Source organism: Vanellus vanellus, assembly GCF_965231255.1.
Source record: "Vanellus vanellus genome assembly, contig: HAP1_SCAFFOLD_105, whole genome shotgun sequence".
NCBI lineage: Eukaryota > Metazoa > Chordata > Aves > Charadriiformes > Charadriidae > Vanellus > Vanellus vanellus.
Window position 1 is genome coordinate 414493 of NW_028128366.1, and position 142087 is coordinate 556579.

Consider the following 142087-nt stretch of genomic DNA (forward strand, 5'->3'; position numbering starts at 1 on the left):
GCATGCGATTGAGTTTGTGACTGGTGCACTCTTCTAAGGCATTAATATCTAGCGCCCTTGTGGTTTGTGTTGCTACTTCTCGGGGGCATTTGTAGCTCGCAATAGTGGATCCCGCTAATTGCTTCTAAATTGCAATAGTGTAATCGCCATCGCACACACAGAACTTGCAATAGTGACGTATTGGACCCGTGAGCGAAGTCCAAAGAAATTGTTAATTTGAACCTCTCAGTGAAGCCCTTTTTCCCGTTTCGTCACACTCCCCGAGCCACTGGGTAAAGCGACACCTGGCAAAAAAAAACACCACCACCACCCCAAAAAAAACCCCACACCACATCCCCCACTCCTCACCCACCCCTTCTCCCCCCATCACAGCCATGGGGCAAACTCCCACCCCCACCCCCCCAATCTCAGCTCGGCCGTGACCCCCCCGAGACACTGGAAGAAAGCAGCGGAGAGCAGCTCAGGCTCGTGTGAGCTGGAGAGATTTCTCTGTTTTTTGATGTTGTTGTCATTGGGTGGGTTTTGGTTGGTTTTTTTCACAGAACACTTTGCAGTGTGGTGTCGCAGCCCCCAGGGCCGGCGCTGGCACCGCCACCTCACCCCCGGCTCTCGTCCCTCCTCCTGCCCGGTGGCTTTCACCACTTTCCTTGCTTGGTTTGGATGTTTTTTTTTTTTCCTTTTTACCTTTCTTTTTTTATATTTGGGGTTTTTGTTTCCTTTTCCTTTTTTTTTCTCTTCCCTCCCCTTTTTTCATTTTCCCTTTTTTTCTTTTTCCCCTTTTTTTCTTCCCCCCCTTTTATCTCTTTTTCTGTTTGTTCTTCTTTCCCCTCTTTTTTTTTCTTCCCCCATTGTTTTCTTTTGTTTTTTTTTTTTTTTTTCTTTTTCTCTTTTCAAACATCTCTCAAGCTTTCTCCGAAGGAACAGCCCCCGGCTCTCAGCCAGCAGAAGGAGACTATGGAAGAGCTCTGGCACCCGTGGGATTGCCTTCCTTCTCCCGACTCGCACTCAGTAGAGAGTTTGTTTTCCAACTCGTTTTTTTTTTATTAAGAAAATAAACAAAAATAATGCTCCAGCTATCAGTTTTACAAGGCATAGAAAATCTCTAAAAGGGAAACAGAAGCGCAATGTGCTGAGGTATGAAAACCTGAGGTAGTTTTTGTGTGTGGATGTGTGTGTGTCATTTGGGGTTGGGGGTTGTGTGTGTTTTACTTTTGAAATTAAAAAAAAAATAATAATTTTGCTAGTGTTTTGTTTTTTTTTTTTCTCCCAGCCCTGGGCTGACAACCTCTTGGAAATCTGTTTTCCCCCCCTGCCCCTCTTTTCCCACCTTCTCTCCTTGCAACCGGGATCTTTCCCCAAAGCGTTTACGGCCGAGCATGGCCTTTCTTTAACCTCTAGAAAAGCCGGCTTGTGCTAAAAAACAAACATCCACCTCCCGCCCCCACCCCCTCTGAAATTAAATAAATAAATAAAATCCTTACAAAACTTAAAAATCGCTGTTAGTTTTGTTATCGTTACATTAATTCTAAAAACCGATGAGCCGCTGCGCTGTGTGCCGCAGCCCAACCTCCCCCCCTCAACGCTGGGCGAGCTCCTCTGGCCATGCCTGGGATGAAAAACCGGTGGCTTTTAGGAAATAAAAAATTAAAAAAAAAAAGAATAATAAAACCTCTCTTTCTCTCTCTCTCTGCCTGTGTTAGTCCAACTGAAGGGGTAGCGTCGGGAGGCGAGGGAGGAGGAAGGGGGAGGCTGTGGGATGGAGAGAGCCCTCCCCGTACCCCTCGGCTGTGCATCCTCACAGCGCTGTGGGGAATGGGGGTGGGGGGGTCTTTGGTTTGCACAGGGTGGCCATGGTGGGGGCTCAGCCCCATCCTTACAGTGCTGGGGAGCACAGGGCTACCAGGCGCAGAGTCCCTCCCCCAGTGAGGTGCTTTGGTGCGTTGAGGTGTTAGATGGGGTGGCACAGCCCCTGCCCGCCCCGGGAGGGGGGACACCACCTCTCCTGTGGCACTGGGTGGGAGGGAGGGAGGGAGGGAGCAGAGCTCTGGGAGCCATGGAGAAAGGTGTGGGGGTGTCCCTCATCGTGGCAGCCCCCAGCAGCCCTACCCCGCCACCCGGCCACCCCAAGGGACACCCAAGCCCCATCTTGGTCCTCTCCCCGTTGGGTGATGCCCTTCCACCCACCCCGGAGGTGCGCTCCTCTCCTGCGGGGGGGACGCCCAGCGCTCGCCTGGCTAGAGAAGCACCGCGGGGGTGCTTAGGGGGCATCTGAGCTTCCCAGTTACAAGGGCGTAATTAGTGCACCATTAATAACCATTAATAACGACTTTGGCTCTGCTAACCAACTGCGGCGAGGCCCCCACCCCGCTTTAGCACAGGCTTCCTGATGCCAACGCCTCCCCGAGCCACTGGGTAAAGCGACACCTGGCAAAAAACCACCACCACCCCAAAAAAAAACCCCACACCAGATCCTCCACTCCTCACCCACCCCTTCTCCCCCCATCACAGCCATGGGGCAAACTCCCACCACCACCAACCCCAATCTCAGCTCGGCCGTGATCCCCCCGAGACACTGGAAAGAGAGCAGCGGAGAGCAGCTCAGGCTCGTGTGAGCTGGAGAGATTTCTCTTTGGTTTTTGATGTTGTCGTTGGGTGGGATTTGGTTGGTTGTTTTTCACAGAACACTTTGCAGTAGAGGACAAAAACGTGGTGTCGCAGCCCCCGGGGCCGGCGCTGGCACCGCCACCTCCCCCCACCTCCCCCCACCTCCCCCCTCCCCCGGCTCCTGTCCCTCCTCCTGCCCGGGGGATGTTCCCACTTGTCGTGGTTTAGGCCAAATCCACCACTGGGGACCCGAGGGACCCCAGCCCGGACGAGCCCCCATGCCGGGACAGGCGGCGGAGGGGCCGGTGGTGTTGCGGTGGGGGGGGCGGCTGCCGGTGGTGCCGGTGCCGGTGCAGGCGGCGGCGGCGGAGGAGGAGGCGCCTGTGCCGTTGCGGTGGGGGGGGCGGCTGCCGGTGGTGCCGTTGCTCCGGGGGGGGCGGCTGCGGCCGGGCCGGGCGGGGCCGCGGTTTGTGCCGCTGCAGATCGCCGAGCGGCTGCGCGGGTCTGAGTGGCGGCAGCGCACGGTCCCCTACAGCTCCCCCTGCACAGATGTTTCACATGAAACCACCCCTGCACCACATTCAGGAGCCCCAACAACAAAATCACGATCTTAACAAGGTACCAGTCCTTATCCTCAGAGCCCAGAAGGCTTCCATGCCCCAGCTCTGAGGGTGTCACATCAGCATAAGTATCAAAGGGCGAAGTAAACATCCCCCAGGTAGAACCGAAAGTATAATTAATAACAGAATCCATCACCTGATGCCCGAGATATACAGGTAGAGCCATTACCCAACTCATCGTGTTATACATCTGAATTGCGAACCACACCAAAACAGCACCTTTAAACCTTCGCATAAAAAGACAAAGAATAAATGAAATTTGCAACACCTTTGGCAGGTTAGACCAAGTTTACTGCATTAAGGTCCAACAAAGCTGTTTAAAGGCATGATACACGATTTCCTCTAAGAACGACATGATGCAAGCTGTCTGTTCTAATCTCGGAGCAAGTTGGAATTCAAACTATTTGGACAATTTATCACAGCTCTGGTGGAGCACTGTTCGGGCCCCACGTTGGGCGCCAATTAATCTGTCGTGGTTTAGGCCAAATCCACCACTGGGGACCCGAGGGACCCCAGACAGGACCGACAGATGCTCCCCTCTACCCCTCTACAAAGAGAGAGGCAGAGGAGGAAAAAGAGACTTACGAGTTTAGAAGAAACTAAACTACTTTAATGAAATATTAATAATAAAATAAAAAGAAATAATGAAAAATATATACAAAACCGTATCAAGCTCCCGAGATGACAATCACGTCACCGGCTGGCACTGGGGCAGTCCCAGGCTGGACTCAGTGACGGACGGGAACTGGATTCCGGATCCAGAGTCAGGATTGGGATCACAGGCAGACAAACAGAGTCCTCCTCAGACATCGGCCATTGAAGGAAGAGCCCGTGACCCTTTGATCCCTCAGCTTTTCTACTGAGCATGAGGCAGATGGGATGGAATACCCTATTGGTCAGTTTTGGGTCACCTGTCCTGTCCGCTCCTCCCTCCAGGTGGGACCCCACTATGCTTTTCCGCTTCCGACCCTCCGACGGGGCAAATAACAAAGTTGGTTGGCCGTGGGGGTTATAGCAATAAGTGTAAGCAGGAGCCTCTCTGCATCCCATGCCTGGGCATCAGCTATAAACAATTGGTCTGATCTCTCTGAGAGAGTGAACACTGTCTGCACAATATGCAGTTATTTTAGTAGTTAGAAGAGGCCCCGCTAAGAAGCGAAGTTACTGAACGAAATTGGTTCTGTTTTATCTCAAACCAGGACAGTCTCCATCCACAACCTTGGGGGATTCCTCATATACAGGGGTGAAGAGGTGGAGGGTCAGATGTACACATGCGGCACGGGCTGCGTTAACCCCCGCGCCTCCCACTGCAGGAATGACCGCAGGCAGACGCACTGTGAACCAAACATCAAACCTTTAATGAATTAAGAAAGAGAGAGAGATGTGGGAGAGTGGGGCTGGGGCTGGAGTGGGTGGGTGCGGGTCGCATGCGGTGGGGATGCGTGCTCCACGCCTTCTCTATCAGCCCATGAAGAGAGGCTGGGCGAGCGTGGGGCACTTTGCCCCCCAGCATCCACCAGGTTTCTGCGTCGCTTGGTGGCCATGGTGTTGCCATCAGATGCCCTCCGCTTGTTGCTGCCCATGTGCTGCCTGCTGCTGCCCACTGCGGCACCGTCCCGCTCCGGCGTTCCCTCCCACAGGGGTTTGGAGTGTTTTTCCACCTAGCACACCACCATCTTCCTCTTCTTGGGTGGGATGTTGTCCCACGGGGAGGTCTCTTGCGTCCTGGGGGTGCCGTGTGGCGCGGGGCGCTTGGCCTGCTTGCCACCCGCCTCTCCCGATCTAGGCACAGCCTGGCAGGAGACAACGGCTGGTGGCAGCAGCGAGCGGGTCAAAACCTCCTGGGACTGCCTCCTCAGCAGCTCCTCCAACAGTTGGGCCATGCGGGGTGGCCGATGCTGGGGGACAGCCGGGGGTCTGGCCAGGGTTCTTGGCAGCGGGTGACAGAGGGTTCTCAGCAGGGAACTCTCTGGAGGACTCTTCAGGGGATCCTTCCAGGGACTCTTCACAGGACTGTCCTTTAAAGTCTTCTCTCAACTCTCCATGGAGGGACAGCTTTGCTGGTTTTGCTGCCTCGGCTCGGTGGTGGCCGTTGGAGGGCCCCGTAGGCAGGCTCCTTGAGCAGGCTGACCTCAGAACTCGTTGCCGATAATACGGCTATTACAGACGTTATGAAGGCCGAGGCTTCGTGAGGATGGGAGGACTCGGCCTTCACCGCCTTCAGCACTGTGCGTTCGGTGAGGATTTTCTCCACTACTCCTTCTCTTCCTCCTTCTCCTTCTCTTCCTCCTTCTCTTCCTCTTTCTCCTCCTTCTCTTCCTCTTTCTCCTCCTTCTCTTCCTCCTTCTCTTCCTCCTTCTCCTCCTCTTCCTCCTCTATAGGACTGAGGGTTGGCTGCCATCTCTTGGCTCTGCGTCTATGTTTTCTTTTGGGCATTGCTTTGCCCTTGGGTTGGCTGGTCATGGGTTGGTTTGTGTCGGAGGAGACCCTTGGGACCACCAACCGCCGCCTGGAAGGACACAAAGGGAGAGGTCTACCTGAGGACACAATGGGTTTGGGGCTGCTTTCTGCCCCTCCCCATGAGCCACGTGCCTCCTCATGTAGCCAGCAGCAGGTTGGCTGAGGAAACCCCCTGTGCCGGGACCCTCATCTGACACACAGCTGTCCCATTGTCCCTAGACCACGCTGGGGCTCTCCTGAAGAGCTGGAGAAGATCCAGCCCTGTGAAATGGGGGTGTTCCCAGCAGCCACATCCCACCCCTCCAGGTGCTGCCTTCACCACTCTTGGGTGGTGATGACCAAGGAGCGTTCAGGGCTGGGGAACGGGCTCTTGCTGGGTCAGAAAATCATGGAATGGTTTGGGTTGGAAGGGACATTTAGAGGTTCATCTAGTCCAACGCCCCCCGCTGTCATCGGCAGGGCCACCTTCCAGTAGACCAGGTTGGTTCCAGCCCCATCCAACCTGACCTTGAACACCTCCAGTCAGGCTGATGGAATGGTTTGGGTGGGAAGGGACCTTTGAAGGTCCATCTAGTCCAACACCCCTGCCATGAGCAGGGAGGTCTTCAACCAGATCAGGTTGCTCAAAGCCCCATCCAACCTGGCCTGGAATGTCTCCAGGGATGGAGCGTCTCCCACCTCTCCGGGTAAAATGGCCCCGTGTGGCCGCCCACCCTGAGCCTTCAGCCTCACCTGGCCAGAGACCTTGTCCTCTTCTTCTGCAGCTCCAAGATTTCCCCAAACTGCGGTGTTTTGCTTTGAGTCGGGCTCGGAGCAGCAGGAAAGGGAAAACCGGGAAACCCCACTGGAACCAGAAAGAAGACACCTCCTCAGAAGAGCGTCGCTGTGACGCTGCCAGACCACCCAGGGACACGCAGGGGGTGCTCAGGCCCCTTCCCAAAATGTCTGAGGGTTGGACATTCTGCTCCTCTAGCAGCCCCATCGTGTCCTCCCCAACACCAGCACCATTTCCAATGTGGTTTTCCGACTTCATCATCATCATGATGGTCAGGAAGGAGGAGCCGGGTGGTGCTGGGGAGGGGACAGGTGTCATTTCTGAGGGGAAGAGGGGGAGGAGAAGGCCTTGGCCCACCATCCTCCCACTGTACCCTTGGGCACATCCCACCCCGGGGCTCTCTTTTGGTGACACCAACAAATCGTTAGGACAAAAGGCCCTCAGGAGTTGGCCTGAAGCTTTGGGACAAGTCGGAGCCTTTTGGCGCTCAGCGTCGGCCATTTCCCCACAACATGGCAGAAGTTGGCTGCCCGTCCCATGGAGAAGAGCTGGGAGCTGCTTTACCTTTCCCACCTTGCTGGAGAGCTGGCAAACTGTCTTTTCTCGTCTGCACATCCTCACCAGGGACTTGTCTCGAGGTCTTGAGGAGAGCCCTGGGTGGGTGTTTGGGCACACACTCCATCACAAACCTGGAAAGAAGGAGAAGACACCCATATGACCCATGGCACCACCAGCACTTGCCACTTCCTGCGGCCACTTGCCATGAAGGCCATTGACTTCCCAAGTCTACCACATCCCATCCCCAAGGACGGGCCTGGGAAATGGAGTCGCCCAGCAAAGAAGTCCAGGCCACCACGGGAAGAAATGTCATCCAAATTCCTCTGTCTTTCCCCTCAGAGCTGCCTTATGGGAGTGACTGCGGCCTGGGGACATCATCAAGAGTCGCCGCCTGGTGTCCCCAGGACACCCGCAGCGGCACAAGGAAGAGATGCTACCTTGGGCGTTGGCATCAAAGAGCGGCTACAGCCGCCAACGTACTCACTTGGGAAAGAGGATGACACGGCCGGAGAAGCTCAGTGAGGCCACGGGTACCACTGGGGACACAATCATGTCCTGCAATGGAGGAACACAAAGATTCAGGACATCCTCAACGTGGTTGAAGCACTGCACACTGGAGGATGCCAAAGACAGCAGGACATCCTCAATGTGGTTGAGGGTCTCAGTGTTGGAGGAGGCCAAAGATGGCAGGACATCCCTCCACGTGGTTAAAGCACCCCACATTGGAAGAGGCCAAAAACGGTGGGACATCCCCCACATGGCTGAGGCACTCAAGTGTCGGAGGAGCTTGAGGCAGCAAGTGTTGGCAGGACCGTAACTCTCACCTGGACCGAGTGGCTGAACGTGTCCTGAGGGACCCCACACAAGCAGTGCCAGAACACTGCCGTGGGACCGCACGCACCACAGAGAAACCAAAATGCTTACCTTGAAGACAACCTTCTCCAAGTTCTCCTTCCCAGACAGCCTCTCCAGGAAGCTGCGGTAGAATTTCACGTGCACTTTCGTGCCTTCGATGAGGAGCACCCCCACCTCCCTCAGGATGAGGGCCACATTCTCCCCCTTCCCCAGGCAGTGCGAGAGGAGGGTCGTGGTGCCTTGGATGCAGTCCACCACTTTCTGCCGGGACACGGCGGCTGCCACGGCCACCTTGCAGTACTTGAGGGGCTCCAGCTCCTTGTTGCCTGGAAGAACCACAGGAGAAGGATGGAGACGCTCACCCGGTGGCCCGTGTCCTACAGCTTGTGTGTCACAATCATTGCATTGCCCCAAAAAAACTCAAAACCACTCAATTATTGGACTTTGGAGTTGCTTCAGAGAAGATGACCGTGCAGTCAGCCATCTTACCGGGCAGGTAGTCCTTGTTGTCCATCAGGTTGTGGACAACAGCAAGGTTCCTGGCCAGGTGGAACACCGGCTTCTGGATAGTCACGGTTTCATCTCCGACCTGGACGCGTTCGAGGACAGTACCGAAGGAGCCAAGGGTGGGAATTCGGACGCCCTGCAAGTGGACGAGAAGGGTGGGAGGGTGAGGACTGGCTAGAGGGAAGATCTGGAGGTGACCTCCCCCATCCAGGGATGGTGCTTGAGGCTGGATCCTGCCCTCTCCCACCGTTTGGAGGCACGAGCTGGGCGGTGGGGAGAACTTTGGGGAGGAGATGTTGAGTCCTTCCCCTCCTCAGGAGAAAAAACCAGCACTGGAGTTTGGGCAGAACCAGGACGAGGCCATCCCGGGGGGGTCTCCAGCGACCTGGATCAGCCCTACCAGAAGTGACACCAACATTGCACAGGCCCCGTTTGGCTGTCAGTGGGGACTTTTGGGGTGAGATTCCTGTTTTCTGAGGAGTTGAAGGGTGAGAGCAGGCCACGCCCCAGGGGGATCCCACCACCCCTCATGGTGCATGAGGAGGACGCGGGTGTTGCACCACCTTGTGGAGCAGGAGTTGGTCTTGAATGTAGCCAGCCACTGCATCCCAGACGGCCGTTCGCTCTGAAAAAACAAAGAAGAACCAGGTCAGGCCCCATCTCCACCAGCTCTCAGGTCCACCCCAAACATCCCCTTGAGCCGCGACGCGGTGGCAGACGCCAAGTGTCAGGGCTGGCTCCGAAATGGTGACAAGCCCTTGAGTCTTGGCTGCCGGAGAGGTGGCTGCGGTTGGCCGTACCTTCAGCGGTGACGCTGGACATAGCGAAGGTGTGCTCCATCCCATCCCAGAAGTCCATCTTGGTCCGCCTCACGCTGGCAGGTCGGTTCTTGGTGGCGACAGCCATGTTGGAGGTCATCTTATGGACGTTCCTCCAAAGTGTGGGACCCACCACCCGGTGGGCCCTTTTATACCCCCTGAGTGGGTGTGCCACGCACCTCTTGTGACATCAGGGTGACATGTTCATCGCTGATTGACTGACCGTGGTGACACGGCAACCGCCAACCTCTGGTGGGGTGGCCATTAGCAGGGAGAGCTTCAAGCAGCTCAGGATGCTCCAAGCCCCGTCCAACCTGACCTTGGACCTTCCAGTCATGGACACACAGATTGGTTTGGCTTGGAGGAGACATTTGAAGGTCCATCTCGTCCAACCTCCCCTGTCTTCGGCAGGGGCATATTCCAGTAGAGCAGGTTACTCAACGCCCCATCCAACCGGACCTTGGATACATCCACTCAGACCCACAGAATGGTTTGCATTGGTTGAGTTGGATTTTTGGGTGGTTTGGGTTCCAACAGACCAGGTTGGTCCCAGCCCTGTCCAATCTGACCTTGAACCCCTCCAATCAGACTCATAGAAGGTTTGGGTTGGTTGAGTTGGATTTTTGGGCTGGAAGGTTTGGGAACCAGTAGAGAAGGTTGGTCCCAGTCTCATCCAGCCTTACGTTGGACACTTCCAGTCATAGACCCACAGAACGGTTTGTGTTGAAGGGGACCTTTGAAGGTCCATCCAGTCCAACCTCCCCATCATCGGCTGGGACACCTTCCAGTAGACCAGGTTGGTCCCAGCCCCATCCAACCTGACCTTGAACACCTCCAACCGGACCCAAAGAACAGTTTGGATTGGATTTCTGGGTGGTTTGGGATCCAGTAGACGGGGTTGGTTGCAGCCCCATCCAACCTGACCTCAGACACTTCCAGTCATGGACCCAAAGACTGGTTTGGGTGGGAGGGGACCTTGGAAGGTCCATCCTGTCAAACCCCCCAATCACTGCAGTGGCCGAGAATAAAAGTAGTGCCACGAGTGGGGCGGGTGCTGCTGCGTTATTGTATCTCATCCTATTGTATTATTTTATCTCTTTCGTTTATTTTGTTTTTTCCTCTTGAGCTGTTGAGCAGAGATGGTTCTCGTGCTCTCTTCCCATCTCGGGGGGGTCGTTGGGCTGCGGCGTGGGGCTGCAGAGCCCGGGAGGAGAGGACAACCCCGAAGAAAAGGTCCCCTTGCCGCCCTCCACCAGCAGCGGTGGGATGGGTGCAGGGACCCTCCTGCCATCGGCTTATCCCGTCCCCTGCGGGAGCCTTTTTCTGCAGCAAACCGACCCAAAACGACAACGGCACGTTGGTGCTTCTTGCTAAATGGGGAGGGGGGAGAAAACCAAATCTATCAGTTTGCTCTGTAAGGATGGAAGCAGCGCATCCCCAAACAGGGCCAAAATCAGGCGGCTTTTACAGGATGGGGTTTTGCAAAGCTGCTGGTGCCAGTACCCCATGGTGACGGTCAGAGGGGGAAGAAACTGGTTGAGCCCTTAAAAAGAGGAAAAGAAAAAGGCTCGGAGGAAGGGAAAGGTGCAGTGCCGGGGTTTCCTTGCTGCTGTTCCTCCGGGATGCCCGTGCGCGTCCCCTCCACGCTGCCCTCCGGGCAGGACCGTGCTCGCTGCTCCGGCTCTGCCTCCCTGGAGGGGAAAGGTCCCGGCGCAGGAGAGTCCCCATCTCTCCCCCCTTCCCAAAAGAAACTTTAATTACCGGAGAGGTACATTATTACGCCGGTGACCCACAGTGGCTGTGGGGCTGGGGGGCTGTGGTACCAGCCCTATTGCTGCCCTACCCTTAAAATGGAATTATACACTTCTAATATAGGACAATTTGGTTTTCTTTTTTCCATTTTGTTTTCCTCCCTGTAAAAGGAGGGAGCGGGGCTGAGCTTCGCTCCCTCCTGGCAGGGACCGGGAGAAATGAGAAAATCAGGATCTAATTTCTCATTTTTCAAAAAGTCTCCATCTGACTTTCAGAAGCTTGAGACACTGGCGTTTTTATAATTTCAGTATGTTATACAGCAGAAGGCCAACACTTTTGTTAGATTCATGAAAAAGTTAAGAGCCCCTGGGAGATAGCCTCCCAGCCTGCAGTTCCTAGACACATCCAGGCTTACTACAACTGTAATTGAGAGCTGGAAATCTTTTTGCTGGTTTATCCACTGCACTTTGGCTTGTGCTCAGTAGCACTCCAGTGTCATATGCAAATCTATAGCCTGGGATGAGCCAGTGACTTGGAATCCACCATGACGCAAGCTACAGCAAAGACACACAGATATGCACAGTGAACATTGTACCTCTGAGTGGCTGCCAAACCTAGTATGCTAAGGGAATTAAGGCAGAATCTTACTATTGACAACTAAGCATTGCTTCAATCTTGCAAATGATGCTTTTTTTTCTCTTTTTTAACCTTCTTGCTTTAACTGACATATCTTGATATCTGTAGAAACCCGATTTCTTTCCCAGAAAGAAAGAAAATAGGACTCTGGACAATTAGAACATCTTCCTACTAATAGTAGAGGATGAACAGGACAACCTGCTTACACTATATCCTTCAAGCCACTTCCCACTGCTTAGGTTCATCTTGTATACTAATTGAGACCAGGCTCGCTCTTAATTTATTTTTTAAAAAGCCATCTCCTTATACAAAACATGTATTAAGCAAGAGTCTGCAATTTACCTTGGGCTGGTCACATCATGGGTATTATGGAACAACTTCTGTATCTTGTTGCTAGAAACAACTCCCACTTTCACCAGGTAGGAATAGGCTTCCACGTGAAAAGCCCAGAAGTGCTTCCCTTTGGCAATCCCGGTGTCGCCAATGATGTAATCCAGGGTTGCGTAGCATCCGACCTGCATGCGCTCAGACCCCAGCAGTAGAGGAAATCCAGCCCTACTTTCCACAGAGGTTCTTCCTGGGTTCAGCAGGAGATGTTCACTGTTGTACCCGCATTTGTCATCAAAAAGAAAACTGAGAACTGAAAAACAGCATCCCAAAAAATTTTCTCTTAGTTAAGTATTTCTGTGCTTATAAACTATATTTTAAGTCATGCTGGCACTAGAATTCCTCGCTTTTAAAGGCTACCAGGAACATTACGCAAGCTAACACAGTCTCAGTATGCTGCCTACTTAACCTGTTTGTTAACAGTGCTTTTAAACATTTATACAACCGGTAACAGTGTAGTAGAAGTCTGGGAGCTACTGGAAACCACCTACAGCTCTTAACACCACCAGCAGCTCGTGGACATAAGAAAACCCAATACCTGGGGCTGGAGGCGTACGCAAGATAACTTCTCGGCTCCAAGGGCTAGAGATGGATCCTTTATATCCTCGAACTCTGAAGGCATAGCTGCTGTCGTCATCGAGATCAGATATTACTTTGCTCTTGCTGCAAACTTCGATCTCCTGCCACGTTGTACTCTCCTCTTCTCTATTAAGCTTATGATACTCAAGAACATAGATATCAGCTGAGTCTGTCTTCCCAGGGCATTCCCAACTGATCAGAGCTTTGTTGTACATTTTGCTCTGCTCTTCATTGATTTCTGGTATTTCTAGACCTGGAATGACAGAGATTCAGGAGAAAAAAACCTCAAATGTAGATACATGTTGTTTTAGAATTAAACACAGAAGCCCTTTGTTGAGTGGCTACAGCACTGGGGGGACAGTGGGGGGGGGGAATCTGACTCAGTCAAAGAGTGCAGATGAGGACGGGTCTGTTCATGCACTTAAATCCTTTCTGGTTTTACTTTGAAAGTTGTATTATTTATTTTTGCTGGCAACTAAAAAACCATATAAAACCCTATTCTTTTCTGTCATGCAATCACGACAAAAAGCTGCTAGGAAGACCTAGTATTACTTAACTACAATATTTTGGAAGCCAATGTAAACTGGTTCTGAATGCCATGGCATCTTAGCTTCTTTATCAAAGCTGAAGCTAGCATTGCTGCCAGGTAATGCCTTGAGAATCACAGAGGCAGAAGGGACAATGCAAGTCACAAGACTGAGTTCTGCAACTGCAGCCCTGCACAAGTTTTGCCTCTTTCCAGAGAAGCCCTTAAAGCTGTAACTCAAGAAAGACGTGATGCTCTCATAATTTACCATTGGAATGGAAGGACAAGTCACCAAGGATCTCTTCTTGCTTGGCTATGTCCATCACAAAGTCCTCGAAAGTAGTTTCAGCTGCTGGCTTGAAGCTCTTCAGAGATTCAGTAGCTTTTTGGATTCTGAAAGCACAGAAGCAGAGGGATGGCAGAAGAAGGAAAAAGGAATTCACATGGGTGCATTCCTTAAAGCAAAACCGCTAGGTTTTGCTTTAAAAAAAGTTCTCTTTTCAGGTACTTACTCATGTGTCCCAGAAACTTGTCTCTCTAGACAGAATTAAAATGCAAAATTTAAAGGCCTTTTGTACATCAGTGTAAAGATAACTAACAGGGAATCTTTTGGTTGGCAGAGCATTTTAACAATTTGGGGCATTACATTCAAAGAACAAAAGAGGTGTGAAGCGCTAATGGAGCACAACTATTCAGATCAAAGAGTTTAAAGCCAGAAGAGACCTGTTAGATTAACTTGCAAATACCCGATGCAATCTCTGAGCAAAGGACTGTATCAGTGAGCTGAATGGGTTACCCTTCCACTGCAGTCCTACTGAAGAAGGCTAGGCGTTGGCGCAGGACAGAGCCCCTCCTCTGGGCTGTTTTTTAACGCACACTGTAATATAGGAATTTCTACTGAATGGTACCGGGACCGCCTCTGAGGCTCTGCAGCACAAAGTACTTGCATTCAGTACTTTCCTAGCAGGTGTCCAAAGAATATGACTGACCAGACATCCCTGGAACAGTACCTGTACCTCAAACGGAAGATAATTAATAAGATACCTGACATGAAGTTGTTTTGCTGTTTGAACAAAACAAGATGGATCGGTTTCTTTAAGCAGTTCTTGAGCAAGTCCTACAAGGCCATTATTTTCCAGGAGCCCTTGAGATTCTTCTGCTTGTGTTTGCAATTTTTCCAGCCTTAAATTCTTAGAAGCTTCAATTGCCCTAAGAGCTGCGGATTTCTTCTCTTCCAGGACATGAGATAATTTCTCAAAACTCTGAGATGCTTCTTCTTTAGCTCTTTCACTGTTGCACTAGGAGGGAACAAAAGACATTTTAGACGGATCCCACAGCACTGTGGCTGTGTACAGAAATGTACTTAGGGTTGTTCAAGAGATCAGAGCAAACTAGTCATCTGTTTGACTGACAAGACTAACGAGCTTTGTTATGCTCTTCAACACTGAAAATGCAATCAGCACTGCACCCAAGCTAGTAAGCGTCTCCTACGTTAACACAGAGAGGAAAGAGCAGGAAATTATTCCTCCGATTATGTATTGAGTTACGCACAGCGTTTGTCTAAATAGTTCATGGAAAAGCACTGTAAAAGCAAGTCAGCGTCTGAAGTCTTCATGCCCAAGACCTAGGTGCTCTTCCACCTTCCCCAGTCACCCTGAACTGGGAGTCCAGCCCAGTTTCTCCCCTATGCCCTGTAGTGCCACCTCTGATGAGTGCCCTGGATAAAAGGAACTATGAAGCACAAAGGCCATCTGCAGCAAGATACAGGCAGGGCCAGGAGCTCCTGCCAATTTTTGCCATTGCGTTTTTCAGCTCGTATGTGAGCTCCCAGCTCTGACTCTTCTGCAGGGAGATTTTGCCCTTAATTCTGACTTCACTGCAACATCCTCAAGGTAAACAGACAGCATAAATTGTGCAGCACCACTCATATGCAAGAGCTGTAAGTCTAACCCACCTCTCTTTGGGTAAGGTATCAAATAAGCTTTATGTCAATTAAATTCACAGCAGCACCCAAAACTTAACTTCCCTCTGTAGGTTGCCCAAATTTCCCACACTGTCAGGATTAGGTCTTACCGTCTGTGACTCAGAACCAACACAAACTGTTCAGAAATGGTTTTGCTGGCTAACAAAAAAAAAAACCAAAGGATCTGGAACACTTCACTGTTCCATTTGGAGTCCCTGCTGTGTCCTTGCAAGGTCCATCCCCAGACAACCCACAAGCCACTCTCACCTCTGTTTCTTTCAGCAGCAGATCCAGCTGCGTGATGCGAGCTTTCACCTGGCTCTCCTTACTGATGAGGTACTCGATATCTTTTGAAAGCTTCTCCTGTTAAAATAAAACAGCAAACTGGCAGGCAGAACAAGGGCATCCCACCCAAACTGACAACAAGCACAGGTGGGCCACCCAGCCAGCACTCAGTTTCTGTAGTTACGAGGACAAGAGCCTGCCATCAGTTATGAGCAGCAACCCTGCGGAGAACTGCTCAGTGACCCGCCATGACTGGCCCGGGACATCAGGCCACTGCCATGTGCAGGACTGGTGGCACAGCCTCTGAGGAGAAGAGGTGACAGCCTCAGCTGGCTCATCCTTCCCCAGCCACAGCAGTCACCTTCTCTCTTAGGCTAGGAACACGAGTCTTCAAGACATTACCAGAACTAATAGAAAAGCCTCATAGGTTATTAACTCATCTGTAGTAAGGTTTGCTAGAAAAATGAGTGGTTGGAAACTTGAACTTAGGAGTGTCTCTGCACTTCCTTAGTTGCAAGAGTTAACAGCTGTACAGGAAAAGCCTTGCAAACAGGCGAGGAGGCCAAAGAGCAGAAGGCAGGCTGGGATGGGCTTTTTTTTTTTTTTTTCTCTCCTGTGAGCAAGAGAGGAAGCAAAGGAAGAAGAGGAGGCAGCAGCAATCATTCTTTAATAACAAAGCAGTGTTTGCAAGTCTGCCCTGTTGTATGGTGCTTAGGGAATCAACAGCTCTGCAACTTCAAAAACATACAGCGTCCCAGCAGATAACTGCCGATGCAGATTCTTCAGGAGTGCTTCTGAAGTATAAGCTAACCCAAGCCACAAGGACACTTGCCTTAAAAAAGCCAGATTGTAAACCATTAACTTCTTAAACCTTCTGCATTGGTCAGTACTGATGCACAGTTGGCTAACATAAGGTGGAAGCGCTTTTAAGGGGTTCTGTTTGAAGCCTCATAGAAAATATAGTTTAGTTTCTTAGCCGCACACTATGTCACACTAATATATACATTAACAGATGTTGCACAGCAGCATGCCTCATGACTCGTTCAGTGTCCTCCAAACACACGTCCTGGCATCCTGCCAGGGGAAGTTTGCCCTTAAACCCGAGGCTCAGTGCTCTTCCCCCTTCTTAAGGCCAGGTCCAACAGTATTTACTTTTACCTTAAAGGTTTTGTAGGCGGTGCTTATGGTTGTTACTCTGTGGTTTGCTTGACATCCACCCGGTTTACATAGACGACAAACAGGCCTTCTGCAGGTTTCACAGTACATGTTTACCCTCTCCATTTCATGTTCTGGACACATCAAAATCTGGAAGAAAAAAAAAGAGAGCAGAGAGAATGCAGGTGTCCTTCCAAAAACGGAGGTGCTCAACAAACCACCAAAACACTCAATTATCCCACAGCAGCGTCTGACTTATCAGTGGGTATTTTTTATATTCTGTTTATCTTCCACCTTTTACATTTGTCCATGCCAGTGAAAGCCAGCAGATGAAAACAAACAGTTTCACCAGGTTTACAGTGAGTGAACCTGTAGCAATGTCTGTGTACACATCACATAGCCTCCATACTGCAATCAACCATTTTGCTAATCCCTGAAGCTGTCTGCACACCTCAAGCTCCCCGCACTCCAGTTCGGAGATGTAAATGCAATACAGAACATGTCCACCCTGTCAAATTTAACCCTGTTCACACCGGCATCTCTTGAAACAGCTATGAACTGTTTCTTAAAGCAAGAGTTGACATAATACTGTAATGACTGAGGTCTAAGCTAGACTCTGACCAGCCACATAGCCATTGCTCTTGGAGCAACAAATGAAACGCAGCCACCACCACCAGTCACAGCCATCTTAAAGACAAAAGGCCCCAGTGTTTCAATTTTTCTGTCTGACTCCAATTACAAGTTGCTCATGCTGAGCGCTAATTCCAGCAACAGCTTAAACAGCACTGTAAAAAACCTGGTGTTCACTAAAACTCATCTTTCAAAAACTGAGCGTGTTGAAATAACTGCTCAAAGAGGGAAAAAGTGCCGCTCAACTCCAAGATCGTGCAACAGATAAAGCCATCTAAAAGGCACATAAAGTAGCATAAACACGGACACTCAAAGCTAAGGTTGCAGACCATCTCCAAAACCAACTCTCAAGCTCCAAATGTTATCTTAGGCTATGGTGAAAAGCCCAAAGACAAAGGAAATGTTCAGGAAAATTAGCTGTGCAGGCAGACATCTCCAAAAACTGCAGTCATGCTGTTAGTCTGTGGAAGCAGTTTTTCCACAGCAGTGCACAGTCACACCTAACGGAAACTGCACACTTTTATTCATCTCCTCGTGTAAGTAAGAATTACAGCCTGCAAGCTAGAGACCGAAGAGGTCAGCAGATTACCTCGTCTAGTTCTCTCAGAATTCAAGAACAATCAGCCCAGTATCTGCTTCTTCCATCCCCACCACACACGTTACAAAGTGCTCTCCAGTCTGGTTGTGAATGAAAGCGGGTTTATGAAAGGTGGGTTAACCTTGACCAGCAGCCAGACAACAACCAAGCTGCTCACTCGCTCCCCGTCCTCAAGATGATACGAGGGGAAAGATGATCATGGGTCAAAACAAAGACAGGGAAATCACTTACAAATTATCAGTTCATTGCCAAGTCAAGTAGACTTGGATAGTCAGAAACTATGACTAAATATTTTAGACCATTCCCCCACCCCACTTTTTTTTTTTTTTTCCCTAGGCTCAAATTACTCCTTCATTTGCATTTGCATTTCTTCTTCTCACTCCCGCCTGGAGAGGCACACGAGGGATGGGAAATGGAGGATTACAGTCAGTGCATAACACTCCATCTCTGCTACTCCTTCCTCATTATAAGTTTCCTCTCTTCATCACAGGTCCTCTCCACAGGAGACCAAGGTGTTTGTGGCCAAGGGGATCTGTTCTCATTTCTTTCTGTCTTACTTTTGTCCTCTACACTCACAGAATGGGTGAGGTTGGAAGGCACCTCTGGAGACCGTGTAGTCCAAGCCCCAGCTGAGGCAGGGTCAGCTACAGCAGGTTGCTCAGGACCTTCTCTCGGTGGGTTTTGAATAACTCCGTTATTAGAGACTCCACCACCTCTCTGAGACACCTGTTCCAGTGTTTGTTCACCCTCAAAATTCAAAGCTCACTGGGAACTCCTGAGGCTTTGGAAGATCTCCATTGGTGGAGAGTTAACAACCTCTTTGGGCGGTTGCAGTGTTCCAGTGGTTCCAGAGTTTGACAACCTTCCGAGTCTACTCACTGGGAACTCCTGAGGTACAGTTGGCTCCCTTGCCTTCATTCCCTCCCATCAGGCATTGAGACACCTTAATAAGGTCTCCCTGAGCCATTTTTTCTCCAGACTGAACAGCCCCAGATCTCTCAGCCTGAAGAGGACTTCAGGTGTGTAGGGGCCATCGTGTCTACAGGCAGGTCCATGAAACTCTCCACGACAGCGGAGACAGGAGATGTGATGGGACACCGTACCACAGACCTATGGCACATCCTCCGCTTGAACGGCAGGTAACCGTGGCTGAAGAAGACACCAGAGGGGAAGGAAACACTGGAAACTCTTGGGGAGAGTGAAAGAGGGAACGGGGAAGGAGGGCTAAGACAACAGTGACAGGAAAGGAGAAGAGACAAATTGTCCCTTCCCAGGGGCGGGCTCACAGGGGGCGGGCTCACAGGACACAGCCAAGGGGGGTGAAGATGTCTATAAGAGCGTCCCACCCTGTGCCTGAGCTCTGCTTCCAGCAACAATGGCCCAAGGAGCTGCTCAGACATGCAAGTTTATGCACCTACCTTCAGACAGCGCTGAGTAAGAAAGCAAGGCCTGGAGTTACTAGGAACCAATTAAGGAAGCTAATTATGGCCTTCAAGCATGAACTGAAGTCCTCCAACTTCTCCAATAACCAAAGCACCCACTGAACCTTGCTCCCAGACAGAACCGCTGTCCTGAGGATAACAGTTATTGCCCACCATGTCAGGGATGAGGTGGACTCTCCTTCCCAGGCCCAAGCGGGTTAAACCCACACCTTAGACTGAAATAACGACTTTTCAGAGCAGCACTGGCACAGTTGGAAGCCCATCATCACCTGAAGGGCTCTGAGCTTTGCACCAGGCCAGTGCCCCTGGACGCCACGGCCGCGGCATGAGGAAGCAGTGACTCGGGGCACTTACAGTCACCGTGAGGTTCTCCCAGGTGATGCCAGACACATTGATCTTGTTGCTCTCCCAGAACTGCAGGGTTTCGTTGCTGGGATGGGTCGGTGCCTCACCCTTACAGCTGGGAGGAGAGAAGCCAAGACAGAGGTGAGGGGAAGGCGATGGAGGTGCAGCCCTGAGCTCCTGCCAAGGGGCAGCGGCACTTTAGGAGGAAGAAACCCACTAGGAGATGGTGAGGAAGTCCAGCTTGCTGTGCGTGTGCACAGGGTAGGCCTCTCGCAGGTGACTCAGCTTCTCCAGAGCCTCATAGATGAAGATGATGCAGATGAGGGAGGCGAAGGCTTCTTTGGTGAAGCGGGTGATGTAGCACACCAAAGAGCTAGCGTCAGTGGCCACCAGCACCATGCAGAAGAAGGCGGTCCACAGCCCAATGCACGCCATAGAGAGAGGTAGAAGAGTGCGTAGTCCCTGGGAAAGCAAAAGAAAACGCAGGGTGGAAAGGGCAGCAAGAGGCTCCGAGCCGTGCCTTCCTTTGGGGAAAGTCGGCAGCAATTCAGGAGCGTGTCAAGGCTGCGGATGGTAAATGCAGTTTCCACGTCCTACGACAGACAGCCTTGGGGCTGCGGCGCAGGGTGTGGGCCCGCAGGAGGAGAGGCCAATTATTTAATTATCATTCTTTAACAATTACCTTGTGTTAATGCCTCGGAGGCTAATTGAGGTCAGGTCCCTGTTGTGGAAGGTGGTGTTCTCCCACATCACCCCGATGCCCTAACAGCGAAAGCGGCTGGGTTTGCACCCAGTTACCCGCTGCCAGCAAGTTGGGGCTTCATAATAAATTTAATTGCAATAAGAGAGGTTAATCTCCCATCACAGTTGCCACAACAAAAAGACTGTCATGGAAAATATCCATTTTGCCTGAAAAGCTCCTGCTTTTTCAAAAATCATCAAAACATTTGACCAGAAAACTGTTTGGATATGTGGGTAAAATATATTTCCACTTCCAGCAAAAAACATGCAAAAAAGTGCCCGAGTTTGTACTGAGAGGAAAGCAAATCTTCCCTCATTCCCAAACCAGAGTCATTTGTCTCATCTTCCCTGTGCAGCCCATCTCGGGCATCCATATCCTTGTGGTTTCTCCTCCTCCTGCTCTTTCACTTTAACTCTAAAAACCCTGAACCACCCATCCATCCTTCAGAGACCGAGGGCTCCTGCACCGTCACATACTAAAGCAGCAGCGCGTGATGTCTGTGACACAGAAGACAACTTAAATCTACCAACTACCACTAAGAAAAACATCTTTTCTCCATCCCTGCCTTCTTCTGAAGGCGCTCGCAGCACCTGGCCGCAGCAGCCAGCCTTACTTGCAGAATTTGTAGAGGATCTTCTCGAACACGAGGACGGGGCCGGTGCTGCCGAGGATGGCGAGAGGTTGGCCAGCAAAGAGGAAATACACCACGCCGGTCACGGATGCGCCCAGCAGCGACTCCATGGCACTCTGTCCAGGGAAGAGAGGCAGCAGCGAGTAATTAAATCATTAGAGGGAAAACCACAAGTGCAAATTCACTGCAGCAAGGACTTTTGCATGAGTGTTGTCCTCCCTCGTGCCACCCAACAGAGAGAGGTGCTCACTATGTGGCTGTTGGTCGCCTCCCCCAGCAGTCCCCCAAAGGTGATTGATGACGGGGGACATGCAGGCACAGTAGAGGAAGAGGAAGGACGCCAGACACTGCAGGCTCAGACCATCCCGAAAGTAACTCCAGAACCAGGGGGCTTTTCGCTTCACATCCCGGATCAAACCTCCAAAGAGCCTGGAGGAAGGAAAAAAAATTAAACCATTTTCGTGGAAGACCACGTTAAGTTTTCTTGGCTGAGGAAGGACAATCGCAAGCACAGAGTAACTTCCATTGCTAAAAAGAAGTCTCCTTCTCCCATTTTAGCCCCAGGAGAAACTGAGGCATACAAAAAAAACACAGAATCACAGAATAGTCAGGGTTGGAAGGGACCTCTGGAGATCATCTAGTCCAACCCCCTGCCAGAGCAGCGTCACCTACAACAGGTTGCACAGGACAGCGTCCAGGCGGGTTTTGAACATCTCCAGAGTGGGAGACTCCACAACCTCTCTGGGCAGCCTGTTCCAGTGCTCCACTACCCTCAAAGTGAAGAAGTTCCTCCTCATGTTAAGATAGAACTTCCTATGTTCAAGCTTGTGCCCATTACCCCTCGTCCTATCAATGAGCACCACTGAAAAAAGACTCCTCCCATCCCTCTGGCATCCTCCCTTTAAGTATTTGAAAGCATTAATAAGATTCCCCCTCATTCTTCTTTTCTCTACACTAAAGAGACCCAAGTTCCTCAGCCTTTCCTCATATGAAAGATGTTCTAATCCCCTAATCATCTTCGTAGCCCTTTGCTGGACCCTCTCCAGCAGATCCCTGTCTTTCTTGAACTGGGGAGCCCAGAACTGGACGCAGTACTCCAGATGCGGCCTCACCAGGGCAGAGTAGAGGGGGAGGATGACCTCCCTCCACCTGCTGGCCACACTCTTTTTGATGCACCCCAGGATGCCATTGGCCCTCTTGGCCACCAGGGCACATTGCTGGCTCATGGTCATCCTGTTGTCCACCAGGACTCCCAGGTCCCTTTCCACAGAGCTGCTGTTTTCTTGCAATGGGGCTGATCGTGCCCGATGTCCGCAGGTGGCTGAAGTTTGAGGAGGACGTGGAAGACGGCAGCGAACGCTGGAGCAAGCCCTACGTGGCCATCAATTGGCAACAGTTCAGCCCTAAATATTGGGCTGGCCCCTCTCCCCCGGGTCTGGCCAGGCTTGCACAGAGCCATGGAGAAGGAGAACCATCTGTTCCACCTCTGCATAAGGATGGGCCACTTTCCTTCCCCATGTTTCCATTTTTAAAGGCAGGATCCCTCTAAGGAAGACCAGCCTCAATCCATTATGCCTTCAACTGCCTCCCAAATAATGCCACTTTCCCTCAGAAGAACAGCAAACCACACCAATCAGCCACACGGACCTGCTTGCAGAGGACCCCGGCACCCACGCAGCCCCGAGGAGGCTCATGAATGCTGCGGCGGGATTTACAGTGGTAGCCCTGCTCCATCGGGGCACAGTCCTCCCGTTCCTTCTTCCGATGCTTCTGGCGGTGGGGTCGGTGGTGCCGGTGGCTTTGCCTCACCAGCGGCATCCGCATGCCCATGGACAGGGTGTGGTGGCCTGCAAAAAAAGCAGCGTTCTCATCACTCTCGATATTGCGGAGACGGTTGACGCCGCTGCCATGATTAAACCAGCACAGCCATCCCAGGAGGAAACACCAACTTCTCTTCATTTTAGTTTCACTGCATTCCTGAATGTCAGAGACCCGTCCCTTTTTCCAAGCCTGTTTTACTCTAACTTTGCAACAACAGAGCAACAACAAGCGATGGCTCCGGGTCACCTAAAAGTGCCCTGAAAGTATCAACCCTCGTCTCAAATTCCAGCTTCGGCTGGACAACACTCAGACCTGCTCATTAAGCAGCGACAGAAGGCACAAGGCGACAAGAGGAGATCCAATTAGTCCCGTGATAATTAAGTCTGGAACAAAAAAAAAGAAAATCACAGCCCTGTGTCTGCAGCCATCAAATTATTCTCCTGACCTCTCCAAGCCAAGAGCAGCCTCTGAGAAAACAAGCTGGGAACTGCCCAGCTCCGTGGCCAACACTCACACCACAGATGCCGCGGGGGCTTTTTCCCCTCTGTCTAAAAGCCACAACATTAAAAAAAATGTGAAAATAACTGTGCTTGTTTATTTAGAAGCACGCCACGTTTCGCTGCAGGTGATGCGTACACTGAGCACAGGACGCGGCAGGGACTTTGCGCAACGGGAAAACGCGTGGGGCTGGTGCCACCTCTCCCGACTCACCTTCCAGCTCCTCCTTCTCATAGTGAATATTGGCAACGGTGCTCGTTCTTCCCTGGTCCATCACCGCCTCCTCGTCGTGTCTCTGTTTAGCGAGAAGAAGAAGGTACAAGTTGGGGCCAGGTGAGGAGAGCTCCCTTACGTCCTCCCAGTCATCACCCATCCCCGCGGCCACGCGAGCCAACGAGCATCACACCTCTGCGTGTCTCCCCCTCCAGGCACAGCCCTAAAAACACGGACTTGGAGGAGGTTTTTTTTCCCCTACCCAAATAAAACCACCTGTAATGTCACCTGTATTGTATACACCGTGAGTCTGGAAGGATTTACTAAAAGGGGAGACAGTTGAGTGTTTCAAACCAAAACCAAGCCTCCTGCTTCATTCTTGTGGTTCCTTTCGAAAAATTAAAATAGGGATTTCCAAACTGGGGGTGGGGTGGGGTGGGGAGACCCAACCCCACACTTTTGAGCACAGCCAGTTTCATTCTCCAAACGTGATACCTGCAGGACTCACTAGATGGCACTTGGCCACAGGACATGGCCACCACCAACCTCCAAAGGCCCTCAGAACCTACAAGGGTGAAGCTTCGTCTTCAGCCCAACCAGGCTCAGGCTTCTCTTGCTGCAAGCCCGCTTTCCACACAAAACTGCATTTTTCTCCTCAAAAAAAAAAAGCCAAGGGCTGACAGCTAATGCCCTCCTTGGCTGAAATACCACTGCCAGCGCTGCACAAAGAGCATCTGTGCCTTAAAAGCTGAAGGAGAACTACAGGAGTTCTCTTCTCCCCTTGCCCCCGGGGCTGGGGAAGCATCACTGGGATCACCGCGCTCAAAGAAATAAAAAACCAACCACGTCTCACACTCGAGTCACAACTGCAGCTTTCAAAGGGCCTCCAGGAAACCCTTCTCTTTAGAGAAGAGCAAAATACCGGAAATCTGCTTTTTATCCCCCAAATTCCTGCTTCGACCCAATGGCATCACCTGCCGCCGCGCAGCAGCGACGCTCGGGGAAGCTCACACCTCCCACTCGCCAGCCAATTTAACGAGCAAAAGGAACAAACGTTCCCATCTGGGAATGAGCTTTTTCTGGCCCCCAAGTACTTTGTCCTTTGCCGCCGCTGCCAGGTGCCTGGAAAACATCAAAGCATCGAAACTGGGCTGGGAAAGGGGATGGCGAGCTCACTTTTGAGTTTTGGAGCAGAGAGTGTTGTTCCATCTCAAGAAAACTTCTCCAAATTATTATTTTGCTGCAGCGTTTTTTTTGTCCCAGCAGGAGAGAGAGGGATTTTTGACTGTCCTGCCTCAGTTTACCTGTCTCAGTGCAACTCCTCCAGTTAGAAAGAAAAATCTTTCCCTGGGGAAGCGTTGGTGTAATTGAGGATGAGGAAAAGTACAAAGCAGAGGTTCACGTCCGGCTTTGAGTCCTCCCGGTGCCGGGGGAGGCCAAAAGCATCGCACGAGCACGCAAACTTCCCACCTCGGCCCCCTCGTCCTGTCACACGCAAGCTGGACTGGCCACCAGCAGCAGGAGGGAGGATTAATGTAATTAATCTCGCGCAAAGTGTAATTAATAACACTGATCCCAGTGTTATAAGGGGATGAGGGGCCAAACTGGGGGAGCTGCTCTGGTGGCGGAGCAGGAGACCCCCCTCCTTGCCCCTCTCCATCTCCATCCTACCCAGACGACGCCACCGGTCCTGTGGCTCCCTCCTTTGCTATCGTGGGGGTCAGCACCGTCCCTGCGGGGACCCCTCTGGCTCCTGAGCCAGGATTTGGGCTGTGACGGGGACTGGACCCGGGAGAGGACACATCTCCAGAGCCCCAAAGTGGGGCTGTGAGGGGGGGGGACACGCAGGTCACAGCTGAGCATCACCAGGACGTGACCGTCATCCCTTGCTGGCGGAGACGCAAATTCCTCTCCGTCTTTGCCGTGAGCTGTAATTTCAGAGCAGATTAATTAATTCCCCACCTCTCGTTTGCCCCCGAGAGCAGCTCCTGCAGCCGGGTCCCATGGGTGCAGCGGGGGGGCGGACAGGCCCTCCCCCAGGCTAAGGAAATGCAGAAAAATGGGGGGACCACCCAGCCACCTCCTGCCTGCACCCCAACACCAGGCGCATCCGCACAAGCGCCCGGTGGGACAATAGCTGAGGTGACCGGGTGGCATGGGGCTCTGTGGGGACAGTGGCCTTTGTCCCCCTGCTCTGAAGGGCCACAGCATCACCAGGGGGTCACATCGAGATGCGGAGGAGGGGACAAGGAGGGGGGGTCTGGTGGGGAGACCCCCAACAGGCATCACCCAGGTGCCTCCCTCCCACACCCACCTTGGGTACCCCTCACCTCCCCCTTTGAGCCCCCACCCCTCCGCCTTGCAGATGCCTTACACCCCCCTTCAGCGGCCTGCTGCCCCCCCTCCTTGCACACCCCCAGCACCCCATTTTAGACACCTACCACCCTCCTTACCCCCTCCAACCTTGCAGATGCCCTTCACTCCCCTTTCCATGGCCCTCACAGCCCCCTCCCTCCCCCCCGTGCAGATGCTTTGCCTCCCCCATTTGCCCCCACCCCCTGCTCCCCCTGTGTTTCCTCCCTGCCATGGGAAATGCCGCAGTGAGCAGCCATGGAGCATCCTCCAGCCACACCGGCGGCACGGCCCGCCCGGGGGTACCGGGCATCCCCCTCCCTGCCCGGGTGCCGCTGCCTCCCACCTGACAGCTGAGGACCCCATCGGCCCATTGCTGCCGGCGGGCACGGCGGGGCTGGGGGGAGATAATTGCTTGATAACGATACTCTTAAGACATCCAAACAAAACACCAACAAAAATCACTACCATCACAAAAATGAATAGGTTTCGCAATAGGCTTTGCAGCCGTCAGCTCAGGGCAAACTCAAAGCCATGCAAGATTTTGTTCAACCATCCGACTTCTATTGCCTCTCGTAGATTTCTGCCATCCAAGTAGAAGGCAAATTAATTTTTCTTATTTTCTCTTTTGACTGATTCCCTGTCCAATCAACACACCAAGGAGTAGATCGCATGTAATGCCATTCTCCGTGTTCTGCCGTCTTCCAAACGGAAGGGAACTGCATTCGAGAAAGTGCTCGAAAGCCCAGCAGTTATCACCTCTGTTTTGGACCCGCGCTTCAAGGAGATGCAGTTTCTCAGTCCCAGCCTGAGAAGCGAGCTGCACCAGCCAGTGAGAACCACGCTGTTGTGGGTTTGCAACCGCCAGTCCCCATCTGCCACCCAGTCTGGGGTGCCAAACTCGGATTCCAAAGCCACAGGCGCAGATGCTGGCAGCCAGCTGCCTGCTCGCAAGGACCCATGCACCAGCGCCCCATCTCAGAGCATCTATGACATCCTTTTGGGGTAGGACCCGAGGAGAGCATACCCGAGATCCACCAGCAACTGGAAAACTACATCCTGGAGCCCCTCTGCAAGCGCAGCACCAGCTGCTGCACTGGTGGAAGAAGAACGAGCATCGCTTCCCGGCCATGGGGCGGCTGAGCCAGCAGTACCTCGCCATCCCCACCACCGCCTTCCTGCCAGACCAGGCCTTCGCTGCCGGGGAAAGCACCCTGGAGCATCGGTGCACTGTCCTGGCGCCGGAGAATCTGGTCCAAATTCTGTTCTTGCATCCGCATTCTGATTTTTTAGAATGCACAATTTTTGGGATGGCGACTGAGAAATTAGGTCTTGTGGTTCCCATTGAAACACCCATTAATTCATGCAACCAAAACCCAGCCACATGAAAAGGCGATGTTAAACCTCAGCCCCGAGGGAAAAGAAATGTGCCCAACGAGGTGCTAAAAGGCGCTCTGGCAAACCACCCCCCCTCTCCAAACTGCAGTTTGCTCTTGGAAACTGACAAGTTTTCTTCCTCTGCAGCCTTAGCGAGGCTGTAGATTTTTCCACCCTGCAGGGAAAGAAACAATCCTCAAAAGCAGATGTTATTCTGCCTGCAAGGAAAGCTTTAAAATATTTTTCTTTTTTTAAAGGCAGAATGCCTAAATGGAACATCCGAGCTGGTTTCTCCATGAAAATAACACTTTGCACTTGCACAGCAAAGCAACGCTCATTAACCAATCTCGGAAAGCTTTGCAGGCATTAAGAAACACTCCAAGTAACACACCTGCGTGCACCCTGTAAGCACACGTGCAAAGAGGAATCCCTGTTTACGCACCCCGGCTATATCAAACCGCACTATTTCCCTGACAAGCCATGATGGAAACAGGCCACGCTCCCATTCCTCGGCTCCAGAGCTCCGGCGATGCCGGGATCATGCCGACCCTCAGCCGCTGCGGGCATCAGCTCTGCTAACACCCCGCTGATGGGTCAGCGACAGGAATCTGGGAGCAGGAAGGGGATTGTACCACCCAGGCTCCCCAAAATCCCCCGCACTTAAGAGGAATGAGAATCTCAGGCTCCCCTAAGCCACCACTCACCGTGACCACTGCACTAACACCCAGAGCAGTTTTTAAGCAGCACGCACCAGGTTTAACCTCCACGCCTGAGAAAGTCCCTGTCCTAAGGGCTGCCGGTCCCCTCGGCCCAACGCAGGAGGCAGCAGCAAACCCCTCCAGACAGGGCAAGAGGTGCTTGTAAGAGTGACATCCAGCTAATAACCAAAAAGCACTTAAACCAACCCCAAACTTTGGAGACATTTAGTCTTGGGCCAGCAGCAGCATGTTGCTCAGTAAAGCACGCTTCCACGACTCCCCTCAATTAACCGTCACCTCCAGAGCAAGACCTCTGGAGGCGAGAAGTTCGTGTAGGTTGACTCTTGACGTCCCTTTCCCTCCCACAGGCAAAGAGACCCCAAGTATTTCCACTTGAGAGTGCAGTTCGCCTTCCACGGGCACCCAGCTCGCTCTGCAGTTTTGGATTATCACTCAGCAGGGAGTGCGGGAGTCGCGGCAGCAGTTGCATCGATAAGCAATCTGTGCAACAGTTCCTAAAACAGGGGCTGCCCACAATCAGAAGTTGACTCTTTGGTACAAACTCCCTCCACACCAGTCATCACACAGGGGGAAAAAAAACAACCAAGCTATTGTAGGGCTCAGTATTACCCATTTCTCCGCAGCTGGGCAGAAATACACACTTTTGCGGCTTTTCCCACACTGGAAAATTCAAAGCATTAGTACTAAGAAAAAGACTTCTTTTTCTAATGCCTCTGTTGGAGGGCTCCGGAACGTGGTCTGCAACGAGCGAATATCCACACAAAAACAAGCCCCAAAAGTCCCACAAAGCTGCTCTACCTCTTACGGTTTATTGCTGGGGTCCCCACCAACACCTAAACCCACGTCCCACCCCCCACACGGTACATCCTTTGCCATTTTGAACTTTGCCGCAAAACATTTTACCATTTTCCACCCCTCTTTCTTGGGAAAAGAAAGAGGGAACGAGACAACTCCAAACCGCTCTCTTTTATTTGATTTGCAGTGATCTGACAACCCCAGCCCTTCCCGCTGCCTTAGGCTTTGGGAAACAATTCAAGGGTCCTCAGCCACCAGTAAGGAACGAGCTGTTATTCATGGGCGAATCAGTGGAAACAGCAGCCCCGATCATTAGGAGAAAGTCTCATTTTTCAGTCATGGATTTTCACGGGTTTTGTTTTCAGGCCACCCAAACAGGGCGCGCTTTTAGAGCCATCAGCAATTAAATTCTCTGTCCCCTCCAGAAAAGCCTTTTCCTAAAGGCGCTCTCCTTCCAAGGGCAGACCCACAAAAAGAAGCCCACACTGCTTAATCCATTTCACAGAGAATTTCAAATGCAAACAACAATTAAACAGGACGTCTTTTCCCCGCTTCAGGGAAAGCCAGTAATATACACCTTGGCAACAGATTTAGCAAATCTATCATTGTAATGCCTTTGCATTTCCCATTTCCACCTGGAGAGCAGGCTGAAAGGACTCTCATAAAAAAAAAAACCAAACCAACCACAAAACATATTCCTGTCTAGGGGGTAATTTTATGAAACGATTTGAACACCTTAACGATTTGAACATCTTTTTACAGGTACAAGGCAACAAGAAACATTCTCCAGGTGAAAAAAAAGAAAACAACACCTATTCACCTCTTTACCCCAAAGATCTTTTCACCACATGGATTCCACCACCAATACACAGCTGCTAAATATCCCCGGCTGCTGCCGATCCGTAAGAAACCCTTCAAAATACAAGAGAACGCCGAGCCCGGCATGCTGACGGTGCTGCCAGGGCTGTGAGTCAGAGCTGGACAGAGTTGCAGCCCCTGAGGTTGAAATCAGACCCACGTTTAGGCACAACCCGGGGTTTTAAGCCTCGCTACAAACCAGACCCCCGCTTTTCAAGAAAAACAGGGAGATTCACCTCAAAATAAACCACGTTCTCGACGCCAAAGGGGTCCATGGCCGCCGCCGCCGCCCTTAGGGCCAGTTCCATGGGGCTTCGCTTGACCTGGAGCAGAACTCGTGGGCGTGAGGACAACGAGCCCCTTACACAAAATCTAAAGAAAAGGAAAATTTAAATAAGAGTTGCTGTTACTCACCCACCAAAGCCTAACCACTACAACTGGCCCTTTCACAACCAGGCCTGATCGCAGAAGAAAACTGGAATATCCCAATTCCCGGTTCAAACACAAGGCGTGGAGCTGCCCAGACCCCACGTGTGGGCTGGGCAGACGGGGGGGCTCTTCTTATCAAAACCCGCAGGAAGAGAAAGGGCAGGAGTGTTTTCCCAGCCCTGGAAGAGGCTGTGGGGAGAAGGTGGGAGGGAGGAAAAGGCTGCCCAGGAGTGGAGTCAGGGGAAGGAGAGGGCTCCATCCATAGGGGAAACGCCATTCCTGGCCACACAGGAGGCTGCGGGACCACCCTGGGGATGGATTTGGGGGCTCTCCCTGAGGGAAACACTGCTCTCAGCCATGCAGGAGGCTGTAGGGCAACGACAGAGATGGATTTGGGGCCTCTCCCTGAAGGAAACCCCATTCCCGGCAACGCAGGAGGCTGTGGGGACACCCCGGGAACAGGTTTGGAGACACTCCCTGAAGGAAACTCCATTCCCGGACACACAGGAGGCTGTGGGGCCGCCCGGGGGACAGATTTGGGGGCTCTCCCTGAGGAGAGCCTGTGGGGAGGAGGGAGGCGGGGGCCGCCCCAGAGCCGGGGCCACTCCTGGAAGGGGAGGGGGGGATCTCCAGCCGCCCACGCGGGGCTGCCCGAAGCCTGAGGAGATGAAAAGAAGAGGAGAAAAGCCAAGAGTTCCCTCACCGCCATCGCCTCTCACAGCCCCGGCCCTCCCCGCCGCGCCTCATGGCGGCTGTGTGCGGTGTCACCTGAGCGGGGGGCGGCGGCTGTGGCAGGAAAAGGCGAGAGGGGAGGGGAAGGGAAGGGAAGGGAAGGGAAGGGAAGGGAAGGGAAGGGAAGGGAAGGGAAGGGAAGGGAAGGGAAGGGAAGGGAAGGGAAGGGAAGGGAAGGGAAGGGAAGGGAAGGGAAGGGAAGGGAAGGGAAGGGAAGGGAAGGGAAGGGAAGGGAAGGGCGGCGCCATTTTGAATGGGAGGAGAGGGGAAAGGGGGGGCGAGAGATGGGGGGGGGGGTGAGCGAGGGTGTGAGGGGAGTAGGTGTTGTGTGAGGGGGGAGTGAGGGGGGAATGGGTTTTCGGGAGAGGGAGGTTTGCAGGGCTGTGAGGTGTCTGTGAGAGAGGAGGCCCCGGAGGGAGGTGAGTGGAAAGGGCTGTGTGTGAAAAGAAAAGCTTTAAGGACAGGCCGGGCTGGGGAAAGGCGGTGGGCCCTGAGGGAGGGCTTGGGGACCGGGGCCGGAAGCGTGGGTTTGGGGGCAAAACTCTGGGAAAGAAACTGCAGGACAGGGCCAATCCGAGTATACAGTTTAGCGAAGCTTCTAGGAAAAGGTGACCAAAGGTGCCTCTTGTCCTTTTGTGGGCTGGTTTTGTCTAAGTTATTCATGCGAGTGGACTTTTGCCACATGGGATGGGAACTTTCGCTTCCCGGGATAGCTGATGCCCCTGGATAACCACCGCCCGCGAAGCACTGCGAAACCCCGTGATCAAAAATGAGAACAAAGGCCGGGTTTTGCCTCTCAGAAGGATCTCTAAGCCCCATCTCCAAGCTATTTTCAGTACCTTTCTGGTTGTTTTCTTCCCCCCCATCCCCGTGATGTTCGTCGGCGGGGCTGGCGGAGCTCTGCAGGCGGATGTCCGGCTCATTTTGGGGAGGGCTGGGATGGTTTCGGCCTCGCATTGCCCGACGCGGAGAGAAGCTGTGGTGCGGGGCTCGTTCTCCTCGGCGCGGCCCCGCCCCCTCGCTCGCGTTTGCCGCGGCGACGCAGGGGGGCGTGGCCCGGGTTTTCGCCTCGGCACATGCGCGGGTGGGCGGACGTGAGGGGGAGCACTTCCGGTGTACGGCGGCGGGCGGGAGCTGCGACGGTCGGTACCGGGGCAGACGGGGGGACCGGAGCCGAGGAGGGCGGGAGCGGGCGGGCGGGGTGGCGGCGGCGGCGCGGAGGTGTGCAGGGCCAGTTCGGGGGGTTTGTGGGGTGGCGGGACCGGGCTGGGGGGCTCGGGGGGCGGTCTGGGCCTGTTTGGGGGTGGCGGAGCCGAGTGGGGGGTCCCCGGGGGAAACAGAGCCGATTCAGGCCACCCCCCCCCGTCCCCCGCTGCCGCCCCCTCACCCCCCGCTCGCTCCCCGCATGTGGCGGCAGCCCCGGCCGCAGCGCAGGGTGCCCGGGGCCGGCCTGGCCGGGCGCTTGGCTCCGCTCTGGGCTCCGCTCTGAGCCCCCCCCCCGCCCCCGGCAGGTCAGCCCGGCCGTGCCCCCTTCGCCCGCCTCCAGCCCACGGCCGAGTCCCCCCAGGTACCCCCGAGATGGGTCGGGGTTTGTCAGCGCTGGGCCCCCTGAAGCGGGGGTGTGTGGTGGGCACGGGCATTGCTGGGAGCCCGTGGGCAGCCCTGGGACCCCCTTAAAGCCCACGGAGACCCGCGGGGCCCCCTTGTCTCCCCCAGAGCCGACGGGGAGCCGTAGCTGTGGAGTCAGCTTAAGGAGTCTGCCCTAAGGACTGCTGCTTTTTGGAGCGTTGGGGGAGGGGGAGGGTTGTCGGTGTGGGGAGTGGAGGTGTGTGGGAGGAGTCCCGTGTCTTGAGGGAGGTTTGGGGATGTTGAGCAGATTTGGGGGAGTGGGGGAGGGGTCCCCTCACTTGGAACCCCCTGGTTCTTCTAAACTGTGGGAGGCAGCGGGCGTAGGGGGAAGGCAATAGAGTGGGTTGCTGTGTTTCAGTCCTTGGTTGAGAGTCAGCGACTCTGCTCCCTTGCTGCTCAGCAGACTATTAGCTCCGTGGGGCTGTTTCTCCAGGCAGGCTACGACTACAGAAACGGACCGACTTCCTCAGAAGGGTTGTTAGCGGTGACGTCTCCTGGGAACGTACTGCCTGACATTGGATAGACCTGGCACCACGCAGCAGCTCAGAGCCCCACAGCGTATGCTGCCGCTCTCAGTTGGCTCCATCAAATCCTCCGACCTGAGAATACCAAAGGTACGGAGTTGAAACGGGCCCTTCCTCACCCGCTGAGTCAGATGAACCTTTTTGTGCCCAAGTTGGCTGGGGACTGCTCCTGCCTCGCCGCCTTCAGGCGGAGCATGGCTGTGAGCAGGGGAGCTCAACACACAGTGCTTGCTGATTGCACCTGCTCCCTCGGGGGAGCACCCGCAGCGGTGGGATGGGAGGAGGGAGGACAGCACGAGGGCTAGAGACAAACATTTTATTTCTTTAACGTTTCACATAGGGGGTACCCCAGAGGGGTTCCCGGCCCCACACCCCACAGCCGCTCAGTATTCGGGGCACTGTTGGTCTTCTGGGCCTGGCGCTGTCACCACTTGCAGGGCTGGCAGAAGCAGACACGGCTAGTGGCATCTCCACCAGCCCTTCAGGTAGCCCCACAGCCAGGCGCAGCCCTACCGTGGGCATCTTCCTGCCCTGCACAGCCCTGGGTCTGCCTGGCCACACTCCCTGCCCATGGTCTTGCAGGGTTCCTCCCTCTTTGCCTTCAAGGCCTGGAAAGCGCAGGTGATCTCCCGCACCCGCTCCACCTTGTCCATGTCCATGGCTGGGGGCCTTCTGGGGGACAGTTGCTCGTCCGTGGGCCTCTGTGTCCTGTCCATCCCCTGCTGGGGAACCCACTCTTTCTCGGTCCCTGCTGGCAGCTCCTGTGGAGGCTCCTGGCTGAGGACCAGCCCCGGTTTCCCCACTGCCCCACCAGCAGCCATGGGAGAGCGGTGGTGTCCTGAGTGTGTGAGCACCACTGGCTCTGTTGCTGCACTGGGCCAGGGCTCCAGGAAGTGGTAGAGGGAGCTCTGGGAAGAGGAGCTGCTCCTCAACAGGCTGCTGCAGTCCTCCGAGTTGGCCAGCGAGCACAGGCTGCAGGGGCTCTTGCGGTGGCCCTCGGGGGGCCCAGGAGCCCGGGGGGTGCCTGGACCAGAAGGAGCTGTCCCCACTGATAGGACCTATAGGCGGGAGAGGAGGGCAGGGGGACTTGGGGGGGGGGGGACAGGGGGTAGAGAGAGGCATCTCTGCTCGGATGGTATATGGTTGGCAGGGAGCCCAGTGGGTCCTGTGGGGCCCGGTGCTCCCTCCTCGCTGCCTCCTCGGTTGCCCTGCAGAGGAGGAGAGAGAGGAAACCCGCTGCACCCCGTCTCCTCCGCTGGAGCCCGCGGGCAGCACCCCCTCCTCAGCAGGCGGGCAGGGCTGCCCAGTGCAGGCAGGGCAGGGCACAGGCTGAGGGTCTGGGGCAGGATCTGGGGGTCTACCCCACACTCCCTGCTTCTCCTGCATCGACTTGAGCTCCCAGCCTTCATCTGCTAGCCAAGAAGCTGCTGAGGGAGGGGACGGAGTGAGCGGCTGGCAGCCCCCGGCACAGCCCCGGCTCAGGGCTGCCGTGGGGTGTGGGCTGTTTGCATGGTGCTCGGTGCCAGGGCCACTCACCGCTCCGCTCCTCTGGGCGGGCTCTCGTGTCTGTCGTCTCTTGCTTTGGCTTCTTCCAGTCCCTCTGCAGGACCCCGGGAGCTGGGTGAGACGGGAGCAGCTCCCAGCCCTGCGCCGCAGCCCCCAACCCCTCCCCACGCTGTGGCACAGTGCGGTGCAGCAGTCGCCTACCTGGAGCCGCTTGGTCCGTAGCACAGAAGAGACCGCGCTGAGCCCCATCAAAAGCATCACGAGCGGAGCCAGGTGAGCTGTGGGGGGGACGTTGGAGTCCCTCCTGGCACCAGCTGCGGTGCAGCCGCGCAACCCTGGGGTGCCCCCCATGGGAAATGTGAAAGAAATAAAATGTTGGTCTCTATCCCTGGTGCTGTGGTTCCTCCTCCCATCCCGCGGCTGGGGCTGTGCCCCCCTCAGTGCCTGACCCAGTGGGACAGGCTGGCACTGCTGGCACCCACCAACCTGGGGGGGTGGTGGTGTCGGGGGAGCTGGGTGGGCTGGAGAAAGGGAGGAAGCACCTCTTGAAACCAGCTTGGCCCTCCCCAGCCACAAAACCCTCCCCAGAGGCACCAGAGGGGACCCCCAGATCCTTGAAGGGCTGCCCCAGACTCCCTCTGGCCTGCAAGATTCCCCCCCAGGACCACATAAGGGCAGCCCAGGACCCCTTACAGACAGCCCAGTGGCGTCCCAAATCTGGGTTCTTCACCTGCTGGGCAAGCCAGTAACACACTGTGTGGGAGCAGCCAGCCAAGCCGGTTTCAGAGCACAAGAGGTGAGAGGCAGGGAGCTGCCATCCCACTCAGCTCCATCCCCGCCGTGCCTTGGCTGTGCAGAGAGAACTTGGGGGCAGCTGCAAAACAGCTCAGCCCGGGCTTATCTCAAGATGGCACAGAACAACCAAAACCAAATGGCCCTTAACAAACAAAATGCCCCGAGTCCCATCCCACCACTCCTCCTGTGACGTTGAGCGCCGGACATCACAAATTGGCAACAGAGACTTCGCTATGGCACCACCAGAGGGAAATATCCCAGACAGTGTAATCCACTCGGGCATAATCCTGCACCCTCACCGAGTCAGGAAATATAAATCGCAGGGTCTGGGGAGACAAATGGGGAATCCTCCAAGGATACAGCTGGCCCCTAGGAGATCCACCCCCCCCCCCCCCATCCAGGACGCTGTACAGGGTAACTTCCCCGGGATGGAGCGACCTCACCTGAGAGAGAGAGGGTAAGTGACTAAGAAACATCCGTACGGTATATGCCATGTGATTGAGTTTGTGACTGGTGCACTCTTGTAAGGTATTAATATCTAGCGCCCTTGTGGTTTGTGTTGCTACTTGTCGGGGGCATTTGTAGCTCGCAATAGTGGATCCCGCTAATTGCTTCTAAACTGCAATAGTGAAATCGCCATCGCACACGCAGAACTTGCAATAGTGATGTATTGGGCCTGTGAACGAAGTCCAAAGAAATTGTTAATTTGAACCTCTCAGTGAAGCCCCTTTTCCCGTTTCGTCACACTCCCCGAGCCACTGGGTAAAGCGACACCTGGCAAAAAACCCACCACCACCCCAAAAAAAACCCCACAGCACATTCCCCACCCACCCCTTCTCCCCCCATCACAGCCATGGGGCAAACTCCCACCACCACCCCCCCAATCTCAGCTCGGCCGTGGCCCCCCCGAGACACTGGAACAAAAGCAACGGAGAGCGAGCTCAGGCTCGTGTGAGCTGGAGAGATTTCTCTTTGTTTTTTGATGTTGTCGTTGGGTGGGATTTGGTTGGTTTTTTTCACAGAACACTTTGCAGTGTGGTGTCGCAGCCCCTGGGGCCGGCGCTGGCACCACCACCTCACCCCCGGCTCTCGTCCCTCTTGCCCGATGGCTTTCACCACTTTCCTTGCTTGGTTTGGTTGGTTTTTTTTTTTTTCCTTTTTACCTTTCTTTTTTTATATTTGGGGTTTTTGTTTCCTTTTCCTTTTTTTTTCTCTTCCCTCCCCTTTTTTCATTTTCCCTTTTTTTCTTTTTCCCCCTTTTTTCTTCCCCCCCTTTTATCTCCTTTTTCTCTTTGTTCTTCTTTCCCCTCTTTTTTTTCTCCCCCCATTTTTTTCTTTTGTTTTTTTTTCTTTTTCTCTTTTCAAACATTTCTCAAGCTTTCTCCAAAGGAACAGCCCCTGGCTCTCAGCCAGCGGAAGGAGACTATGGAAGAGCTCTGGCACCCGTGGGATTGCATTCCTTCTCCCGCCTCGCACTCAGTAAGAGTGTGTTTTCCAACTCGTTTTTTTTTTTTTATTAAGAAAATAAACAAAAATAATGCTCCATCTATCAGTTTTACAAGGCATAGAAAATCTGTAAAAGGGAAACAGAAGCGCAATGTTCTGAGGTATGAAAACCTGAGGTAGTTTTTGTGTGTGGATGTGTGTGTGTCATTTGGGGTTGGGGGTTGTGTGTGTTTTATTTTTGAAATTAAAAAAAAAATAATAATTTTGCTAGTGTTTTGTTTTTTTTTTCTCCCAGCCCTGGGCTGACAACCTCTTGGAAATCTGTTTTCCCCCCCTGCCCCTCTTTTCCCACCTTCTCTCCTTGCAACCGGGATCTTTCCCCAAAGCGTTTACGGCCGAGCACGGCCTTTCTTTAACCTCTAGAAAAGCCGGCTTTGCTAAAAAACAAACATCCCCCTCCTGCCCCCACCCCCTCTGAAATTAAATAAATAAATAAATAAATAAATAAATAAAATCCTTACAAAACTTAAAAATCGCTGTTAGTTTTGTTATCGTTACATTAATTCTAAAAACTGATGAGCCGCTGCGCTGTGTGCCGCAGCCCAACCTCCCCCCCTCAACGCTGGGCGAGCTCCTCTGGCCATGCCTGGGATGAAAAACCGGTGGCTTTTAGGAAATAAAAAATTAAAAAAAAAAAGAATAATAAAACCTCTCTTTCTCTCTCTCTCTGCCTGTGTTAGTCCAACTGAAGGGGTAGCGTCGGGAGGCGAGGGAGGAGGAAGGGGGAGGCTGTGGGATGGAGAGAGCCCTCCCCGTACCCCTCGGCTGTGCATCCTCGCAGCACTGTGGGGAATGGGGGTGGGGGGGGTCTTTGGTTTGCACAGGGTGGCCATGGTGGGGGCTCAGCCCCATCCTTACAGTGCTGGGGAGCACAGGGCTACCAGGCGCAGAGTCCCTCCCCCAGTGAGGTGCTTTGGTGCGTTGAGGTGTTAGATGGGGTGGCACAGCCCCTGCCCGCCCCGGGAGGGGGGACACCCCCTCTCCGGTGGCACTGGGTGGGAGGGAGGGAGGGAGGGAGCAGAGCTCTGGGAGCCATGGAGAAAGGTGTGGGGGTGTCCCTCATCGTGGCAGCCCCCAGCAGCCCTACCCCGCCACCCGGCCACCCCAAGGGACACCCAAGCCCCATCTTGGTCCTCTCCCCGTTGGGTGATGCCCTTCCACCCACCCCGGAGGTGCGCTCCTCTCCTGCGGTGGGGACGCCCAGCGCTCGCCTGGCTAGAGAAGCACCGGGGGGGTGCTTAGGGGGCATCTGAGCTTCCCAGTTACAAGGGCGTAATTAGTGCACCATTAATAACCATTAATAACGACTTTGGCTCTGCTAACTGTGATAAGCTCAGCGCTGTTTGTTCACCAAACCTAGAAACTCGCATTGTCACATTGTTTTACAAAAAGGCAATTGCTGAACCTGCTGTTGCAAGATAGCCAGCATCCTGTGAGCGGGCAAGGCTAAAACTGCAAAGGTCAGGTTATGCAAACAAAGTAGGATGTGAAAAAGACTTGGAGGAGGGGAGGGGGGCTCATGAAGACGAAGAGTACATGATGTGAGGAAGACATGAATCTTTCATCCCTGCGACAACCAGGAGGAAAAGGAAAGCAGAAAACGACCCCCTAGCAACAAGTCGTGTCGTGCAGATGCAGAGTACCTCTCTACCGGAAAAAGAAGAGTATAAAACCAGGGACTTTCAGGAACCGGGCGCGAGCCGTCGGCGGAGTGAGACTCCCGGGCCGCCCAGCGCTGTTTTGCTTGCTGCCGCTTGCTAAATAAATATTCCAAATTTTAATTGACTCTGTCTCGCATCAATTTGTGGGATCAACTTATAACAATTTTGGTGCCGTGACTCGGATAGAGGCAATCTGGTGAGAAGCCCCATACAGGGAGGCGCCCCGCTGAAATTCAGCGGCCCTGGCTGGGTGCTATCGCATCACATCCTCTACCGACGAACCCTAAATTCGGCAACAAGCAAAAGAAAGCCGGCAAACCCTGTAATCTTTGTGCACGAAGCCCCGAACGAAGACGCAGGAACGCGTGAGTATAGGCCGGTTATCCGTTCGGTTGGGGTTGGGTATCCCGGAGTGTGATAATGTGAGACGTCCACCGGACTTAGTAGTCCACCGGATGAAGCGAGTGCGGACCCCTTAGTAGTGCGGTTCCCATCTCCCGCGAGGGACTGGGCCACGAATAGGGGGAGCGTGTGTGTGTGTGTAAGAAGGCACTCCGGAAGATGGGACAGAGGAAGAGCAAGCCCTCTGATCCCATGGGTGGATTGGGACCTCATGTGAGACTTCCCCAAATACCACCAGACAGTCCATTGAGTTTAATGATCAAATATTAGGATGATTACCCCTTCTAGGCGGGGTAAGGACAAAGTGAAATTGATTCACTATTGTATGGAAATATGGAGAGAAAGAAACAAATAAGAAAATGTTTATATTGGCCAATTTAGATTTGTGATCAGTCTGACTATCTTGGTGCAGATTAGTGGTAACAGTCTGACTATCTTGGTGCAGATTAGTGGCAAACGGCAAATAGTTTAAGATTTAAGTTACACGTAACTAGCTATTGTTTTAATTAGAAAATCTTTTGGTGTGAGTGAGAAGTGTAATAGGCTCTTTTATATGACTGAGTGAGTGTTTGAGTGAGTGAGGTGCAGAGTTTGTGTGTTCGCCCTAAGCAAAAAAGAATTTTTATAATAGAGGAGAGTGAACATCGACATAGTCCAGGCGCAGACATTAAATGGCTACTACAGCGGCCAAACTGGACTAATCAAGACACTGAACATAAAACTCATATGGTGGATCTGCGCACCAGAGTTGATCAAGAAATTAAAGAATCTGTTCCTCAAAGACAGAATATAAATAAAACTCTTAGTGAATATCAAAGGAAAGATAACCCCCCCGACATTTATAAAAACATTGTTGAAAAGGAATATAAGACAAAAAGATTTTAATGAAGATTAGAGGGGTCAAAGTTTCTATTTACTGGGGACTCGTAAAGTCACCGAGCCCTAAATGAAGTTAAAATTGAGTCCCCAACACGAAGTGTCCGAGTTCCTTGTGAACTTGGGCGCCAAAAGATCAACCGTCCAAAGGTTACCATCTGGATGTGTTGAATCAAAGGAAAAACTCCGAGTAATTGGTGCAAAGAGGAAAACTTTTAAAGTGCCCCTGATAAAAAGTGTAACAATAGAAACTCCAAATAAATATGGAGTGAGAACATTTTTATTAGTTCCAGAAGCTGAATATAACTTTTTGAGATGAGACCTGATAGTAAAATTAGGAATTAATTTGAGAGTAGATCAGGAGAAACTAAAAGTAAAATTATGCTTATTAACTGCAGAACATGAAGCCACAATTAATCCAGAAACCTAGTATAGCCCAAGATCGGTGAAAAAAAAAAAAAAAAAAAATAAAATAAAAAAAAATTAAACCGATCACAGTCTCCATAAGAGACCCAGACCAACCAATTAAGATAAAATAATATCCCATCTCCAGAGAAGGGAGAGAAGAGTTGCAACCAATAATCTAGAGATTTTTGACCCAAAGACTTTTAAAACCCTGTATGTCTCCTCACGATACTCCCATCCTGCCCGTAAAGCAGCCGGATGGGTCCTATTGTCTGGTATAACACTATACTTAATCAATTAAGCCCAGATTACAAATGGTATAGTGTCATAAATTTAAAAGATGCCTTTTGGGCCTCCTCCTTAGAGGAAGATTGCAGGGATTATTTCGCCTTCAAATGGGAAAATCCCAAAACACATAGAAAACAACAATTACGGTGGACCGTCTTGCCCCAGGGGTTTACAGAATCCCCAAATATGTTTGGACAAGCTTTAGAGCAATTATTAGAATCCTATAAATTAAATCACGAGTTGATTCTAATACAATATGTAGATAATTTACTAATTGCTGGAAAAACTCAAGAAGATGTTAGAACTGAAAACATTAAGTTGCTAAATTTTCTAAGTCTCCAAAGACTAAAAGTTTCAAGATCTAAATTACAGTTTACAGAAGTAGTAGTAAAATATCTAGAGCACTGGCTTACAAAGGGGCATTAGAAATTAAATCCCAAAAGAGTAAAGGGAATCTTGCCTCTAACAATACCTACTAATAAAAGGCAAACAAGACAATTAGAATTGTTAGAGTACTGTCGACAATGGATAAAAGATTATAGTAATAAAGTAAAATATTTATATGAATGAAATTAACTAAAAATGAACTAGTAAAGTAGACCTCTGAGGACAAGAGGCGTTGGGAAGAGATAAAAAGAAAATTGATAGAAGCACCTGTCCTCAACTTACCTGATATCCGTAAACCCTTTCAAATTTTCATCAATGTGGATAATAGAACAACATATGTGGATTTGACCCAGGGATGGGCAGGGCAGAGAAAACCTGTAAGATATTATTCTAAAATCTTAGATCCTGTAAGCCAGGGGTGGACCACTTGCCTGCAAGTGGTAGTGACAACCGCATTATTAATAAAGGAGGTTGGAAAAGTCACCTTAGGAGGTGAACTGAAAGTATATACCCCCCATAACATCCGGGGAGTGTTGCAACAACGAGCTGATAAATGGCTTACTGACAGTCGGTTGTCGAAGTATGAGAAAATTCTGATTAACTCCCCTAGATTAGAAATGGAAATGACTTCCATTCAAAATCCGGCCCAATTTTTATACGGAGAGCCCAAAGAAAGACTACTGTCTCCAGTTAATAAATCTACAGACCAAAATAAGAGAAGATTTAGAAGAAGAAGAATTAGATGAAAGAGAAAAATTCTTTGTGGACGGCTCCTCATGAGTAGTGGAAGGGAAACAAAAATCGGGATATGCCATCATGGATAAGTACACTTTTCGAATAAGAGAATCAGGGCCATTGAATACGGCTGGGTCTGCAAAAGCCTGTGAATCATATGCTATGTTGAAAGCACCAAAAAACTTTTAGAAAATAAAATTGGGACTATTTATATGGATTCCAAGTATGCCTTTGAGGTGGTACATACCTTTGGAAATCCTACCAAAAGAATTAGCCCGGGGCATACTTAACAAATTACACAGCAGAACCCATTGAGGAATTCAAGCCCTTGTAGATCAATTTGAAACTAACTATGCCTGTGTCGAGATATACGGTTTAGCAAAAAGGATCTTAGAAAGATGTTTAACCTGTCACAAAGTGAATAAAAGACAACTTAAAGAAAAAGTACAAGAAGGGCGTGAATTGGCTAAAAGACCATTTGAAAAAAAAAAAAAAAAAAAAAAAAATACAAGTAGATTTTACTGAATTACCGAAGGTTGAGAGATATCAGTATCTATTAGTCTTGGTTGATGATCTTTGTAGAAGCCTTCTCGGTGGTAAGAACTACGGCGAAAACAGTTATTAAAGTTCTCTTGGAAGAGAGGCCCACATTTTACCTCCAAAATAATCAAGAAGCAACTAAATTATTTGGGACAAAATAGGAATACCACACTCCCTGGTATCCTCAAAGTTCTGGGAAAGTAGAAAGAATGAATGAGGAGATAAAAAAGCATCTAACCAAGCTAAAGGTAAAGACGAGAATGAATTGAGTTAAATGTTTGCCATTAGCCTTACTACATATTAGAACTCAACCAAGAACAGATACTGGTATATTCCCCTTTAAATTGTTGTATGGGATGCCTTACAATTTCAGAATATTAGTAAAACACCTGAAAGTCGAAGATGAAATCTTAACGGAGTATATTTTAGAACTCACTAAAAGAAGAGACCTCCCTTGGACATTTCCATACACCGAATCCAACCTGGAGATCAGGTGTTGATCAAAACCAGGAAAGAAACATCATTAACGCCCCGCTGGGAGGGACCTTTTTGTTGTTTTACTTAACACAGATACAGCAGTATGGACAGCGGAGAAAGGATAGACCCACACTAGCAGAATAAAAGGACCTATCTTCCCAGAAAGGTGGACTATGATGTCGGAACCGAGAGACCTTTGAGTAAGATTAAGGAACAAGACTGGTAAATGCACTTTTCCAGAAAAGAAGTAACGGATAGTTTAACCATGTATAAAGCACCATACTTCTGGATACCTATGTTACGTTGTTTGCAAGTGTGCAAAGTTTGGTAAGAAGTGGTCATGTGTCTCGTTTAACATGCAATCTTGCTGTATGAATTGTCGCAAAAATCTGACATATCAAGAATCAGAAAGTCAAGCAAAAATCTGTAAATTATTTTGGGGATGAGAACTATCAATATCTGAACCCTAGGAGGTATATGAAATGAACTGGTATTGAGCCTTAAGACAGTGTGCTGTAAGATTCCTCTGGAAACAGGTCCAGCAACAAAACAGGTGGAAATATATTTAAGAATTATTGATAAATTAACAGCAGAGTTACTAAAGTGAGAAAGGCGTGGTAAAAGAAAAGCCAGAAAATTCCCCTGAAGACTACCTGCTGCTGCCGAGAAGATATTGATATCCCGTTGCTCTCTGCAAGAGAGTAGACGAGGACAGGCAGAGAGGTATTAAACAGTGGGGAAATGAAAGCTGGTATCCTTTCACTACCACGGCCTCAAAAAAAAAAAAAATGAACACCAACCCTTCAATTAGCACCATAGTTAACTACCTTAATTTCCACCCTGGCGGGGCCCCTCATAATACTGTGGTTAATTTTAACCTTCGGGCCTTGTTATTGTTAACAAATTTGTAGCTTTTGTTAAGAACAAGTTAAAAACAGTGCAACTAATGGTAATAAAGCAATCAAAACTAGAAATGAATATTATACCAGATGAAAACTCTGAGTTAAATGCAGCTTGTGAAGTACTGTCCAGGTTTGATCAGCAAATTTCTTGTAAATAAAAGAAAAAGAGGGGAAGGATTGTAATAAGTAACAGAAGATCATTTGCTGATCCAACCAGTCGCTCAAGGACCGTCTGGACAGTAGGTTATCTCAAGCACAATAAAAGCTCAAGCACAAGCGCTTAAGCGGTTTGATGAACAAAATAGTAAAAAGTAAAAGGGGGGAATTGTGATAAGCTCAGCGCTGTTTGTTCACCAAACCTAGAAACTCGCATTGTCACATTGTTTTACAAAAAGGCAATTGCTGAACCTGCTGTTGCAAGATAGCCAGCATCCTGTGAGCGGGCAAGGCTAAAACTGCAAAGGTCAGGTTATGCAAACAAAGTAGGATGTGAAAAAGACTTGGAGGAGGGGAGGGGGGCTCATGAAGACGAAGAGTACATGATGTGAGGAAGACATGAATCTTTCATCCCTGCGACAACCAGGAGGAAAAGGAAAGCAGAAAACGACCCCCTAGCAACAAGTCGTGTCGTGCAGATGCAGAGTACCTCTCTACCGGAAAAAGAAGAGTATAAAACCAGGGACTTTCAGGAACCGGGCGCGAGCCGTCGGCGGAGTGAGACTCCCGGGCCGCCCAGCGCTGTTTTGCTTGCTGCCGCTTGCTAAATAAATATTCCAAATTTTAATTGACTCTGTCTCGCATCAATTTGTGGGATCAACTTATAACACTAACCAACTGCGGCGAGGCCCCCACCCCGCTTTAGCACAGGCTTCCTGATGCCAACGCCTCCCCGAGCCACTGGGTAAAGCGACACCTGGCAAAAAACCACCACCACCCCAAAAAAAAACCCCACAGCACATCCTCCACTCCTCACCCACCCCTTCTCCCCCCATCACAGCCATGGGGCAAACTCCCACCACCACCACCCCCAATCTCAGCTCGGCCGTGACCGCCCCCCCGAGACACTGGAAAGAGAGCAACGGAGAGCAGCTCAGGCTCGTGTGAGCTGGAGAGATTTCTCTTTGGTTTTTGATGTTGTCGTTGGGTGGGATTTGGTTGGTTGTTTTTCACAGAACACTTTGCAGTAGAGGACAAAAACGTGGTGTCGCAGCCCCCGGGGCCGGCGCTGGCACCGCCACCTCCCCCCACCTCCCCCCACCTCCCCCCTCCCCCGGCTCCTGTCCCTCCTCCTGCCCGGGGGATGTTCCCACTTTCCTTCCTTGGTTTGTTCGTTTGTTTGTTTCCTTTCTACCTTTCTTTTTTAATATGTGGGTTTTTTTTTCTTTTGCCCTTTCTCTTCTTTCTCCCTTTTGTTTTTCGCTTCCCCCTCCTTTTTTCTCTTTTTCCCCTTTTTTTTCCGATTTTTTTTTGCCTTTCCCCCCATTTTTCTGTTTCCCCTTTCCCCCCATTTTTATTTTTCTCTTTTTTCACTTCTTCCCCCTTTTTTCTCTTTTTCCCCTTTTTTCTTTTTCCCTTTTTGTTTTTTGCTTTTTCCCCCTTTTTTCTGTTTCCCGTCCCCCCCGTTTTACTTTTTCTCTTTTTTTACTTTTTTCCTCTTTTTCCCCTTTGTTCTTTTTCCCTTTTTTTTTCTTTTCCCCCCTTTTTTCTCTGTTTCTCCCTTTTCCCCCGTTTTAATTTTTCTCTTTTTTACTTTTTTCCCCTTTTTTTATCTTTTTCCTCTTTTTTCTTTTCCCACTTCTCCCCCCTTTTTTTTTTTTCCTCTTTTTAAACAAGCTCTCTCCTGAAGGAGCGGTCCCTGGCTCTCCGCTGGCAGAAGGAGCCTACGGAAGAGCTCTGGCACTGACACGGGCGGGAACACCCACTCACACATCGCAGCACAGCAGTTAGTTTGGCAACACCCCCACCCCCTGTCACAAGTGAGACCCGCACAGACAAAAGGCTCCTGAGTGAGGGCACTGGGGCAGCCCCACCTCAGAAGCAGCAGAGGAGCAGAGCCGTCCGGAGCCATCAAGAGCACAGGAAGGGCTATTCAGGGCCTCATTGTCTGCGCCGAGTGACCGTCTGCTGAGAACCGCTCTGGCGGCTCAGAGCTCAGCCCCAGCAGCAGTCTGGAGCCAACGGGGAAAAGTACACTGGGAGGAAGACTGGCAGCCTTCCTCCACAACGCCCCGGAGAGAATGACCAGAGTGCTGCCTATCCCCATCGCTTTTCCAACTCGGTTCTTTTTTTATTAGAAAATTAAAAAAAAATAATACTCCAACTCTCAGGTTTCCAAGGCATACAGAATCTCTAAAAGGGAGACACAAGCGTGAGGTGCTGAGGTACCCAAACCTGCCCACGTTAGTCCAACTAAAGAGAGAGCGTCGGGAGGCGAGGGAGGAGGAAGGGGGAGGCTGTGGGATGGAGAGAGCGCTCCCCGTACCCCTCGGCTGTGCATCCTCGCAGCGCCGCGGGGAATGGGGGGCTGTGTGTTTGGGGGGGTCTTTGGTTTGCTCCCCTGACCTGCTGGGGGTGGGGGAGGAGGATTTGGGAGGGGGGGGATGTCCGGCTGGGGGGTTACATTCATCGGGCGGTGCTGGGCGGCACGGCGGGAGCCTCGCTTGCTGTGCTGCGAGGCCGGGGCTCCCGGAGCGTGTTTCTGCTCCTGCTGCTTCACCTGCTGGAGCATTTCCCTCATCTTGCGCTGTGCAGTCTTGGGGAGGAGAGGGGAAAAGCAAGAGGTGGGGGTCAGGGCACTGTTTCTCCCCCCACCAACCACTCCCGAGCCCCCATCGAGCATCTCGCTGCTCCCAACTTGTCACTCTGGACAAGCTGTAATTAATTTCAGGTTGGTTGGTTGGCTGTTTTTTTAACTTGTGCTTCACTCCTCGAAAGAGCCTGAATTTTTTGGGGGGTCGCCATGCCACCTAAGTGTACAGGAGACAAGGTTATGGAAGATGCACCCAGGTGGGATGCGCATGGATTTGCCCGCACCGGGGAGTCCATTCACACCCCGGGTGCTGCTCTGCACAGCATCCAAAACACCCATTATTAGCTCAATCAAGCCAATCTTCAATTTCAGCGCTCGCACAGCCGGGGGGAGCTACCGAAACACCTTCAGTGCCTCTTGGGGACACAGGGACCTCCCAAAAGAAGAGCAGCAGGTCGCTCGGGTGGTGCTGGGCTCAGCAAGCCCCACACCTTTCCTCGGTGGATGAAAGCGGCCGGGGAAGATCAGGTAAAGCCACAGCCAAACCATACCTGACTGGCAAAGAAATGCCCAATGATTTTAACGATGACCTCCTCGTTCTCGTCCAGGGTTTGGTCTCATGGCACAAGGACTTCCGCACTGGTTAAGTTTTGCAGTTCGTTCACCTGGAGCGAACCACAAGAGGCTTCTGTTGTGGAAGAGCCAAAATCCTCCACTGCCGGTGTCACCACGGCACCAGGCACCCTGTGTGTCTCCCCCTTCCTTGGGACCAACGAGGACCACCACCAGGACATGGGGGCTGAGGGTCAAGACGTCGCTGAAACCACTGTGCACCCGGGATTTGTCCCCCTGGGGTGGGCAGGGGTGATGGGTGATGCCCAACTCTGCGTCCCCGGGGCACCACCACCTACCGTTTTGCCACCTTTGCCTATCACGTGGCCGGCTGCAAAGGAAGGCACCTTGATGTGGGCTTCAAGCTTCACTTCTTCTTTCGCGTTAAAGAAGTTTGCCTCTTTCAGCTTCCCAAATATTCACCCCTGGGCCTGGGGAGGAGACGGACGGGAAGGAAAACCATCAGGCAGCGCCCGCTGTGCCTCTCCATCCCCAAAGCTGATAATGTCCCCACGTCCAGCAGCATCAAAACCATGGTACCCAACAAAGAGCTCCCCCGGCGCTGAGGGAGGCCAAGCCAGGCTGGCAGCACAGTGGTGACCACAGGGACGCCTGCGACTTGTCCCTTACTGTTCCCCCCCCCCCATAGCCCCCACCCAGCGCACCCTGAACTGAGCCTCGGGCGGCCCTGTGATGATGACCATCCGCTCGCTGCCCTCGGGACCTTCTGCCGGGGCGATCTGGGGAGGGATGGGGGAGAGGGAGCATGAGCGCGGCCCCCACTTTGGCGAGACCTTCCCTCTGTGGCATTTCCCCCCCAGTGCAGGGCAACCCCCCCATGCAGGAGCATCCCCTCCCACCCGAGCCGGGGTGATAACCGGGTGCTGCAGGCCTGGCCTTCTACTAACGACAGGCTGGAGAGGTGGGCACATGCCAACCTCATGAAGTTCAGTGAGGCCCAGTGCAAGGTCCTGCACCTGGGTCGGGGCAATCCCAAGCCCAAATCCAGGCTGGGCGGAGAATGGATGGAGCGCAGCCCTGGGGAGAAGGACCTGGGGGTGCTGATTGATGAGAAGCTCAACATGAGCCAGCAACATGTGATCGCAGCCCAGAAAGCCATCCATATCCCAGGCTGCATCAGAAGTGTGGCCAGCAGGGCAAGGGATGTGGTTCTGCCCCTCTGCTGCGTTCTGGTGAGACCCCACCTGGAGTACTGTGTCCAGCTCTGGAGCCCCCAACATAGGAAAGACATGGACCTGCTGGAGCGGGGCCAGAGGAGGCCACGGAGATGCTGTGAGGGCTGGAGCCCCTCTGCTGGGAGGACAGGCTGAGCGTTGGGGTTGTTCAGCCTGGAGCAGGCGCCGGCCGGGGGGGCTCCGTACAGACCTGAGAGGTACACCCAGGAGCTCCATGGTGGGAGAGAAAACGAGGGTCAGTGACGGCCCCAGCGTGCCAGACCCTTCCCCGCCACCCCCAGCCCGACGCAGAGCAGCGTGCCACCACAGTGAGCCTGGCAGGGACACAGGGACAACCCTTCAGGCCCTGACCCCCCCCCTCACAGAGCACGGGGGCACCCGAGGGTGCATTGGGGTGAGCTGCGGCCCCGACCCAGCACCCAGGTACCCCCAGTTCCTCCCCGCTGCCATCTTTCTGCCTGTGTCCTGCCTTTGTAGGGGAAAACCGGCCCCAACGGCCTTTCAGAGCAGCCGCAACCCCGCAAAGCTGAAACCATGCTGTGACCACCATCGGTCCCCTGCGCAGAAAGTAGGGGATTGGTGAGAACCGAGCACCATGTCTGGTTTGGCTCTGATTCCCATCACTGTTTCACTTTTCCAGGTCCAAGAGAAGAGAAAGCCAAGGCTGAGGAAGATGTTCCCCCAAGACCTGGGCTGGGGACAGGGGGGAAAGCAGCAAGGGGTGCGTGCCAGCACCCCAACCCAAGTCAACCCAGCCCAAAGCCTCGTCAACTCTTCCATGTCTCAAATCCATCAGAAATCTCCCCTGGCAGTAGACACAACTCTCTCCTGCTCTGCATTCCAGCAAGTGCAACCAGATGCTACCTGCAAACCACCATTTCTCACATGGAGGACGAGCAGACCCAGCTCCCCTGCCCAGGCTGGACGCTGCTCTCGCTCCCAGCCCTCTAGTTATAACCTCTGCACCGAGGTTGTGCTCCCTGTCACATTGAACCCATGCTCCCTGTGTCCACCCTCTGCTTCTGGCCACGGGCTGCTCCATGGCTCCTACACCAACATGTCCTCTCCTGCCCAGCCAGTCCTCAAGGCCAGCGTGGACGCCGCACCTCCTCACTTCCCTCCCTTCACCAGGAGGCTCATTCCTTCTCCTCCATCCTTCCCAGGTCTCTACAGCTCCACAGTTGAAGCTACAGCCACCGGCCCCAGGTCCTGCTGAGGATGCAGTCAGAAATGACCACTCCACGGTGTGAAACGTAAAGTACTTGGGTGGAAGGAGCAGAGGCCTCACCAGGGTGGCTTCAATAAGGTCCCACAAAGTTTTGGGCTGAAGGGGGTCCCACCAAACGCTGCCCTTTGGGACACCTGCCCAGCTCTTCTCCAATACGCCAACAAACGCTCAACCAGACGCTTCCCCAAGGCCGCGCTTGCTCGGGCGGTCGCCGCGGGCAGAGCATCCTCCCGCACAGCCAGACCAACCGACCCTTCTCAGTGCCTTCCGGGGCCACCGCGCACATCACACTCACATGCCCCTCCGCACCACCAGCCTGGCACTCACCCTTCTCCTCCGACGGCTCTGCTGCTGGCGTTGCCAGGAGAAGAAAACAGCACAAGTAAACTTCAGACAACAGCACAAGTGAACTTCAGAACTCAGCTTGGCCACTGCAGTTAAAGACAATAAGAAGAGATTCTTTGAGTATATCAATAGAAAAAGGAAGATTAGGGAAAATGTAGGCCCACTGGCGAATGAGACAGGCGCCCTAGTGGTGGAAGACACAGAGAAGGCAGAGTTCCTGAATGCCGCCTTTTCTTCGGTCTTCACTGCTAAAGCTGTCCCTCACGAATCCCATACTCTGAAGGCAAAGGAGAAGGTCTGGAGAGAGGAAGATTTTCCCTCAGTTGAGGAGGACCGGGTCAGAGACCACTTGGCCAAGCTGGACATTCATAAGTCCATGGGCCTTGACGAGATGCACCCGCGAGTGCTGAGAGAGCTGGCAGATGTTATTGCTGGACCACTCTCCATCATCTTTGAAAGGTCATGGAGAACAGGAGAGGTGCCTGAGGACTGGAGGAAGGCTGACATCACTCCGATCTTCAAAAAAGGCAAGAAGGAGGACCCAGGGAAATACAGACCACTTAGTCTCACCTCTGTCCCTGGGAAAGTAATGGAGCGACTCATCTCCAAACACGTTGAGGAACAGGAAGTTATTGGAAGTGGTCAACATGGATTTACCAAGGGTAAATCATGCTTGGCCAATCTGATAGCTTTCTATGATGTTATAACTGGTTGGCTGGATGAGGGGAGAGTCGTAGATGTCACCTACCTTGACTTTAGCAAGGCTTTTGACACTGTCTCCCACAACATCCTCATTAGGAAGCTGAGGAAGTATGGGCTAGATGAGGTGACAGCGAGGTGGATCGAGAGTTGGCTGTGGGACAGAACTCAGAGGGTTGTGATCAGTGGCACAGAGTCTAGTTGGAGGCCTGTAACCAGTGGTGTCCCCCAGGGGTCAATACTGGGTCCAATTTTGTTTAATATATTCATTAATGAGCTGGATGAGGGGACAGAGTGTATCCTCAGCAAGTTTGCTGATGATACCAAACTGGGTGGGGTGGCTGACACCCCAGAGGGCCGTGCTGCCATCCAGCGTGACCTGGACAGGCTGGAGAGCTGGGCAGAGAAGAACCTAATGAGGTTCAACAAAAGCAAGTGCAAGGTCCTGCACCTGGGGAGGAAGAATGTAAAGCACCAGTATCGGTTAGGGGCGGACCTGCTGGGAAGTAGCTTGGAGGAGAAGGATCTGGGGGTTGTGGTAGACAGTAAATTATCCATGGCCCAGCAATGTGCCCTTGTTGCCAAAAAGGCCAATGGAATCCTGGGCTGCATAGGGAAGAGTGTGGCCAGTAGGTCGAGGGAGGTCATTCTCCCCTTCTACTCTGCACTGGTGAGGCCACAACTGCAATACTTTGTCCAGTTTTGGGCTCCCCAGCTCAAGAGGGACAGGGAACTGTTGGAGCGAGTCCAGCGAAGGGCAACTAAGATGATGAAGGGATTGGAGCATCTCCCGTATGAGGAAAGGCTGAGAGCGCTGGGACTCTTTAGCCTGGAGAAGAGAAGGCTGAGGGGAGACCTTATTATGGCATATGAGTATCTAAAGGGTGGGTTGAAGGAGGATGGAGCCAGGCTCTTTTCAATGGTTCCCAGTGACAGGACGAGGGGCAATGGGCACAAGTTAGAACACAGGAAGTTCCGTTCAAATACAGGGAAACACTTCTTTACGGTGAGGGTGACAGAGCACTGGCCCAGGCTGCCCAGGGAGGTTGTGGAGTCCCCTTCCCTGGAGATTTTCAAGACCCGCCTGGATGCAGTCCTGAGTCATGTGCTCTGGGCAATCCTGCTTTAGCAGGGGAGTTGGTCTCTAGAGGTCCCTTCCAACTCTTAAAACTCCGTGATTCTGTGATTCCATAGCGGAAATTGCTAAAATAGCATTAACTGCATGAGAGTCCAGGAGATCGGGCATCTCAGACTGAGTTCGTGGTTAAGGAAAGTTCAGAGTTACGAGATTGCCCTGATCCAACAAAATCTAACGCAGGTGCTTCAAAACTTAAGCGACAGCCTCACTCTGATTTGCCAGGATGTTATGAATCACCTACGAAGAAGTCTAATACTGCAAGTTTCACAGGGGAAGGTACTATGTTAGCAGACTTTAATGAAGATGTCCCTTTTTGATATGATCCAGTTGAAAAATGGAGGCAAATAACGCAAAAGGCACTGGACAGTGGAGATACAGCATGTGGAAATGCAATAGCGTGTCCCGTCTTACGACGAACGGATCAGCCTAATGAGCACTCACCTTTTCCTTATGAAGTAATTAAAGACTTGAGACAAACTCTTATGCAAAATGGGTTAAGTGCACCACATACTCAAAGTTTGCTACAAGGAATATTTGGGGGGAATGAGTTAACACCCTATGATATTTGGCAAATTACACGTTTAATACTTACTCCTACGCAAATGGTATTATTTGAGTCAATGTGGAAATCTGCTTGCCAAGTGGCAGCCCTTGCAAGCAGCGAATGCTGCTGCGAAAGAGTCTTTGTTAACGCAGCTTGTTGTGGGAAATGCTAATTATGAACGTCAGTGTATTTTGCGTTTGTTACAAAATCCAACGATAGTCCAAATGATTGAGGCATGTCAAAGAATCGGTTCTAACTCTCATAACATGGAGATGTTGGCGACAACTTTTGCTGCAGAGATGAAAGTACGAGGAAGTTGTTTTTTGTGTGGGCCGGCTATAGCCCAGCGGTTGCTTTGGTCTTTCACAAGTGTGTCGCGTGAATCTGTCAGATCATTCAGAATCTGTGCGTAAAAACATTCAAATGTTAAAGGAGGGGGTCAGAAAGTTGCAAGTAGACAATGAATGGAATTGGTTGAACGATTTGTTATCTGGTTGGGGAATTACAGGATGGATAGCTGCAATTATTAAGACAGGATTAATGATATTGATCATAATTTTTTTTATAGCATTAATTGTTCCATGTTTATACTCTTGTCTGCAAAGGGCCCTGCAGAAGATGATAAACTCGGCGTTTTTAATTGAAAAACAAAAAAGGGGAGATGTGGGGACTGAGGCAAAAGAAGGGTTAAGTGGGGTAGAACTAATAGGGAGGAATAAGCAGCTGCAGCACTGTTCTGGCAGACCACGAAGTTGTGTGAAGCTCCTCCCGAGATAAGGAGGTGCTGCTCACAGGGAAGAGAGATTCCCTTTTCGGTGGGAACGTGATCTTTTGGAGTACGCGATGGTGTAAACAAGCAAAGTAGGCAATTACTGCCGTGGTAGAAAAGTACGTAAAGAGCACGCTTGCTTAATACAGCGGATGTCGGTTTCGATCCTGCATATCGCAGTCCGCGCGTTCCCACCGCCACACGCCCCCTCCCCCGCGGGCCGCCCCCCGGCCCCGGCAGCGCCCCGCTCCGCCCGCCCGCCCCCGCCCTGGGCAGGAGCTCCCCGAGCCCGCGCCGCCCCGCCGGAGCGCAGCGGGACGAGCAGCTGCAGCGCCCGGTGCCGCGGGGCCGGTTCCTGCGCGCCGTCACCCGCGGCGGGAGGAGCCGCACCGCGCCCGCGGGCACCGGCGGGGCTCGGCTCCGCTCGGATGGGGTCGGATGGGGTCGGCGGGGGTCGGATCTGTTCGGCCCATCCATCCCCCAGTGGTGGGAGGGGAGAAGGGAACCCCCTCTCTTTGCCAGCGCCGCCTCCTCCCCACAGTGTCCCCCAGAGAAGGCTCTGAACTCGGGACGATGCCAACGCGGGGGGGGACTGCAGTCTCTGCCCTCCGGCACCCACTCCGAGGGGATCTTCCGCTCTCTGACCATCTCCTGCTCCCGCTGCGGGGAGTTCCTGCTCTGGATGGATCCAGCCGGTTATGGAGGTACCGAGGGAAGTTGGACTCTCGCGTCCGCTACGGGGAGGTCAGAGCTGGGCAGCGCTCCGTACCCCGGCAGCAGCGGGGGGGGTCGAGCTGAGCAGGGAGGTGTTGGCCGGGCAGGAGGAACTGCTGCGCTGTCCCTGTGTCCCTCCAGAAGGACAGCGGCAAGAGAGGAGTGTGGGAGGAGGAGGTGGCGGGGGCAGAAGAGGAGGGGGAAGGGGAGCCGAACGCGGAGGAGCTGCGGGAGAAGAGCTGGACCATGGGGCTGTCCTGCCCCCCGCTGCCGGGCACGGGGGTCTGGGGGCACCGAGGGCTGGAGCTGTGCTCCGCAGAGCTGTGCTGGCCCCCAGGTGCGGTTTTAATGTTGAATTTCTGTAAATGACTGGCTTGTAGAAGGCATGTGTAGATTTGGGGAGGGGGGAAGCAGGAGCTGCGGCCGTGGGGGGGTGCATGCAGCTGAGGGGGTGGAGCTGTGACCTTGCTGGGCAGGAAGGACCACGGACCTGTCCGTGTCTGATCCCTGCAGCCCCCCCGGCTGTCCCCCTGCAGCTCTAGGGGAAGGGGCTGCCAGCGTCGGACAGGCGGCTCCTGCTCCTGCCCCCCTCCGGGGGAAAAGGGTCCCCGGGGCTGCGGGCAGAGCCCCTCCTGTGCTCCCCGGGGGCTCTCGGGAGGTGCCCGACAAGGTGCCGTCAGGGGCGACCTCCTCTTGCAGTAGCACCGGGGGGGGGGCAATGCCGCCCGAACCAAGGTGCCTGCCTGTGTCAGGTTCTGCAGGCAGCCTGTGGGCAGGGACGGTGCCCGGAGGGGGCTGGGGGGACCCCGCGCTCTTCCCACATGCCTGCAGCAGGGCAAGCAGCCCCAGGACCCTCCAGCTCCCCACGAGCGCTGGGGGATGTGCCTGTCCCCACCATGGCCCCGCTGGGGGGAAACAACATCCAGAGAGACATTGCAACATGGCAAAATGCATAGCAAGAGTCGTAGCTGAGAGGTTCCTGAATGGTGACCCTGGGGCAGCTCTACCTTGGAAGTGGCAGAGGAGCAGAGCCATCTGGAGCCATAGAGCAGCGGCTTTGGCAACCAGATAAGGACAGTTGACCAAAACAATACAGTGATTAAAAAGGAGTCAACGACTCCCAGAGGATTCTGAAGGACTATCCGAGAGACTATAATGTGCATACCGGGGTGGGTAGTAGCCTATGGTAATGAGTTCCCGGAAAAGTAACGAACATGTTAAGCATTTCCCCAAAACCTTGTGAATGTGTATATATGGCATGTCTATAAGCTGTATAACTAACCCTTTACGGTGTGCAAGTTTGGAGGAGCGATCCCCCTTGCACCCAGCACTGCAATAGACATAGCTGCTTTATAACTCTGCGTGAGTTGTGGAGTTTGTTTCCGCACCTCAGCACTGCAGGGCTCAAGGATGGGGACACCCCCCCCCCCCCCCCCGTCCCCCCGTCCCCTCCCTTCTGCCCGCAGGGAGCAGCCCCAGGCAGGGATGCTGAGCACGGGGGTTTCTTGACAGGCCTGGGGCTGGCAGCGGTGACACTTGGCTGTAGGACATGTCCCACCCAGGCAGGGGTGCAACTCCTTCTGGGGGCAGCATGTCACTGAGAGCTGGGGGGGACTTGGATGGTCTCGGGCAGAGCGAGTGTTACCCCAGCCTGCCACCATGGCCCTTTGCAGCTCCGGCGGTACCCGGGCAGGGACGGGATGGGCTGGCCTGAGGCTGGAGCACCCCAGGGTGATGCCCCCCCCACCACAGAGCATCCTCAGACCAATGGGTGCTGTGGAGATGGTGGGGCAGGGCTGGATAAAGGATGTGGGGCAGCGGGGCCAGGGCAGGGCCAGGGCCATCACCTGTAGCTGTAGCCAAGGGGAAGCCGAAGTCCTTTTGGGGTGAAGGTGGTGGAAGGAGTAGCGAGGGCGGCACTCGCTGTCGGACAGGTCCAGGTTGCAGTTCCAGCCGATGGTCACACTGATCATCCAGTCCTGCAGCAGGGACCAGCAGACCTCGCACAGTGCCAGCACGCTGCGGGCACAGCATCCCAACGGGCACGGCACCACCATGGTCACAGCATCTCCAGGGGCACGGCATCCCCATGGGTACAGCACCTACGTCCCTGCAGGCGTAGAATCTCCACAGACATGGCAATCCCGCAGGCACAGCACCCCAGTGGGCATGGGAACCCCCACGGGCATGGCATCCCTGCGGGCACAGCATGTCCACGGCTATGGCATCCCTGGGGGCATGCAGCATCCCCCCAACCCACGCTGCTCCCGCCCGGCCACGAGCACAGCCCCATCCTCGCCCTCCCCAGCAGGACGGGGCTGGGTTGCCACAGGCGTTGGGCCACAGGCCCTTGCCAGGGCCGCCGTTGGCACTGCCTGCTGGCCCAAGAGTGCCCGGGAAGGGGCTTCCCAGAGGAGCTGGCCGGGCAGCAAGGAGCAGGTCCCAAAGGACGGGAAGACGCTGGGGACGGGCAGGGGGGCAGAGAGCGGGGGAAGGATGGAACAGCGTCGAGTGCCTCTCCTGGGGGGGACTTGTCTGCTCCCGCAGGTGCAGAGGGCAGGGAGGGCCCTGCGGGGACGCTGCGCTGCTCGGCCACCCGCCCCCCATCCCCGGCAGAGGCGGGAGGGAGTCCCGGGGAGGCGGCACTGCCTCGCTCCGGCCGCGCCTGCCGCCTGCTCCCCCCGCCCGGCTCGGCCCGGCTCTGCCCGCACGGCTGGCTGGATCGGCTCGGCTCGTCTGGGCTGGGCTCGGCTCGAGTGGGCTGCGACCCTGCGGGCCCGGGCCGGGCCGTGCGGCGGGAGCCCCGGCGGAGCGGCGGGGCAGGTGTGGGCGCGGAGGGGGCCGGGGGTCCCGGTGGGTGCGTGCGGGGGCTGCGGGCAGGGGGCGTGTGGGCCTCGCTCCGCGGAGGCTGCGGAGGCCGCGGCGGGGCCCGAGGGCAGAAGCGCGGGGCCGGCGGGCCCGTGAGCGGGTCCCCGCGGGAGCGGGCAGCGGCGCAGCCGTCGGGCGTCCCCCGGGCGCGGCCCCGCCCCTGCCCGCTGCTGCCGGGGGTCTGGCGGGGCGGCCGTCGGCGGGCAGCGGGGGTGCGGAGAGGGGCCGGGCTGCGGCCGCTGGCTGCGCTCCCCCCGGTGCCGGCGGGGACGGGGACGGGGACGGGGACGGGGACGGGGACGGGGACGGGGACGGGCCCGGGGAGAGGCGGGCTGGCGGCGGGGCAGAGGGGGCACAGGGACTCCCCCGGGGCACAGGGTCGGGCCCGGGCCGGTGGAGACGCTCTCGGGCTGCGGCCGGGACAGACGAGGCTCAGCCGGCGGCTCTGGCAGAGGAGACGGAGGCTCCGCTTCGATTGCCCGCTCCGTCCTGAGGCAGCATGGCGCCTGCAGCCTGTGCAAGCAGGCCGTGCCCGGCCCAGGGCAGAAGACCCCCGGGGGGCTCGTGCAGGGAGGTCCCGGAGGTGCCCCTGCCAAGCTGGCACAGGGAGGAGAGGCGGAGGGATGGAGGGCACCGCTGGACTCCCGCTCCTGCCAGGACAGGGAACCGCTGGCCACAACTGGCCCCGAGGAGCCCTGGCAAGGGGCCGTGCTCGGGGCTGCAGAGGAAGGCGAAAGACCCCCGGGGGCCCGTGCCAGTGTGCCCCGGGGAAAAATTCCTTCCTGACCCCAAAAGTGGCGATGGGCTGTTCCCCGAGGACTCGAGCAAGACCTTTTGCGTGGCCTCCTGGGCAGCGGTGGCTGCAGGGGACACCAGCACTGCCCAACCCCTCCTCTGCTTCCACTGGGGGCACCTCAGGGCCATCCCACAATGGAAAACTGACATGGTTTTCTCTACCAAAACACTCTTTTTCTATGAAAATATATCCTCCAGGGTCCACACAAGACTCCTCCGAGACAACTCCTGCAGGCTCTTGATCACAGCTTTAGGGACCTGAGATCCCAGGAAGCAACCCCAGACTCGTCCAGGGAAGATACCCGAGATGATTTTTCTCCTTGGACAATGCTCCATCCTCTGGGATGCATCCGAGACTTATCCCAGCTATGTCCCAGGTATGGCCCTGAGTCTTTTTTTCCAGTGTTTTGGTGACCTGTGATCCCGGGTAGCAACCCCAGACTCCTCCAGGGAAGATACCCGAGATGATTTTTCTCTCTTGACAGTGGTCCATCCTGCGGGATCTACCCAGAAGTCCTCCCAGGCATCTCCCGCAGAGTTTTCTCCAATGCTTTAGGGCCCTGTGATCCCGGGTAGCAACCCCAGACTCCTCCAGGGAAGATACCCGAGATGATTTTTCTCCTTGGACTATTGTCCATCCTTCGGGATGCACCCGGGACTCCTCCCAGCTCTGTTTCTGAGTGTTTTCTTCCTGGGGTTTAGGGCCCTGTGATCCCGGGTAGCAACCCCAGACTCCTCCAGGGAAGGTACCCAAGGTGATTTTTCTCCTTTGACAATGCTCCATCCTGCGGGATGCACCCGAGACTCCTCGCAGGTATGACACCGAGTCTTATTTCCGGTGATTTAGGGCCCTGTGATCCCGGGTAGCAACCCCAGACTCCTCCAGGGAAGATACCCAACATGATTTTTCTCCTTGGGCAATGCTCCATCCTCTGGAATTCACCGGAGTTTCCTCACAGGTATGTCCCTGAGACATTTTTACGGTGGTTTAGGGTCCTGTCATCCGAGGTAGCAACCCCAGACTCCTCCACGGAAGATACCCGAGATGATTTTTCTCTCTTGACAGTGGTCCATCCTGCGGGATCTACCCAGAACTCCTCCCAGGCATCTCCCGCAGAGGTTTCTCCAATGCTTTAGGGCCCTGTGATCCCGGGTAACAACCCCAGACTCCTCCAGGAAGATACCCGAGATGATTTTTATCCTTGGACAATGCTCCATTCTGCTGGATGCACCGGAGACTCCTCCCAGCTCTGTTTCTGAGTGTTTTCTTCCTGGGTTTTAGGGCCCTGTGATTCCAGGTAGCAACCCCAGACTCCTCCAGGGAAGATACCCGAGATGATTTTTGTCCTTGGGCAATGCTCCATCCTCTGGGATGCACCTGAGATTCCTCCCAGGCATCTGCCGCAGATATTTTTCCTGTGGTTTGGGGCCCTGTCATCCCGGGTAGGAACCCCAGACTCCTCCAGGGAAGGTACCCAAGAGGATTTTTCTCCTTGGACAATGCTCCATCCTCTGGGATTCACCGGAGACTCCTCGCAGGTATGTCCCGGAGTCTTTTTTCCGGTGGTTTGAGGCCCTGTGATCCCGGGTAGCAACCCCAGACTCCTCCAGGGAAGATACCCGAGATGATTTTTCTCCTTGGGCAATGCTCCATCCTCTGGAATTCACCGGAGGTTCCTCACAGGTATGTCCCTCAGTCTTTTTTCTGGTGGTTTAGGGTCCTGTCATCTCAGGTAGCAACCCCAGACTGCTCCAGGGAAGATACCCGAGATGGTTTTCCTCCTTGGACAGTGCTCCATCCTCTGGGATGCACCTGAGATTCCTCCCAGTCGCCTCCCGCAGATATTTTTCCTGTGGTTTGGGGTCCTATAATCCTGGATAGCAAGACCAGACTTCTCCAGGGAAGATATCTGAGATGATTTTTCTCCTTGGACAATTCTCCATCCTGCTGGATGCACCCGAGACTCCTCGCATCTCTGTTTCTGAGTGTTTTCTTCTTGTGGTTTAGGGTCCTGTGATCCCAGGTAGCAACCCCGGACTCCTCCAGCGAAGATACCCCAGATGATTTTTCTCCTTTGACAATGCTCCATCCTGCGGGATGCACCCGAGACTCTTCGCAGGTATGTCACCGAGTCTTATTTCTGGTGATTTAGGGTCCTGTCATCTCGGGTAGCAACCCCAGACTCCTCCAGGGAAGATACCCGACATGAATTTTCTCTTTAGAAAGTGTTCCATCCTCTGGGATGCATCAAGATTCTTCCCAGGCATCTCCGGCAGACTTTTCTCCAGTGGTTTGGGGCCCTGTTATCCCAGGGAGCAACCCCAGACACCTCCAGGGAAGATACCCGAGATGATTTTTCTCTTTAGAATATGCTCCATCCTCTGGGATGTACCCCTGACTCCTCCGAGGTGTCTCCCGCAGACTTTTCTCTAGTGGTTTAGGTATCTGAAATCCCAGGTAGCAACCCCAGACTCCTCCAGGGAAGATATCCGAGATGATTTTTCTCCTTGGATAATTCTCCATCCTCTGGGATGCATCCGAGACTTATCTCAGCTATGTCCCTTAGACATTTTTCCGGTGGTTTAGGGTCCTGTCATCCCGGGTAGCAACCCCACACTCCTCCAGGGAAGATACCCGAGATGATTTTTCTCTTTAGAAAATGCTCCATCCTCTGGGATGCATCTGAGCCTTATCGCAGCTATGTCCCTGAGTCTTTATTCCGGTGGTTTAGGGTCCTGTCATCCCAGGTAGCAACCCCAGACTCCTCCAGGGAAGATACCCAAGATGATTTTTATCCTTGGGCAATTCTCCAACCTCTGGGATACATCCGAGATTCTTCCCATTCGTCTCCCGCAGACATTTTTCCTGTGGTTTGGGGTACTATAATCCTGGATAGCAAGCCCAGACTCCTCCAGCGAAGATAGCCAAGATGATTTTTCTCCTTGGACAATGCTCCATCCTGCGAGATGCACCCGAGACTCCTCCCACGTCTGTTTCTGAGTGTTCTCTTCCTGGGTTTTAGGGCCCTGTGATCCCAGGTAGCAACCCCAGACTCCTCCAGGGAAGATACCCGAGATGATTTTTCTCCTTGGGCAATGCTCCATCCTCTGGGATGCACCAGAGATTCTTCCCAGTCGTCTCCCGCAGATATTTTTCCTGTGGTTTGGGGCCCTGTAATCCTGGGTAGCAACCCCAGACTCCTCCAGGGAAGATACCCGAGGTGATTTTTCTCCTTAGAAAATGGTCCATCCTCTGGGATGTACCCCTGACTCCTCCCAGGTGTCTCCCGCAGACTTTTCTCTAGTGGTTTAGGTATCTGAAATCCCAGGTAGCAACCCCAGACTCCTCCAGGGAAGATACCCGAGATGATTTTTCTCCTTGGGCAATGCTCCATCCTCTGGGATGCACCTGAGATTTCTCCCAGGCATCTCCCGCAGATATTTTTCCTGTGGTTTGGCGCACTATAATCCTGGGTAGCAACCCCAGAATCCTCCAGGGAAGATACCTGAGATGATTTTTCTCCTTGGGCAATGCTCCATCCTCTGGAATTCACTGGAGGTTCCTCACAGGTATGTCCCTCAGTCTTTTTTCCGGTGGTTTAGGGTCCTGTCATCCCAGGTAGCAACCCCAGACTCCTCCAGGAAAGATACCCAAGATGATTTTTCTCCTTTGACAATGCTCCATCCTGCGGGATGCACCCGAGACTGCTCGCAGGTATGTCCCTGAGTCTTATTTACGGTGGATTAGGGCCCTGTGATCCCGGGTAGCAACCCCAGACTCCTCCAAGGAAGATACCCGAGGTGATTTTTCTCTTTAGAAAATGCAACATCCTCTGGGATGCATCCGAGACGTATCCCAGCTATGTCCCTGAGTCTTTATTCCGGTGATTTAGGGTCCTGTCATCTCGGGTAGCAACCCCAGACTCCTCCAGGGAAGATACCTGAGATGATTTTCCTCCTTGGGCAATGCTCCATCCTCTGGGATGCATCCGAGACTTATCCCAGCTATGTCCCTGAGACATTTTTCCGGTGGTTTAGGGTCCTGTCATCCCAGGTAGCAACCCCAGACTCCTCCAGGGAAGACACCCGAGATGATTTTTCTCTCTTGACAGTCGTCCATCCTGCGGGATCTACCCAGAACTCCTCCCAGGCATCTCCCGCAGAGTTTTCTCCAATGATTTAGGGCCCTGTGATCCCAGGTGGCAACCCCAGACTCCTCCAGGGAAGATACCCGAGATGATTTTTCTCCTTGGGCAATGGTCCATCCTCTGGGATGCACCCGAGACTCCTCCCAGCTCTGTTTCTGAGTGTTTTCTTCCTGGGGTTTAGGGCCCTGTGATCGCAGGTAGCAACCCCGGACTCCTCCAGGGAAGATACCCAAGATGATTTTTCTCCTTGGACAATGCTCCATCCTGCGGGATGCACCCGAGACTCCTCGCAGTTATGTCACCGAGTCTTATTTCCGGTGGTTTAGGGTCCTGTGATCCCGGGTAGCAACCCCAGACTCCTCCAGGGAAGATACCTGAGATGATTTTTCTCCTTGGATAATGCTCCATCCTCTGGGATGCATCCGAGACTTATCGCAGCTATGTCCCTGAGACATTTTTCCGGTGGTTTAGATACCTGTCATCCCGGGTAGCAACCCCAGACTCCTCCAGGGAAGATACCCGAGATGATATTTCTCTTGACTGTGGTCCATCCTGCGGGATCTACCCAGAACTCCTCCCAGGCATCTCCCGCAGAGTTTTCTCCAATGCTTTAGGGCCCTGTGATCCCGGGTAGCAACCCCAGACTCCTCCAGGGAAGATACCCGAGATGAATTTTCTCCTTAGAAAATGTTCCATCCTCTGGGATGCATCTGAGATTCTTCCCAGGCATCTCCCGCAGAGTTTTCTCCAGTGGTTTGGGGCCCTGTTATCCCAGGTAGCAACCCCAGACTCCTCCAGGGAAGATACCCGAGATGATTTTTCTCTTTAGAATATGCTCCATCCTCTGGGATGTACCCCTGACTCCGCCCAGGTGTCTCCCGCAGACTTTTCTCTAGTGGTATAGGTATCTGAAATCCCAGGTAGCAACCCCAGACTCCTCCAGGGAAGATACCCGAGATGATTTTTCTCCTTGGGCAATGCTCCATCCTCTGGGATTCACCGGAGACTCCTCGCAGGTATGTCCCTGAGTCTTTTTTCCGGTGGTTTAGGGTCCTGTGTTCCCGGGTAGCAACCCCAGACTCCTCCAGGGAAGATACCCGAGATGAATTTTCTCCTTGGACAATGCTCCATCCTCTGGGATGCACCTGAGATCTCTCCCAGGCATCTCCCGCAGATATTCTTCCTGTGGTTTGGTGCACTGTAATCCTGGGTAGCAACCCCAGACTCCTCCAGGGAAGATACCTGAGATGATTTTTCTCCTTGGGCAATGCTCCATCCTCTGGAATTCACCGGAGGTTCCTCACAGGTATGTCCCTCAGTCTTTTTTCCGGTGGTTTAGGGTCCTGTCATCCCAGGTAGCAAACCCAGACTGCTCCAGGGAAGATACTTGAGATGATTTTCCTCCTTTGGCAGTGCTCCATCCTCTGGGATGCACCTGAGATTCCTCCCAGTCGTCTCCCTGAGACATTTTTCCTGTGGTTTGGGGCCCTATAATCCTGGATAGCAAGACCAGACTTCTCCAGGGAAGATATCTGAGATGATTTTTCTCCTTGGACAATTCTCCGTCCTGCGGGATGCACCTGAGACTCCTCCCAGCTCTGTTTCTGAGTGTTTTCTTCCTGGGGTTTAGGGCCCTGTGATCGCAGGTAGCAACTCCAGACTCCTCCAGGAAAGATACCCAAGATGATTTTTCTCCTTGGACAATGCTCCATCCTGCGGGATGCACCCGAGACTGCTCGCAGGTATGTCACCGAGTCTTATTTCCGGTGGTTTAGGGCCCTATGATCCCGGGTAGCAACCCCAGACTCCTCCAGGGAAGATACCCGAGATGATTTTTCGCTTTAGAAATGCTCCATCCTCTGGGATGCATCCGAGACTTATCCCAGCTATGTCCCTGAGTCTTTATTCCGGTGATTTAGGGTCCTGTCATCTCGGGTAGCAACCCCAGACTCCTCCAGGGAAGATACCTGAGATGATTTTCCTCCTTGGGCAATGCTCCATCCTCTGGGATGCATCCGAGACATATCGCAGCTATGTCCCTTAGACATTTTTCCGGTGGTTTAGGGTCCTGTCATCCCAGGTAGCAACCCCAGACTCCTCCAGGGAAGATACCCGAGATGAATTTTCTCCTTAGAAAATGCTCCATCCTCTGGGATGCATCTGAGATTCTTCCCAGGCATCTCCCGCAGCCTTTTCTCCAGTGGTTTGGGGCCCTGTTGTCCCAGGTAGCAACCCCAGACTCCTCCAGGGAAGATACCCGAGATGATTTTTCTCCTTGGGCAATGCTCCATCTTCTGGGATGCACCCGAGACTCCTCCAAGTTCTGTTTCTGAGTGTTTTCTTCCTGGGGTTTAGGGCCCTGTGATCCCAGGTAGCAACCCCGGACTCCTCCAGGGAAGATACCAAAGATGATTTTTCTCCTTGGACAATGCTCCATCCTGCGGGATGCACCTGAGACTCCTCGCAGGTATGTCATCGAGTCTTATTTCCGGTTGTTTGGGGCCCTGTAATCCTGGGTAGCAACCCCAGACTCCTCCAGGGAAGGTACCCGAGATGATTTTTCTCCTTGGGCAATGCTCCATCCTCTGGGATTCATCGGAGACTCCTCACAGGTATGTCCCTCAGTCTTTTTTCTGGTGGTTTAGGGCCGTGTGATCCCAGGTGGCAACCCCAGACTCCTCCAGGGAAGATACCCGAGGTGATTTTTCTCCTTGGACAATGCTGCATCGTCTGGGATTCACCGGAGACTCCTCGCAGGTATGTCCCTGAGTCTTTTTTCCGGTGGTTTAGGGTCCTGTCATCCCGGGTAGCAACCCCAGACTCCTCCAGGGAAGATACCGGAGATGAATTTTCTCCTTAGAAAATGTTCCATCCTCTGGGATGCATCGGAGATTCTTCCCAGGCATCTCCCGCAGACTTTTCTCCAGTGGTTTGGGGCCCTGTTATCCCAGGTAGCAACCCCAGACTGCTCCAGGGAAGATACCCGAGATGATTTTTCTCCTTGGGCAATGCTCCATCCTCTGGGATGCACCTGAGATTCCTCCCAGTCGTCTCCCGCAGACATTTTTCCTGTGGTTTGGGGCCCTATAATCCTGGATAGCAAGACCAGACTTCTCCAGGGAAGATATCCGAGATGATTTTTCTCCTTGGACAATTCTCCATCCTGCTGGATGCACCCGAGACTTCTCCCAGCTCTGTTTCTGAGTATTTTCTTCCTGGGGTTTATGGCCCTGTGATCCCAGTTAGCAACCCCGGACTCCTCCAGGGAAGGTAACCAAGATGATTTTTCTCCTTTGACAATGCTCCATCCTGCGGGATGCACCCGAGACTGCTCGCAGGTATGTCCCTGAGACATTTTTCCGGTGGTTTAGATACCTGTCATCCCAGGTAGCAACCCCAGACTCCTACAGGGAAGATACCCGAGATGATATTTCTCTCTTGACTGTGGTCCATCCTGCGGGATCTACCCAGAACTCCTCCCAGGCATCTCCCGCAACGTTTTCCCCAATGCTTTAGGGCCCTGTGCTCCCGGGTAGCAACCCCAGACTCCTCCAGGGAACATACCCGAGATGATTTTTATCCTTGGACTATTGTCCATCCTTCGGGATGCACCTGAGACTCCTCCCAGCTCTGTTTCTGAGTGTTTTCTTCCTGGGGTTTAGGGCCCTGTGATCCCAGGTAGCAACCCCAGACTCCTCCAGGGAAGATACCCGAGATGAATTTTCTCCTTGGAATATTGTCCGTCCTGCGGGATGCACCTTAGACTCCTCCTAGGCATCTCCCACACAGTTTATCCTTTGGTTTATGACCCTGTAATCCTGGGTACCAATCCCAGACTCCTGCAGGGAAGATACCTGAGATGATTTTTCTCCTTGGACAATGTTCCATCCTCTGGGTTTCACCCGAGGCTCCTTCCAGGCTTCTGGTGTTGTCTTTTGTCATGTATTTTAGGGACCTCAGATCCCTGGTAGGACCTCCAGACTCTCCAAAGGGAGATAACTGTGATGGTTTTTTCTCATTGGGAAATGTTTTTTCTCTTTTAGGTAAAGCTTTTTACCCTGCGACAAACCCATGACTCGTCCCAGGGATCTCCCACAGACTTTTGATCTCTAGTTGAGGGACCTGATATCACAGGTAGCTACCAAGACTCCTCTAAGGAAGCTTCCTTCTGTTTTGCCAATAGGTCTCTGTTCCTGGATCCATCCAACCCTCCCATTAGCGTTAGGTTAGGGTGTGAGTTCTGTATGAGAATCCCACAGCTCCAGGGACACCTGGCTGGAAAAGATATGTCGAGGAGGGAACGGTATTGCACCAACATCGCTTCCTTGACACTGTGATGGTGTGCTCCCCCTCCCCGCCTTCCAACCTGACCTTTATCTCCCGTGACCCTGCCCAAGCACTAACACCTGTGGTGGTCACAATGGGCACGTGTACATGTGATGGCTGCCCCCGGCTCGATGTGGTTTCGGGGAAACACATAACACCACAGTAGCCAAGGGCTAACTTGAGCAGTGCTGGTACTGTGGCCAATATGCAGATATGACTATAGGTCAATCATCTCACCCACATCAATAGTGAACAGCCCAAGAGCCCTTTGAGCTCCCCTGCACGCCAGGATCTCCCCATGAGCGGGGACGCCTCTCAAGGTTACTCCTCGAGCTTCACAGATTCTTTGCCGCAACAGATCCTCGGTCAGTGATTAATAGCACGCGAAACTGTGAAATCTTAGCTAAGTGATAGAAAGCATTGATTGCACATATATAATCCCTTAGACATAAACCGTTGACCCAGTCTGGGACCAGGATTGGATCCAGCCGCACCCAGACTCCTCTCTGAGAAGGAGGTTAGAAAGCAAGGGGCTCCTTTCCGAACCTCAGCCCAACAGGAGGGTCTCCCTGGCAGTTCTGCCTGACCCTGTCCTCCATGCAGGAAATAACCAAGTGTACCTTGCCATCGAATCCTGCTACAGCACTGTCGCATTTACTCTCAAACTTTGTTAAATCCCTGTTTTGTATCAATAAACGTGTCGCTGCTTCTCTCTACGAGTGAAGTGCATCGCTCCATCCGCAACAGACACCTCTCTCCTCTGGGCCACCCGTGCTGCTGGGGACCTCAGCCTCAGCCCACGCTGCCATTAGCTGCCTGTCAGAGCGCTGCTACGGGATGGTGAAGGCAGGAACAGCTTTCCATCCTTGCTCCTTTTGTGTAGGAGCAGTCGCTGGATGTTTTCCATTTTGGAGCGGGGCTCTGGCGAGTGTGGGAGAGAGTGTTGGGAGCGTTACGGTGCAAGGAAAGCGCAGAGCCCCAGTGTTGGTCGGGCTGTGAAAGTGCTGCCGAGGGATAGTGAGGGCAAGCAGTCTAATATGACCGAATTGAATGAAACAATCCAGGAATTCTTTACTTACAGAATCTCACTTGGCTACAGCCCACGCTAAGGGGCTGTAACAGTAACTCAGCAGCAGGAGTGAGGGAGAATAGCGGCGCGGTTGGGTGTTTGCGGTGTTAAGATGTCGAGCAGGAGGAGTGTCGGGGACCCGGAGTATTTAACCAGACACATCCCTCAGAATCCCAGATACCAACATATAAAAACCCGCCTTGATACTGGAAACAGTTTGACAAAATACACCGAGAGGTTGGAAGAGATCAAAAGAAATTACAGGTATAAAAAGGATGAGCTGTTTAAAAGACTGAAAGTGACTACTTTTGCCCAGTTGGTCATCCAGGTTGCCTCTCTATCTGATGAAACCTTAGAAGTGACAAATGAGGAGATCCACAAGCTGGAAGATGGTGATTCTGTTGCTCCAGATGCTGAAGTCACAGCAGGGACAAATGGGAAAGGAAGCCCTGATGTGACACCTAGTCCAATCCTGTTTATAAACAACACAGGAGCTGGGGAATCCTATCGGTCCACGCTGCAGAGTGTGGTAAGTGGCATTGGTGAACTGGATATAGAAAAGGACACTCCTTTCTGTTACACAATGTAAAATTCTGTTGTACAGGAGAAGTTTATTTGTTTGCTTGCTTTAAGAACTAAAGGTGGTTTCAAACCCTAAAAATGCAAGGTAACCAAAGTACAGAAGGAGATACCCGAGCTAAACAAAAGACATCTCTCTCGTCTGTGCTATCGCCTAGCAGCCAACTACTCCCCTCGATAAATATCACCGTCAGGAGGAGCCCAATTTGACCTCTCCCTGAATGGCAGCTGCACTGCACGCCAGGCGACTCTCCCCGTGGGCAGGGGCGACTCTCAAGGTTAGAGATTCCTTACCTGAGACTGAGAGCCTTCCTCACCCACGGCGGAGAGATGCCTTAGCTGCGGCAGATCCCCAGTAAGTGACTGAGAGCGTGCTGAATTAGTACTAATGAGACATTACTAATCCGTGCAGCTACTCAATATTATTGCAAACATTGTATAGATAATTCCGTTAGACATAAGCTGTTCTCCAAGTGTGAGACCGGGGCTCCATAAGGAGTTTAGAAGGCAAGGGGATCCACTCTGAACCTCGTGACTCAATGGGAGGGTCTTCCTTACTCTTTGCGTCTCCAGTCTCTGTGTGAATCAGCCTAACCTGCTTCTAACTCAGTTTTCCTTTGTATGTTTTTTCCATGTGGTAGTTAATCATAGAATGGTCTGGGTCGTCTTCAATTGGATCTGGTTGCTCAGAGCCCCATCCAACCTGACCTGGAATGTTTCCAGGTATGGGCCATCTCCCACCTCTTTGGGCAACCTGGGCCAGTGTCTCCCCACCCTCATCATCAAAAAACATAATCTTCCCAGATGCCCCATCCCTGCTTATTGCAGGGGGTTGGACTCAACAACCTCTAAAGGTCCCTTCCAACCCAAATGATTCTATGATACTGTGATTTCACTGATGTTTCCCTGTTGGCTTCTGTTCCGTCAGAAGCCCCTGGCTCATCTCCATAAGACTGCGAGTCTGCTGCACCCAGCACGTCTCAGACCTACAGGCTGAGGGTCCTCGCTGGCGCCCCGTCCCCCTGACCTTAGCATGTTCCCGCAGCTTGTCACGGGCAAGCCTGATCCTATCCCTGACCCCTTCAAGTCTAGTTTAAAGCTCTGCCAATGAACCCCACTGGCTCCTGAGCAAAGACCCTCTTCCCCCTTTCAGAAAGCTCAATCCCATCTGACCCCAGCAGGCCTGGCACCATGGAGGCCACCCTATTTGTGCAAAAAAACGAAAATTGTGGTGGTGACAGCAGCCACGGAGCCATGTATTAAGAGACCAGGTCCGCCTGTTCCTTCCAGTGTCGCTGCACATAACTGGAAGGAGAGAGGAAAAATAGCCGGCGCTCCAGATTCCCTTACCACCCATCCCAAGGCCCTGAAGTCTCTCCGGATCGCCCTCGGACTACGCATTGTGGCTTCGTGGCCACCCACAGGGAAGAGCAGCGCTGGGCAATAGTCCGAGGGCCGTACCAGGCCGGAAAGTTTCCTAGTGACGTCCTTAACCCGGGCCCAGGGGGGCAGCAGACTTCCCCAAGAGGAGGGTCTGCCCGGTGAGTCAGGGGTATGTGATAGAGACAATAACACATTGTGCACTGATTGACTAGCAGTGATTCGTAACCTAAAGGACAGGCCTGATAAAAATGGACGAAGCAAGAAGTCTTGAGATTGCCAAGGACAGCTCCTGATAACGAATAAGAGTATGCCTTGAAAAGCGGCTGAAACCAACCCTGCGGTCTGGACAAAGACCAAAGAAGAACTGAGTCTGCGCAAGGACAAAGAGTTACTTGCGGTGATGAAGAGGAATCATCAGCCTTCGTGGTCACGACCCTCAGCGACCACCACCAGGAGGCATTGCGCAAGCGCAGTTGGGAGGAGTTTATGGAAATGACTTCGTAGAGCTAATTTTAATACGAAGTGGGGACAGGTTATGCATATGTATAGGCGTATTGGGAAATCTTATGATTATGTAATTAAGCACAATATATATTTGAGAAGGCCGCTGCATTGGGCGCGCACGATTGTGGTGGGGCGACCCCCCCGTGCTGCCCAGCGCTGAATAAACACCTACTTTACAACCTTCCCGGTTGTGGAGTCTCTGGAGTTTCGTTTCCGCATGTCACCGGCAGATCCGGTCCTCCGTTCCCGTCCCCGTCTCCGGGAGGGCAGAGCGCGGCTCCAGCGGCCCCTCTCTCTCTCGCTCACGCTCCCGGCTGCTCCTCAGCCTTTCTCCTTCCCCCCCGGCTCTGCCGCCAGGCCGAGCGCACCGTCCCCCTGCTCCCCCCTCACGCTGCGCTGCTCTCCGCCGCGGAGCGGGCCGGCCCCGGAGCGGCTCCCTCGGCCACCGGCCGCTCCCTCCGCTGCGGCGCGTTTGAGCCTCCCGCCGTTGCCCGGGCAACGCCCAGGTCTCGCCAGCGGCTGTGGCGAGAGGTACCGGCTGCCGCTCGGCTCCGCTCGGCAACACTCGGCCCCGCTCGGATCGGCTCGTCATCTCGCGGCCCCTCTCGGCCGGTCAGGGCCGTCCCCGAGCGCGGCGGCGGGGCCGGGCTGGCGCAGGGCGGGCAGAGGAGCGGCGGGCGGAGGGGCCGAGCCGCCCCGGGAGGCGGCCGCGGGGCGCTCCCCTCCTGCGCTGCCCCGAGGTCCCGGCCGGTCCGGGGCAGCCGCGCGGTGTCCCTCGGGTCCCCGCTGTCCGGGCGTCGGGGCAGCCCCGGGGCTGGGCTGGGGCCGCTCCGTCCCGGCGGCCATCCCCCTTTGGCGGGGCAGCCGGCGGGGGGCACGGCCGGACCCTCCTGCCTGCCCCGGGCCCCGCCGCACGGGCTCTGTGCCGCACACACCGTCCCGTCCGTACCCGCCCTCTCCCCCGCTGGGAGGGCGGTGGGGCCACCGCGGGGCGGGCAGAGCCCTGCGGGGCTGCGCCCGGGAGTCACCGAGCGCCGCAGGTTGCCCGATGCGGAGCGAAAGGAGCCCGAGGGGCCGCCCAGAGCAGCCCCCGCAGCGCAGCGCAGCGCAGCGGCACAGGCGGCGGCAGGAGGGGCAGCCCCCGGCCGGGGGAGCCCCCGTCGGGGCGGGTAAGTAGCACAGCCACGTCTGCGCAAGAGGAGCAACGCAGAAGCCTTTTCCCGCCCCGACTGCTCCCGCCAGCGAGCTCGGGGCCGGTGGCACTGACGGCGGCAGCCAGGAGCATCGGGCCCCGAGTCACCGGTGCCGACAGCACAGGCGCCGCTGGAGGCGTCCGCGGCCCGGCTCATACTAGAAACCTCTGCTGCTTCTTGGAGGGAATGAGTGTTTTCTGACGGGGTAAGACTGATTAAAGACTGATTAAAATAACACCAAGTTCCAAGTTGCTGCTTCTTTTATTAGAATCCCATAGAACAGTTTTTCAAAGGCACATTGCCGCTTTGTGATTAAACGAATTCAAGTTTGATTTGGCTTACACTACCCAGGGCTAATAATATCCTATTCTGGACACTGACAAAGGCTCTATCAAGGTAAAGTGTTGTATCTTACTTTCTCTGGCATGAAATACAACAAATCTGATCTGCAGGAGTGTTATTAAAATGGGTTTGCTAGGATACACATGCTGCTCCTAGGCAAGCAAGAGATGCGGAAGAATAACAGCAAGTGGAATAACAGAAAATGCCCACGCTTCATCTTATTTCTTTGATATTTTTAATATAATGCACAGAATCCTGATTGTATATAGAGCTGCAAATTGGTCAGCTTGAACAGTACAAATAGACTTACCATTTTTCATCATTTTTATTTTCAGTCCGTTGCATTTCCTGGCTCTCAGAAAATGCTATCCCTGTACTGGAATGGTTTTGCTGCAAATATTACGGGTAGATATAAATTCCTAAGGAAAAGAATATCTTTTCTGATTTACTTCTAATTAAGTGCAAATTATTTTTGTGAACTTGATATTCTTTCTCAAAATCTACATTTTGTACTTAGTAAAGAGAATTCTGATTCAGAAAATTGGTAGCAAAAGAACGTCTACAAGCCAAAAAAAGGTAATCTTAGCATTTCTAAATCCTCCAAAACTGATGCCATGAGGAGCGATACAGGCCTGCCTATTATTCAGCATGTTTAAACGAGTTTCACAGGTGGGGTCCTGAACTCACTCACTTCAGCCCAGGTATTACTGATTGTGTGTTTCCCTCAGCTGTAAATATCTTAAAAGGTATTGGAAGAAAGAAGGTTTCTGCCTCAAATTAATCTATCCACCAGCTGGAAGAGACAGCCAGCCTTTTTAAAATAGCGTAGAATGGTCAAAGTGTTCCTCTTTTCAAAAGGCCTTATTCAGCACTGCCTCATCTGTCCAGTCAGAGGAGTGAGTGCCTGTGATTCTTCCTACTCTCTGTAGTTGGAAGATGCTCTCGGAAGAGAGTGTCTTTCCTACTTTCTTGTAGTTGGAAGACGTCAACCTCCGCAGAAGATTTTTCCTAAAAGGCACAATCTGTCTATTTAATGATTCCTTCAATATAATGATTTAAAAACTGTACCTGCTGGTCTGAACCTGGACTTGATATTCTAGTTCCCTCCAAATAAAATAATGTTCTTGTCTGCAGATGCCCCATTGCCACAGGGTGTACAAGAAGGGATTCTGCCTCCGGCCCATCATCAAGAATCACTCAGAAATCAAAAGAATATTTTACTACCCGTTCACCCTCCACTGATTATAAACCTCAACGACGAGGAGGATGAAGAGGATGACGAAGAGGAAGAGAACTGTAAAGGGTTTTTTTCTCTCTTTTACAAGGAAGCAGAATGGGTTTTTTGGACTCCTGCAGTGTATACATCACAACTGATGTATTATAATAACAATTACATTGTTAGAAAAGAGTTGTTGCCAAGTTTTGGAAATAGCTTCCAGCTAATCCTCAAAATATTGGAACTGGTAGTCCCCAGATGTGAGTGAGGCAATGTTTTCTAACCCCTGTGAAATGCCTAGCTGTATATTTCAATGGTGGTACAATTCACTTCTTTTTCATTCAATGAAGTTTAAAATGTGATCCACTATTCAGATGATGTGATCCACCATTCAAAAATTCTCAGAATTTGGGGATGAAATCACAAATTCAGGAGGTACTTCTTTCCCGGGAAACAAACTTTGGAACAGGGGCTGTAGACACTCATCACTGAAGGTGAAGTCACAGGTTTGTTTACAAAAGATAGCCGAGTGACTTCAACTTAAATAATTTGTTTGACTGATTTCCTAAACTCTGAAGGCAGTCTCATTTTATTGCAGAAAGTTACTCTCGAGTCTAGCAAAGAGAAACCAGACAAAACTCTTCACTAGATTAACTGCAGTGTCTATATGTATATATTTACATTATTATTTATTCCCTTTTTGTGAACTGTAGTTAAACCGTTGACTGTATCTCACTCAGAGATGAGAGATTCAGAGTGATGGAATGAATTGCACATTCCCAGAGCGTGAGAGAACAACCTACTCTCCTGCATGCACCCTGCAAATGACGGTGCTAGTTCTCAGGCAGCCCCGAGCCGCCTTTGCTTTTCCCGCTGTCCTTCGGGTGAGCGGGCAGGGCTGCCTGTTAGGGCCTCCAAACTCGGTTTCAGTCTGAGTTGGCCACGTTAACTTCAACAACAGAAAGAGCAGGGCTTTGCTCGTCTTAGTAGCCTGAACTGAGACAGATAAGGAGCGCTCATTTCACCAGCTCTGCTGGCAGGCCTTACAGGACAGTAACTTTGGGCAGAGGTTTTGTGACAAGCGCTCCCTGGGGACATGTTTAGTCACAAGATTTCCTTTTGGGTGTAAATGAAGGACTGTTTTGCAAATAAGTACTGAAGATTTTTTTTCACTCATTTTAAATCAACAAACATTAACTTCTTAATAGGTGTTGTAACTGCAATTCCATTGCACTTGGCAATACCTAATATTACGGAATCATTTTTCTGCCCAGAAGCAGAGGTTGCAGTCAGAAAAGAAACACCCATGACAGAAATTCATTATGGTATTTGATTCTTAAGAATTATTGGAGGCCTTTGTATAGATAACTAGTAATCTTTTAAAAATCTGTCCTATAGATGTTTCTAATTGGGTGCCTAAGACTGCTACAGATATTGAAGAGGAAAGAGCAATAAAGGAAATGTGCTATAAATCTGGTAAGTATGGAATTAGTCACTCCTTCCTAAACAGCAGTGCTGCCAATATAGTAAACTTTGCATTTTTTTTCCCTCTTGGGATATATTTAGCTGAGTATTACAAGATTCCAACAACAAAACAAAATCAACAAAAACCACCAATCAACAAAAACTGTGTCTTCACCTCAGCAAAATGAGCTATTACCCTTGGAAGCGACCGGGCGAGACTTGCAGAAGGCAAGTACTTTCCATCTTCTCAGACAATGTTTACCAGTTTTTAAATTACTGTTAGAGGAAGGAACTATGACATCATTTGCCCATCCTCCCCGCTTTTTGAACTTGGTGATGATGAAAGATAGCATATTACAAAGAGGATAGAAACACTTTTAATTTTCCCCCATATATATAGGGGATCAGGCCTAGTACCAGGGGATCAGGCCTAGTTACCAGGGGGTGAGGCCTAGTCAGCATGGGTTTATGGAAGGCAGGTCCTGCCAAACGAACCTCATCTCCTTCTATGACAAGATAACCAGAATCTTGGACGAGGGAAAGGCTGTTGGTATTGTATACCTGGACTTTCGAAAAGCATTCGATACTGTCCCCCATACAATTCTCGTGGAAAAACTGGCTTCGCGGGGCCTGGATGAGCATACGATCCGCTGGATCAAGCACTGGCTGACTGGAAGGTCCCAAAGAGTGGTGCTCAGTGGATTTAAATCCAGCTGGCGGCCGGTCACAAGTGGTGTGCCTCAGGGCTCAGTGTTGGGACCATTTCTGTTTAACGTCTTTATTGATGATCTCGATAAGGACATAGGGTGTATCATCAGCAAGTTTGCAGATGACACCACGTTAAGCAGGAGTGTTGATTCCCAGGAGGATAGGGAAGCTCTACAGAGAGACTTAGATTGGATCATTGGGCCAACATCAATGGTATGAGTTTCAACAAGGGCAAGTGCCAGGTCCTGCACTTGGGCCACAATAACCCCGTGCAGCGCTACAGGCTTGGGGAGGTGTGGCTGGAAAGCTGCCGGGCAGAAAGAGACCTGGGGGTTCTAATTGACAAGGGGCTGAATATGAGCCGGCAGTGTGCCCAGGTGGCCAAGAAAGCCACCGGCATCCTGGCTGGTCTTAGAAATAGCGTGGCCAGCAGAAGTAGGGAGGTGATTGTGCCCCTGTACTCAGCACTGGTGAGGCCACACCTTGAGTATTGTGTCCAGTTTTGGGCACCTCAATACAAGAGAGATATCGAGGTGCTGGAGGGAGTGCAGAGGAGGGCAACGAAGCTGGTGAAGGGCCTAGCAAACAAATCATATGAAGAGCGGTTGAAGAAGCTGGGACTGTTTAGTTTGAGGCGGAGGAGGCTGAGGGGAGACCTCATCACTCTCTACAACTATTTGAAAGGGCACTGTAGAGAGGTTGGTGCTGGTCTCTTCTCACAGGTAATTAATGACAGAACAAGAGGGAATGGCTTCAAGCTCCAACAGGGTAGAGTTAGACTGAACATTAGGAAAGAATTTTTCACAGCAAGAGTGGTCGGGCATTGGAATAGACTGCCCAGGGAGGCAGTTGAGTCACTATCCCTGGATGTGTTTAAGAGATGTTTAGATGTGGTGTTGGGGGATATGGTGTAGGGGAGAACTTTGTAGAGTAGGGTAGATGGTTGGACTCGATGATCCCAAGGGTCTCTTCCAACCTAGACAATTCTATGATTCAATGATTCTACATATATTGTCACACACGCAGTGACTCCCTGTAACAACTGAGTGTAGATAGAAAAGGTGGAAATGGGCTGTTAACCCTTCGTGTACTTTCCTGAGATATACAACATACGTCTTTCATAGAGTTTTTCTTCATGATCAAGATTTGTGTGGTCTAAGTTTAGCCACCCTAAGGTTAGGAATGTAGTTTAAATTTCTCATGTAGGCTCTCTGTTGGAAATGGAGAGATATAGGCACTCTTTTGGGGCTATTTATTGAATCATAAGACAGTGCCAAAGACAGGTGAGAGGACTCACTTTCCCAGAGGTGCTCCGTGCTCTCTGCTGGCTGTCTTGAGTGTCTACAGGATTAGATGCAGTGATACACCAAACTTTTATATTACTAAATGTAGATTAAATAAATACCCCCTTGAAGTGTCTTGTAAAAGGTAGTAACAAGAGAGTTCCGTTTTGTTTTGAATGTTGGGCTTTATCCAACATAATTAAGGTCAGAGGAAGACAAGCTAATAAATATTTACCTCCCTTAATATGTTTCTCCTTATTCTTGGCCAAGTGGCATGACTGAAGAAAATATAATTAGTTTATTCAATGAATCAGTAACAATATAATTCCACTATAGGAGGGAGAGTTATGTTCTTAACATGACAAGACACCAGAGTAATCAGTAGATTAGGCATGAAGAATTGCCACTGACCTGCCACGTGTAATAAAAAAGATTATTATTGTTTGTTTTGTGTAAATGTGCGGGATAAAATCTTGATAATATTGTGTCGTTGTTGGGACGGACACAACACTGGACATCAAGTTGCAGCAATCCAATTTCTTTACTTAACAAGCAGTGCTTTTTTATATTCTTTTACCCAGGTGCTTATCTATGCATATATTCAGCATTCTACTTTTGCCCTATACGCTCTCACATCACACACTGTTCATGCTCTGGTCAAAGCCAGGATGTTTGCCAACCCTTATCTTTTTACTTAGCTCTTCTCAGGACTCCCCAGTCTCTTCAAGGGTACACGGATATCTGCTCAAGGTCAATGTTAAGCTCGCATTCTGATCCCTCGGACCAGCCAAGGTTTCCCACAGGATGGAATACCCTGTTGGTCAGCTTTGGGTCACCTGTCCTGTCCGCTCCTCCCTCCAGGTGGGACCCCACTATGCTTTTCCGCTTCCGACCCTCCAACGTGGCAAATAACAAAGTTGGTTGGCCTTGGCTGTTATGGCAATAAGTATAAGCAGGAGCCTCTCTGCATCCCATGCCTGGGCATCAGCTATAAACAATTGGTCTGATCTCTCTGAGAGAGTGAACACTGTCTGCGCAATATGCAGTTATTTTAGTAGTTAGAAGAGGCCCCGCTAAGAAGCGAAGTTACTGAACAAAATTGGTTGTTTTACCTCAAACCAGGACAGTCTCCATCCACAACCTTGGGGGATTCCTCATATACAGGGGTGAAGAGGTGGAGGGTCAGATGTACACATGCGGCACGGGCTGCGTTAACCCCCGCGCCTCCCACTGCAGGAATGACCGCAGGCAGACGCACTGTGAACCAAACATCAAACCTTTAATGAATTAAGAAAGAGAGAGAGATGTGGGAGAGGTCTGGGGCTGGAGTGGGTGGGTGCGGGTCGCATGCGGTGGGGATGCGTGCTCCACGCCTTCTCTATCAGCCCATGAAGAGAGGCTGGGGGAGCGTGGGGCACTTTGCCTCACAGCATCCACCAGGTTTCTGCGTCGCTTGGTGGCCATGGTGTTGCCATCAGATGCCCTCCGCTTGTTGCTGCCCATGTGCTGCCTGCTGCTGCCCACTGTGGCACCGTCCCGCTCCGGCGTCCCCTCCCACAGGGGTTTGGAGTGTTTTTCCACCTGGCACACCACCATCTTCCTCTTCTTGGGTGGGATGTTGTCCCACGGGGAGGTCTCTTGCGTCCTGGGGGTGCCGTGTGGCGCGGGGCGCTTGGCCTGCTTGCCACCCGCCTCTCCCGATCTAGGCACAGCCTGGCAGGAGACAACGGCTGGTGGCAGCAGCGAGCGGGTCAAAACCTCCTGGGACTGCCTCCTCAGCAGCTCCTCCAACAGTTGGGCCATGCGGGGTGGCCGATGCTGGGGGACAGCCGGGGGTCTGGCCAGGGTTCTTGGCAGCGGGTGACAGAGGGTTCTCAGCAGGGAACTCTCTGGAGGACTCTTCAGGGGATCCTTCCAGGGACTCTTCACAGGACTGTCCTTTAAAGTCTTCTCTCAACTCTCCATGGAGGGACAGCTTTGCTGGTTTTGCTGCCTCGGCTCGGTGGTGGCCGTTGGAGGGCCCCGTAGGCAGGCTCCTTGAGCAGGCTGACCTCAGAACTCGTTGCCGATAATACGGCTATTACAGACGTTATGAAGGCCGAGGCTTCGTGAGGATGGGAGGACTCGGCCTTCACCGCCTTCAGCACTGTGCGTTCGGTGAGGATTTTCTCCACTATTCCTTCTCCTTCTCTTCCTCCTTCTCCTTCTCTTCCTCCTTCTCTTCCTCTTTCTCCTCCTTCTCCTACTCGTTCTTCTTCTCTTCCTCTTTCTCCTCCTTCTCTTCATCCTTCTCTTCCTCCTTCTCCTCCTCTTCCTCCTCTATAGGACTGAGGGTTGGCTGCCATCTCTTGGCTCTGCGTCTATGTTTTCTTTTGGGCATTGCTTTGCCCTTGGGTTGGCTGGTCATGGGTTGGTTTGTGTCGGAGGAGACCCTTGGGACCACCAACCGCCGCCTGGAAGGACACAAAGGGAGAGGTCTACCTGAGGACACAATGGGTTTGGGGCTGCTTTCTGCCCCTCCCCATGAGCCACGTGCCTCCTCATGTAGCCAGCAGCAGGTTGGCTGAGGAAACCCCCTGTGCCGGGACCCTCATCTGACACACAGCTGTCCCATTGTCCCTAGACCACGCTGGGGCTCTCCTGAAGAGCTGGAGAAGATCCAGCCCTGTGAAATGGGGGTGTTCCCAGCAGCCACATCCCACCCCTCCAGGTGCTGCCTTCACCACTCTTGGGTGGTGATGACCAAGGAGCGTTCAGGGCTGGGGAACGGGCTCTTGCTGGGTCAGAAAATCATGGAATGGTTTGGGTTGGAAGGGACATTTAGAGGTTCATCTAGTCCAACGCCCCCCGCTGTCATCGGCAGGGCCACCTTCCAGTAGACCAGGTTGGTTCCAGCCCCATCCAACCTGACCTTGAACACCTCCAGTCAGGCTGATGGAATGGTTTGGGTGGGAAGGGACCTTTGAAGGTCCATCTAGTCCAACACCCCTGCCATGAGCAGGGAGGTCTTCAACCAGATCAGGTTGCTCAAAGCCCCATCCAACCTGGCCTGGAATGTCTCCAGGGATGGAGCGTCTCCCACCTCTCCGGGTAAAATGGCCCCGTGTGGCCGCCCACCCTGAGCCTTCAGCCTCACCTGGCCAGAGACCTTGTCCTCTTCTTCTGCAGCTCCAAGATTTCCCCAAACTGCGGTGTTTTGCTTTGAGTCGGGCTCGGAGCAGCAGGAAAGGGAAAACCGGGAAACCCCACTGGAACCAGAAAGAAGACACCTCCTCAGAAGAGCGTCGCTGTGACGCTGCCAGACCACCCAGGGACACGCAGGGAGTGCTCAGGCCTCTTCCCAAAATGTCTGAGGGTTGGACATTCTGCTCCTCTAGCAGCCCCATCGTGTCCTCCCCAACACCAGCACCATTTCCAATGTGGTTTTCCGACTTCATCATCATCATGATGGTCAGGAAGGAGGAGCCGGGTGGTGCCGGGGAGGGGACAGGTGTCATTTCTGAGGGGAAGAGGGGGAGGAGAAGGCCTTGGCCCACCATCCTCCCACTGTACCCTTGGGCACATCCCACCCCGGGGCTCTCTTTTGGTGACACCAACAAATCGTTAGGACAAAAGGCCCTCAGGAGTTGGCCTGAAGCTTTAGGACAAGTCGGAGCCTTTTGGCGCTCAGCGTCGGCCATTTCCCCACAACATGGCAGAAGTTGGTTACCCGTCCCATGGAGAAGAGCTGGGAGCTGCTTTACCTTTCCCACCTTGCTGGAGAGCTGGCAAACTGTCTTTTCTCATCTGCACATCCTCACCAGGGACTTGTCTCGAGGTCTTGAGGAGAGCCCTGGGTGGGTGTTTGGGCACACACTCCATCACAAACCTGGAAAGAAGGAGAAGACACCCATATGACCCATGGCACCACCAGCACTTGCCACTTCCTGCGGCCACTTGCCCGCAGGCAGAGTTTGGCATTGCCATGAAGGCCATTGACTTCCCAAGTCTACCACATCCCATCCCCAAGGACGGGCCTGGGAAATGGAGTCGCCCAGCGAAGAAGTCCAGGCCACCACGGGAAGAAATGTCATCCAAATTCCTCTGTCTTTCCCCTCAGAGCTGCCTTATGGGAGTGACTGCGGCCTGGGGACATCATCAAGAGTCGCCGCCTGGTGTCCCCAGGACACCCGCAGCGGCACAAGGAAGAGATGCTACCTTGGGCGTTGGCATCAAAGAGCGGCTACAGCCGCCAACGTACTCACTTGGGAAAGAGGATGACACGGCCGGAGAAGCTCAGTGAGGCCACGGGTACCACTGGGGACACAATCATGTCCTGCAATGGAGGAACACAAAGATTCAGGACATCCTCAACGTGGTTGAAGCACTGCACACTGGAGGATGCCAAAGACAGCAGGACATCCTCAATGTGGTTGAGGGTCTCAGTGTTGGAGGAGGCCAAAGATGGCAGGACATCCCTCCACGTGGTTAAAGCACCCCACATTGGAAGAGGCCAAAAACGGTGGGACATCCCCCACATGGCTGAGGCACTCAAGTGTCGGAGGAGCTTGAGGCAGCAAGTGTTGGCAGGACCGTAACTCTCACCTGGACCGAGTGGCTGAACGTGTCCTGAGGGACCCCACACAAGCAGTGCCAGAACACTGCCGTGGGACCGCACGCACCACAGAGAAACCAAAATGCTTACCTTGAAGACAACCTTCTCCAAGTTCTCCTTCCCAGACAGCCTCTCCAGGAAGCTGCGGTAGAATTTCACGTGCACTTTCGTGCCTTCGATGAGGAGCACCCCCACCTCCCTCAGGATGAGGGCCACATTCTCCCCCTTCCCCAGGCAGTGCGAGAGGAGGGTCGTGGTGCCTTGGATGCAGTCCACCACTTTCTGCCGGGACACGGCGGCTGCCACGGCCACCTTGCAGTACTTGAGGGGCTCCAGCTCCTTGTTGCCTGGAAGAACCACAGGAGAAGGATGGAGACGCTCACCCGGTGGCCCGTGTCCTACAGCTTGTGTGTCACAATCATTGCATTGCCCCAAAAAAACTCAAACCCACTCAATTATTGGACTTTGGAGTTGCTTCAGAGAAGATGACCGTGCAGTCAGCCATCTTACCGGGCAGGTAGTCCTTGTTGTCCATCAGGTTGTGGACAACAGCAAGGTTCCTGGCCAGGTGGAACACCGGCTTCTGGATAGTCAGGGTTTCATCTCCGACCTGGACGCGTTCGAGGACAGTACCGAAGGAGCCAAGGGTGGGAATTCGGACGCCCTGCAAGTGGACGAGAAGGGTGGGAGGGTGAGGACTGGCTAGAGGGAAGATCTGGAGGTGACCTCCCCCATCCAGGGATGGTGCTTCAGGCTGGATCCTGCCCTCTCCCACCGTTTGGAGGCACGAGCTGGGCGGTGGGGAGAACTTTGGGGAGGAGATGTTGAGTCCTTCCCCTCCTCAGGAGAAAAAACCAGCACTGGAGTTTGGGCAGAACCAGGACGAGGCCATCCCGGGGGGGTCTCCAGTGACCTGGATCAGCCCTACCAGAAGTGACACCAACATTGCACAGGCCCCGTTTGGCCATCAGTGGGGACTTTTGGGGTGAGATTCCTGTTTTCTGAGGAGTTGAAGGGTGAGAGCAGGCCACGCCCCAGGGGGATCCACCACCCCTCATGGTGCATGAGGAGGACGCGGGTGTTGCACCACCTTGTGGAGCAGGAGTTGGTCTTGAATGTAGCCAGCCACTGCATCCCAGACAGCCGTTCGCTCTGAAAAAACAAAGAAGAACCAGGTCAGGCCCCATCTCCACCAGCTCTCAGGTCCACCCCAAACATCCCCTTGAGCCGCGACGCGGTGGCAGACGCCAAGTGTCAGGGCTGGCTCCGAAATGGTGACAAGCCCTTGAGTCTTGGCTGCCGGAGAGGTGGCTGCGGTTGGCCGTACCTTCAGCGGTGACGCTGGACATAGCGAAGGTGTGCTCCATCCCATCCCAGAAGTCCATCTTGGTCCGCCTCACGCTGGCAGGTCGGTTCTTGGTGGCGACAGCCATGTTGGAGGTCATCTTATGGACGTTCCTCCAAAGTGTGGGACCCACCACCCGGTGGGCCCTTTTATACCCCCTGAGTGGGTGTGCCACGCACCTCTTGTGACATCAGGGTGACATGTTCATCGCTGATTGACTGACCGTGGTGACACGGCAACCGCCAACCTCTGGTGGGGTGGCCATTAGCAGGGAGAGCTTCAAGCAGCTCAGGATGCTCCAAGCCCCGTCCAACCTGACCTCGGACCTTCCAGTCATGGACACACAGATTGGTTTGGCTTGGAGGAGACATTTGAAGGTCCATCTCGTCCAACCTCCCCTGTCTTCGGCAGGGGCATATTCCAGTAGAGCAGGTTACTCAACGCCCCATCCAACCGGACCTTGGATACATCCACTCAGACCCACAGAATGGTTTGCATTGGTTGAGTTGGATTTTTGGGTGGTTTGGGTTCCAACAGACCAGGTTGGTCCCAGCCCTGTCCAATCTGACCTTGAACCCCTCCAATCAGACTCATAGAAGGTTTGGGTTGGTTGAGTTGGATTTTTGGGCTGGAAGGTTTGGGAACCAGTAGAGAAGGTTGGTCCCAGTCTCATCCAGCCTTACGTTGGACACTTCCAGTCATAGACCCACAGAACGGTTTGTGTTGAAGGGGACCTTTGAAGGTCCATCCAGTCCAACCTCCCCATCATCGGCTGGGACACCTTCCAGTAGACCAGGTTGGTCCCAGCCCCATCCAACCTGACCTTGAACACCTCCAACCGGACCCAAAGAACAGTTTGGATTGGATTTCTGGGTGGTTTGGGATCCAGTAGACGGGGTGGGTTGCAGCCCCATCCAACCTGACCTCAGACACTTCCAGTCATGGACCCAAAGACTGGTTTGGGTGGGAGGGGACCTTGGAAGGTCCATCCTGTCAAACCCCCCAATCACTGCAGTGGCCGAGAATAAAAGTAGTGCCACGAGTGGGGCGGGTGCTGCTGCGTTATTGTATCTCATCCTATTGTATTATTTTATCTCTTTCGTTTATTTTGTTTTTTCCTCTTGAGCTGTTGAGCAGAGATGGTTCTCGTGCTCTCTTCCCATCTCGGGGGGGTCGTTGGGCTGCGGCGTGGGGCTGCAGAGCCCGGGAGGAGAGGACAACCCCGAAGAAAAGGTCCCCTTGCCGCCCTCCACCAGCAGCGGTGGGATGGGTGCAGGGACCCTCCTGCCATCGGCTTATCCCGTCCCCTGCCGGAGCCTTTTTCTGCAGCAAACCGACCCAAAACGACAACGGCACGTTGGTGCTTCTTGCTAAATGGGGAGGGGGGAGAAAAACAAATCTATCAGTTTGCTCTGTAAGGATGGAAGCAGCGCATCCCCAAACAGGGCCAAAATCAGGCGGCTTTTACAGGATGGGGTTTTGCAAAGCTGCTGGTGCCAGTGCCCCATGGTGACGGTCAGAGGGGGGAAGAAACTGGTTGAGCCCTTAAAAAGAGGAAAAGAAAAAGGCTCAGAGGAAGGGAAAGGTGCAGTGCCGGGGTTTCCTTGCTGCTGTTCCTCCGGGATGCCCGTGCGCGTCCCCTCCACGCTGCCCTCCGGGCAGGACCGTGCTCGCTGCTCCGGCTCTGCCTCCCTGGAGGGGAAAGGTCCCGGCGCAGGAGAGTCCCCATCTCTCCCCCCTTCCCAAAAGAAACTTGAATTACCGGAGAGGTACATTATTACGCCGGTGACCCACAGTGGCTGTGGGGCTGGGGGGCTGTGGTACCAGCCCTATTGCTGCCCTACCCTTAAAATGGAATTATACACTTCTAATATAGGACAATTTGGTTTTCTTTTTTCCATTTTGTTTTCCTCCCTGTAAAAGGAGGGAGCGGGGCTGAGCTTCGCTCCCTCCTGGCAGGGACCGGGAGAAATGAGAAAATCAGGATCTAATTTCTCATTTTTCAAAAAGTCTCCATCTGACTTTCAGAAGCTTGAGACACTGGCGTTTTAATAATTTCAGTATGTTATACAGCAGAAGGCCAACACTTTTGTTAGATTCATGAAAAAGTTAAGAGCCCCTGGGAGATAGCCTCCCAGCCTGCAGTTCCTAGACACATCCAGGCTTACTACAACTGTAATTGAGAGCTGGAAATCTTTTTGCTGGTTTGTCCACTGCACTTTGGCTTGTGCTCAGTAGCACTCCAGTGTCACATGCAAATCTATAGCCTGGGATGAGCCAGTGACTTGGAATCCACCATGACGCAAGCTACAGCAAAGACACACAGATATGCACAGTGAACATTGTACCTCTGAGTGGCTGCCAAACCTAGTATGCTAAGGGAATTAAGGCAGAATCTTACTATTGACAACTAAGCATTGCTTCAATCTTGCAAATGATGCTTTTTTTTCTCTTTTTTAACCTTCTTGCTTTAACTGACATATCTTGATATCTGTAGAAACCCGATTTCTTTCCCAGAAAGAAAGAAAATAGGACTCTGGACAATTAGAACATCTTCCTACTAATAGTAGAGGATGAAGAGGACAACCTGCTTACACTATATCCTTCAAGCCACTTCCCACTGCTTAGGTTCATCTTGTATACTAATTGAGACCAGGCTCGCTCTTAATTTATTTTTTAAAAAGCCATCTCCTTATACAAAACATGTATTAAGCAAGAGTCTGCAATTTACCTTGGGCTGGTCACATCATGGGTATTATGGAACAACTTCTGTATCTTGTTGCTAGAAACAACTCCCACTTTCACCAGGTAGGAATAGGCTTCCACGTGAAAAGCCCAGAAGTGCTTCCCTTTGGCAATCCCGGTGTCGCCAATGATGTAATCCAGGGTTGTGTAGCATCCGACCTGCATGCGCTCAGACCCCAGCAGTAGAGGAAATCCAGCCCTACTTTCCACAGAGGTTCTTCCTGGGTTCAGCAGGAGATGTTCACTGTTGTACCCGCATTTGTCATCAAAAAGAAAACTGAGAACTGAAAAACAGCATCCCAAAAAATTTTCTCTTAGTTAAGTATTTCTGTGCTTATAAACTATATTTTAAGTCACGCTGGCACTAGAATTCCTCGCTTTTAAAGGCTACCGGGAACATTACGCAAGCTAACACAGTCTCAGTATGCTACCTACTTAACCTGTTTGTTAACAGTGCTTTTAAACATTTATACAACCGGTAACAGTGTAGTAGAAGTCTGGGAGCTACTGGAAACCACCTACAGCTCTTAACACCACCAGCAGCTCGTGGACATAAGAAAACCCAATACCTGGGGCTGGAGGCGTACGCAAGATAACTTCTCGGCTCCAAGGGCTAGAGATGGATCCTTTATATCCTCGAACTCTGAAGGCATAGCTGCTGTCGTCATCGAGATCAGATATGACTTTGCTCTTGCTGCAAACTTCGATCTCCTGCCACGTTGTACTCTCCTCTTCTCTATTAAGCTTATGATACTCAAGAACATAGATATCAGCTGAGTCTGTCTTCCCAGGGCATTCCCAACTGATCAGAGCTTTGTTGTACATTTTGCTCTGCTCTTCATTGATTTCTGGTATTTCTAGACCTGGAATGACAGAGATTCAGGAGAAAAAAACCTCAAATGTAGATACATGTTGTTTTAGAATTAAACACAGAAGCCCTTTGTTGAGTGGCTACAGCACTGGGGGGACAGTGGGGGGGGGAAATCTGACTCAGTCAAAGAGTGCAGATGAGGATGGGTCTGTTCATGCACTTAAATCCTTTCTGGTTTTACTTTGAAAGTTGTATTATTTATTTTTGCTGGCAACTAAAAAACCATATAAAAACCTATTCTTTTCTGTCGTGCAATCACGACAAAAAGCTGCTAGGAAGACCTAGTATTACTTAACTACAATATTTTGGAAGCCAATGTAAACTGGTTCTGAATGCCATGGCATCTTAGCTTCTTTATCAAAGCTGAAGCTAGCATTGCTGCCAGGTAACGCCTTGTGAATCACAGAGGCAGAAGGGACAATGCAAGTCACAAGATTGAGTTCTGCAACTGCAGCCCTGCACAAGTTTTGCCTCTTTCCAGAGAAGCCCTTAAAGCTATAACTCAAGAAAGACGTGATGCTCTCATAATTTGCCATTGGAATGGAAGGACAAGTCACCAAGGATCTCTTCTTGCTTGGCTATGTCCATCACAAAGTCCTCGAAAGTAGTTTCAGCTGCTGGCTTGAAGCTCTTGAGAGATTCAGTAGCTTTTTGGATTCTGAAAGCACAGAAGCAGAGGGATGGCAGAAGAGGGAAAAAGGAATTCACATGGGTGCATTCCTTAGAGCAAAACCGCTAGGTTTTGCTTTAAAAAAAGTTCTCTTTTCAGGTACTTACTCATGTGTCCCAGAAACTTGTCTCTCTAGACAGAATTAAAATGCAAAATTTAAAGGCCTTTTGTACATCAGTGTAAAGATAACTAACAGGGAATCTTTTGGTTGGCAGAGCATTTTAACAATTTGGGGCATTACATTCAAAGAACAAAATAGGTGTGAAGCGCTAATGGAGCACAACTATTCAGATCAAAGAGTTTAAAGCCAGAAGAGACCTGTTAGATTAACTTGCAAATACCCGATGCAATCTCTGAGCAAAGGACTGTATCAGTGAGCTGAATGGGTTACCCTTCCACTGCAGTCCTACTGAAGAAGGCTAGGCGTTGGCGCAGGACAGAGCCCCTCCTCTGGGCTGTTTTTTAACGCACGCTGTAATATAGGAATTTCTACTGAATGGTACCGGGACCGCCTCTGAGGCTCTGCAACACAAAGTACTTGCATTCAGTACTTTCCTAGCAGGTGTCCAAAGAATATGACTGACCAGACATCCCTGGAACAGTACCTGTACCTCAAACGGAAGATAATTAATAAGATACCTGACGTGAAGTTGTTTTGCTGTTTGAACAAAACAAGATGGATCGGTTTCTTTAAGCAGTTCTTGAGCAAGTCCTACAAGGCCATTATTTTCCAGGAGCCCTTGAGATTCTTCTGCTTGTGTTTGCAATTTTTCCAGCCTTAAATTCTTAGAAGCTTCAGTTGCCCTAAGAGCTGCGGATTTCTTCTCTTCCAGGACATGAGATAATTTCTCAAAACTCTGAGATGCTTCTTCTTTCGCTCTTTCACTGTTGCACTAGGAGGGAACAAAAGACATTTTAGACGGATCCCACAGCACAGAGTACCCCTCTACCGGAAAAAGAAGAGTATAAAACCAGGGACTTTCGGGAAACGGGTGCGAGCCGTCGGCGGAGTGAGACTCCCGGGCCGCCCAGCGCTGTTTTGCTTGCTGCCGCTTGCTAATAAATACTTCAGTCTTAATTGGCTCCGTCTCCTTGCATCAATTTGTGGGACTAACCCATAACAAACCTGAAATTAATTACAGCTTGTTGGGAGTGTCGAGATGCTCGGTGGGGGCTCGGGGGTGGGTGGTGGGGGGAGAAGCGGTGCCCTGACCCCCACCTCTTGCTTTTCCCCTCTCCTCCCCAAGACTGCACAGCGCAAGATGAGGGAAATGCTCCAGCAGGTGAAGCAGCAGGAGCAGAAACACGCTCCGGGAGCCCCGGCCTCGCAGCACAGCAAGGGAGGCTCCCGCCGTGCCGCCCAGCACCGCCCGATGAATGTAACCCCGCCGCCGGACATCCCCCCCTCCCAAATCCTCCTCCCCCACCCCCAGCAGGTCAGGGGAGCAAACCAAAGACCCCCCCAAAAACACAGCCCCCCATTCCCCGCGGCGCTGCGAGGATGCACAGCCGAGGGGCACGGGGAGGGCTCTCTCCATCCCACAGCCTCCCCCTTCCTCCTCCCTTGCCTCCCGACGCTCTCCCTTTAGTTGGACTAACAGAGGCAGAGAGAGAGAGAAAGAGAGGTTTTATTATTCTTTCTTTTTTAATTTTTTATTTTTAATTTCCTAAAAGCCACGGGTTTTTCATCCCAGGCATGGCCAGAGGAGCTCGCCCAGCGTTGAGGGGGGGAGGTTGGGCTGCAGCACACAGCGCAGCAGCTCATCAGTTTTTAGAATTAATGTAATGATAACAAAACTAACGGCGATTTTTAAGTTTTGTAAGGTTTTTATTTATTTATTTATTTATTTCATTTCAGAGGGGGTGGGGGCGGGAGGGGGATGTTTGTTTTTTAGCACAAGCCGGCTTTTCTAGAGGTTAAAGAAAGGCTGTGCTCGGCCGTAAACGCTTTGGGGAAAGATCCCGGTTGCAAGGAGAGAAGGTGGGAAAAGAGGGGCAGGGGGGGAAAACAGATTTCCAAGAGGTTGTCAGCCCAGGGCAGGGGGAAAAAAAAACCAAAACACTAGCAAAATTATTATTTTTTTTTTAATTTCAAAAATAAAACACACACAACCCCCAACCCCAAATGACACACACACATCCACACACAAAAACTACCTCAGGTTTTCATACCTCAGCACATTGCGCTTCTGTTTCCCTTTTAGAGATTTTCTATGCCTTGTAAAACTGATAGCTGGAGCATTATTTTTGTTTATTTTCTTAATAAAAAAAAAACGAGTTGGAAAACACGCTCTCTACTGAGTGCGAGGCGGGAGAAGGAAGGCAATCCCACGGGTGCCAGAGCTCTTCCATAGTCTCCTTCTGCTGGCTGAGAGCCAGGGGCCGTTCCTTCGGAGAAAGCTTGAGAGATGTTTGAAAAGAGAAAAAGAAAAGGAAAAAAAACCAAAAGAAAACAATGGGGGAAGAAAAAAAAAGAGGGGAAAGAAGAACAAACAGAAAAAGAGATAAAAGGGGGGGAAGAAAAAAAGGGGAAAAAGAAAAAAGGGAAGAGGAAAAAGGGGGGGAAGAGAAAAAAAAGGAAAAGGAAACAAAACCCCCAAATATAAAAAAAGAAAGGTACAAAGGAAAAAAAAAAACTAACCAAGCAAGGAAAGTGGTGAAAGCCATCGGGCAAGAGAAGGGACGAGAGCCAGGGGGTGAGGTGGCGGTGCCAGCGCCGGCCCTGGGGGCTGCGACACCACACTGCAAAGTGTTCTGTGAAAAAAAACAACCAAAACCCACCCAATGACAACAACATCAAAAAACAAAGAGAAATCTCTCCAGCTCACACGAGCCTGAGCTCGCTCTCCGTTGCTTTTGTTCCAGTGTCTCAGGGGGGTCACGGCCGAGCTGAGATTGGGGTGGTGGTGGTGGGAGTTTGCCCCATGGCTGTTGTGGGGGGAGAAGGGGTGGGTGGGGAGTGGGGGATGTGGTGTGGGGTTTTTTTTGGGGTGGTGGTGGTGGTTTTTTTGCCAGGTGTCGCTTTACCCAGTGGCTCGGGGAGTGTGACGAAACGGGAAAAAGGGCTTCACTGAGAGGTTCAAATTAACAATTTCTTTGGACTTCGCTCACGGGTCCAATACATCACTATTGCAAGTTCTGTGTGTGCGATGGCGATTACACTATTGCAATTTAAAAGAAATTAGCGGGATCCACTATTGCGAGCTACAAATGCCCCCGACAAGTAGCAACACAAACCACAAGGGCGCTAGATATTAATACCTTACAAGAGTGCACCAGTCACAAACTCAATCACATGGCATATACCGTACGGATGTTTCTTAGTCACTTACCCTCTCTCTCTCAGGTGAGGTCGCTCCATCCCGGGGAAGTTACCCTGTAGAGCGTCCTGGATGGGGGGGGGGGGGGTGGATCTCCGAGGGGCCAGCTGTATCCTTGGAGGATTCCCCATTTGTCTCCCCAGACCCTGCGGTTTATATTTCCTGACTCGGTGAGGGTGCAGGATTATGCCCGAGTGGATTACACTGTCTGGGATATTTCCCTCTGGTGGTGCCATAGCGAAGTCTCTGTCGCCAATTTGTGATGTCCGGCGCTCAAAGTCACGGGAATAGTGGTGGGATGGGACTCGGGGCATTTTGTTTGTTAAGGGCCATTTGGTTTTGGTTGTTCTGTGCCATCTTGAGATAAGCCCGGGCTGAGCTGTTTTGCAGCTCCCCCCAAGTTCTCTCTGCACAGCCAAGGCACGGCGGAGATGGAGCTGAGTGGGAGGGCAGCTCCCTGCCTCTCACCTCTTGTGCTCTGAAACCGGCTTGGCTGGCTGCTCCCACAGTGTGTTACTGGCTTGCCCAGCAGGTAAAGAACCCAGATTTGGGACGCCACTGGGGTGTCCGTTAGGGGTCCTGGGCTGCCCTTATGGGGTCCTGGGCGGCACTCTTGCAGGCCAGAGGGAGTCTGGGGCAGCCCTTCAAGGATCTGGGGGTCCCCTCTGGTGCCTCTGGGGAGGGTTTTGTGGCTGGGGAGGGCCGAGCTGGTTTCAAGAGGTGCTTCCTCCCTTTCTCCAGCCCACCCAGCTCCCCTGACACCCCCACCCCCCAGGTTGGTGGGTGCCAGCAGTGCCAGCCTGTCCCACTGGGTCGGGCACTGAGGGGGGCACAGCCCCAGCCGCGGGATGGGAGGAGGAACCACAGCACCAGGGATAGAGACCAACATTTTATTTCTTTAACATTTCCCATGAGGGGCACCCCAGGGTTGCGCGGCTGCACCGCAGCTGGTGCCAGGGGGGACTCCAACGTCCCCCCCACAGCTCACCTGGCTCCGCTCGTGATGCTTTTGATGGGGCTCAGCGCGGTCTCTTCTGTGCTACGGACCAAGCGGCTCCATGTAGGCGACTGCTGCACCGCACTGTGCCGCAGCGTGGGGTGGTGTGGGGGGTTGCAGCGCAGGGCTGGGAGCTGCTCCCGTCTCACCCAGCTCCCGGGGTCCTGCAGAGGGACTGGAAGAAGCCAAAGCAAGGGACGACGGACACGAGAGCCCGCCCAGAGGAGCAGAGCGGTGAGTGGCCCTGGCACCGAGCACCATGCAAACAGCCCACACCCCACGGCAGCCCTGAGCCGGGGCTGTGCCGGGGGCTGCCGGCCGCTCACTCCGTCCCCTCCCTCAGCAGCTTCTTGACTAGCAGATGAAGGATGGGAGCTCAAGTCGATGCAGGAGAAGCAGGGAGTGTGGGGGAGACCCCCAGATCCTGCCCCAGACCCTCAGCCCGTGCCCTGCCCTGCCTGTGCTGGGCAGCCCTGCCCGCCTGCTGAGGAGGGGGTGCTGCCCGCGGGCTCCAGCGGAGGAGACGGGGTGCAGCGGGTCTCTTCTCTCTCCTCCTCTGCAGGGCAACCGAGGAGGCAGCGAGGAGGGAGCACCGGGCCCCGCAGGACCCACTGGGCTCCCTGCCAACCATATACCATCTGAGCAGTGATGCCTCTCTCTACCCCCTGCCCTCCCCAAGCCCCCAGGTCCCCCTGCCCTCCTCTGCCGCCTATAGGTCCTATCAGTGGGGACAGCTCCTTCTCGTCCAGGCAACCCCCGGGCTCCTGGGCCCCCCGAGGGCCACCGCAAGAGCCCCTGCAGCCTGTGCTCGCTGGCCAACTTGGAGGACTGCAGCAGCCTGTTGAGGAGCAGCTCCTCTTCCCAGAGCTCCCTCTACCACTTCCTGGAGCCCTGGCCCAGTGCAGCAACAGAGCCAGTGGTGCTCACACACTCAGGACAACCCCGCTCTCCCATGGCTGCTGGTGGGGCAGTGGGGAAACCGGGGCTGGTCCTCAGCCAGGAGCCTCCACAGGAGCTGCCAGCAGGAACCGAGAAAGAGTGGGTTCCCCAGCAGGGGATGGACAGGACACAGAGGCCCACGGACGAGCAACTGTCCCCCGGAAGGCCCCCAGCCATGGAAATGGACAAGGTGGAGCGGGTGCGGGAGATCACCTGCGCTTTCCAGGCCTTGAAGGCAAAGAGGGAGGAGTCCTGCAAGACCACGGGCAGGGAGTGTGGCCAGGCAGACCCAGGGCTGTGCAGGGCAGGAAGATGCCCACGGCAGGGCTGCGCCTGGCTGTGGGGCTACCTGAAGGGCTGGTGGAGATGCCACTAGCCGTGTCTGCTTCTGCCAGCCCTGCAAGTGGTGACAGCGCCAGGCCCAGAAGACCAACAGTGCCCCGAATACTGAGCTGCTGTGGGGTGTGGGGCCGGGAACCCCTCTGGGGTACCCCCTATGTGAAACGTTAAAGAAATAAAATGTTTGTCTCTAGCCCTCGTGCTGTCCTCCCTCCTCCCATCCCACCGCTGCGGGTGCTCCCCCGAGGGAGCAGGTGCAATCAGCAAGCACTGTGTGTTGAGCTCCCCTGCTCACAGCCATGCTCCGCCTGAAGGCGGCGAGGCAGGAGCAGTCCCCAGCCAACTTGGGCACAAAAAGGTTCATCTGACTCAGCGGGTGAGGAAGGGCCTGTTTCAACTCCGTACCTTTGGCATTCTCAGGTCGGAGGATTTGATGGAGCCAACTGAGAGCGGCAGCATACGCTGTGGGGCTCTGAGCCGCTGCGTGGTGCCAGGTCTATCCAACGTCAGGCAGTACGTTCACAGGAGATGTCACCGCTAACAACTCTTCTGAGGAAGTCGGTCCGTTTCCGTAGTCGTAGCCTGCCTGGAGAAACAGCCCCACGGAGCTAATAGTCTGCTGAGCAGCAAGGGAGCAGAGTCGCTGACTCTCAACCAAGGACTGAAACACAGCAACCCACTCTACTGCCTTCCCCCTACGCCCGCTGCCTCCCACAGTTTAGAAGAACCAGGGGGTTCCAAGTGACGGGACCCCTCCCCCACTCCCCCAAATCTGCTCAACATCCCCAAACCTCCCTCAAAACACGGGACTCCTCCCACACACCTCCACTCCCCACACCGACAACCTTCCCCCTCCCCCAACGCTCCAAAAAGCGGCAGTCCTTAGGGCAGACTCCTTAAGCTGACTCCACAGCTACGGCTCCCCGTCGGCTCTGGGGGAGACAAGGGGGCCCCGGGGCTCTCCGTGGGCTTTAAGGGGGTCCCAGGGCTGCCCACGGGCTCCCAGCAATGCCCGTGCCCACCACCCACCCCCGCTTCAGGGGGCCCAGCGCTGACACCCCCCGACCCATCTCGGGGGTACCTGGGGGGGCTCGGCCGTGGGCTGGAGGCGGGCGAAGGGGGCACGGCCGGGCTGACCTGCCGGGGGGGGGGGACTGAGAGCGGAGCCCAGAGCGGAGCCAAGCGCCCGGCCAGGCCGGCCCCGGGCACCCTGCGCTGCGGCCGGGGCTGCCGCCACATGCGGGGAGCGAGCGGGGGGTGAGGGGGCGGCAGCGGGGGACGGGGGGGGTGGCCTGAATCGGCCCTGTTTCCCCCGGGGACCCCCCACTCGGCTCTGCCCCCCCAAACAGTCCCAGACCGCCCCCCGAGCCCCCCAGCCCGGTACCGCCACCCCACAAACCCCCGAACTGGCCCTGCACACCTCCGCGCCGCCACCCCGCCCGCCCGCTCCCGCCCTCCTCGGCTCCGGTCCCCCCGTCTCCCCCGGTACCGACCGTCACAGCTCCCGCCCGCCGCCGTACACCGGAAGTGCTCCCCCTCACGTCCGCCCACCCGCGCATGTGCCGAGGCGAAAACCCGGGCCACGCCCCCCTGCGTCGCCGCGGCAAACGCGAGCGAGGGGACGGGGCCGCGCCGAGGAGAACGAGCCCCGCACCACAGCTTCTCTCCGCGTCGGGCAATGCGAGCCCGAAACCATCCCAGCCCTCCCCTAAAAGAGCCGGGACCCCCCGAAACCATCCCAGCTCTCCCCAAAATGAGCCGGACATCCGCCTGCAGAGCTCCGCCAGCCCCCCCGACGGACATCACGGGGATGGGGGGGAAGAAAACAACCAGAAAGGTACTGAAAATAGCTTGGAGATGGGGCTTAGAGATCCTTCTGAGAGGCAAAACCCGGCCTTTGTTCTCTTTTTTGAACACGGGGTTTCGCAGTGCTTCGCGGGCAGTGGTTATCCGGGGGCATCAGCTATCCCGGGAAGCGAAAGTTCCCATCCCATGTGGCAAAAGTCCACTCACATGAATAACTTAGACAAAACCAGCTCTCAAAAGGACAAGAGGCGCGTTTGGTCACCTTTTCCTTGAAGCTTCGCTAAACTGTATACTCAGATTGGCCCTGTCCTGCAGTTTCTTTCCCAGAGTTTTGCCCCCAAACCCACGCTTCTAGCCCCGCTCCCCAAGCCCTCCCTCAGGGCCCACCGCCTTTCCCCAGCCCGGCCTGTCCTTAAAGCTTTTCTTTCCACACACAGCCCTTTCCACTCACCTCCCTCCGGGGCCTCCTCTCTCACAGACACCTCACAGCCCTGCAAACCTCCCTCTCCCGAAAACCCATTCCCCCCTCACTCCCCCCTCACACAACACCTACTCCCCTCACACCCTCGCTCACCCCCCCCCCCATCTCTCGCCCCCCCTTTCCCCTCTCCTCCCATTCAAAATGGCGCCGCCCTTCCCTTCCCTTCCCTTCCCTTCCCTTCCCTTCCCTTCCCTTCCCTTCCCTTCCCTTCCCTTCCCTTCCCTTCCCTTCCCTTCCCTTCCCTTCCCTTCCCTTCCCTTCCCTTCCCTTCCCTTCCCTTCCCTTCCCTTCCCTTCCCTTCCCTTCCCTTCCCTTCCCTTCCCTTCCCTTCCCTTCCCTTCCCCTCTCGCCTTTTCCTGCCACAGCCGCCGCCCCCCGCTCAGGTGACACCGCACACAGCCGCCATGAGGCGCGGCGGGGAGGGCCGGGGCTGTGAGAGGCGATGGCGGTGAGGGAACTCTTGGCTTTTCTCCTCTTCTTTTCATCTCCTCAGGCTTCGGGCAGCCCCGCGTGGGCGGCTGGAGATCCCCCCCTCCCCTTCCAGGAGTGGCCCCGGCTCTGGGGCGGCCCCCGCCTCCCTCCTCCCCACAGGCTCTCCTCAGGGAGAGCCCCCAAATCTGTCCCCCGGGCGGCCCCACAGCCTCCTGTGTGTCCGGGAATGGGGTTTCCTTCAGGGAGAGTCTCCAAACCTATTCCCGGGGTGTCCCCACAGCCTCTTGCGTGGCCGGGAATGGGGTTTCCTTCAGGGAGAGGCCCCAAATCCATCTCTGTCGTTGCCCTACAGCCTCCTGCATGGCTGAGAGCAGTGTTTCCCTCAGGGAGAGCCCCCAAATCCATCCCCAGGGTGGTCCCGCAGCCTCCTGTGTGGCCAGGAATGGCGTTTCCCCTATGGATGGAGCCCTCTCCTTCCCCTGACTCCACTCCTGGGCAGCCTTTTCCTCCCTCCCACCTTCTCCCCACAGCCTCTTCCAGGGCTGGGAGAACACTCCTGCCCTTTCTCTTCCTGCGGGATTTGAGAAGAAGAGCCCCCCCGTCTGCCCAGCCCACACGTGGGGTCTGGGCAGCTCCACGGCTTGTGTTTGAACCGGGAATTGGGATATTTCAGTTTTCTTCTGCGATCAGGCCTGGTTGTGAAAGGGCCAGTTGTAGTGGTTAGGCTTTGGTGGGTGAGTAACAGCAACTCTTATTTAAATTTTCCTTTTCTTTAGATTTTGTGTAAGGGGCTCGTTGTCCTCACGCCCACGAGTTCTGCTCCAGGTCAAGCGAAGCCCCATGGAACTGGCCCTAAGGGCGGCGGCGGCGGCCATGGACCCCTTTGGCGTCGAGAACGTGGTTTATTTTGAGTTGAATCTCCCTGTTTTTCTTGAAAAGCGGGGGTCTGGTTTGTAGCGAGGCTTAAAACTCCGGGTTGTGCCTAAACGTGGGTCTGATTTCAACCTCAGGGGCTGCAACTCTGTCCAGCTCTGACTCACAGCCCTGGCAGCACCGTCAGCATGCCGGGCTCGGCGTTCTCTTGTATTTTGAAGGGTTTCTTACGGATCGGCAGCAGCCGGGGATATTTAGCAGCTGTGTATTGGTGGTGGAATCCATGTGGTGAAAAGATCTTTGGGGTAAAGAGGTGAATAGGTGTTGTTTTCTTTTTTTTCACCTCGAGAATGTTTCTTGTTGCCTTGTACCTGTAAAAAGATGTTCAAATCGTTAAGGTGTTCAAATCGTTTCATAAAATTACCCCCTAGACAGGAATATGTTTTGTGGTTGGTTTGGTTTTTTTTATGAGAGTCCTTTCAGCCTGCTCTCCAGGTGGAAATGGGAAATGCAAAGGCATTACAATGATAGATTTGCTAAATCTGTTGCCAAGGTCTATATTACTGGCTTTCCCTGAAGCGGGGAAAAGACGTCCTGTTTAATTGTTGTTTGCATTTGAAATTCTCTGTGAAATGGATTAAGCAGTGTGGGCTTCTTTTTGTGGGTCTGCCCTTGGAAGGAGAGCGCCTTTAGGAAAAGGCTTTTCTGGAGGGACAGAGAATTTAATTGCTGATGGCTATAAAAGCGCGCCCTGTTTGGGTGGCCTGAAAACAAAACCCGTGAAAATCCATGACTGAAAAATGAGACTTTCTCCTAATGATCGGGGCTGCTGTTTCTACTGATTGGCCCATGAATAACAGCTCGTTCCTTACTGGTGGCTGAGGACCCTTGAATTGTTTCCCAAAGCCTAAGGCAGCGGGAAGGGCTGGGGTTGTCAGATCACTGCAAATCAAATAAAAGAGAGCGGTTTGGAGTTGTCTCGTTCCCTCTTTCTTTTCCCAAGAAAGAGGGGTGGAAAATGGTAAAATGTTTTGCAGCAGAGTTCAAAATGGCAAAGGATGTACCGTGTGGGGGGTGGGACGTGGGTTTAGGTGTTGGTGGGTACCCCAGCAATAAACCGTAAGAGGTAGAGCAGCTTTGTGGGACTTTTGGGGCTTGTTTTTGTGTGGATATTCGCTCGTTGCAGACCACGTGCCGGAGCCCTCCAACGGAGGCATTAGAAAAAGAAGTCTTTTTCTTAGTACTAATGCTTTGAATTTTCCAGTGTGGGAAAAGCCGCAAAAGTGTGTATTTCTGCCCAGCTGCGGAGAAATGGGTAATACTGAGCCCTACAATAGCTTGGTTGTTTTTTTTCCCCCTGTGTGATGACTGGTGTGGAGGGAGTTTGTACCAAAGAGTCAACTTCTGATTGTGGGCAGCCCCTGTTTTAGGAACTGTTGCACAGATTGCTTATCGATGCAACTGCTGCCGCGACTCCCGCACTCCCTGCTGAGTGATAATCCAAAACTGCAGAGCGAGCTGGGTGCCCGTGGAAGGGGAACTGCACTCTCAAGTGGAAATACTTGGGGTCTCGTTGCCTGTGGGAGGGAAAGGGATGTCAAGAGTCAACCTAAAGGAACTTCTCACCTTCAGAGATCAGGCTCTGGAGGTGACAGTTAATTGAGGGGAGTCGTGGAAGCGTGCTTTACTGAGCAACATGCTGCTGCTGGCCCAAGACTAAATGTCTCCAAAGTTTGGGGTTGGTTTAAGTGCTTTTTGGTTATTAGCTGGATGTCACTCTTACAAGCACCTCTTGCCCTGTCTGGAGGGGTTTGCTGCTGCCTCCTGCGTTGGGCCGAGGGGACCGGCAGCCCTTAGGACAGGGACTTTCTCAGGCGTGGAGGTTAAACCTGGTGCGTGCTGCTTAAAAACTGCTCAGGGTGTTAGTGCAGTGGTCACGGTGAGAAATGTGTTGGCTTAGGGGAGCCTGAGATTCGCATTCCTCTTAAGTGCGGGGGATTTTGGGGAGCCTGGGTGGTACAATCCCCTTCCTGCTCCCAGATTCCTGTCGCTGACCCATCAGCGGGGTGTTAGCAGAGCTGATGCCCGCAGCGGCTGAGGGTCGGCATGATCCCGGCATCGCTGGAGCTCTGGAGCCGAGGAATGGGAGCGTGGCCCGTTTCCATCATGGCTTGTGAGGGAAATAGTGCGGTTTGATATAGCCGGGGTGTGTAAACGGGGATTCCTCTTTGCACGTGTGCTTACAGGGTGCACGCAGGTGTGTTACTTGGAGTGTTTCTTAATGCCTGCGAAGCTTTCCGAGATTGGTTAATGAGCGTTGCTTTGCTGTGCAAGTGCAAAGTGTTATTTTCATGGAGAAACCAGCTCGGATGTTCCATTTAGGCATTCTGCCTTTAAAAAAAGAAAAATATTTTAAAGCTTTCCTTGCAGGCAGAATAACATCTGCTTTTGAGGATTGTTTCTTTCCCTGCAGGGTGGAAAAATCTACAGCCTCGCTAAGGCTGCAGAGGAAGAAAACTTGTCAGTTTCCTGGAGCAAACTGCAGTTTGGAGAGGGGGGGTGGTTTGCCAGAGCGCGTTTTAGCACCTGGTCGGGCACATTTCTTTTCCCTCGGGGCTGAGGTTTAACATCGCCTTTTCATTTGGCTGGGTTTTGGTTGTATGAATTAATGGGTGTTTCAATGGGAACCACAAGACCTAATTTCTCAGTCGCCATCCCAAAAATTGTGCATTCTAAAAAATCAGAATGCGGATGCAAGAACAGAATTTGGACCAGATTCTCCGGCGCCAGGACAGTGCACCGATGCTCCAGGGTGCTTTCCCCGGCAGCGAAGGCCTGGTCTGGCAGGAAGGCGGTGGTGGGGATGGCGAGGTACTGCTGGCTCAGCCGCCCCACGGCCAGGAAGCGATGCTCATTCTTCTTCCACCAGCGCAGCAGCTGGTGCTGCGCTTGCAGAGGGGCTCCAGGATGTAGTTTTCCAGTTGCTGGTGGATCTCGGGTATGCTCTCCATCGGGTCCTACCCCAAAAGGATGTCATAGATGCTCTGAGATGGGGCGCTGGTGCATGGGTCCTTGCGAGCAGGCAGCTGGCTGCCGGCATCTGCGCCTGTGGCTTTGGAATCCGAGTTTGGCACCCCAGACTGGGTGGCAGATGGGGACTGGTGGTTGCAAACCCACAACAGCATGGTTCTCACTGGCTGGTGCAGCTCGCTTCTCAGGCTGGGGCTGAGAAACTGCATCTCCTTGAAGCGCGGGTCCAAAACAGAGGTGATAGCTGCTGGGCTTTCGAGCACTTTCTCGAATGCAGTTCCCTTCAGTTTGGAAGACGGCAGAACACGGAGAATGGCATTACATGCGATCTACTCCTTGGTGTGTTGATTGGACAGGGAATCAGTCAAAAGAGAAAATAAGAAAAATTAATTTGCCTTCTACTTGGATGGCAGAAATCTACGAGAGGCAATAGAAGTCGGATGGTTGAACAAAATCTTGCATGGCTTTGAGTTTGCCCTGAGCTGACGGCTGCAAAGCCTATTGCGAAACCTATTCATTTTTGTGATGGTAGTGATTTTTGTTGGTGTTTTGTTTGGATGTCTTAAGAGTATCGTTATCAAGCAATTATCTCCCCCCAGCCCTGCCATGCCCGCCAGCAGCAATGGGCCGATGGGGTCCTCAGCTGTCAGGTGGGAGGCAGCGGCACCGGGGCAGGGAGGGGGATGCCCGGTACCCCCGGGCGGGCCGTGCCGCCGGTGTGGCTGGAGGATGCTCCATGGCTGCTCACTGCGGCATTTCCCATGGCAGGGAGGAAACGCAGGGGGACAAGGGCGTGGGGGCAAATGGGGGAGGCAAAGCATCTGCACGGGGGGGAGGGGGGGGGCTGTGAGGGCCATGGAAAGGGGAGTGAAGGGCATCTGCAAGGTTGGAGGGGGTAAGGAGGGTGGTAGGTGTCTAAAATGGGGTGCTGGGGGTGTGCAAGGAGGGGGGGCAGCAGGCCGCTGAAGGGGGGTGTAAGGCATCTGCAAGGTGGAGGGGTGGGGGCTCAAAGGGGGAGGTGAGGGGTACCCAAGGTGGGTGTGGGAGGGAGGCACCTGGGCGATGCCTGTTGGGGGTCTCCCCACCAGACCCCCCCTCCTTGTCCCCTCCTCCGCATCTCGATGTGACCCCCTGGTGATGCTGTGGCCCTTCAGAGCAGGGGGACAAAGGCCACTGTCCCCACAGAGCCCCATGCCACCCGGTCACCTCAGCTATTGTCCCACCGGGCGCTTGTGCGGATGCGCCTGGTGTTGGGGTGCAGGCAGGAGGTGGCTGGGTGGTCCCCCCATCTTTCTGCATTTCCTTAGCCTGGGGGAGGGCCTGTCCGCCCCCCCGCTGCACCCATGGGACCCGGCTGCAGGAGCTGCTCTCGGGGGCAAACGAGAGGTGGGGAATTAATTAATCTGCCCTGAAATTACAGCTCACGGCAAAGACAGAGAGGAATTTGCGTCTCCACCAGCAAGGGATGACGGTCACGTCCTGGTGATGCTCAGCTGTGACCTGCGTGTCCCCCCCTCCTCACAGCCCCACTTTGGGGCTCTGGAGATGTGTCCTCTCCTGGGTCCAGTCCCCGTCACAGCCCAAATCCTGGCTCAGGAGCCAGAGGGGTCCCCGCAGGGACGGTGCTGACCCCCACGATAGCAAAGGAGGGAGCCACAGGACCGGTGGCTTCGTCTGGGTAGGATGGAGATGGAGAGGGGCAAGGAGGGGGGTCTCCTGCTCCGCCACCAGAGCAGCTCCCCCAGTTTGGCCCCTCATCCCCTTATAACACTGGGATCAGTGTTATTAATTACACTTTGCTCGAGATTAATTACATTAATCCTCCCTCCTGCTGCTGGTGGCCAGTCCAGCTTGCGTGTGACGGGACGAGGGGGCCGAGGTGGGAAGTTTGCGTGCTCGTGCGATGCTTTTGGCCTCCCCCGGCACCGGGAGGACTCAAAGCCGGACCTGAACCTCTGCTTTGTACTTTTCCTCATCCTCAATTACACCAACGCTTCCCCAGGGAAAGATTTTTCTTTCTAACTGGAGGAGTTGCACTGAGACAGGTAAACTGAGGCAGGACAGTCAAAAATCCCTCTCTCTCCTGCTAGGACAAAAAAACTGCTGCAGCAAAATAATAATTTGGAGAAGTTTTCTTGAGATGGAACAACACTCTCTGCTCCGAAACTCAAAAGTGAGCTCGCCATCCCCTTTCCCAGCCCAGTTTCGATGCTTTGATGTTTTCCAGGCACCTGGCAGCGGCGGCGAAGGACAAAGTACTCGGGGGCCAGAAAAAGCTCATTCCCAGATGGGAACGTTTGTTCCTTTTGCTCGTTAAATTGGCTGGCGAGTGGGAGGTGTGAGCTTCCCCGAGCGTCGCTGCTGCGCGGCGGCAGGTGATGCCATTGGGTCGAAGCAGGAATTTGGGGGATAAAAAGCAGATTTCCGGTATTTTGCTCTTCTCTAAAGAGAAGGGTTTCCTGGAGGCCCTTTGAAAGCTGCAGTTGTGACTCGAGTGTGAGACGTGGTTGGTTTTTTATTTCTTTGAGCGCGGTGATCCCAGTGATGCTTCCCCAGCCCCGGGGGCAAGGGGAGAAGAGAACTCCTGTAGTTCTCCTTCAGCTTTTAAGGCACAGATGCTCTTTGTGCAGCGCTGGCAGTGGTATTTCAGCCAAGGAGGGCATTAGCTGTCAGCCCTTGGCTTTTTTTTTTTGAGGAGAAAAATGCAGTTTTGTGTGGAAAGCGGGCTTGCAGCAAGAGAAGCCTGAGCCTGGTTGGGCTGAAGACGAAGCTTCACCCTTGTAGGTTCTGAGGGCCTTTGGAGGTTGGTGGTGGCCATGTCCTGTGGCCAAGTGCCATCTAGTGAGTCCTGCAGGTATCACGTTTGGAGAATGAAACTGGCTGTGCTCAAAAGTGTGGGGTTGGGTCTCCGCACCCCACCCCCAGTTTGGAAATCCCTATTTTAATTTTTCAAAAGGAACCACAAGAATGAAGCAGGACGTTTGGTTTTGGTTTGAAACACTCAATTGTCTCCCCTTTTAGTAAATCCTTCCAGACTCACGGTGTATACAATACAGGTGACATTACAGGTGGTTTTATTTGGGTAGGGGAAAAAAAACCTCCTCCAAGTCCGTGTTTTTAGGGCTGTGCCTGAAGGAGGAGACACGCAGAGGTGTGATGCTCGTTGGCTCGCGTGGCCGCGGGGATGGGTCATGACTGGGAGGACGTAAGGGAGCTCTCCTCACCTGGCCCCAACTTGTACCTTCTTCTTCTCGCTAAACAGAGACACGACGAGGAGGCGGTGATGGACCAGGGAAGAACGAGCACCGTTGCCAATATTCACTATGAGAAGGAGGAGCTGGAAGGTGAGTCGGGAGAGGTGGCACCAGCCCCACGCATTTTCCCGTTGCGCAAAGTCCCTGCCGCGTCCTGTGCTCAGTGTACGCATCACCTGCAGCGAAACGTGGCGTGCTTCTAAATAAACAAGCACAGTTATTTTCACATTTTTTTTAACGTTGTGGCTTTTCGACAGAGGGGAAAAAGCCCCCGCGGCATCTGTGGTGTGAGTGTTGGCCACAGAGCTGGGCAGTTCCCAGCTTGTTTTCTCAGAGGCTGCTCTTGGCTTGGAGAGGTCAGGAGAATAATTTGATGGCTGCAGACACAGGGCTGTGATTTTCTTTTTTTTTGTTCCAGACTTCATTATCACGGGACTAATTGGATCTCCTCTTGTCGCCTTGTGCCGACAAAGATTTTAAAAATAATTACCTTCTGTGGCTGCTTAATGAGCAGGTCTGAGTGTTGTCCAGCCGAAGCTGGAATTTGAGACGAGGGTTGATACTTTCAGGGCACTTTTAGGTGACCCGGAGCCATCGCTTGTTGTTGCTCTGTTGTTGCAAAGTTAGAGTAAAACAGGCTTGGAAAAAGGGACGGGTCTCTGACATTCAGGAATGCAGTGAAACTAAAATGAAGAGAAGTTGGTGTTTCCTCCTGGGATGGCTGTGCTGGTTTAATCATGGCAGCGGCGTCAACCGTCTCCGCAATATCGAGAGTGATGAGAACGCTGCTTTTTTTGCAGGCCACCACACCCTGTCCATGGGCATGCGGATGCCGCTGGTGAGGCAAAGCCACCGGCACCACCGACCCCACCGCCAGAAGCATCGGAAGAAGGAACGGGAGGACTGTGCCCCAATGGAGCAGGGCTACCACTGTAAGTCCCGCCGCAGCATTCATGAGCCTCCTCGGGGCTGCGTGGGTGCCGGGGTCCTCTGCAAGCAGGTCCGTGTGGCTGATTGGTGTGGTTTGCTGTTCTTCTGAGGGAAAGTGGCATTATTTGGGAGGCAGTTGAAGGCATAATGGATTGAGGCTGGTCTTCCTTAGAGGGATCCTGCCTTTAAAAATGGAAACGTGGGGAAGGAAAGTGGCCCATCCTTATGCAGAGGTGGAACAGATGGTTCTCCTTCTCCATGGCTCTGTGCAAGCCTGGCCAGACCTGGGGGAGAGGGGCCAGCCCAATATTTAGGGCTGAACTGGTGCCAATCGATGGCCACGTAGGGCTTGCTCCAGCGTTCGCTGCCGTCTTCCACGTCCTCCTCAAACTTCAGCCACCTGCGGACATCGGGCACGATCAGCCCCGTTGCAAGAAAACAGCAGCTCTGTGGAAAGGGACCTGGGAGTCCTGGTGGACAACAGGATGACCATGAGCCAGCAATGTGCCCTGGTGGCCAAGAGGGCCAATGGCATCCTGGGGTGCATCAAAAAGAGTGTGGCCAGCAGGTGGAGGGAGGTCATCCTCCCCCTCTACTCTGCCCTGGTGAGGCCGCATCTGGAGTACTGCGTCCAGTTCTGGGCTCCCCAGTTCAAGAAAGACAGGGATCTGCTGGAGAGGGTCCAGCAAAGGGCTACGAAGATGATTAGGGGATTAGAACATCTTTCATATGAGGAAAGGCTGAGGAACTTGGGTCTCTTTAGTGTAGAGAAAAGAAGACTGAGGGGGGATCTTATTAATGCTTTCAAATACTTAAAGGGAGGATGCCAGAGGGATGGGAGGAGTCTTTTTTCAGTGGTGCCCATTGATAGGACGAGGGGTAATGGGCACAAGCTTGAACATAGGAAGTTCCATCTTAACATGAGGAGGAACTTCTTCAGTTTGAGGGTAGTGGAGCACTGGAACAGGCTGCCCAGAGAGGTTGTGGAGTCTCCCACTCTGGAGATGTTTGATCCGGGATGTGAAGCGAAAAGCCCCCTGGTTCTGGAGTGACTTTCGGGATGGTCTGAGCCTACAGTGTCTGGCGTCCTTCCTCTTCCTCTACTGTGCCTGCAAGTCCCCCGTCATCAATCACCTTTGGGGGACTGCTGGGGGAGGCGACCAACAGCCACATAGTGAGCACCTCTCTCTGTTGGGTGGCACGAGGGAGGACAACACTCATGCAAAAGTCCTTGCTGCAGTGAATTTGCACTTGTGGTTTTCCCTCTAATGATTTAATTACTCGCTGCTGCCTCTCTTCCCTGGACAGAGTGCCATGGAGTCGCTGCTGGGCGCATCCATGACCGGCGTGGTGTATTTCCTCTTTGCTGGCCAACCTCTCGCCATCCTCGGCAGCACCGGCCCCGTCCTCGTGTTCAAGAAGATCCTCTACAAATTCCGCAAGTAAGGCTGGCTGCTGCGGCCAGGTGCTGCGAGCGCCTTCAGAAGAAGGCAGGGATGGAGAAAAGATGTTTTTCTTAGTGGAAGTTGGTAGATTTAAGTTGTCTTCTGTGTCACAGACATCACACGCTGCTGCTTTAGTATGTGACGGTGCAGGAGCCCTCGGTCTCTGAAGGATGGATGGGTGGTTCAGGGTTTTTAGAGTTAAAGTGAAAGAGCAGGAGGAGGAGAAACCACAAGGATATGGATGCCCGAGATGGGCTGCACAGGGAAGATGAGACAAATGACTCTGGTTTGGGAATGAGGGAAGATTTGCTTTCCTCTCAGTACAAACTCGGGCACTTTTTTGCATGTTTTTTGCTGGAAGTGGAAATATATTTTACCCACATATCCAAACAGTTCTCTGGTCAAATGTTTTGATGATTTTTGAAAAAGCAGGAGCTTTTCAGGCAAAATGGATATTTTCCATGACAGTCTTTTTGTTGTGGCAACTGTGATGGGAGATTAACCTCTCTTATTGCAATTAAATTTATTATGAAGCCCCAACTTGCTGGCAGCAGGTAACTGGGTGCAAACCCAGCCGGTTTCGCTGTTAGGGCATCGGGGTGATGTGGGAGAACACCACCTTCCACAACAGGGACCTGACCTCAATTAGCCTCCGAGGCATTAACACAAGGTAATTGTTAAAGAATGATAATTAAATAATTGGCCTCTCCTCCTGCGGGCCCACACCCTGCGCCGCAGCCCCGAGGCTGTCTGTCGTAGGACGTGGAAACTGCATTTACCATCCGCAGCCTTGACACGCTCCTGAATTGCTGCCGACTTTCCCCAAAGGAAGGCATGGCTCAGAGCCTCTTGCTGCCCTCTCCACCCTGCGTTTTCTTTTGCTTTCCCAGGGACTACGCGCTCTCCTATCTCTACGGGCGTGCATTGGGCTGTGGACCGCCTTCTTCTGCATAGTGCTGGTGGCCACTGACGCTAGCTCTTTGGTGTGCTACATCACCCGCTTCACCAAAGAAGCCTTCGCCTCCCTCATCTGCATCATCTTCATCTATGAGGCTCTGGAGAAGCTGAGTCACCTGCGAGAGGCCTACCCTGTGCACACGCACAGCAAGCTGGACTTCCTCACCATCTCCTAGTGGGTTTCTTCCTCCTAAAGTGCCGCTGCCCCTTGGCAGGAGCTCAGGGCTGCACCTCCATGCCTTCCCCTCACCTCTGTCTTGGCTTCTCTCCTCCCAGCTGTAAGGGTGAGGCACCGACCCATCCCAGCAACGAAACCCTGCAGTTCTGGGAGAGCAACAAGATCAATGTGTCTGGCATCACCTGGGAGAACCTCACGGTGACTGTAAGTGCCCCGAGTCACTGCTTCCTCGTGCCGTGGCCGTGGCGTCCAGGGGCACTGGCCTGGTGCAAAGCTCAGAGCCCTTCAGGTGATGATGGGCTTCCAACTGTGCCAGTGCTGCTCTGAAAAGTTGTTATTTCAGTCTAAGGTGTGGGTTTAACCCCCTTGGGCCTGGGAAGGAGAGTCCACCTCATCCCTGACATGGTGGGCAATAACTATTATCCTCAGGACAGCGGTTCTGTCTGGGAGCAAGGTTCAGTGGGTGCTTTGGTTATTGCAGAAGTTGGAGGACTTCAGTTCATGCTTGAAGGCCATAATTAGCTTCCTTAATTGGTTCCTAGTAACTCCAGGCCTTGCTTTCTTACTCAGCGCTGTCTGAAGGTACGTGCATAAACTTGCATGTCTGAGCAGCTCCTTGGGCCATTGTTGCTGGAAGCAGAGCTCAGGCACAGGGTGGGACGCTCTTATGGACATCTTCACCCCCCTTGGCTGTGTCCTGTGAGCCCGCCCCCTGTGAGCCCGCCCCTGGGAAGGGACAATTTGTCTCTTCTCCTTTCCTGTCACTGTTGTCTTAGCCCTCCTTCCCCGTTCCCTCTTTCACTCTCCCCAAGAGTTTCCAGTGTTTCCTTCCCCTCTGGTGTCTTCTTCAGCCACGGTTACCTGCCGTTCAAGCGGAGGATGTGCCATAGGTCTGTGGTACGGTGTCCCATCACATCTCCTGTCTCCGCTGTCGTGGAGAGTTTCATGGACCTGCCTGTGGACACGATGGCCCCTACACACCTGAAGTCCTCTTCAGGCTGAGAGATCTGGGGCTGTTCAGTCTGGAGAAAAAATGGCTCAGGGAGACCTTATTAAGGTGTCTCAATGCCTGATGGGAGGGAATGAAGGCAAGGGAGCCAACTGTACCTCAGGAGTTCCCAGTGAGTAGACTCGGAAGGTTGTCAAACTCTGGAACCACTGGAACACTGCAACCGCCCAAAGAGGTTGTTAACTCTCCACCAATGGAGATCTTCCAAAGCCTCAGGAGTTCCCAGTGAGCTTTGAATTTTGAGGGTGAACAAACACTGGAACAGGTGTCTCAGAGAGGTGGTGGAGTCTCTAATAACGGAGTTATTCAAAACCCACCGAGAGAAGGTCCTGAGCAACCTGCTGTAGCTGACCCTGCCTCAGCTGGGGCTTGGACTACACGGTCTCCAGAGGTGCCTTCCAACCTCACCCATTCTGTGAGTGTAGAGGACAAAAGTAAGACAGAAAGAAATGAGAACAGATCCCCTTGGCCACAAACACCTTGGTCTCCTGTGGAGAGGACCTGTGATGAAGAGAGGAAACTTATAATGAGGAAGGAGTAGCAGAGATGGAGTGTTATGCACTGACTGTAATCCTCCATTTCCCATCCCTCGTGTGCCTCTCCAGGCGGGAGTGAGAAGAAGAAATGCAAATGCAAATGAAGGAGTAATTTGAGCCTAGGGGAAAAAAAAAAAAAAGTGGGGTGGGGGAATGGTCTAAAATATTTAGTCATAGTTTCTGACTATCCGAGTCTACTTGACTTGGCAATGAACTGGTAATTTGTAAGTGATTTCCCTGTCTTTGTTTTGACCCATGATCATCTTTCCCCTCGTATCATCTTGAGGAGGGGGAGCGAGTGAGCAGCTTGGTTGTTGTCTGGCTGCTGGTCAAGGTTAACCCACCTTTCATAAACCCGCTTTCATTCACAACCAGACTGGAGAGCACTTTGTAACGTGTGTGGTGGGGATGGGAGAAGCAGATACTGGGCTGATTGTTCTTGAATTCTGAGAGAACTAGACAAGGTAATCTGCTGACCTCTTCGGTCTCTAGCTTGCAGGCTGTAATTCTTACTTACACGAGGAGATGAATAAAAGTGTGCAGTTTCCGTTAGGTGTGACTGTGCACTGCTGTGGAAAAACTGCTTCCACAGACTAACAGCATGACTGCAGTTTTTGGAGATGTCTGCCTGCACAGCTAATTTTCCTGAACATTTCCTTTGTCTTTGGGCTTTTCACCATAGCCTAAGATAACATTTGGAGCTTGAGAGTTGGTTTTGGAGATGGTCTGCAACCTTAGCTTTGAGTGTCCGTGTTTATGCTACTTTATGGGCCTTTTAGATGGCTTTAGCTGTTGCACGATCTTGGAGTTGAGCGGCACTTTTTCCCTCTTTGAGCAGTTATTTCAACACGCTCAGTTTTTGAAAGATGAGTTTTAGTGAACACCAGGTTTTTTACAGTGCTGTTTAAGCTGTTGCTGGAATTAGCGCTCAGCATGAGCAACTTGTAATTGGAGTCAGACAGAAAAATTGAAACACTGGGGCCTTTTGTCTTTAAGATGGCTGTGACTGGTGGTGGTGGCTGCGTTTCATTTGTTGCTCCAAGAGCAATGGCTATGTGGCTGGTCAGAGTCTAGCTTAGACCTCAGTCATTACAGTATTATGTCAACTCTTGCTTTAAGAAACAGTTCATAGCTGTTTCAAGAGATGCCGGTGTGAACAGGGTTAAATTTGACAGGGTGGACATGTTCTGTATTGCATTTACATCTCCGAACTGGAGTGCGGGGAGCTTGAGGTGTGCAGACAGCTTCAGGGATTAGCAAAATGGTTGATTGCAGTATGGAGGCTATGTGATGTGTACACAGACATTGCTACAGGTTCACTCACTGTAAACCTGGTGAAACTGTTTGTTTTCATCTGCTGGCTTTCACTGGCATGGACAAATGTAAAAGGTGGAAGATAAACAGAATATAAAAAATACCCACTGATAAGTCAGACGCTGCTGTGGGATAATTGAGTGTTTTGGTGGTTTGTTGAGCACCTCCGTTTTTGGAAGGACACCTGCATTCTCTCTGCTCTCTTTTTTTTTCTTCCAGATTTTGATGTGTCCAGAACATGAAATGGAGAGGGTAAACATGTACTGTGAAACCTGCAGAAGGCCTGTTTGTCGTCTATGTAAACCGGGTGGATGTCAAGCAAACCACAGAGTAACAACCATAAGCACCGCCTACAAAACCTTTAAGGTAAAAGTAAATACTGTTGGACCTGGCCTTAAGAAGGGGGAAGAGCACTGAGCCTCGGGTTTAAGGGCAAACTTCCCCTGGCAGGATGCCAGGACGTGTGTTTGGAGGACACTGAACGAGTCATGAGGCATGCTGCTGTGCAACATCTGTTAATGTATATATTAGTGTGACATAGTGTGCGGCTAAGAAACTAAACTATATTTTCTATGAGGCTTCAAACAGAACCCCTTAAAAGCGCTTCCACCTTATGTTAGCCAACTGTGCATCAGTACTGACCAATGCAGAAGGTTTAAGAAGTTAATGGTTTACAATCTGGCTTTTTTAAGGCAAGTGTCCTTGTGGCTTGGGTTAGCTTATACTTCAGAAGCACTCCTGAAGAATCTGCATCGGCAGTTATCTGCTGGGACGCTGTATGTTTTTGAAGTTGCAGAGCTGTTGATTCCCTAAGCACCATACAACAGGGCAGACTTGCAAACACTGCTTTGTTATTAAAGAATGATTGCTGCTGCCTCCTCTTCTTCCTTTGCTTCCTCTCTTGCTCACAGGAGAGAAAAAAAAAAAAAAAAGCCCATCCCAGCCTGCCTTCTGCTCTTTGGCCTCCTCGCCTGTTTGCAAGGCTTTTCCTGTACAGCTGTTAACTCTTGCAACTAAGGAAGTGCAGAGACACTCCTAAGTTCAAGTTTCCAACCACTCATTTTTCTAGCAAACCTTACTACAGATGAGTTAATAACCTATGAGGCTTTTCTATTAGTTCTGGTAATGTCTTGAAGACTCGTGTTCCTAGCCTAAGAGAGAAGGTGACTGCTGTGGCTGGGGAAGGATGAGCCAGCTGAGGCTGTCACCTCTTCTCCTCAGAGGCTGTGCCACCAGTCCTGCACATGGCAGTGGCCTGATGTCCCGGGCCAGTCATGGCGGGTCACTGAGCAGTTCTCCGCAGGGTTGCTGCTCATAACTGATGGCAGGCTCTTGTCCTCGTAACTACAGAAACTGAGTGCTGGCTGGGTGGCCCACCTGTGCTTGTTGTCAGTTTGGGTGGGATGCCCTTGTTCTGCCTGCCAGTTTGCTGTTTTATTTTAACAGGAGAAGCTTTCAAAAGATATCGAGTACCTCATCAGTAAGGAGAGCCAGGTGAAAGCTCGCATCACGCAGCTGGATCTGCTGCTGAAAGAAACAGAGGTGAGAGTGGCTTGTGGGTTGTCTGGGGATGGACCTTGCAAGGACACAGCAGGGACTCCAAATGGAACAGTGAAGTGTTCCAGATCCTTTGGTTTTTTTTTTTGTTAGCCAGCAAAACCATTTCTGAACAGTTTGTGTTGGTTCTGAGTCACAGACGGTAAGACCTAATCCTGACAGTGTGGGAAATTTGGGCAACCTACAGAGGGAAGTTAAGTTTTGGGTGCTGCTGTGAATTTAATTGACATAAAGCTTATTTGATACCTTACCCAAAGAGAGGTGGGTTAGACTTACAGCTCTTGCATATGAGTGGTGCTGCACAATTTATGCTGTCTGTTTACCTTGAGGATGTTGCAGTGAAGTCAGAATTAAGGGCAAAATCTCCCTGCAGAAGAGTCAGAGCTGGGAGCTCACATACGAGCTGAAAAACGCAATGGCAAAAATTGGCAGGAGCTCCTGGCCCTGCCTGTATCTTGCTGCAGATGGCCTTTGTGCTTCATAGTTCCTTTAATCCAGGGCACTCATCAGAGGTGGCACTACAGGGCATAGGGGAGAAACTGGGCTGGACTCCCAGTTCAGGGTGACTGGGGAAGGTGGAAGAGCACCTAGATCTTGGGCATGAAGACTTCAGACGCTGACTTGCTTTTACAGTGCTTTTCCATGAACTATTTAGACAAACGCTGTGCGTAACTAAATACATAATCGGAGGAATAATTTCCTGCTCTTTCCTCTCTGTGTTAACATAGGAGATGCTTACTAGCTTGGGTGCAGTGCTGATTGCATTTTCAGTGTTGAAGAGCATAACAAAGCTCGTTAGTCTTGTCAGTCAAACAGATGACTAGTTTGCTCTGATCTCTTGAACAACCCTAAGTACATTTCTGTACACAGCCACAGTGCTGTGGGATCCGTCTAAAACGTCTTTTGTTCCCTCCTAGTGCAACAGTGAAAGAGCGAAAGAAGAAGCATCTCAGAGTTTTGAGAAATTATCTCATGTCCTGGAAGAGAAGAAATCCGCAGCTCTTAGGGCAACTGAAGCTTCTAAGAATTTAAGGCTGGAAAAATTGCAAACACAAGCAGAAGAATCTCAAGGGCTCCTGGAAAATAATGGCCTTGTAGGACTTGCTCAAGAACTGCTTAAAGAAACCGATCCATCTTGTTTTGTTCAAACAGCAAAACAACTTCACGTCAGGTATCTTATTAATTATCTTCCGTTTGAGGTACAGGTACTGTTCCAGGGATGTCTGGTCAGTCATATTCTTTGGACACCTGCTAGGAAAGTACTGAATGCAAGTACTTTGTGTTGCAGAGCCTCAGAGGCGGTCCCGGTACCATTCAGTAGAAATTCCTATATTACAGCGTGCGTTAAAAAACAGCCCAGAGGAGGGGCTCTGTCCTGCGCCAACGCCTAGCCTTCTTCAGTAGGACTGCAGTGGAAGGGTAACCCATTCAGCTCACTGATACAGTCCTTTGCTCAGAGATTGCATCGGGTATTTGCAAGTTAATCTAACAGGTCTCTTCTGGCTTTAAACTCTTTGATCTGAATAGTTGTGCTCCATTAGCGCTTCACACCTATTTTGTTCTTTGAATGTAATGCCCCAAATTGTTAAAATGCTCTGCCAACCAAAAGATTCCCTGTTAGTTATCTTTACACTGATGTACAAAAGGCCTTTAAATTTTGCATTTTAATTCTGTCTAGAGAGACAAGTTTCTGGGACACATGAGTAAGTACCTGAAAAGAGAACTTTTTTTAAAGCAAAACCTAGCGGTTTTGCTCTAAGGAATGCACCCATGTGAATTCCTTTTTCCCTCTTCTGCCATCCCTCTGCTTCTGTGCTTTCAGAATCCAAAAAGCTACTGAATCTCTCAAGAGCTTCAAGCCAGCAGCTGAAACTACTTTCGAGGACTTTGTGATGGACATAGCCAAGCAAGAAGAGATCCTTGGTGACTTGTCCTTCCATTCCAATGGCAAATTATGAGAGCATCACGTCTTTCTTGAGTTATAGCTTTAAGGGCTTCTCTGGAAAGAGGCAAAACTTGTGCAGGGCTGCAGTTGCAGAACTCAATCTTGTGACTTGCATTGTCCCTTCTGCCTCTGTGATTCACAAGGCGTTACCTGGCAGCAATGCTAGCTTCAGCTTTGATAAAGAAGCTAAGATGCCATGGCATTCAGAACCAGTTTACATTGGCTTCCAAAATATTGTAGTTAAGTAATACTAGGTCTTCCTAGCAGCTTTTTGTCGTGATTGCACGACAGAAAAGAATAGGTTTTTATATGGTTTTTTAGTTGCCAGCAAAAATAAATAATACAACTTTCAAAGTAAAACCAGAAAGGATTTAAGTGCATGAACAGACCCATCCTCATCTGCACTCTTTGACTGAGTCAGATTTCCCCCCCCCACTGTCCCCCCAGTGCTGTAGCCACTCAACAAAGGGCTTCTGTGTTTAATTCTAAAACAACATGTATCTACATTTGAGGTTTTTTTCTCCTGAATCTCTGTCATTCCAGGTCTAGAAATACCAGAAATCAATGAAGAGCAGAGCAAAATGTACAACAAAGCTCTGATCAGTTGGGAATGCCCTGGGAAGACAGACTCAGCTGATATCTATGTTCTTGAGTATCATAAGCTTAATAGAGAAGAGGAGAGTACAACGTGGCAGGAGATCGAAGTTTGCAGCAAGAGCAAAGTAATATCTGATCTCGATGACGACAGCAGCTATGCCTTCAGAGTTCGAGGATATAAAGGATCCATCTCTAGCCCTTGGAGCCGAGAAGTTATCTTGCGTACGCCTCCAGCCCCAGGTATTGGGTTTTCTTATGTCCACGAGCTGCTGGTGGTGTTAAGAGCTGTAGGTGGTTTCCAGTAGCTCCCAGACTTCTACTACACTGTTACCGGTTGTATAAATGTTTAAAAGCACTGTTAACAAACAGGTTAAGTAGGTAGCATACTGAGACTGTGTTAGCTTGCGTAATGTTCCCGGTAGCCTTTAAAAGCGAGGAATTCTAGTGCCAGCATGACTTAAAATATAGTTTATAAGCACAGAAATACTTAACTAAGAGAAAATTTTTTGGGATGCTGTTTTTCAGTTCTCAGTTTTCTTTTTGATGACAAATGCGGGTACAACAGTGAACATCTCCTGCTGAACCCAGGAAGAACCTCTGTGGAAAGTAGGGCTGGATTTCCTCTACTGCTGGGGTCTGAGCGCATGCAGGTCGGATGCTACACAACCCTGGATTACATCATTGGCGACACTGGGATTGCCAAAGGGAAGCACTTCTGGGCTTTTCACGTGGAAGCCTATTCCTACCTGGTGAAAGTGGGAGTTGTTTCTAGCAACAAGATACAGAAGTTGTTCCATAATACCCATGATGTGACCAGCCCAAGGTAAATTGCAGACTCTTGCTTAATACATGTTTTGTATAAGGAGATGGCTTTTTAAAAAATAAATTAAGAGCGAGCCTGGTCTCAATTAGTATACAAGATGAACCTAAGCAGTGGGAAGTGGCTTGAAGGATATAGTGTAAGCAGGTTGTCCTGTTCATCCTCTACTATTAGTAGGAAGATGTTCTAATTGTCCAGAGTCCTATTTTCTTTCTTTCTGGGAAAGAAATCGGGTTTCTACAGATATCAAGATATGTCAGTTAAAGCAAGAAGGTTAAAAAAGAGAAAAAAAAGCATCATTTGCAAGATTGAAGCAATGCTTAGTTGTCAATAGTAAGATTCTGCCTTAATTCCCTTAGCATACTAGGTTTGGCAGCCACTCAGAGGTACAATGTTCACTGTGCATATCTGTGTGTCTTTGCTGTAGCTTGCGTCATGGTGGATTCCAAGTCACTGGCTCATCCCAGGCTATAGATTTGCATATGACACTGGAGTGCTACTGAGCACAAGCCAAAGTGCAGTGGACAAACCAGCAAAAAGATTTCCAGCTCTCAATTACAGTTGTAGTAAGCCTGGATGTGTCTAGGAACTGCAGGCTGGGAGGCTATCTCCCAGGGGCTCTTAACTTTTTCATGAATCTAACAAAAGTGTTGGCCTTCTGCTGTATAACATACTGAAATTATAAAAACGCCAGTGTCTCAAGCTTCTGAAAGTCAGATGGAGACTTTTTGAAAAATGAGAAATTAGATCCTGATTTTCTCATTTCTCCCGGTCCCTGCCAGGAGGGAGTGAAGCTCAGCCCCGCTCCCTCCTTTTACAGGGAGGAAAACAAAATGGAAAAAAGAAAACCAAATTGTCCTATATTAGAAGTGTATAATTCCATTTTAAGGGTAGGGCAGCAATAGGGCTGGTACCACAGCCCCCCAGCCCCACAGCCACTGTGGGTCACCGGCGTAATAATGTACCTCTCCGGTAATTAAAGTTTCTTTTGGGAAGGGGGGAGAGATGGGGACTCTCCTGCGCCGGGACCTTTCCCCTCCAGGGAGGCAGAGCCGGAGCAGCGAGCACGGTCCTGCCCGGAGGGCAGCGTGGAGGGGATGCGCACGGGCATCCCGGAGGAACAGCAGCAAGGAAACCCCGGCACTGCACCTTTCCCTTCCTCTGAGCCTTTTTCTTTTCCTCTTTTTAAGGGCTCAACCAGTTTCTTCCCCCTCTGACCGTCACCATGGGGCACTGGCACCAGCAGCTTTGCAAAACCCCATCCTGTAAAAGCCGCCTGATTTTGGCCCTGTTTGGGGATGCGCTGCTTCCATCCTTACAGAGCAAACTGATAGATTTGTTTTTCTCCCCCCTCCCCATTTAGCAAGAAGCACCAACGTGCCGTTGTCGTTTTGGGTCGGTTTGCTGCAGAAAAAGGCTCCCGCAGGGGACGGGATAAGCCGATGGCAGGAGGGTCCCTGCACCCATCCCACCGCTGCTGGTGGAGGGCGGCAAGGGGACCTTTTCTTCGGGGTTGTCCTCTCCTCCCGGGCTCTGCAGCCCCACGCCGCAGCCCAACGACCCCCCCGAGATGGGAAGAGAGCACGAGAACCATCTCTGCTCAACAGCTCAAGAGGAAAAAACAAAATAAACGAAAGAGATAAAATAATACAATAGGATGAGATACAATAACGCAGGAGCACCCGCCCCACTCATGGCACTACTTTTATTCTCGGCCACTGCAGTGATTGGGGGGTTTGACAGGATGGACCTTCCAAGGTCCCCTCCCACCCAAACCAGTCTTTGGGTCCATGACTGGAAGTGTCTGAGGTCAGGTTGGATGGGGCTGCAACCAACCCCGTCTACTGGATCCCAAACCACCCAGAAATCCAATCCAAACTGTTCTTTGGGTCCGGTTGGAGGTGTTCAAGGTCAGGTTGGATGGGGCTGGGACCAACCTGGTCTACTGGAAGGTGTCCCAGCCGATGATGGGGAGGTTGGACTGGATGGACCTTCAAAGGTCCCCTTCAACACAACCGTTCTGTGGGTCTATGACTGGAAGTGTCCAACGTAAGGCTGGATGAGACTGGGACCAACCTTCTCTACTGGTTCCCAAACCTTCCAGCCCAAAAATCCAACTCAACCAACCCAAACCTTCTATGAGTCTGATTGGAGGGGTTCAAGGTCAGATTGGACAGGGCTGGGACCAACCTGGTCTGTTGGAACCCAAACCACCCAAAAATCCAACTCAACCAATGCAAACCATTCTGTGGGTCTGAGTGGATGTATCCAAGGTCCGGTTGGATGGGGCGTTGAGTAACCTGCTCTACTGGAATATGCCCCTGCCGAAGACAGGGGAGGTTGGACGAGATGGACCTTCAAATGTCTCCTCCAAGCCAAACCAATCTGTGTGTCCATGACTGGAAGGTCCAAGGTCAGGTTGGACGGGGCTTGGAGCATCCTGAGCTGCTTGAAGCTCTCCCTGCTAATGGCCACCCCACCAGAGGTTGGCGGTTGCCGTGTCACCACGGTCAGTCAATCAGCGATGAACATGTCACCCTGATGTCACAAGAGGTGCGTGGCACACCCACTCAGGGGGTATAAAAGGGCCCACCGGGTGGTGGGTCCCACACTTTGGAGGAACGTCCATAAGATGACCTCCAACATGGCTGTCGCCACCAAGAACCGACCTGCCAGCGTGAGGCGGACCAAGATGGACTTCTGGGATGGGATGGAGCACACCTTCGCTATGTCCAGCGTCACCGCTGAAGGTACGGCCAACCGCAGCCACCTCTCCGGCAGCCAAGACTCAAGGGCTTGTCACCATTTCGGAGCCAGCCCTGACACTTGGCGTCTGCCACCGCGTCGCGGCTCAAGGGGGAGATGTTTGGGGTGGACCTGAGAGCTGGTGGAGATGGGGCCTGACCTGGTTCTTCTTTGTTTTTTCAGAGCGAACGGCCGTCTGGGATGCAGTGGCTGGCTACATTCAAGACCAACTCCTGCTCCACAAGGTGGTGCAACACCCGCGTCCTCCTCATGCACCATGAGGGGTGGTGGGATCCCCCTGGGGCGTGGCCTGCTCTCACCCTTCAACTCCTCAGAAAACAGGAATCTCACCCCAAAAGTCCCCACTGATGGCCAAACGGGGCCTGTGCAATGTTGGTGTCACTTCTGGTAGGGCTGATCCAGGTCGCTGGAGACCCCCCCGGGATGGCCTCGTCCTGGTTCTGCCCAAACTCCAGTGCTGGTTTTTTCTCCTGAGGAGGGGAAGGACTCAACATCTCCTCCCCAAAGTTCTCCCCACCGCCCAGCTCGTGCCTCCAAACGGTGGGAGAGGGCAGGATCCAGCCTCAAGCACCATCCCTGGATGGGGGAGGTCACCTCCAGATCTTCCCTCTAGCCAGTCCTCACCCTCCCACCCTTCTCGTCCACTTGCAGGGCGTCCGAATTCCCACCCTTGGCTCCTTCGGTACTGTCCTCGAACGCGTCCAGGTCGGAGATGAAACCCTGACTATCCAGAAGCCGGTGTTCCACCTGGCCAGGAACCTTGCTGTTGTCCACAACCTGATGGACAACAAGGACTACCTGCCCGGTAAGATGGCTGACTGCACGGTCATCTTCTCTGAAGCAACTCCAAAGTCCAATAATTGAGTGGTTTTGAGTTTTTTTGGGGCAATGCAATGATTGTGACGCACAAGCTGTAGGACACGGGCCACCGGGTGAGCGTCTCCATCCTTCTCCTGTGGTTCTTCCAGGCAACAAGGAGCTGGAGCCCCTCAAGTACTCCAAGGTGGCCGTGGCAGCCGCCGTGTCCCGGCAGAAAGTGGTGGACTGCATCCAAGGCACCACGACCCTCCTCTCGCACTGCCTGGGGAAGGGGGAGAATGTGGCCCTCATCCTGAGGGAGGTGGGGGTGCTCCTCATCGAAGGCACGAAAGTGCACGTGAAATTCTACCGCAGCTTCCTGGAGAGGCTGTCTGGGAAGGAGAACTTGGAGAAGGTTGTCTTCAAGGTAAGCATTTTGGTTTCTCTGTGGTGCGTGCGGTCCCATGGCAGTGTTCTGGCACTGCTTGTGTGGGGTCCCTCAGGACACGTTCAGCCACTCGGTCCAGGTGAGAGTTACGGTCCTGCCAACACTTGCTGCCTCAAGCTCCTCCGACACTTGAGTGCCTCAGCCATGTGGGGGATGTCCCACCGTTTTTGGCCTCTTCCAATGTGGGGTGCTTTAACCACGTGGAGGGATGTCCTGCCATCTTTGGCCTCCTCCAACACTGAGACCCTCAACCACATTGAGGATGTCCTGCTGTCTTTGGCATCCTCCAGTGTGCAGTGCTTCAACCACGTTGAGGATGTCCTGAATCTTTGTGTTCCTCCATTGCAGGACATGATTGTGTCCCCAGTGGTACCCGTGGCCTCACTGAGCTTCTCCGGCCGTGTCATCCTCTTTCCCAAGTGAGTACGTTGGCGGCTGTAGCCGCTCTTTGATGCCAACGCCCAAGGTAGCATCTCTTCCTTGTGCCGCTGCGGGTGTCCTGGGGACACCAGGCGGCGACTCTTGATGATGTCCCCAGGCCGCAGTCACTCCCATAAGGCAGCTCTGAGGGGAAAGACAGAGGAATTTGGATGACATTTCTTCCCGTGGTGGCCTGGACTTCTTCGCTGGGCGACTCCATTTCCCAGGCCCGTCCTTGGGGATGGGATGTGGTAGACTTGGGAAGTCAATGGCCTTCATGGCAATGCCAAACTCTGCCTGCGGGCAAGTGGCCGCAGGAAGTGGCAAGTGCTGGTGGTGCCATGGGTCATATGGGTGTCTTCTCCTTCTTTCCAGGTTTGTGATGGAGTGTGTGCCCAAACACCCACCCAGGGCTCTCCTCAAGACCTCGAGACAAGTCCCTGGTGAGGATGTGCAGATGAGAAAAGACAGTTTGCCAGCTCTCCAGCAAGGTGGGAAAGGTAAAGCAGCTCCCAGCTCTTCTCCATGGGACGGGTAACCAACTTCTGCCATGTTGTGGGGAAATGGCCGACGCTGAGCGCCAAAAGGCTCCGACTTGTCCTAAAGCTTCAGGCCAACTCCTGAGGGCCTTTTGTCCTAACGATTTGTTGGTGTCACCAAAAGAGAGCCCCGGGGTGGGATGTGCCCAAGGGTACAGTGGGAGGATGGTGGGCCAAGGCCTTCTCCTCCCCCTCTTCCCCTCAGAAATGACACCTGTCCCCTCCCCGGCACCACCCGGCTCCTCCTTCCTGACCATCATGATGATGATGAAGTCGGAAAACCACATTGGAAATGGTGCTGGTGTTGGGGAGGACACGATGGGGCTGCTAGAGGAGCAGAATGTCCAACCCTCAGACATTTTGGGAAGAGGCCTGAGCACTCCCTGCGTGTCCCTGGGTGGTCTGGCAGCGTCACAGCGACGCTCTTCTGAGGAGGTGTCTTCTTTCTGGTTCCAGTGGGGTTTCCCGGTTTTCCCTTTCCTGCTGCTCCGAGCCCGACTCAAAGCAAAACACCGCAGTTTGGGGAAATCTTGGAGCTGCAGAAGAAGAGGACAAGGTCTCTGGCCAGGTGAGGCTGAAGGCTCAGGGTGGGCGGCCACACGGGGCCATTTTACCCGGAGAGGTGGGAGACGCTCCATCCCTGGAGACATTCCAGGCCAGGTTGGATGGGGCTTTGAGCAACCTGATCTGGTTGAAGACCTCCCTGCTCATGGCAGGGGTGTTGGACTAGATGGACCTTCAAAGGTCCCTTCCCACCCAAACCATTCCATCAGCCTGACTGGAGGTGTTCAAGGTCAGGTTGGATGGGGCTGGAACCAACCTGGTCTACTGGAAGGTGGCCCTGCCGATGACAGCGGGGGGCGTTGGACTAGATGAACCTCTAAATGTCCCTTCCAACCCAAACCATTCCATGATTTTCTGACCCAGCAAGAGCCCGTTCCCCAGCCCTGAACGCTCCTTGGTCATCACCACCCAAGAGTGGTGAAGGCAGCACCTGGAGGGGTGGGATGTGGCTGCTGGGAACACCCCCATTTCACAGGGCTGGATCTTCTCCAGCTCTTCAGGAGAGCCCCAGCGTGGTCTAGGGACAATGGGACAGCTGTGTGTCAGATGAGGGTCCCGGCACAGGGGGTTTCCTCAGCCAACCTGCTGCTGGCTACATGAGGAGGCACGTGGCTCATGGGGAGGGGCAGAAAGCAGCCCCAAACCCATTGTGTCCTCAGGTAGACCTCTCCCTTTGTGTCCTTCCAGGCGGCGGTTGGTGGTCCCAAGGGTCTCCTCCGACACAAACCAACCCATGACCAGCCAACCCAAGGGCAAAGCAATGCCCAAAAGAAAACATAGACGCAGAGCCAAGAGATGGCAGCCAACCCTCAGTCCTATAGAGGAGGAAGAGGAGGAGAAGGAGGAAGAGAAGGAGGAAGAGAAGGAGGAGAAAGAGGAAGAGAAGAAGAACGAGTAGGAGAAGGAGGAGAAAGAGGAAGAGAAGGAGGAAGAGAAGGAGAAGGAGGAAGAGAAGGAGTAGTGGAGAAAATCCTCACCGAACGCACAGTGCTGAAGGCGGTGAAGGCCGAGTCCTCCCATCCTCACGAAGCCTCGGCCTTCATAACGTCTGTAATAGCCGTATTATCGGCAACGAGTTCTGAGGTCAGCCTGCTCAAGGAGCCTGCCTACGGGGCCCTCCAACGGCCACCACCGAGCCGAGGCAGCAAAACCAGCAAAGCTGTCCCTCCATGGAGAGTTGAGAGAAGACTTTAAAGGACAGTCCTGTGAAGAGTCCCTGGAAGGATCCCCTGAAGAGTCCTCCAGAGAGTTCCCTGCTGAGAACCCTCTGTCACCCGCTGCCAAGAACCCTGGCCAGACCCCCGGCTGTCCCCCAGCATCGGCCACCCCGCATGGCCCAACTGTTGGAGGAGCTGCTGAGGAGGCAGTCCCAGGAGGTTTTGACCCGCTCGCTGCTGCCACCAGCCGTTGTCTCCTGCCAGGCTGTGCCTAGATCGGGAGAGGCGGGTGGCAAGCAGGCCAAGCGCCCCGCGCCACACGGCACCCCCAGGACGCAAGAGACCTCCCCGTGGGACAACATCCCACCCAAGAAGAGGAAGATGGTGGTGTGCCAGGTGGAAAAACACTCCAAACCCCTGTGGGAGGGAACGCCGGAGCGGGACGGTGCCGCAGTGGGCAGCAGCAGGCAGCACATGGGCAGCAACAAGCGGAGGGCATCTGATGGCAACACTATGGCCACCAAGCGACGCAGAAACCTGGTGGATGCTGGGGGGCAAAGTGCCCCACGCTCGCCCAGCCTCTCTTCATGGGCTGATAGAGAAGGCGTGGAGCACGCATCCCCACCGCATGCGACCCGCACCCACCCACTCCAGCCCCAGCCCCACTCTCCCACATCTCTCTCTCTTTCTTAATTCATTAAAGGTTTGATGTTTGGTTCACAGTGCGTCTGCCTGCGGTCATTCCTGCAGTGGGAGGCGCGGGGGTTAACGCAGCCCGTGCCGCATGTGTACATCTGACCCTCCACCTCTTCACCCCTGTATATGAGGAATCCCCCAAGGTTGTGGATGGAGACTGTCCTGGTTTGAGATAAAACAGAACCAATTTCGTTCAGTAACTTCGCTTCTTAGCGGGGCCTCTTCTAACTACTAAAATAACTGCATATTGTGCAGACAGTGTTCACTCTCTCAGAGAGATCAGACCAATTGTTTACAGCTGATGCCCAGGCATGGGATGCAGAGAGGCTCCTGCTTATACTTATTGCCATAACAGACAAGGCCAACCAACTTTGTTATTTGCCCCGTCGGAGGGTCGGAAGCGGAAAAGCATAGTGGGGTCCCACCTGGAGGGAGGAGCAGACAGGACAGGTGACCCAAAACTGACCAACAGGGTATTCCATCCTGTGGGAAACCTTGGCTGGTCCGAGGGATCAGAATGCGAGTTTAACGTTGACCTTGAGCAGATATCCGTGTACCCTTGAAGAGACTGGGGAGTCCTGAGAAGAGCTAAGTAAAAAGATAAAGGTTGGCAAACATCCTGGCTTTGACCAGAGCATGAACAGTGTGTGATGTGAGAGCGTATCGGGCAAAAGTAGAATGCTGATTATATGCATAGATAAGCACCTGGGTAAAAGACTATAAAAAAGCACTGCTTGTTAAGTAAAGAAATTGGATTGCTGCAACTTGATGTCCAGTGTCGTGTCCGTCCCAACAACGACACAGTATTATCAAGATTTTATCCCGCACATTTACACAAAACAAACAATAATAATCTTTTTTATTACACGTGGCAGGTCAGTGGCAATTCTTCATGCCTAATCTACTGATTACTCTGGTGTCTTGTCATGTTAAGAACATAACTCTCCCTCCTATAGTGGAATTATATTGTTACTGATTCATTGAATAAACTAATTATATTTTCTTCAGTCATGCCACTTGGCCAAGAATAAGGAGAAACATATTAAGGGAGGTAAATATTTATTAGCTTGTCTTCCTCTGACCTTAATTATGTTGGATAAAGCCCAACATTCAAAACAAAACGGAACTCTCTTGTTACTACCTTTTACAAGACACTTCAAGGGGGTATTTATTTAATCTACATTTAGTAATATAAAAGTTTGGTGTATCACTGCATCTAATCCTGTAGACACTCAAGACAGCCAGCAGAGAGCACGGAGCACCTCTGGGAAAGTGAGTCCTCTCACCTGTCTTTGGCACTGTCTTATGATTCAATAAATAGCCCCAAAAGAGTGCCTATATCTCTCCATTTCCAACAGAGAGCCTACATGAGAAATTTAAACTACATTCCTAACCTTAGGGTGGCTAAACTTAGACCACACAAATCTTGATCATGAAGAAAAGCTCTATGAAAGATGTATGTTGTATATCTCAGGAAAGTACACGAAGGGTTAACAGCCCATTTCCACCTTTTCTATCTACACTCAGTTGTTACAGGGAGTCACCACGTGTGTGACAATATATGTAGAATCATTGAATCATAGAATCATAGAATTGTCTAGGTTGGAAGAAACCCTTGGGATCATCGAGTCCAACCATCTACCCTACTCTACAAAGTTCTCCCCTACACCATATCCCCCAACACCACATCTAAACATCTCTTAAACACATCCAGGGATAGTGACTCAACTGCCTCCCTGGGCAGTCTATTCCAATGCCCGACCACTCTCTCTGTGAAAAATTCTTTCCTAATGTTCAGTCTAACTCTACCCTGTTGGAGCTTGAAGCCATTCCCTCTTGTTCTGTCATTAATTACCTGTGAGAAGAGACCAGCACCAACCTCTCTACAGTGCCCTTTCAAATAGTTGTAGAGAGTGATGAGGTCTCCCCTCAGCCTCCTCCGCCTCAAACTAAACAGTCCCAGCTTCTTCAACCGCTCTTCGTATGATTTGTTTGCTAGGCCCTTCACCAGCTTCGTTGCCCTCCTCTGCACTCCCTCCAGCACCTCGATATCTCTCTTGTATTGAGGTGCCCAAAACTGGACACAATACTCGAGGTGTGGCCTCACCAGTGCTGAGTACAGGGGCACAATCACCTCCCTACTTCTGCTGGCCACACTATTTCTAAGACCAGCCAGGATGCCGGTGGCTTTCTTGGCCACCTGGGCACACTGCCGGCTCATATTCAGCCCCTTGTCAATTAGAACCCCCAGGTCTCTTTCTGCCCGGCAGCTTTCCAGCCACACCTCCCCAAGCCTGTAGCGCTGCACGGGGTTATTGTGGCCCAAGTGCAGGACCTGGCACTTGCCCTTGTTGAAACTCATACCATTGATGTTGGCCCAATGATCCAATCTAAGTCTCTCTGTAGAGCTTCCCTATCCTCCTGGGAATCAACACTCCTGCTTAACGTGGTGTCATCTGCAAACGTGCTGATGATACACCCTATGTCCTTATCGAGATCATCAATAAAGACGTTAAACAGAAATGGTCCCAACACTGAGCCCTGAGGCACACCACTTGTGACCGGCCGCCAGCTGGATTTAAATCCATTGAGCACCACTCTTTGGGACCTTCCAGTCAGCCAGTGCTTGATCCAGCGGATCGTATGCTCATCCAGGCCCTGCGAAGCCAGTTTTTCCACGAGAATTGTATGGGGGACAGTATCGAATGCTTTTCGAAAGTCCAGGTATACAATACCAACAGCCTTTCCCTCGTCCAAGATTCTGGTTATCTTGTCATAGAAGGAGATGAGGTTCGTTTGGCAGGACCTGCCTTCCATAAACCCATGCTGACTAGGCCTCACCCCCTGGTAACTAGGCCTGATCCCCTGGTACTAGGCCTGATCCCCTATATATATGGGGGGAAATTAAAAGTGTTTCTATCCTCTTTGTAATATGCTATCTTTCATCATCACTAAGTTCAAAAAGCGGGGAGCATGGGCAAATGATGTCATAGTTTCTTCCTCTAACAGTAATTTAAAAACTGGTAAACATTGTCTGAGAAGATGGAAAGTACTTGCCTTTCTGCAAGTCTCGCCCGGTCGCTTCCAAGGGTAATAGCTCATTTTGCTGAGGTGAAGACACAGTTTTTGTTGATTGGTGTTCGAGACGGTACGGAATCTTGTAATACTCAGCTAAATATATCCCAAGAGGGAAAAAAAATGCACCGTCATTTGCAGGGTGCACGCAGGAGAGTAGGTTGTTCTCTCACACTCTGGGAATGTGCAATTCATTCCATCACTCTGAATCTCTCATCTCTGAGTGAGATACAGTCAACGGTTTAACTACAGTTCACAAAAAGGGAATAAATAATAATGTAAATATATACATATAGACACTGCAGTTAATCTAGTGAAGAGTTTTGTCTGGTTTCTCTTCGCTAGACTCAAGAGTAACTTTCTGCAATAAAATGAGACTGCCTTCAGAGTTTAGGAAATCAGTCAAACAAATTATTTAAGTTGAGGTCACTCGGCTATCTTTTTTAAACAAACCTGTGACTTCACCTTCAGTGATGAGTGTCTACACCCCCTCTTCCAAAGTTTGTTTCCCGGGAAAGAAGTACCTCCTGAATTTGTGATTTCATCCCCAAATTTTGAGAATTTTTGAATGGTGGATCACATCATCTGAATAGTGGATCACATTTTAAACTTCATTGAATGAAAAAGAAGTGAATTGTACCACCATTGAAATATATAGCTAGGCATTTCACAGGGGTTAGAAAACATTGCCTCACTCACATCTGGGGACTACCAGTTCCGATATTTTGAGGATTAGCTGGAAGCTATTTCCAAAACTTGTCAACAACTCTTTTCTAACAATGTAATTGTTATTATAATACATCAGTTGCGATGTATACACTGCAAGAGTCCAAAAAACCCATTCTGCTTCCTTGTAAAAGAGAGAAAAAAACTCTTTACAGTTCTCTTCCTCTTCGTCATCCTCTTCATCCTCCTCGTCATTGAGGATTATAATCAGTGGAGGGTGAACGGGTAGTAAAATATTCTTTTGATTTCTGAGTGATTCTTGATGATGGGCCGGAGGCAGAATCCCTTCTTGTACACCCTGTGGCAATGGGGCATCTGCAGACAAGAACATTATTTTATTAGGAGGGAACTAGAATATCAAGTCCAGGTTCAGACCAGCAGGTACAGTTTTTAAATCATTATATTGAAGGAATCATTAAATAGACAGATTGTGCCTTTTAGGAAAAATCTTCTGCGGAGGTTGACGTCTTCCAACTACAAGAAAGTAGGAAAGACGCTCTCTTCCGAGAGCATCTTCCAACTACAGAGAGTAGGAAGAATCACAGGCACTCACTCCTCTGACTGGACAGATGAGGCAGTGCTGAATAAGGCCTTTTGAAAAGAGGAACACTTTGACCATTCTACGCTATTTTAAAAAGGCTGGCTGTCTCTTCCAGCTGGTGGATAGATTAATTTGAGGCAGAAACCTTCTTTCTTCCAATACCTTTTAAGATATTTACAGCTGAGGGAAACACACAATCAGTAATACCTGGGCTGAAGTGAGTGAGTTCAGGACCCCACCTGTGAAACTCGTTAAACATGCTGAATAATAGGCAGGCCTGTATCGCTCCTCATGGCATCAGTTTTGGAGGATTTAGCAATTTTTGGCTTGTAGACGTTCTTTTGCTATCAATTTTCTGAATCAGAATTCTCTTTACTAAGTACAAAATGTAGATTTTGAGAAAGAATATCAAGTTCACAAAAATAATTTGCACTTAATTAGAAGAAAATCAGAAAAGATATTCTTTTCCTTAGGAATTTATATCTACCCGTAATATTTGCAGCAAAACCATTCCAGTACAGGGATAGCATTTTCTGAGAGCCAGGAAATGCAACGGACTGAAAATAAAAATGATGAAAAATGGTAAGTCTATTTGTACTGTTCAAGCTGACCAATTTGCAGCTCTATATACAATCAGGATTCTGTGCATTATATTAAAAATATCAAAGAAATAAGATGAAGCGTGGGCATTTTCTGTTATTCCACTTGCTGTTATTCTTCCGCATCTCTTGCTTGCCTAGGAGCAGCATGCGTATCCTAGCAAACCCATTTCAATAACACTCCTGCAGATCAGATTTGTTGTATTTCATGCCAGAGAATGTAAGATACAACACTTTACCTTGATAGAGCCTTTGTCAGTGTCCAGAATAGGATATTATTAGCCCTGGGTAGTGTAAGCCAAATCAAACTTGAATTCGTTTGACAAGATTTCTAAGTATTAAAACAAATCAATGCACTTTTCGTATTTGCAATGTTATTGTGCAGCACACGAACTTTGAATTCATCCATATTGCAGTAAAAAGGAAAAGGCCTGCGTCCATTTTCTCTTTCTGATTGTTGGACGTTGCTCTTCTACAGGATGCCCTTGTCCGCAGTGCCTCTTAGGCACAGTCTCTGACTCACACCAGACCCAATGTCATGCCTATGTGGTGGGCACGGCAGCACCAGCTGCCTGGCGCCAACACGGGGGAAGTGGAAACTGCACTGGAAGCAGTATGGGCACTCACAGAAAGAGCACACAACCCCTTGCCATGGGGTTAGTTAGGCTCAACATGCCCAGATATGACAGGCTACCCTTTCCTGGGGGAATTTCAGGAACTCAAGGTGTTTGCTTCTGACTAGAGGTCTCTCTGGAGTTCTCTGGTGACACCTGTCCACAGCTCTGGAGATAAGGCCCAGGAACAACTCTGGTTTAGTCCACTTCTTCATCCATCTATGACACGCCATGCCGACTCGCTGAAATGAGCAGTGCTGGTACAGGCAGGGCCGCAGCGGAACCCCTTTTTGGCAGCAAACTGGGCCTTTCTGGAGCTTTTCTGGGGCAGGAAAGGCTGGGCCAGTGCAGGGACACTCGCAGGGTGTTATCAGGATGGCTGTGACAAGCCAAGGGACGACACTCCAAGGTATGAGGGATGGGGCGCGAGCGAGGGCCCTCAGCCTCTTGCTCCAAGATGTGCTGGGTATACTGCAGCACACTCGTAGTCTTATGAAGAGGAGCCAGGGGCTCCTGAGGCAAGAGGAGCCAATGGGGAAACACAGGTAAACACCTCAAAGGAAGGCCACCTGGAGAACAGCACAAAGGAACTGCAGCCACTCCAGCCACTAAGTCACCTTCAACGGGGACCCAGCTTAAGTGCCTCTATGCAAACGCACATGGCGTGGGGAGTAAACAAGAGGAGTTAGAGACGTGTGCACACCTCCAGGTCTATGATCTCATTGGCATCACAGAGACGTGGTGGGATGGCTCCTATGACTGGAGTGACTGACGAGAAGCTCAACATGAGCCGGCAACGTGTGCTCACAGCCCAGAAGGCCAACCATATCCTGGGCTGCATCAAAAGAAGCGTGGCCAGCAGGGCGAGGGAGGGGATTCTGCCCCTCTACTCCATTCTTCTGAGACCCCACCTGGACTATTGTGTCCAGCTCTGGATGCCTCCACATAACAAGGACATGGACCTGTTGGAGCGGGTCCAGAGGAGGGCCACGAAGATGATCAGAGCACCTCTGCTGGGAAGACAGGCTGAGAGAGTTGGGGGTGTTCAGCCTGGAGAAGAGAAGGGTCGGGGGAGACCTTATAGCAGCTTTCCAGCATCTGAAGGGGGCCTACAAGAAGGCTGGAGAGGGACTTTTTACAAGGGCATGTAGTGATAGGATGAGGGGTAATGGCTTCAAACTGGAAGAGGGGAGATTTAGATTAGACATGAGGAAGAAATTTGTCACTCTGAGGTTGCTGAGCACTGGCCCAGGTTGCCCAGAGAAGTTGTGGATGCCTCATCCCTGGAGGTGTTCAAGGCCAGGGTGCATGGAGCTTTGAGCAACCTGGTCTAGTGGGAGGTGTCCCTGCCCATGGCAGGGGACTTGGAACAGGATTATCTTTAAGGTCCTTTCCAACCTAAACTATTATATTATTCTATGGTTCGATGACTTGCTCTCACTTTGGCTTCCCCCGATTTCTGACATCTGTCTTGGTTCCCTGCCCTGGAGTCTTACCCCGTTCCAGGTTCCGGCTGTCTACTAGGACTCCTGGTAGACAAGAGCTCTTCTTAGAATGGACTGAGGGAAAAATCCCAACTTATAATTTTTTTTTTCCATAAATACTCTGATTTTCAGATATTATGCTGCCTTGTACACTAGTACTGTACTTCAATAGCCTGCATCCAGTGTTCAAGCCTGAAAAATTTATTCGAAACGATGAACTGGAAATACACCTGCACACACAGCATTGTAATCTGATGTTATCTGTCTGAGGGGGGTCTCATCCATCTCACATGTTGTGCTCTGTCAACAGATATTGCTACTCGTGGCCCTACCAACCTCCTCCCACCACCACACACACTACTTTTCATTTCTCTTACATCATCACCTGCCTACTCACCACTTTTACTACTAGAAAGATTTGATCTAGCAAATACCCAAGTAAAGCAACACTTTTACTCTGTGGACCTTGGCAACCTAAATTGCTGTTTGCGAGTTCATCTTTCATGTCACTGACACTTAGGAAGATCCCTAAAATGACAGCTAAAAAAAATCATACGCAACCCTATTCAAATGCCAATACAATTCCTTTCTTTGCCTTCAACTTGCTGGGATAGCAGATTAAAAATTCTTGGTTTTAATTAACGGGGGAGGTGATTCAGTAGTCCAGGTATAACAGTATTATGGTGACAAATAGACACTTGGGTTTGTATCCTGGGTATGAACAACATCCCAGCTGACATCTGTAAGTGCCAAGTTGCCGGTTATTTCTTAACGGGTTTCTGCGTAATTTTTTAGAGGAAAACAAAGTCACATTTGAAAATATTTGAATATTTGAAGGTCAGTTTCACCCAGTTCCAGACATTAACAGCTGGCTCTAGGAGCAGCATCTCAAAACCACGCCGCTTTTGGTCTCTAGTCAGTACGACTGGGCCATCCCCTGAGACATGATGGGGTCTGGAGCCAAAGGCCATCACCCAGGTATTAACACCTAAATCCCCAGTGCTGAAATGGATGCAATGACAGAGAGCCCTACACCCACCCCCGGATTTTCACCAGGTGCAATATAAATGTTTCTTTGAAGAACAAACCTGTTTTGAAGGACTTTGTGTTAAATAACGGATTTTGCAGAAATTCAGGTAGTTGCTATAAGCAGAAATTACAAACATGGACTATTTATTCAGAATCAATATAATGTTGGTTCAATAAGAAAGTGATGAGTTATCCTCATGTGCGGTTTTTAACTTGTGTGTTCTTTGGGTATGTCGTGGTTTAGGCCAAATCCACCACTGGGGACCGAGGGACCCCAGACGGGACCGACAGATGCTCCCCTCTACCCCTGTACAAAGAGAGAGGCAGAGGAGGAAAAAGAGACTTACGAGTTTAGAAGAAACTAAACTACTTTAATGAAATATTAATAATAAAATAAAAAGAAATAATGAAAAATATATACAAAACCGTATCAAGCTCCCGAGATGACAATCACGTCACCGGCTGGCACTGGGGCAGTCCCAGGCTGGACTCAGTGACGGACGGGAACTGGATTCCGGATCCAGAGTCAGGATTGGGATCACAGGCAGACAAACAGAGTCCTCCTCAGACATCGGCCATTGAAGGAAGAGCCCGTGACCCTTTGATCCCTCAGCTTTTCTACTGAGCATGAGGCAGATGGGATGGAATACCCTATTGGTCAGTTTTGGGTCACCTGTCCTGTCCGCTCCTCCCTCCAGGTGGGACCCCACTATGCTTTTCCGCTTCCGACCCTCCGACGGGGCAAATAACAAAGTTGGTTGGCCGTGGGGGCTATAGCAATAAGTATAAGCAGGAGCCTCTCTGCATCCCACGCCTGGGCATCAGCTGTAAACATTGGTCTGATCTCTCTGAGAGAGTGAACACTGTCTGCACAATATGCAGTTATTTTAGTAGTTAGAAGAGGCCCCGCTAAGAAGCGAAGTTACTGAACGAAATTGGTTCTGTTTTATCTCAAACCAGGACAGTCTCCATCCACAACCTTGGGGGATTCCTCATATACAGGGGTGAAGAGGTGGAGGGTCAGATGTACACATGCGGCACGGGCTGCGTTAACCCCCGTGCCTCCCACTGCAGGAATGACCGCAGGCAGACACACTGTGAACCAAACATCAAACCTTTAATGAATTAAGAAAGAGAGAGAGATGTGGGAGAGTGGGGCTGGGGCTGGAGTGGGTGGGTGCGGGTCGCATGCGGTGGGGATGCGTGCTCCACGCCTTCTCTATCAGCCCATGAAGAGAGGCTGGGCGAGCGTGGGGCACTTTGCCCCCCAGCATCCACCAGGTTTCTGCGTCGCTTGGTGGCCATAGTGTTGCCATCAGATGCCCTCCGCTTGTTGCTGCCCATGTGCTGCCTGCTGCTGCCCACTGCGGCACCGTCCCGCTCCGGCGTTCCCTCCCACAGGGGTTTGGAGTGTTTTTCCACCTAGCACACCACCATCTTCCTCTTCTTGGGTGGGATGTTGTCCCACGGGGAGGTCTCTTGCGTCCTGGGGGTGCCGTGTGGCGCGGGGCGCTTGGCCTGCTTGCCACCCGCCTCTCCCGATCTAGGCACAGCCTGGCAGGAGACAACGGCTGGTGGCAGCAGCGAGCGGGTCAAAACCTCCTGGGACTGCCTCCTCAGCAGCTCCTCCAACAGTTGGGCCATGCGGGGTGGCCGATGCTGGGGGACAGCCGGGGGTCTGGCCAGGGTTCTTGGCAGCGGGTGACAGAGGGTTCTCAGCAGGGAACTCTCTGGAGGACTCTTCAGGGGATCCTTCCAGGGACTCTTCACAGGACTGTCCTTTAAAGTCTTCTCTCAACTCTCCATGGAGGGACAGCTTTGCTGGTTTTGCTGCCTCGGCTCGGTGGTGGCCGTTGGAGGGCCCCATAGGCAGGCTCCTTGAGCAGGCTGACCTCAGAACTCGTTGCCGATAATACGGCTATTACAGACGTTATGAAGGCCGAGGCTTCGTGAGGATGGGAGGACTCGGCCTTCACCGCCTTCAGCACTGTGCGTTCGGTGAGGATTTTCTCCACTACTCCTTCTCTTCCTCCTTCTCCTTCTCTTCCTCCTTCTCTTCCTCTTTCTCCTCCTTCTCCTACTCGTTCTTCTTCTCTTCCTCTTTCTCCTCCTTCTCTTCCTCCTTCTCTTCCTCCTTCTCTTCCTCCTTCTCCTCCTCTTCCTCCTCTATAGGACTGAGGGTTGGCTGCCATCTCTTGGCTCTGCGTCTATGTTTTCTTTTGGGCATTGCTTTGCCCTTGGGTTGGCTGGTCATGGGTTGGTTTGTGTCGGAGGAGACCCTTGGGACCACCAACCGCCGCCTGGAAGGACACAAAGGGAGAGGTCTACCTGAGGACACAATGGGTTTGGGGCTGCTTTCTGCCCCTCCCCATGAGCCACGTGCCTCCTCATGTAGCCAGCAGCAGGTTGGCTGAGGAAACCCCCTGTGCCGGGACCCTCATCTGACACACAGCTGTCCCATTGTCCCTAGACCACGCTGGGGCTCTCCTGAAGAGCTGGAGAAGATCCAGCCCTGTGAAATGGGGGTGTTCCCAGCAGCCACATCCCACCCCTCCAGGTGCTGCCTTCACCACTCTTGGGTGGTGATGACCAAGGAGCGTTCAGGGCTGGGGAACGGGCTCTTGCTGGGTCAGAAAATCATGGAATGGTTTGGGTTGGAAGGGACATTTAGAGGTTCATCTAGTCCAACGCCCCCCGCTGTCATCGGCAGGGCCACCTTCCAGTAGACCAGGTTGGTTCCAGCCCCATCCAACCTGACCTTGAACACCTCCAGTCAGGCTGATGGAATGGTTTGGGTGGGAAGGGACCTTTGAAGGTCCATCTAGTCCAACACCCCTGCCATGAGCAGGGAGGTCTTCAACCAGATCAGGTTGCTCAAAGCCCCATCCAACCTGGCCTGGAATGTCTCCAGGGATGGAGCGTCTCCCACCTCTCCGGGTAAAATGGCCCCGTGTGGCCGCCCACCCTGAGCCTTCAGCCTCACCTGGCCAGAGACCTTGTCCTCTTCTTCTGCAGCTCCAAGATTTCCCCAAACTGCGGTGTTTTGCTTTGAGTCGGGCTCGGAGCAGCAGGAAAGGGAAAACCGGGAAACCCCACTGGAACCAGAAAGAAGACACCTCCTCAGAAGAGCGTCGCTGTGACGCTGCCAGACCACCCAGGGACACGCAGGGAGTGCTCAGGCCTCTTCCCAAAATGTCTGAGGGTTGGACATTCTGCTCCTCTAGCAGCCCCATCGTGTCCTCCCCAACACCAGCACCATTTCCAATGTGGTTTTCCGACTTCATCATCATCATGATGGTCAGGAAGGAGGAGCCGGGTGGTGCCGGGGAGGGGACAGGTGTCATTTCTGAGGGGAAGAGGGGGAGGAGAAGGCCTTGGCCCACCATCCTCCCACTGTACCCTTGGGCACATCCCACCCCGGGGCTCTCTTTTGGTGACACCAACAAATCGTTAGGACAAAAGGCCCTCAGGAGTTGGCCTGAAGCTTTAGGACAAGTCGGAGCCTTTTGGCGCTCAGCGTCGGCCATTTCCCCACAACATGGCAGAAGTTGGTTACCCGTCCCATGGAGAAGAGCTGGGAGCTGCTTTACCTTTCCCACCTTGCTGGAGAGCTGGCAAACTGTCTTTTCTCATCTGCACATCCTCACCAGGGACTTGTCTCGAGGTCTTGAGGAGAGCCCTGGGTGGGTGTTTGGGCACACACTCCATCACAAACCTGGAAAGAAGGAGAAGACACCCATATGACCCATGGCACCACCAGCACTTGCCACTTCCTGCGGCCACTTGCCCGCAGGCAGAGTTTGGCATTGCCATGAAGGCCATTGACTTCCCAAGTCTACCACATCCCATCCCCAAGGACGGGCCTGGGAAATGGAGTCGCCCAGCGAAGAAGTCCAGGCCACCACGGGAAGAAATGTCATCCAAATTCCTCTGTCTTTCCCCTCAGAGCTGCCTTATGGGAGTGACTGCGGCCTGGGGACATCATCAAGAGTCGCCGCCTGGTGTCCCCAGGACACCCGCAGCGGCACAAGGAAGAGATGCTACCTTGGGCGTTGGCATCAAAGAGCGGCTACAGCCGCCAACGTACTCACTTGGGAAAGAGGATGACACGGCCGGAGAAGCTCAGTGAGGCCACGGGTACCACTGGGGACACAATCATGTCCAGCAGATGGGGGACCTGCAATGGAGGAACACAAAGATTCAGGACATCCTCAACGTGGTTGAAGCACTGCACACTGGAGGATGCCAAAGACAGCAGGACATCCTCAATGTGGTTGAGGGTCTCAGTGTTGGAGGAGGCCAAAGATGGCAGGACATCCCTCCACGTGGTTAAAGCACCCCACATTGGAAGAGGCCAAAAACGGTGGGACATCCCCCACATGGCTGAGGCACTCAAGTGTCGGAGGAGCTTGAGGCAGCAAGTGTTGGCAGGACCGTAACTCTCACCTGGACCGAGTGGCTGAACGTGTCCTGAGGGACCCCACACAAGCAGTGCCAGAACACTGCCGTGGGACCGCACGCACCACAGAGAAACCAAAATGCTTACCTTGAAGACAACCTTCTCCAAGTTCTCCTTCCCAGACAGCCTCTCCAGGAAGCTGCGGTAGAATTTCACGTGCACTTTCGTGCCTTCGATGAGGAGCACCCCCACCTCCCTCAGGATGAGGGCCACATTCTCCCCCTTCCCCAGGCAGTGCGAGAGGAGGGTCGTGGTGCCTTGGATGCAGTCCACCACTTTCTGCCGGGACACGGCGGCTGCCACGGCCACCTTGGAGTACTTGAGGGGCTCCAGCTCCTTGTTGCCTGGAAGAACCACAGGAGAAGGATGGAGACGCTCACCCGGTGGCCCGTGTCCTACAGCTTGTGTGTCACAATCATTGCATTGCCCCAAAAAAACTCAAAACCACTCAATTATTGGACTTTGGAGTTGCTTCAGAGAAGATGACCGTGCAGTCAGCCATCTTACCGGGCAGGTAGTCCTTGTTGTCCATCAGGTTGTGGACAACAGCAAGGTTCCTGGCCAGGTGGAACACCGGCTTCTGGATAGTCAGGGTTTCATCTCCGACCTGGACGCGTTCGAGGACAGTACCGAAGGAGCCAAGGGTGGGAATTCGGACGCCCTGCAAGTGGACGAGAAGGGTGGGAGGGTGAGGACTGGCTAGAGGGAAGATCTGGAGGTGACCTCCCCCATCCAGGGATGGTGCTTGAGGCTGGATCCTGCCCTCTCCCACCGTTTGGAGGCACGAGCTGGGCGGTGGGGAGAACTTTGGGGAGGAGATGTTGAGTCCTTCCCCTCCTCAGGAGAAAAAACCAGCACTGGAGTTTGGGCAGAACCAGGACGAGGCCATCCCGGGGGGGTCTCCAGCGACCTGGATCAGCCCTACCAGAAGTGACACCAACATTGCACAGGCCCCGTTTGGCCATCAGTGGGGACTTTTGGGGTGAGATTCCTGTTTTCTGAGGAGTTGAAGGGTGAGAGCAGGCCACGCCCCAGGGGGATCCCACCACCCCTCATGGTGCATGAGGAGGACGCGGGTGTTGCACCACCTTGTGGAGCAGGAGTTGGTCTTGAATGTAGCCAGCCACTGCATCCCAGACGGCCGTTCGCTCTGAAAAAACAAAGAAGAACCAGGTCAGGCCCCATCTCCACCAGCTCTCAGGTCCACCCCAAACATCTCCCCCTTGAGCCGCGACGCGGTGGCAGACGCCAAGTGTCAGGGCTGGCTCCGAAATGGTGACAAGCCCTTGAGTCTTGGCTGCCGGAGAGGTGGCTGCGGTTGGCCGTACCTTCAGCGGTGACGCTGGACATAGCGAAGGTGTGCTCCATCCCATCCCAGAAGTCCATCTTGGTCCGCCTCACGCTGGCAGGTCGGTTCTTGGTGGCGACAGCCATGTTGGAGGTCATCTTATGGACGTTCCTCCAAAGTGTGGGACCCACCACCCGGTGGGCCCTTTTATACCCCCTGAGTGGGTGTGCCACGCACCTCTTGTGACATCAGGGTGACATGTTCATCGCTGATTGACTGACCGTGGTGACACGGCAACCGCCAACCTCTGGTGGGGTGGCCATTAGCAGGGAGAGCTTCAAGCAGCTCAGGATGCTCCAAGCCCCGTCCAACCTGACCTCGGACCTTCCAGTCATGGACACACAGATTGGTTTGGCTTGGAGGAGACATTTGAAGGTCCATCTCGTCCAACCTCCCCTGTCTTCGGCAGGGGCATATTCCAGTAGAGCAGGTTACTCAACGCCCCATCCAACCGGACCTTGGATACATCCACTCAGACCCACAGAATGGTTTGCATTGGTTGAGTTGGATTTTTGGGTGGTTTGGGTTCCAACAGACCAGGTTGGTCCCAGCCCTGTCCAATCTGACCTTGAACCCCTCCAATCAGACTCATAGAAGGTTTGGGTTGGTTGAGTTGGATTTTTGGGCTGGAAGGTTTGGGAACCAGTAGAGAAGGTTGGTCCCAGTCTCATCCAGCCTTACGTTGGACACTTCCAGTCATAGACCCACAGAACGGTTTGTGTTGAAGGGGACCTTTGAAGGTCCATCCAGTCCAACCTCCCCATCATCGGCTGGGACACCTTCCAGTAGACCAGGTTGGTCCCAGCCCCATCCAACCTGACCTTGAACACCTCCAACCGGACCCAAAGAACAGTTTGGATTGGATTTCTGGGTGGTTTGGGATCCAGTAGACGGGGTTGGTTGCAGCCCCATCCAACCTGACCTCAGACACTTCCAGTCATGGACCCAAAGACTGGTTTGGGTGGGAGGGGACCTTGGAAGGTCCATCCTGTCAAACCCCCCAATCACTGCAGTGGCCGAGAATAAAAGTAGTGCCATGAGTGGGGCGGGTGCTGCTGCGTTATTGTATCTCATCCTATTGTATTATTTTATCTCTTTTGTTTATTTTGTTTTTTCCTTTATGGTATTTTATTTTATGTTATTTTATTTTGCTCTATTCATTTTATTTTTCTTTATTTTATTTTATTTTATCACTTTATTTTACTTTATATTTGATTTTACATTTGACTTTATTTTCTTTTACTTTATATAATTTTACTTTATTCTCCTTTATTTTCTTGTACGTTATTTTCTTTTACCTTATTTTCTTGTATAATTTTATTTTACATTACTTTATTTTACTTTATTTTACTTATTTTTTTCTTTTTCTTTATTATATTAATTGTTTTTCTTTATTTTATTTTATTTTATTTTATTATATTCATTATTGTTCTTTATTTTATTTTCTTTATTGTATTTTTTTTACTGTATTTTATGGTATTTTATTTTTCTTTGTTATTTTATTTTACGTTATTTTATTCTTTATTTTACTTTAACTTTTTTCTATTATACTTCATTTTATTCTATCCTATTCTATTTATTTTACTTTATTTTACTATTTCCTCCCCCCGTCCCCTCAGCAGCCCCACATTCCCCCCTCCCCGCCCTTCCCCCCCTCTCCCCTCTCCTCCCCCGGGACACGGATTTGGCCGTTCCAGACTGCCCAGGATGGGCGCAGGGGGAGGGGTCTTGGAACAGGGCAAAAAAAATCCCGTGGAGGGAAACCCGTGACCCCCCCGCAAGTACATCCCCCACCCCCCAAACCCATCCCCCACCCAAATACACCTCCAAAAATTACCCCCCACCCCCCCAATCCCATACCCCACCCCATGACCCCCACCCGAATGGGGGAGGGGGGGAGGAGGAGAAGGGGGCGGGGCCACGCTTGGTCCCTCCCCCAGTGGAAGTACCATGATTGGGGAGGGGAAGGGCAGAGGGGGCGGGGTCTGTGCTTACGAGGCTCCGCCCCCCCGAGGTGGGACTGGTCAGAGAAGCTGTCCCCGGAGGTCTGACACAGCAGGGACACCCTGGCTCCACACCTCCCCAACCCCACCATGTCTCTCCTCAGCCCCCTGGGACTCGCCTCCCTCTGCCTCCCATCACCCTTCTCCACCGCACTCTGCAGCTGGAGGTCACAGCTCCTTTGCACCAGCGCCCACTGCTTTCCTTAGAGACCGGGCGGCACAAAGGCAAAGAGGGATTCTTCCGAGTTCTGAACGAACAGAATGAAACTGATAAGATTTACCCTTAAACCAAAACACGCTCCTCAACTGTATGCCACGGACAAGCTGCCACCAATGAGCTTTAACTCCCACAAGGCATAACCGTGGAAGAAATGTTTTTGCCAGAAAACAAATGGAAAGATACGCACAACTAAAGAGTTTTCTAAACAGAGAATTCAAGAGACTACTGAAAGATTGGCGAGCTTTTAACTGCCTGAAGGTCAAAGCAGCACCGGGATTGTGGAGAGGTGTCTGAGTGGTGTAAGAGGAAAGGGAAGGGAAACCTAGGGAGCAATCGCAAGTGCTTCTGTGCAGATGCGCTGCTGGAAAGGTGCCTTCAGACATGGTCAGTTTAGTTCGGAGAGGTGGAAATGCGTGAAAGGTGAGGGAGATTAAATGCAGAGCCTGAGAGAGAGAGTCCTGACAATGCAAAGAGAGGGGAAGGTCCATAGCTCTCCTCTTGCACATCTTGCAAACTCTTCATATGGATCTTACGGGAGAACACTGACTTGTCATTAGAAGTCTTCACTTGTTTCAGCTGGTGAGCTCGTGCTCATACACGTGTCAAAATGTCTCAGGCTTCCAGGCAGCGCTCCGCTGTCTGACCATCAGTACCCAGTGGTACCTCCAGAGGACCCCGTGTCTCTGAAGCACGTGCCTGGGCCTGGCCGCTGTCCCCGAGGAGCTGCTGGAGACCAGAGCCCCTGGGAAGCTGCAGCTGGAGCCTGGGCACCTACAGTGGCACCACTGTCCGTGTCCCTGTAACTGCATCCCACCCCAATTTTATCACCACTCTCTTCCCAGAAGATAAGTAAGAGAGAAAAGGAAGGAGAGATTTATGGGTTTTAAGGAAAACTAAAACTAGAAATGAAGCTCTAGGTTATTCTTAGTTTAAAAAAAATAAACTCAGCATTGGTGACAGTTAAGACTTTGCTTGAAACTTTTGAAATCCTGCCTTCGCACGGGTGTGAATTTGTAGTTCATATTCACTCTACGTACACGTAACTCACCCAAATCCGACTGCTTGTCGGCACTTGCATGGTTTCCGAAGGCACACACACTGACACTGACTATAAGGAAATGATCAGGTATCTATTTCCTGTGAGTGCCCAGGCCACAGTTGTGTGAGGCATTGCACAAGCATCCAAAATCAATGCACCGCTGCGGCAAAGGCCGACAGCTTCCTGGGCTGCATTAGGAAAAGCGTTGTCTCCAGCTGGAGGGAGGTGATCCTTCTCTTCTCCTCAGCACTGGTGAGGCCACATCTGCAGTGCTGTGTCCAGTGCTGGGCTCCCCAGGGCGAGGAAGCTCTTGACCTCCTAAAGGAATTCCAGCAAAGGGCCCCAAAGCTGATTTAAGGGGCTGCAGCATCTTTCCGAGGAAGGAAGGCCGAGAGATCAGTAGTGTGCCCAGAAGCGTCTGCAAGCTGTAGCATATTAGTCAGCAGAGCCAGACCTCGTCATTCAAGGCAGGATTTCATGCGCTAGGGCTGTTGCAGCAGCAGCTGTGGTGATTGAGAGAGCAAGAAATGCGGTCCTGGGGAACCTCCTCACGCTAACGGTTCATTCCCGCTTCCTTCGTCCTCCTCTGCAGAGTTCAAGCGACTGTGGGTGTGCCACCGTTGGGAAGTGCATTGGTCTATGGCAATAACCATAGGTGGCCGTTGGTCTCTTTGGCTGAACTCTCTGTCCCTGCCCCAAGGTCCGCTCAGCGTCCCCAAGATGTCCCCTGCCTTGGCTGGCCCCGCGTTGTGGGCAGCCGGGCGCCCCAGGGCAAAGCCCGCTGCATCTGCCCCAGGCTGTGTGGCCTTGGCTGGCTGCGGAGAGGAGGGGAGAGCGGGGGTGACAGCCCGAGGGGTGACAGGAGGGCCAGCAGGCGGTGAATCACTCCCCAGTCTCCCTCATGCCTGCTGTGTCCCCGCTGCTTATCCTGACATTGCAGAGCCCTCATTAGACCTTACTGGTCTGTCCTTCCTTTGCTTTTACCTTATTGTGAAACTCCATCCACTGTGCACCCAACAGAAGGCACATGGTGTCTCTGGAGACTTCTTGTGCTCTCCTGGTGGCTCCTGATACTTCCCTGAAGGACAGGAGTCTGTTAGTAGCCCTTCCACATGTGAGACAGTCCCAAGCAGGTGCCTCTTGACCGTTCAGGATCTCCGGCGGCACTGGGAACTCACAGGTCAAGGCTCAGTCCTGTCCTCATTCCCATATACGACACCCCATGCTCTCATCCCGCAAGGCCATTCAGCACCCAAGCACATCACCAAGGCCTTTTAGCCTGCAGCTCCCTGAGTGTATTCTGCACTCCACTTTCGGGAAAAAAAGCCAAAGCTTCACACACGGTACTGGTGAAATCCCCTTTTATTGCAGAGATGCCACAAAGGAAGCCACTATCACTGTGGTGATAGACTCAATTACAGGTCTCTGGGTAAGACAGGCTGGGTTCATCCTCTGAAGAAGTGGGACAAAAGCAACTATTTGTGTACAGACAGGTTTATAACTGATACAATGACCACAAGAAAAAAATGCCTGAGATACATATAAAGTCACTGGTGAAGAGAGGTGGGCAACTCATTGCTGCTGAAGTATACTGCTAGAATCAGTTTCTTCAGGGCATCCATGATGTCCTGGTTCCTCATGCTGTAGATGAGGGGGTTCACTGCTGGAGGAACGATTGAGTACAGCACTGCCACCACCAGATCTAGAACTGGGGAGGACACAGAAGGGGGCTTTAGGCAGGCAAATATGCCAGTGCTGACAAATAGGGAGACCACGGCCAGGTGAGCGAGGCACGTGGAAAAGGCTTTGTGCCGCCCCTGCTCCGAGGGGATCCTCAGCACCGCCCTGAAGATCTGCACATAGGACAGCACAATGAAAACAAAGCAAACAAACGCTAAAAAGGCAGTAACCACTAGAAGGTCAGCTTCTGTGAGGTGGGCATCTGAGCAGGAGAGCTTGAGGATGTGGGGGATTTCACAGAAGAACTGGTCCAGGGCATTGCCCTGGCAGAGGGGCAGTGAAAATGTATTGGCCGTGTGCAGCACAGCATTGAGAAACCCACTGCCCCAGGCAGCTGCTGCCATGCGGACACACGCTCTGCTGCCCAGGAGGGTCCCGTAGTGCAGGGGGTGGCAGATGGCAACGTAGCGGTCGTAGGACGTGACAGTGAGAAGGGAAAACTCTGCTGTAGCACAGAAAAAGAGAAAAAAAACACCTGTGCAGCACATCCTGAGAATGAGATTGTCCGAGTGTCCCTCTGACAATTGGCCATGGCTTTGGTGAGAGTGGTGGAGATGGAGCCCAGGTCAAAAACAGAGAGGTTGAGGAGGAAGAAGTACATGGGGGTGTGGAGGCGGTGGTCGCAGGCGATGGCGGTGATGATGAGGCCATTTCCCAGGAGGGCAGCCAGGTAGATGCCCAGGAAGAGCCAGAAGGTCAAGAGCTGCAGCTCCCGTGTGTCTGCGAATGCCAGGAGGAGGAAGTGGGTGATGGAGCTGCTGCTGGACATTTGCTGCCTCTGGACATGGGGGACATTCCAGGGAGGAAATAACAGCGACAAGTCAGGGGAGACTTCTCTGAGCAAAATCAAAGCCATTTCCCACAGACCCTCCCCCTGTCACACACAGACACCCGTTTCTTTTACGAGGAGACCTTCCTTCAGCTCTGCTGCTGGAGCCCTTTTTGGTGTTGGCCCAGTGGGAGATGAAGACTAGGGCATCTGCCCATGGGCTCCTGATAAGTTTACCCCGCTCTGCAGAAGGTGGTAGGGGCAGGGAACAGCCCTGGTGAGGAACAGGAACGGTATAGGTAATTTAAGAGTTCTACTTTTTTTTTTTTTTAAAGTTCCCCACCCCCCCATCTCCCGTGGAGAGTATTCTTGGATGGCAGAAATCATCATAGTTTCTGCTGCACTCCAGAAGAACAGAGCGAGTGCAGCGAGGCAAGAGAATTGCCGGTGGCTTTGTGCAGAGTGAGGAGGGCTGGTCTGTCCCTCCATCTTGTTGCTGGTTTTTCCGTGCTTGCACCTTTCTGAGATGGAGGGTGACCACACTCCCACGTTCCCTTGAAAAACCGCCAGACTTTGCTGAGGGCAAAAGGATCCAGAGCAGACAGCTGAATGTCTCATCCCATCTCAAGGTCTCAGCACCCCACTTCTAGCCCAGGACACTCATGCCTTATTTCACCCAGCCAACATCATCTCCTCTGTCATAGAGGCTTTTCCTCTGCCATGGGGTATTAACATAAAAGAAAGCTGCTATGGAAGGACAACCTGGAAGGACACTTCGAGTACAAAGCCAAGTGTCCCAATGATGGTATCTCGGTAAGCGTCAGCTCATATCCCAGCCCCACAGACTGCATTGACCAGTGCTCCAAAGGCGCGAGGAAAGCTGGGACACTTCTTCCCACAGACACACCTGCATGAGAGGACCCACAAGATTACTGTGTAACTCTGGCTAAAACTGCACCTCCCCAGAGAGCCTGGCAGCCAGAACAAGGTAACAATAGCAATAACAGACAAGTGGAGGAACCAGGAGAAATGCAGTGAGGGTCTGGCTGCAGGAGGCCGGGGAGAGGCAGCCGGGCGCTCAGGACAGCTCACCCTCACCCAGCCGGGCACGCCACCGCCCAGACACCAGCATTGCCGGGCAGTCGCCCTCAGCCCCTGTGCTCTGCAGGGGGAAAGGGGCACACAGTTAGAGAGATGTACCGTGGCTGTTCTGGAGCTGTGGCTTCACAGAGGTTCCTGCCTTGGACCCCAGAGCCCTGATGACAGAGGCTTTGCTGAGTGCAGAGGAGACAAGAGGCCTTCCTCAGTGAAAGGGCTCTGCATTGGAGGGGACCACATGGAGCTTTCTGAATTCTCCCTCCCACAGTGTTTCTGGCTTCAATTTCCTCCCATTCCTGATAACATCCCTGCTGCCTGGAGATTTTTCTTCTGGGAGTTGTCTCCCTGTGCCAGGCCTTTTCCCTGTCAGCACTCACAGACTCCAACCCAATCTCTGTGCAGTTACCATTCCCCTACAGAAACACGGCTGTTTTCATGAGCATCTTCCTGTTTGCGGGTGGAAAAAGGGCAGAAGAACCCTGATGGGTCCAGCAGAGGTGATGCTGGCACTGCCCATAGGGAGAGGATTTGCTGAAGGCATTTTACCAGGCTCCTGGCAGACCGACCGATCACACAGAGTGGCAGTTCAGGAGTCTCAGTAACTTGTTAAAACTTGAAAGCTCCTTTTCAAGTTACCCTTTCCTCCTGATCCCCCGCTACTGTTTCCCACAATCAGAAAATAAAAAGACAGACTCAGGAAAGCTCCTTATCCTTATACTGATCTCTGCTTTGATCTTGATCTTCTCCTTGAGACATCCCCTTAGAAATATTCTGGGGGTTATGTAGAACTGAGAGGAGCCCTGACACACACAGCACCCTCTCAACAGCAGGAGAGGGTGAGAGCAGAGAGCTTCTCCCCACAGAAGCTCCGTGGGAGCTCCCCGGGCAGGCGGAGAGTGGACCCTGGCAGGCGGCAGAGTCCCTGCCCCAGCACAAAGCCCCATGGTGCAGGGACCCTGCTGGAAAGGACAGCCCTGCCCACCCCTGCCTGCACACCCCCATTCACACATATTCACATTTCCCAACAAGAGCTCCCCCCCTTCTCCCCACCGTACAGACCCCACAAGCTGTGGGTTATTCCAGCATTAGGAGATGCCTCCAGCAACTCCACCGGCATTGCCCTGCTCCCACAGACTCACCCTGTGCAGCGCCGCAAAGATTTCTCCTCCAGTGAGCTCTCGGTCCTCCTCCCAGTCCTGACCACCGTGAAGCTCTCTCTCTGCCTCGCTCGTCTCCTTGAGGTCCCCTGGCACTGCCCTCAGCCCTGCTGCGCTGAGCAGAGGAGCTGCTCTTGTGCAGACCTGTCTCTCTGCAGGCTCTGCCCACTTGTCGGGAGCTTCCTCCGTCCCAGGAGCCCGGCGCAGCTCAGCAGCACAGCACCAGCCCACAGCACTTTAATGACCCCTCTGGTGGGTTTGGTGCTGACTCCATCAACCTCAGACCTGAGAGGAACCTGCAGAAACCTCTCAAGGACTCCAAGTCAGAGGCAAAGTCGAAAGTTGCTTGTAGTGTTGATGGGTCCCATGGGCATGAGTGGCAGAGACAGCAGCCATGACCAGAGATGTGAAGAGGTTGGCTCTGTCAGGGGGCTTCCAGCTTTGCCACATCCCCCTGTCATCTCCACCACAGGCTGTCCTACAGTGTCGCCTTACCGGTGCCTCTTTCCCTGCAGGCTGTAGCCATCCCCCCGACTGCCCCACCTTGCTGTCGCCTTCCTTGACTGCTCTCTTTGTCCTCCCGGGCTCTTCCTTGAAACACAATGCCCTGGGCTCATCCAGACTCCTTCTGGGTGACGTGTTACAGC

The 142087-nt window shown here is 52.5% G+C and overlaps 2 protein-coding genes and 1 pseudogene across 3 annotated transcripts; 1 reads left to right on the forward strand and 2 right to left on the reverse strand.

Annotated features, from left to right (window-relative positions):
- Window positions 1-11923: 11923 nt before the first annotated feature.
- On the reverse strand, window positions 11924-64587 carry LOC309684517 (E3 ubiquitin-protein ligase TRIM36-like; the record flags this gene model as incomplete). Its single annotated transcript, XM_082500411.1, has 8 exons — window positions 11924-12225; window positions 12511-12804; window positions 13346-13470; window positions 14122-14375; window positions 15308-15403; window positions 16484-16630; window positions 28125-28138; window positions 64575-64587. 8 exons carry the CDS (start codon window positions 64585-64587, stop codon window positions 11924-11926), a joined length of 1245 nt encoding a protein of 414 aa, XP_082356537.1.
- Window positions 64588-66607: 2020 nt separating this feature from the next.
- Window positions 66608-112158, forward strand: LOC309684518 (E3 ubiquitin-protein ligase TRIM36-like; the record flags this gene model as incomplete). Its single annotated transcript, XM_082500412.1, has 7 exons — window positions 66608-66759; window positions 107412-107598; window positions 108679-108774; window positions 109707-109960; window positions 110612-110736; window positions 111278-111571; window positions 111857-112158. 7 exons carry the CDS (start codon window positions 66608-66610, stop codon window positions 112156-112158), a joined length of 1410 nt encoding a protein of 469 aa, XP_082356538.1.
- A 24871-nt stretch (window positions 112159-137029) lies between these two features.
- Window positions 137030-139185, reverse strand: LOC309684519 (olfactory receptor 14A16-like; annotated as a pseudogene). The gene is made up of 2 exons: window positions 138256-139185; window positions 137030-137046 (listed from the first exon to the last, which is right to left on the reverse strand). The product of its transcript is annotated as an olfactory receptor 14A16-like (transcript).
- Window positions 139186-142087: the final 2902 nt, after the last annotated feature.